Source organism: Centrocercus urophasianus, unplaced genomic scaffold, assembly GCF_019232065.1.
Source record: "Centrocercus urophasianus isolate 14NV4802_14NV808 unplaced genomic scaffold, USGS_Curo_1.0 seq_73, whole genome shotgun sequence".
Classification (NCBI taxonomy): Eukaryota; Metazoa; Chordata; class Aves; order Galliformes; family Phasianidae; genus Centrocercus; species Centrocercus urophasianus.
Genome location: NW_024885344.1, coordinates 6352668 through 6493401, shown reverse-complemented (window position 1 = coordinate 6493401; position 140734 = coordinate 6352668). Strand labels below are relative to the sequence as shown.

Here is a 140734-nt window from a genome sequence, read left to right as displayed (position 1 = left end):
ATCTTATATTTGCCCCATTCATTATTCCTACTGCAAGAAATCACTGGAGACGAAGGGGCCAAATTCTATACCTAAGAAAATCCATGCTTGCACACTAGCCAATACCACTTTTTGCCAGTGAAAAATACTGTCCACATTTCTCATTGCATTTTAGCCTGGTGACAGAATTCAAAGATTTTATTTTGGCTTTGGCAAGGCTGGCACAGACTGCCAAGTGTTTCTCACCTGGGTTCATCTCCCTGTAGTTGCCCACACCGTACGCATCCACGATGTTCTGAAATCCAGCTGTGAACTTGTTAGTCCTGTTGAAGGTAGGTGGTGCCATCCTAGTGTGTATGGTTGTCAGGATAGGGGCGATGGTAGAGCCACTTCTCTCCTGCAAACTCAGTGACAAGGGTAAGCACAGTCAGGGTGGCTACCAGGGAAAAATTGGTCCTGCAGCACCAAAGCCTTTGTTTAGACACACACAAGCAGCACCATGAATGCTGGACTCAAGAGTGTTATATCTTAACCCTTTTTCTCATATCCAGATTTTCCCATTTTCTATGCTACTGATTTGTTCAGGGGAAGCTATCAGCACTGCTGGCTCCTGTGGGTTGATCAGAAAACTACCAAGATTTAGCGCTGACCTTAAATACCCTGAGGCCAAGCAATCAAGCAATAACATCAACTTTAATTAAAGGACAGAAAAAATTAATTAAAAGACAATTAAAACAACAACAACAACACAGAAAATGGAGTCCAGCATCACAGTAGCAGACAGAAGCCTGAACATATGCTCAACATATGAGCAACGTGGTTTGGGTGAGAGCACTTGTCTCTTACCATTCCCTGATGGAGAGCTCTTTTTATCCTGCCAGCATCAGCTACTGGGAACCAGATCTCTGCAATGACACACTGCTGGGTGACGTCAATGTTACAGCAATTCAGGATGTGATAGATGGCCTTGATTTTCTTTACCTTGATCTCCCAGGACCACATGTTGGCTGCTGCCTGGTGCAGCAGTCGCTGGCGGTGGGACTCAGTTTGGGTTATCACCTGTAACACAGCACAGGCAGTGCTCAAGATGGGCAGCAGCAGGTAGTATGGTCTATCGTGTTGTAAACACTTACTGTGTTTAAATCCTCAATCCTTGTGTTCACTCCATCAAGCATTTCTCGGCGCTCAGTGGCAGACTCTGGACAGGGGTACACTGTGGCACGAAATCTAGCCAAGGGAAGAGAGACAACAGAAAAAACATTTGTCTCATTATCTCTCTCAGCTGCTACAAGGTACGTGGTATTACACAGCAGTGCTCAGCACTAACATCTCCCTAATAACCACAATAAGGATAGAATTATAGAATTGTCTGAGTTGGAAGGGACCATTACAGGTTATCTAGTCTGACTCCCCTGCAATGAACAGGGACAGCTGCAGTTAGACCAGGTGCTCAGAGCCCCTCCAGCCTGGCCTTGGGTGTTTCCAGGGACCATCCACCACCTCTCTGGGCAGTTCCAAGTAAAAAACTCACACCTTAAATCCAGTCTAAATCTCCCCTCTTTTAGTTTGAAACCATTTCCCCTTGTCCTATCACAACAGACCTGCTAAAGAATCTGTTCTTACAGCCCTCTGGATACTGAAAGGATACCCTGCTTAAGTCCGGGGAAATTTCTTGGCCTACAAGGAGGCACAAAAATATAACCCAGGCAGAAGCAGCTCTGTAAACAGAGCAGCCAACAGATGTCCCTCTTGCACTGAGGCTGGAACAATCCCGTGTCAGTGCCTTGCATTACCCTCCCGCAGTCACTGGGGGAAGGCAGCGCCAAACTGCTATTTCACAGCAAGCAAACGCCCTAATGCGTGCAGTCTGTGTGAGTAAATAACGTTGTGTGCGCAGGAGAAAACAAAAGGAGGATGGCCATGCGGCTGGCTCTTGATTCCCCGTCTGTCTGTATCGCCAGACAGCCTGTGAAGATAGGTGCTTCCATAAGCTTATCTCCAAGACTGTATTGAGGAGATGCAGCTGGTTAGTTTAGCGTGGTATAATTAGGACAGATGTGGGCTCCCTTTGTGTGAGTGAGGTCTTGTCTGCATGCAGGTGTTGTGTACTACTTTACCTATGGTATGCAATATGAACACCCCTAGTACATTAATGTAAGAGCACTGCAGTCCTGCAGTGGGGCTGTGCTGAGGGAGGGTCACAAAAGGCAGCCTTTGTGCAAGTATGGCAAATGGAAAGAGATAGAACAGGATCATTGGGGTTATGTCTGTTAAGGAGAGAAAAACATGCTCTCTGTACAGAGATGCATCACTTCTGGCTTCATCTGATAACAGAATACATCACCACCTGCTCTCCGAGGTCAGTTCCAGCACACACACAAGTGAGGATAGTAGCAAATTGAACAAAAAGCAAAGCAGTTTCCTAGAGATCACCCGAGCTGTGTGCAATGGCAGCACACACTCTTTTGCTCAACTTCCAGGACTGAAGCTCTGCTCACCCAACACCTGGCACTCCCTTCCAAAGGTTACTCACCCTACTAATTATTCCCATCTTTTCATTCTTCACAGCTCTTAGTTCATCTTTAATAAGGATTTTTAATCAAACTTGAAAGCTTACTCCTCTGTGCTGTGGACTTCCCCCATTCCCAATAATGTTACTGCAGCAGCGTTGCTTTGATCTTTTAACAGCCATTTTGCATACCGAGTATCAGGTTTGCCCTAATGGCACAGACATCTCTGAAAGCTCCTGGAGAATTCAGCAGGGAATCCTTACACTGATAAATCCAGTTTAGTATTCACACGAGCACTGAGGCAGCTGCAAGAAAAGGAGGAAAAGAAAATTTCTTACATTTTCCTCCTCCCTGCTCCTCTAGACCTTCCACTAATAAATCTGTGCACGGACTTAATGCTCGTGAAATTGGCAGACTAATGTTACCAATTAGAGTCAAGCAGACACTACAGGCGTAACCTGAGGCACCACTGCTCTGCAAACAAATCTCAGCCTGCCTTGCAGGAGGCTGGCGTCTATCAGTCCTGTGATTTTTGCAGGGTGTTTACCTGTCATGAATGATGACTTAGTGCTAAGCAGAAACGTCCTGCAGAGGTGGGGATGACACAGCCTTCTGTTTTAGGTATTATTAACCCTGCCTTAAAGATGAGCCAGACCAAAATGTCTCAACCTGTGTACCAGGCTGATGGTCATGGAGCAGAAATGGAGAGGCATGGGATAGATACAGTTAAAAAGCATAAACTCAGCAAGACATACAGGCATATTGGCAAGCAAAAAAAATTTGAAAAATAGGAAGAAAAGGCATAAAGGAGGATTTCAAGTGTAGCCTGATTAGCTGGCAATAAATGAAAACCTGCATGCTAGCACTGCAAAATGCATCCTGCGAATTTGTTTTCATAGAATCATAGAATCACAGAATATCCCAACTTGGAAGGGTCCCATAAGGATCATCGTGTCCAACCACTGACTCCACATGGCACCACCCAAAAATCAGACCCTGTGTCTGAGAGCATTGTCCCAGTGCTCCTTGAACTCCCGCAGCTCAGGGCTGTGCCCACTGCCCTGGGCAACCTGTTTCATGCCCACCACCCTCTGGTGCAGAACCTTTCTGTGACATCTAACCTGAACTCTCCCCATTTCCTTGATAGAACCTCCCTTGTCTTAGGGGTGCATGTTTCCTTTCAGTTACAAAAGCTGAGAGAAACTGGTCTAAGTTCCTTTCTGTGAAGCTACCACCACATCCACACCACCAGCTCATGACAGCAAGTTGGCATGTTGTGGCCAAGTTGTGCAAGGATCCGCCCATGCTGCCAGCACCCTGCTGCGGAGCACTGTGCTTCCCATTTGGAAGATTCTGGGTACAATCAACAACAAAAATGCCGACAGGCATCGTATGGCCTGTTCTTAAAGACAACAGGCAGCAGACTGATCCTGCACAGTGGGGAAGGCAAAACTCCCTCCTTTTCTGAGGCTCAGGATCAGATAGGAGCAGCTGAGTCTCCCTGCGCTCTCTAGGCCTCTATGGCTGCTTTTCACAGAGAGACGCTCATCTGAGGAGGGCATGAGACTGATTTGGAGTGAAGTCAGTGCTCCTGATGTTTTGACTGAACCCAGGAGGCAAGGAGAGGCTTTCCTGAGGGAACAAGCTGGGCAAGAGCATTTTTTGGCTCCTTCCCCTTGAGCTTCTACAGGCTGTAGGCACTTGGCTGCCCTGCTAGGACTTGGGGCTATGCCTTGTATGGATTCAGTGACAGCTGACAGATCCCCTCATCAAATCTGATTTATGCTGCAACAAAGCCCATCACTCACCAGTGTTATGAAAGAGTAACAAAATATTCAACCTGAATTATCTTTTCAAGACGCTCAACCGGGTGGAAACAAGTCAAGCTGTATGAAACTTTCATTTCTCTTCTGGGCTCTGTCTCTGATTACATGGATATTGCCCAGAGGTCTTGGAAAGGCGGGGGAGAATAAACTACAGCATCATCTTTTCATGCTGAAAAGCAGGAAAGTTTGAGAACAGCCTGGGGATTAGCACGTTCTGAGTGCCTGGGCTGTGGGAACTGCTATGGCTCCTGGTTTTCAGAGTAAGGATGTTGAGTATTTCTTAAAAAGCAGTCCCCTTTAAGACGTCCCAAGTTAAGAACCTCACAATCAAAGCTCCTACTATCTGTCTCTAAGTCACCTTGGAAAACTTAGAATTTCAATTTCCAAGCGTCAAGCTGACATATATCTCTTCAGATTAGGAGCAGCAGAAGAGAGAAGCAGGATGGAGCTCCCTGGCTCCGCTGACAGCTCCCAGCCCTGCCAGCCCACGCCAACCAGCAAACACCTCCGTGAGAGTCCTGCCCAGCTGCTCGCCGGCTGCTTACCCATCACAAATCTTCTTGATTTTTTGTTTGAGCTGCTCTCCCTGATAGAAGATAATGAACACATTCTTTTTCACCTCTTCTCTCTGCAATGCAATTCAAGCAGAATTTAAAGCACTCGCGGCAAAGGATCAGGTGCAGAGAAGGTGCTGTTTCCCTAAGGCTGCCTCTTCAGTGTTAGTTCTTTTCCCTCAGCCCTAGTTTTCTAGCAGCAGATGCTGCTGCAGGGGACAGGCAAGGAGCAGAGGGGCAGGGACAGGAGATCTGGGGCACAGGGCTCGCCCTCAAGCCACAGAAGGAGTTGACTCTCTATGGTCATAGCCCACTGTCCTGGTGGCTCCCATAACACAGCCACCCCTCTAGGGCTCACCTTAGGCATGCAGTGCAGAGAAACCACCTCAGTGATGGCAGAAGTGGAAAGTGATAGCAAATAAACCTTTTCTCACTCTCAGGCTCTCCTGCCTTTCCTCTGCAGGCTGCCCTCAAGCACTGCAAGCACAGCCAGGGCTCTGCTTTGGTTTCTGCAGGCCAAAGGTATGTGCAGAGGCAGGGAGAAGCAGAAGCAAGCAGGTACCCACCGTCACAGGGTCCTCCAGGGGGGTATCCATCTCGGTGTATCTCAGATAGATGTTTCCCCTACAGGCTCGCCACAGCAGACGCTCAAAGGGTATCATTCTTTCCCTCTTTATAACCCCTGCAGTGAATCTGAACAGAGTTAAAAGATAGATAAATAAATTACAAGCCCATACTGAGACTTCTGGGACCTGTAGCACATTCAGGTTTGCATTCTCTTTCTTTCCAGTCTGTGATAGCAGCGCAGGGTGGGTGGGAGGCCTAATCCAGAGGGGCTGTCACCAATACACACCCCAGCTTGGCAGCTGCAGCAGAAGGGGTGGTCCTCAGCTCCAGCAGGCCAGATGTGTCTTCACTGAAGAAATCATCTGGCAGATTGGTTTCTGCCTGGAAAACATCAGTTTTATAAACAAATCTAAGTTCGCCATTTGAAAACTATTCTCATATCTTTCTCCTGACATGCTGTTGTTTTTTTTTTTCCCCACACAAAATCTTTCACGAAGATTCAGAGCAAAAGAAAAAAAGAAGTAAAACACATATCAGAAATGAAAAGCAGAAATCCCATCTGAGAACCAAATTCTTGAGCCCCAGTGAATCACAGAGAGATGCAGACTCCAAAGCGACTGAGATATTTTTGCAAATGTGTGTAGGTTGCTCCAAAAGTAATGCTCCTATTTTATTATTTTGGCCCACAGTATTAGAGGTGGGTGTTGATGGGATGGTAGTAGATGCTGAACCTTCCCACCAGTATTCCATTACATTTTGTTGCTGCGTGACAGATGGCAGCAGAGGAGCATTCTGACAAAATGACATCTGACATAGAAACACCTATGAAGTAAAATTATGTCATCGAATTTCTCCAAGTGAAAAAAATGGCACCCACAGACACTTGCTGACCATTTATGGAGACCAAACAGTGGATGTGGACACAGTGAGGCAGCGTGTGGTGCACTTCAGCAGTGGTGGCAGTGACAGGAGGTCACCTCTGCTGGTACAGATTTTTACAAGTGCAGCACACATGCTCTTTGTCGTAGTCAGTGAAAATGTGCAGCTAGTGCCTGTGTTGAAAAATAGTGTTTTGTAGCTGAGAATTTGCTCTATCAAATAATTTTAGTGTGCTCTTTGTATCTGTTTATTTCCACAGAAATAAACAGGAGGCATTACTTTCAGAGCAACCTACATATCTCACTGACTTGTGGTAAAGGTCACTCTGATTTGCTTAAAAGCCAAAAACAGCAACACAGAACATATCAAAGCATCCACATTTTTAGGAATCATCCACATCTCTACGGGAAGAGCAAAGAGATCTCTCACCTCAAAGAAGTCCTGAGTTTTCTTCAGCAGATGCTTGAGTTCCATCAGCTCAAGGAAGTTCTGCTTCAGAGTCTGCTGATTCTGGTTGGCTTCCAGCAGCTCAGCCTCAAGCTTCTCCAGCACTGTCTGTTTAGGAGCCAAGAGCATCCAGAAAAAACTCAGAAGCCGCACAGTGTACCTTTACCAGGCTGATATTAAATCTTGAACAATAGTTTGTTGTTTCTGGTTGGTTTTTTTTTTCTTTTTTTCTTTTTTTTTTTTTTTTCCCAAGAAGGGAATATAGAACTATTCATTGAGCCTTTTTAGTAAGCACCGAGTTTGCAGAAAGGTATTCAGGAGGGAGAGGAGAGGGGAATCTAATCCAGGTTTATAAATATCTGAGGTGTGGGGGCCATAGTAGTGAGGCCGGTCTCTTTTCAGTGGTATGTGGAGACAGGACAAGGGGAAACGGATACAAGCTGCAGCATAGGAAGTTCCACACGACTGTGAGCAAGAACTTCTTTATGGTGAGGGTGACGGAGCACTGGAACAGGCTGCCCAGGGAGGTGGTGGAGTCTCCTTCTCTGGAGATGTTCAAGACCTGCCTGGATGCCTACCTGTGCGACCTGCTGTAGGGAACCTGCTTTGGCAGGGGGGTTGGACTCGATGATCTCTGGAGGTCCCTTCCAACCCCTACAATTCTGTGATTCTGTGATTATGGTCAATACCTCATTTTCCCATTGCCACATTCCCTGTTGTATGCTTTGTACTGTTCAGGCATTAAAGCCAGAATTCACCCTCTCAAAGCACAGGCAGGTAAATGAGTAGGTGTACCTCCATATCAATCATTTCCCGAGGCAGGGGGGCCTCTGGGTACTTCTCTAGTTTGACTATCTCCGCAACATCTTCCATTTCATTTTCCAGAAAACCTGCAAGGAGAGAACACATAAGTCTTGATATGGGGTCATTGCTGCTTCATCATCCTGCTCACCAGCTGCTGCTTAATGCACTATCAGGACCAAAGCATCACAATGCTGCTTGTGTGTTAAAGATTTTTCTGCAGGTTGAAGCACGGCACAGTGGTAGGAGATACGTTGCCTGGACTGAGCCTTCTGCCCAGCCTCAGATTATCACTGTGATTTTATACATGCTAATTATCCTCCTTTCAGTTTTGTTAACTGTTTTCAAAACAGGGGCAAAAATTTATAGCCCACGTGGCGGTGAAGTGTTAATTAGCTGATGCAGGAAAAACACGTTCAGGGTCTTGGATGAAACTACCACCATTTTGCCTCTAGTCCTGCTTCATGGTGTGTGAGCACTTAACACAGACATAAATCCCACACTGCCAGTTGCTGGAGGGCTGGCTGCCTTTGACAAGCATTTACTTACGCAGGATCCTCTCCAAGGATTCACACCTTCTCACTTCATTCACAAACTTTCTCTGGAAGCTGTTCACGTTTGCATTCAGCTGAAGACAGGAGGGAAAAGAGGCCTGAGGGTGAAGGCTGAGCAGCACCACACTCATTTTAAACATCAGCAGAGAACAAATGCCTTTGGTGCAAGAGGATGTCTTACGGGCTCCTAATGGCAGGGCAATACCATGCTGTTTCTGTGTATTAGGGCATTGTGGCTTTACCAGTCTAGTGGGCTCTCATAGAGAGCCCCCCATTCTCTGCTGGTGGAAGGTGCTGTCCTAAAGGGTGTGCAGGGGATTTGCTGTTCACTGGGTGGGGACTCGGAGATAGGTGCTATCTCATAGGATCAGAGAATCCTTAGGGTTGGAAAAGACCTCTAAGATCATCTAGCCCAAATGTCAACCCATCACCAGCATGGCACTTGGCTTTCTGATCATCTGTGTGTGTTCCTGGTCTCCCCATGGGCTCTTTGACTACTCTGCAGGGGTGAGATTCACCACACATTTCCCCAAGTGCACATCCTGGAGAACACCTGTAGCCACCCAGCCTGCCTACCAGGTACCACTCACATCTCTGAACTGGACCAGGCCCAGGTCTCCCAGCTCAGCCACGCAGCAGTAGGCAGCCTCCACTTGCAGGAAGAGCTGCATCAGGCTCATTTCCTCGCTCCGAAAGACAGAAGCCATTTGGCTGGCCTCCTCTTGCTCAAGTGTCCACAGGGGCCTCAGCAGCTGTGTGGTCTTCCTCACCCGGGGAGGTACTGAAGGTGCCGAGTGCTGTGGGAACATTGGGATCACTGAATCATAGAGTGGTTCGGATTGGAAGAGACCTCAAAGATCATCTAGTTGCAACCGCTCTGCCTCAGGTAGAGTTATCAACCACTAAATCATGCACTAAGTCAGGTTACTCAGCACACCACCCAGCCTGGCCTTGAACATCTCCAGGGATGGGGCATCCGCAGCTTCTCAGGGCTGGAGGCTAACACAGCGCTGCCCATCACATCCTTCACTAAGATTTCTTCTACTGCTGAAAGCAGGAGACTCCTCAAGCACACAAGGCTGCATCCTACTAGCAGGGGAATGGATAACAGTGTTGTATGCAGCACAGAGGAGGGGAGATACCAGTCTTCTAAAGCAGATACCAATCAAATATTGGGTCTTGTTTTCTGCTGGCCCAAAAATGCTTCAGGCTGCTGCACTCAGACCCTTGTGAAAGATTCAGTTTCTCTTTGTCTTCCAAAATGCAGAGCAAAAAAACTCTTTAGTGGCACCTCACAGTTATACTGCAATTAGAAAGATGCCAGATTGGTTTCTGTCATTGGCACTGGTGGTGTGAACACAGCATTACAAAAAATGTCCGGAGCATGTTATATGGGAATGGGGAGAAGCATTTTATTTAAATTAAAACAAACTTTAAGACTGAAAAAAACATTTTCTCCCCATAAGGGACTGTTTTCAAAATGAGAAAAATGACCTATCATGCATTTCATATTAGTTCCTTTCTCCTATATGCTTCCCATTATTTACCTCAGGTAGCTTGAACATACATATTGCCTGTAGTCATTCTTGCACAAAATTAACTAATTTACTTGCACAAACACAGTAATTATTATTGCCCAAAGAAAAACATGAAAGTAGCTATATTTCGTGCATGCATTTAATTTTGAGAATTCAGCAGCAAACATACATCTTTTAAATAGCAAACAGGAATCCATACATAACCTCACTTCCACTTCTTGACAGGGATAGAAAGCCAAGTCACCTCAACCTCTCTATCAACCTTATTTTCTTACAGTTTTGTGGGGGTTTTAATTATGATTTTTTTTTTTTTTTAATAATGCAGGAAGGTCTCCTCTTAAATATGCTAAAAGCATTTTGTAGGATGTTAGAGGCTGTTTAAGAGGAGCACAATAGCCACTAGTTTGCATTTGCTCAACTGCCCTGTGAGCTTTCCTTGTCTTACTCTATTCATTCATTCCATGATTTAAGATGCTGAAAATACGGTATACAAAACAAATAGTTAAAATAAAACTTGCCTTGTGACAGCTCAGTGGGTCAAGTAAGGATATAACCATTGAAAATGTCTGGACATATTCAACAAAACGTAATTTTCACAGGAGAAAGACCCCAAAGCTGCACCCACACCTCACTTCTTTGTCAAAAAGGTCAAGAATCCCCTAGCTGTGATTTTCAAGATATTGAAAAGAACATCAAAACATCCCCCACCTTAACTTCTTTAGGCTGAAAAGCATGAAGAGAATATAATTTAAAGCAGTTTGTTGTTCTAAATGGCTGCTAACTTCCATTGAGAAAACGTTGAATCTTTAGAATTGAACTACCAAAACTCAAACAAATATCTGAAATGTTTTAGTTCAAGCTGCTTCTCCGCTGTGACCGGTCAGGGAAAGGTCCCAAGGCTCACCTCTTTTGATTTGGAATGAAAGAGGGAAAAAAGCAAATAAGAAGAGAATGCTCTTTTCATCCAGAAAGCCTATTTCCTCCAATTTGGAGGACGGCAGAGTGCTCTCCCTCCGCTCAGTGGGTGCAGGGAGCTTTCCAAAGAGCCGCTCTCAGATACGCCTGTCTCATCATTCCCCACCCCGACTGCTTTTTGCTTTGGCGAAATAACAGTTAACAGAAAGTCACTCACGTTTCCTTTGCTTTCTGTTTTCCAGCAGTGTTACGGGGCATGAACGCACTCCAGGCTGCCGGCACGCTGCTGTGTGGCTTGCAGGCGCTGCACTGTGCTCCTGTACCCGTGTCCTGTGGATGGCTGTGGCAACTGAACTCAGCTGGGAGCAGCAGGTTGTTCCTGCTGAGCTCTGCGCTGGTCTGGACCAGAGAAAGGAAGGCTTCTCATGGCCAGGGGTGGCCCAGACCTGGTGCTTTCTGGCTGGGTCCCCACCTCCCCATGATGCGGTGGTGTGTTGGGACTAACAACACACGGTGCCTGAAAATGAGCCAGAGCCTTTGAAACCTGCTGCACGCAGGGATCTACAGACCAGTAACAGGTCATTTGCAGAGCTGGGCGCAGCGTCTGCGATCAGGGAGGCGGAAAACTGCTGCGCTGTTTCTTGTGTGTTTCCTCAAACGAAGAGAGGAAAACAGGTGCAAGGGGCTGTGCCAGAAGTGCTCTATTGGATAGGGGCAGTAAGAAGAGAAGGAACACAGTTCTCACTGCTGGGATTAATGAGTGCTGCACGCAGGAGAAAGGTGGCTTTACAGCCCTTCTGCTCTGGATAGAAGAGCTGCTCTTCCCAAAACCAGTGGCACAGCTCCCACTGAGGACACAGGAGAAAGGGCTACATCCCAATAAATAAGTGTGGCTGTGTCACTGCTCTGAGTACAACATCCATAGGGAGTCCTGCTCAAAGGAAGTACATGGCTATGCGTAAGTTGCAGAGTGCCCCTTAAAGCAATGTTTTCTCTCAGCCAGGCTTCTATAGGTTCCCAGCAGCCCTGCCACAAGCAGGGTACAGTGTGTCCAAGGGAACAATTCTGCTGGCTGCGAACAATAGCGAGTTTTCTAACACAGAGCTTTCCATTCCAAAGTAGCAAGGAGTGGCTCTGCCCACTAGGCCAGCTGCTGGGAGAGGGGCCGTGCTGCTTTCCAAAACATGCTGCCTCAAGCAGAGTGACCCAAAATGAATGTATAAAACCCATAAGAGCAAGCTGTACTACCCTGGCCATGTGATCCGGTTGGCTGAGCGGCAAGAGAACACAGGGCACAGGGATAAGGCTCTCTCCTGTCCTTTTCCCCCTCTTTGTATGCAGAGGAGAGCAGCAGAAAACATCTCTTTTTTCATGCCTTTGGCACTGAGCAGTAGGAACATTATTTGATAATAATCTCATTATCAGAGACCACATTATTGCCACTGGCAGCAGGCAAAGCAGCGGATGCTGGTGAGAGGCACAAGAGCCGGGGGAGGCTCTGGCCCCAGCAGTGGGCTTGTTGCCTTTCCTGGCTGCCAGGCTGGCTGAGGGCAGCTGCTCTTAGGACAGTATGGGGGCACAGCAGGGCCATGGGCTCAGCATTTATCTGATAGCAACACCAGCCAGGGCTGAGAAGCACAAAGGGTACAGCCAAGTGCAAGTTGCTGCGGTTGTTTTTCTCTGTGCATACAGAAAGCAGATCCCCTTCTTTTATTTAAATAATAAAAATTTGGAGGCTTGGACTTTTTTCCCCTCTTTGTCCAGTTCTATCATTTAAACTGCTGTTCACAAATAGTTTTAGCTGAGATAGCCATTCCTCACGTCAGTGAAGACAGTAACCAGAACAACCCTCTCAAATAGACACAGTAGTGGCATTGGATTCATCTGTTTAAGTTTACAAGCCATTTGAAGCCACGTTTTGAAGGCTTTATGAAGACTACTGGGGTGGGAGCTCAGCCCACAGTACCATGCCCTCCAAGTAGACATCTTTTCTAGAGCTGTGCCTGGAGATTGTGCTGGCTACGAAGCAAGTATGAAAGATAGATCTGCACATACCACCAAGTCTACTCTTTGGCTGATTGTACCACGATCCCTTCCATAGGTTGAGAATTGTCAGCTGGAAAGTGTCAACCAGCCCTCAACTCCAGTCTGTCCATATGTAAAGCTAAGGGAGATCCATTATAGACTACAGTGGGGATGTCATAATTTTCATCTGCCAGGAGAATTTCATGCAGCTGTAGGTGTCTCCAGGATCAGCATCTCAGACATTACCTCTCCATGCTTAGCACCATCTTGCAGGAGGCTTTGTGTGGCTATGCTGGTCATTAATTTGTGAGCTTTCCTTCACCCAAGCTACCTCCTATTGCAGCAGCTAACCAGAGTAGCACTTCAGGTAGAATCACAGAATATCCTGAGTTGGAAGGGACACACAAGAACCATCAAGTCCAACTCCTGGCTCCACACAGCACCACTCAAAAATCAGACATATGTCTGAGAGTACTATCTGAAGGACCCTTGAACTCCAGCAGCTCTTAGCTGTATCCACTACTCTGGGGAACCTTTTCCAGTGCCCAACCACCTTCTGGTGCAGAGCCTGTTGCTAACCCCTACCTGACCATCTCCTGATGCAGCTCAGTGCCAGTCCCATGGGTATGAAGAAACCAGAGCAGGGTGAAGTTAAGCTGGTCGCAAGTGTCTTACACAAAGAAGGGATTTGTCCTTGTACCATTTACATGCCTAGAAATGGTCCATCTGGTCTGCTGTGCTCACAGGTTGTGTGTTTTTGCTCTTTGTTAAACACAGAGATACTGCTCAGTTCCTGGCATGTTGGTCACTTCAGGGAGACAACAGGGTTGCAGCAGCAATAAGATTTCACTCGGAACACCAAATATAAACATGCTGCATATACAAACAGGAAATATATTTATAGACAGAGTGAGGATGTGTATATGAGTGATAAAGGTAATAACTTCCTGAGAACCACACCCAGTGGTGATGTGCCAGGGGTATAATCTTGTTCAGCAAAGAAACTTCATTCTGGAACAAAACACAGAATCACAGAATTGCAGGGGTTGGAAGGAACCACAAGAGATCCAACTTGGGTCCAACTCCCTGCCAAAGCAGGTACCGTATAATAGGTTGCACAGGCAGGTATCCAAACCTAGATATTCAAAGTCTTGAATATCTCCACAGAAGGAGACTCCACAACCTCTCTGGGCAATGTGTAAAAGTGCTCCATCACCCTGACAGTAAAGAAATTCTTTCACATACAATTAGTTTAGTATGCATTGTCTCCTTAATAGTGATTGGGAAAGCAGACCAGCAGCCCTACATACTGTGCAACAGTCTCTAGGGGAGAGGAGTGGAAGTACATAATAAAGTAAGTAAAGCAAAGGCATATCTTGTGAAGTGCACGTGCACAAGAGCATAGGAAGCAAGTGAGGGAAAGCTTTGGAGAGCCTTGTCACTCTGTGGACAGTCACAGCACTGAAGTATGAAATAAGAAATGAAACAAATCCAAATCTGTGTCAGAAGATGATTTCCTAGAGCTCTTGTTGTGCCTGAACTTATCAAGCTAAGCCTTCATTTCCAGTCCTATCCAAAAGTCACTGAAGCCAAACACAGCCTTTTCTCTGCTTCAGAAGACTTCGGAGCAAGCCCCTTCTGAGAACTACAGAGGAAGCAAACATTGGAGAGGAAAAGAAATACATTACGTTAGCTGTGGAAAGCATTTTCAGCATCCCTCAAAGTGGACATGTTTACCTGCAAGCTGACGCAGAGTAGACTGGTAAGAGTTAAAATTCAAAAGATACGCCATTCATTCTTGTAATAGCAGGGCTGTTTCATCTTTAATTTCCCCTTAAACATTCTGTTCTGCACAGAACGCTTTGGTGCTCATTATTTCTGCAAAATTAACTGCCAGGTCGACTTTCAGCAGGAGCTATGGTTGAGAGATTCAGGAGGGACAGGTGGAGCTGGAAGCAAGCAGACCTGCCTTCCCAGCAGAGAGTGGGGCTTTTGCTTAGCTTTGATGCAACAGCATGCTCAGATAAAAGCACAAATCAGAGAAAATTGTCAGGAAGGGACTTAGGCACAGAACCGAGCAGATATGGTGATGTCCTACAGGCCACCTCCAAGCAACCCTGAGCAATAGGAGTGTTTTTACACTGTGTTTCTTGCCGTAACATGTGCTTATCTATGCCAAGGGCCACCAGCACTGGGGTCACGCATTCAGCATGATGCCAGCTGAGCAGGACATGCTACTGGCCCAGTGGGACACATCACGGCCACTCCTGGTCACCAGTTAAAGGACAGGACCCGTGGTACTGGGAGGCAGCTGCCACAGACTGGCTGGTGGCAGCTGTGACTCCTCCATACCTGGTGCTGTGTTGACACAACAGGGGGACAAGGACGATGTTCATGTCCTTTTCAGCTGCCCTGCCTTGTTCTGCAGCTGAGTTAGGCCTTTGTCCAGGGGAATGCTTTGCAAGGTGCTGATAGGGAGCAGAGCATGCTTGGGGCATGAGAAGGGCAGGCTGGGGGATGGAGGTGGCACTACACAGAGGTGGCCACAGCTGGAAGTGAGGGATACCCACCCTGATACCTGGGAATGGAGCTATGCAAAGTACACATGCTTCTGCCTCCCCTTGGGCTGGCTCACCCCACGGAAACATGGAGACACGATGGCTGCGCACCCCAAATAAATTCATCTTCACACAGGTCACCCAGTGATGTGGTTGATGCTATGCCCCTGGAGACTTTCAAGGTGAGGCTGAATAAGGCCCTGGGCAACCTGATCTGTGGTGTCCCCATTCATTGCACGGGAGTTGGATTAGATGGCCTCCAGAGGTCCCTTCCAACTCTTAGAATTCTTTGATTCTATGATCAGCACCTAAAATCACTGGGGGCCACTACTGAGAAGCACAACAACCTGTGCAGCCCACCTCTTGCTATGGTTTCTCCCTGATTTATTCCCTGAAGCTTTCTTTAGGAAGGACATGAATGGGCAGCCTGATCTGGTGGGTGGCAACCCTGCCCATGGCAGTGGGTTAGAGCTCAATGGTCTTTAAGGTCCCTTCCAACCCAAGCCATTATGTGATTCTATGATTCTAGGACATCATGATGAGTAACAATAGGAGCAGCACAGCCAAGAGTCTGGGGAACTGCAGCAATGTGTGGTGCCCATCAGACCAAGGCAATACCACAAGTACTTTGGTAGCGTGTTTTTTTCTTACAGATGGAGCTGTGCTGTGATAGCAAGAAGGTGGCATTACTACAGGAGGAGAAGTAAAAGCTCTTTCAGCATCATCTGAGGGCAGTGGAGGCAGTGACTCAACTGCACTTATGAGGTGAGGATGGTGGGGGCTTCTCCTTAGCAGAGAGCTCCATAGCCTGAAGCAGTAATCCAACCTATCACCTCTCAGATAGTTAAGGTAAGGATGTTGTTACTGAGTGATAGATGCTGGTAGTCTACACAGAGCAGTTGGTTTCAGCCCATTTTTGATGGAAAAGTGTCCATATCCTCTGTTAACTTAGCATTTGCTCTACAAGTGGGACCAGATTGCTTCTGTAGGCTTCCATACAGATCTTCCAAAGAATCATTGCTGCCAGGCAGCTTGACTGGGGTAGAATCAATTCAGCACGCCAAATCAGAGCCATAGGAAAACAAATTCCCTGTCCTGATGATGCTCAGTGCCTCCCACCACTTTCAACCCTTGTTTGCAGGATCAAAAGGAGACTAGGAGGACAGCAGCTGCCTGAGGATCCCGCTGGCAGGGCTGGCTCCAGAGGCCTTTCTTCCCTCAGGCTGCAGTAGGTCCAGGGGTGAAATTCTCAGGTTTGACCTTCAGGGGCCCTACAGCTGCACTGGTACTCATAGCCACCACTTTTCAGGGCTGTTGTGGTCAGAGCCTTTCTACTTCCTCATCCTGTTGTGGTAGGGAGGTTCAAGGTGTCCTGGCAGCAGGAAGCTTCTTTGCTCCACCCTCTGCCCTGCATGCAGTGTATCTAGGATTTGCTGAACCATTGCTGCCAGAATTGGCATGCTGATCCTTGCAGCTGCTCAGCAGAAGCTGGACCTCTGGCATGATGCTTTCCTCCCATGAGCCCTGGACAGCCTTCTTCATGCTCTTCTTCACCACTGTGCTCCAGTGCTCCTGTTCTGCAGGTATTTCTTTTCTCTTGTGCTTCACTTTCTGCACCCTTACTTCTCTCCCACTCCTCTCTACATCTAAAGGTATTGCCCACTGTTTGTTTTTTAGAAACAAGGTGGGCTCCCTTGTCTCATCCAAAGAGTGTAAAGAGATGGAATTTCTTAATCCTAATGAGACTTACACAATGTGTTTGATCACAGCTCCTTTCTTCCAGCTATTTACAAATCCACTACAAATGTGACTGAGCTGCAAGTTGCTCTGCTGAATGGCAATGAGACAGGGGACCAATGTTTCTTGGCCTTCACTTGCTGAGGCAGGAGACCTCTTGGAATATCTCCCAGTAGTCTGTGTAGGCTAGTTTAGCTGTGAGTAGATGCTTTTTGCAGGAAATCTGGCTTTGCAGCCCTCTTAGTTGGAGAAGCTGCCTAAAGCCTAAATGTAAATGAGACCTGTCTCATCATGATACTGCCCACATTTGTATACTGGCACCAGAGGAGATCAACCACATGCTTAAAGATGGGCTTGATCTGACAGCCTGTCGTTTGGGCTTCCACATCTATAAACATGAACACTGTGCACTGCAGAGCTTTCTTCCACAGGTCATGCAGAGGTCTAAATGTTTCTTTCAGTGCTCCTGTAAGGTACTTATTAACCCAGAAAATAAGTTATGGGCATAGCCAAGGTCATTCAGCAAGTTCTAGCAGAGCTGGGGAGGAATGAGGAGCATTCCGACCCTGCCTTGGAGGAGGCTGCCCATAGACCCACTTCCCACTGGGAAGAAGTAAGGGAAGCTGTGGCCTTGATGATGTGAAACTGAAGGTCAGCACCCCAAGGGGGGAACCTTCTGCAGGACAACCTTATTTTATTCACTGTTGCTTGAAAGATACCAAATTCAAAACAAAGGCTTGGTCTGTTTTGTTCTCCTGAGCTGGAGTTAAACCCGAGATACTACTTTAAAGTCTTTCATGAAATCAAGCTGGAACTTAATTTTGCTCCCTGTCATATTCCATGTTGTCAGCTCAGAGTGATGGTTTGGCTGGAAATAGCTCTCTCACAGCCCCTGCTCAGTCTCTGGACCAGGAGCCTATTGGAGCCTCTGTGCTTGCGTGCATCAGCCCTTACTGCAGCAGCCTGTTCAGGCTGTTATTCTTATGCCTCTGCAGAGCACCATTTCAGCATGGAATATTTCATCTGGCCGAACTCAAGCTGGGCTGCTGCTTGTAGTGGCCCAGGAGGAGATATTTCCTAGACTCCCTTCCTTCTGCAGTGGCTTGGTGCTCGTGCACAGAGCCTGCAGCAGCCTATGCTTCTCCCACATGGGCACTCCCTCAGCCATCCCTGAATGCCATCCTGCAGCACTCTGAGGTCTGCATTGTGGCTGGGGGAAAGTGGAAGGCCTGAGAAGGCTTTGCCCTGTGACGCTGTGTACAGATTTGGAGGGCTGCAGACCAGAGGCAGCTCTGCACTGAAGTGTCAGTGTGCTCTGATTCTAGGTAGGAAGCAGGTTAAAGAGGCAAAATCTTCGCTGAAGCCCCTCTCCTTTCTTTACCTATATCTGCATGTTGTATTTTTCCAGCCTGAGCTGGTTAATGAGCTCTGCTTTCCTCCTGTGCTTTGCTTCTGACAGCAGCTGGAGTCTCCAACATATCAACAAGCACCATGCACACAGTCGAGTATGAACCGCCATGTCTTAGTAAGTCTTCATAAATCGTTACTACCATGATAAAGCCAGGTAAGGAGACTATACAGTTCACTGGAGAGGCTCTCCTGGAGAACAGTTTGTCTGTTATAATCTGGTGTTATCAAGCCTTCAGTTGCAGGTAAAACTCTAGGAAGCATTTCCAAGACTCCCCCAGTCAGTCAGGCTTAGGCAACCTGAGATCCCACCCTCTCACAGTTTTTCTCCATCCTGAACATGAAACAGCCCAAAGTCCTGCACTTCCTGAATTGCAGTACATGTACCAATAGAGATATGCTACTTCAAAGGATGACGTATGTATAGGAGACGAGTGTCCCTCTCCCCTCTCTGAGCAATTTGTTTACTGGTGGGAAAAGCTGTTCTCTACAGCACAGGGCAACGGTACTGCACACTCTGAAGGCCAATGCACAAGAATATGGTCCAGCATGATGCACTTGAATGAGAGCAACTGAGGAACATCTGCTCTTGCCTTTTCTTCTCAACATACAAGAGGACAGCTTCCCTGTACCAAGATCAGGAGGCATTTGCTTTCCACAGCAGACAAGCAGATATGCATTAGCATTGCAACATGCAGTGCATGTAGCTGTAAGGCAGTTCTGGCTGCTCCAGCTCTCCTGGGCTCTGAGGTTTCATGCTCAGTTTCCATCTCAGCCCAAGGAGCTGAGGGACATTTTGGTCCCCTAGGTTCCTTTTGATATTCCTGCCTCAGAACCCAGCCAGGTATCATCACTCTACCCTTGTGATGGAAAACATATGGCAGATGCTAACTAGGTATTCTGAAAGATTTCAGCAATGGAGGGTGCAGTGGTAAGGGGACCAGCTCACGTGTTTGGCCAGCTGGGACTGACTAAGTCTTGAAAACACATAGATGAAACTTAATATTGCCACCTTTGAGGTTAAGAACCAAGCTTAGGGGAAAAATGCCCAAAGGTAGAGTGACAGGCCATGGAGCAGACTGTGATGTCAGCATCTCACCTACCTTCTAGCAAAGAAAACCTGCTTTGTACTTAGCCTCCCATCAGCTCACTTCATTTCTTCTCCTCCAGAGGTAGACTTCTGTACACTAGCAGCAGTGTGCTGTCCAACTGGTGTGGATGATTACGGATGGATTGCAGCAGCTGTTGGCTGGAGCCTCTGGTTTCTGACTCTCATTCTTCTCTGCGTGGAAAAGGTCATGAAACTCCGTCCCGATGAGCCCAAATATTTGGTAGCCTGAAGCAGGGCAAGTCAGTGAGCAGCAGTGAGGTTCAGACAGACTGACAAAGCATTTCTATCACTTCCTGAGAAACAGAAAAGAACTTGCCTTCAGCTAAAAGAACTCCACACGTAAGTGGGGTATCTGCTGCGGCTCCGTCCTTCCTGGAATGCCGGAGCTGCTGACCCAAGCTGGCCACCATGCACATCCCAATGCACACAGACAACATTTAGTATCATAGAATCATCAAGGTTGGAAAGATCACTAAGATCATCTAGTCCTACTGTCAGCCTGTCCCCACCATGCCCACTAACCATGTCACTCAGTGCCACATCCATACGTTTTCTGAACACCTCCAGGGATGGCGACTCCACACTCCGTCATTTTCCTGAGCCCATCCAAACCTGTCCTGAGGGTAAATCAGACCCTGAAGGACCTGGTACTAGGCTCCCTGCCCTGAGACAACCCAGAACAGCCTTGGAATTTGAAAGAGCATTGGGCTGGTTTCTGAAGGATCAACATCATGAGATTCAGAACTAAGCTGTGGGCCAGGCTGTATCACTAAGAGAATGCAACTCACTGGTTATACTGAGTAACTTCTGTTTGCTAAACCAAAGTGTTTACTGACACCAAGAGAAACTCTGTTTTGGAAACTTGAGGCTTGTTTGGGCTGGTTCAAAATTAGAACTAATTATTCCACTGCAATGTATACATGAACTGCTTTGTGGGAGGTTAACATATTGGTTGTATCTACTTGGCTTGCACCTGTCTAAATAATTAAGACAAACTACACCATTGCAAATGGATTTTAAGCCAGTATGTCCAAGTCAGGCACAACACTGGTTCTATTTAAGTAAGATGATAATAAACACTCTTCTCCGTGAAAGGATTCCCACTGATTGTTTTAATCCTACTTTATGTTGATCGAGCTTATATCAGTAAGGAATTACCCCATCCAAATTGCTAGAAACATGATCTTAATGAGAAATATTCACACAGCAGTGTTTGCCTCACCACAATCAAATCATCTTATTTGGGACAGTATTTGTCTATTATTAAAACCATAAATCAACATGAAACCCATAGAGTCATATATAGAATAGCAAACCTCCTAGAGACCAACTGAAATAAAACACAAAAGACTATCCTTAAACCAGAGAAAGCTACAGTGGAGATTTGTATCTGCTAGATAACATTAAAGTTTCACATCTGCTTACCAATATATAACTTTTTAGGTTAGAAAATATACAAATCAGTTTAAGACTCAGATTATTTCTTGCACAACTAGGCATTCATTCAATCAGAACAGTTCTACGCCTGTTCAAACTGGTGCAAACTTATCAGCTTTCCACAGGAACGAGTACAAGTTAGACACTGAGAAAAAGACATCCTTCCTAGGGAATCATAGAATCTTTAGAGTTGGAAGAGACCTTTTAAAGTCCTCTAGTCCAGCTTCCCTGCAAGAAGCAGGGACACGCACAGCTAGATCAGGTAGCTCAGAGCCTGGTCCATCCTTGCCTTGAAAGTCTCCAGGGATGGGGCATCAACCACATCTCTGGACAACCCATTCCAGCGCCACACCACTCTCACTGTAAAAGACTGTTTCCCTATGTCTAACTTAAATCTCCCCTCTTTAAGCTTGAAGACATTTCCTGTGGTTCTGTCACCACAGACCCTGCTAAAGAGTCCGTCCCCTTCTTTCCTGTAGCTCCCCTTTAGACACTGAAAGGCTGCTCTCAGGTCACCTTGCAGCCTTCTCTTCTCCAGGCTGAACAGCCCCACTTCTCTCAGCCTGTCCTGGAGATCCTCCTTCATAGGAGAGTTGTTCCATCCCTTGGATCATTTTTGTGGCCCTCCTCTGGACACCCTTTAACAGGTACTGAGTACTCCATGTACTCTAACAGGATTTCTCCTGTACTGAGAACTCCACACCTGAATGCAGCTGTCCAGATGAGGCCTCATCAGTGCAGAGTAGAGGGGCAGGATCACCTCCCTCACCCTCTTTGTTGACTAACTCCTTAAAGAACTGGAAGTTAGCTTTCCTGAAATGTAGCATCCTAATTTTACTCCATCCATGGTCTGCTGCTACATTTCCTGGAATACTATCAGATGAGGAACTCACACAGTAGAAGTTCTTATGGACTATATTTTCCCTATTTTAAAACAAACCAAGTCACAGTAAAATGTGTGTTCTTTAAGTACAAGTTCATAGAATCATCAGGCTGCCCAGAGAGGTTGTGAGTGCCCCATCCCTGGAAGTGTTCAAGGTCAGGTTGGATGGGGCCCTGGGCAGCCTGGTTTAGTATTAAATGGGGAGGTTGGTGGTCCTGCCTGTGGCAGGGGGGTTGGAGATTCATGATCCTTGAGATTCATAATCCTTGAGGTCCCTTATGACCCTGACCATTCTGTGATTCTGTGATTTGAGTTGGAAAGGACTCTAAAAGGCCATCTTGTCCAACGCCCCTGCAATGAACAGGGACACCCACAGCTAGATCAGGTTCTCAGAGCCCCTCCAGCCTGGCCTTGAGTGTCTCTAGGGCTGAGGTATCCACCACCTCTCCGTGCAACCTCTGCCAGTGCCTCACCGCACTTACTGAAAAAAACATCTTCCTTATATCCTTATCCTTATGTAAATCTCCACTCTAAAAGTTTGAAACCATTTCCCCTTGTCCTACCACAACAGACCCTTCTAAAGCTTTCTCTACAGTACACCATCTTAAAAATGTAGTCCATTAGCCAGGTCATAGACTCATTTATTTCATGTTATCTCATATTCCTAACACTATCACTGACACCTAGTAGAACACCTCTTAAAGTATTATAGCTGAAATAGTACTATTATCCCCAATTCATGTATTGCAGTCCAATCCCTGTTCCATTAATGGAGCTACACTAGTACCCATACAATCAACAGCACATGCCCTCTTTTTAGTATTTTGTTTTTCCCATTGCAATTCAGGAAGCATATAGTTTTTATTCTTACACGAAAACCTGGAAACAAAACATAATTAATAATTTATCAACGTGTATACATCATTTTTCCTGTGTTAAACTTTGATGCCCATACTATGCTGTAGCACCAAGCTAGTTTAGGCTCTCAGACATCTCAAAGCATGTAAAAAAATAAAATGTTGGCTTATATCACCCATTAAACCACCCACTACCCTCTCAGAATGATGATGGAAGTCTTAACACTGCAGTCATCTGCAGCACATTGATCAGTCAAATTCTGTCCTTGCACCAAAAAGTTCTTCAGTGGAAGAAGAAGGAAAAGCAATCTACTCCAGCTCTTATGGCTCAGTACAAACACAGCCAAAGTGGCTGGATGGCTAACTGAAAATGCTTGGGAGAGCTACTGCTGTACAGGTATCTCAATACACAGAGCAGAAGGGAGCATGCAACCATTCAGCGCTTCTAATACTGCCTGAGAGAAACATCAGAAGCAGCGCACGACTCCAGGGAAGCTACTTTAATTTGCCTGGGAACAATATTGATCACATCTGACCAGTGATTTTTATAAATTCTTAATTGAAGTCTAAATTGATTGATACGTGATGCATGACTCTTCATCTCTTTAGAAACTATTGCTCCGGTAATGACTCACATTACTCACTGCCTCTCATCCTTGGGGTTTTAGTGAATGAGCTACATATTAAGCAATTGCATTTTACAATGATTACACTTCGCAAAATCACCAGAGGGATGAAAACTGGCAAGCATCAGAGGTTCCCACTCACAGAGAAAAATACAGAGGTTAAATTCATAAGAAAAGTTCCACTGTGCTGGGAATTGGTAGGAGTTTTGATAAAGCCGCTACAAAGACTAGAATTTCATAATATTACTGTAATTAATTACAGGCAAAGAATGAAATTCAGGAAATCCTGGGAAGCAGCCACCCTCTCTCCTCTCTACGTTCCAGATCCTCGTTTTGTGGTACCAGTGGCAGCAGCCTCTCCTGTGAAATTCAAACCCAACTGCAGATTTCTTTCCCAGAATCAAATACGCACTTCTCAAAGAGCTTTTACTCCCAGCTCCTATTTTGGTGTAACTTCCCAGAAATAGGTACGAGGTTAAACAGTGCACTGTTGTCTCCCAGTGTACCAACAAACTGGAAAAAAATACAGCTTGAAGAGACCTGCAGACCTTTCTTGCACACTTTGAAGGTAGGAAATCTAGAGACACATTCAGTTAACCATTTTGCTTACCCACCACAAATAGTCAGCTATGGGTCCCTAGGTCTTGTGGACATAAAACTCTTTTCCAAATCTCACACTCTGCTTTTCATAGTGTTCTTTGCTACAAAGGCTGGAGAACTAAAGACTATGTAAGTGTATGTTTTCCCAAATGCTACTGCCAGGGGTGAAGTACGTAAAGGTGCAAGACACATTTTGGGGACAGCATGAACAACCATCACCACTCAAGCTGTGTCAGTCCCAAACCCTCCATTTCCATCTTTTCGAAGGTCCTCTACCTGCCAATTCAGGGAACCAAAAAAGCCTGGGGATTTATTACTTAATTCAGACGGAGACGCAACAGGCTGGAGAAACCCACTGCAACAACAGCAAGGTGGGATTTAAGGTCCCTCCAGCTCAGCTCTGTCTCACAGCAGCTGCCACCTGGGGAAGAAGATAAAAGCACAGCGCACGCAGTGATCCATCCTGCCTTCCCTCCCTGCCTGAGCTCACAGGTGAAACACAGCACTCTTCTGAAACACAGAAACAGAGCTCTCTGGGAGAGCTCATCCCCCAGGCATTTTGAAATTAATCCTTCGAGGACTGTAGATAGTTTCACGCAACAGTAACTTCCCAGTGACTTTTTCTGTTCAACTTTTCCCAGGCGATTACAGTCACTCCTGTTCCCCCTGCTTCTCCTTCCCATTGAGCACATTTTCCATAAGTTTCACATATTCACAACTTCTATGAAAGTTTGTACACTGACTTGAGCACAGTATTTCACCCTGCAACTAAATCACGTGAGTGACTTTTAAGACAGATATATAGACCTTCTAATCTCTAAGCCCAAGATAAAACTTTTTTCTACCTCGGTGATCTTTGCTGGGTTATCTTCCAAACTATTTATTCATTTCAGCTTTCCCTCTATTATTGGCCATATTTTCAAAAATAGGTTTCCTCCCTTTGTTTCCCGTCTACAGCTGCACCCACTGCTCGTTGCAACAAAGCAAAAAGTCCTATCTCGTAATTTCATTGTCTTCAGGTCAGATATTAGAAACATTTCTGCTCAGAAAGAGTGGTGCTGCAGTGGCACAGGCTGCCCAGGGAGGTGGTGGAGTCAGTGGGCATGGTGGGGATGGGATGGTGGTTGGACTGGGTGACCCTGGAGGTTTTTTCCAACTTTGCTCCCAGGTGGAGATGTGACTGTTGTAGATAATGCTGCATCACTGATGCTGTCTTCTGGAAGTAAGAAAAACTTCCACTAACTTCTCTGCAGCTTTACCACACACTGCAAAAGCAAGAATGTGGTTTCCAGCACCCTAGAAAATTCTCTTCCACTTTTTGGCGGAGAATAGCAAAATATACCAATAATGTAAACACTTTGCCACGCATCTATAAATCCTTTAAAAGCCTGGCTCCACCTCTTCCAGCCCCATGTAAGAGCTGACTGCCACTGAGGAAGGATTTCTTTTAGAGATTGCTCCTCTTAGAGGCTTCTCAGTGAGCCCAGGACAAGGGTAAGCTTTCCATCTGTTCTTTAGCATGATAACCTGTTCAGCCTAACTTTTCTGTGCATTTCTTAATTGTAACATCTGTTATAATTCATTATATTCATATAATAATTATATTCATTGATTACACAATTTCCTATTTGCCAACTAAGTTGAAATACTACTGATGTTTGCAAATTCCCAATCCTGTTCCCTTAACTCCGTGGGTAAAAGCTCTCTGATTTTCATTATTATTACAATATTTTAAAATTCCTATTACCGTAGTCAAATTTCTTTCAGAACTTCATTTCAAGACCAGAGGAGAGTGATGCATTGCCAAATACAACACCACATTAATTTTTCCTTGAAGTTTTTTCCTGAAACGTGGTGGTATCTAGCTACTCCTTTTAACTCATAACAGCACTAAAACATTCAAACAACCTGGAAGAGACAACCAACTTCCAAGACATTGTGTGCCAAAACCTTAGAGAAGTGATCATGGGATTGTGTCAGAGTAATTAAGAAGCACAGACATTAGCATATAAATGGAAATGCTAAACAATGTAGTTTTCATCTTTCAGTCTGTTTTTCACTCTCTTAATTCTCATTTCCCTTTGCCTGCTCTACATATGGCAATACCAGGAGTACTGTATGAAAACACCACATCAGGGATCCATGACAGTTTTGCATTCATTTCAAAAGACTCTTCAGAGCACTGGTTCGAAATGTGCCAACGTTTTATTCTGATTAAGGCAAGATGTAACAGCCTAAACATAAACTTCTAGCTATGGAATAAGAATTACTGAAAACTAAGCTGAAATGGCCATTATGAAAGAGAAAGTACACTTTAAATGCAAGGAGTATCATAGTTGAATACAGAATCAAGACAAAACATTCTGACTCCGCAAACTATGAAGGGCCAATAAAAATGTATTCTAGCACTAATCTAATGGGATTCACAGGACTGCAGCTCTGCTCTGGACAAATCTTTTCACAAAGGAAGGGCAACTCTATCTGATTTTTGCCTCTCAGTTGCTTACTGTCTGTGAGAGCAGACTCCCTGGGATCTGTAAATCAAGCTAGATACATCTTACCAAGAACATCCCAACCTGTACTACGGATTTTGCAGGATGAATTTTCATCCAATATTCATGTGACTCAATGGTTTTCAGTGGAAGTCATGCAGTTATGAGCAGGGACATCATCTTGACCAGCATTTGGATCTTAGTCAGTAACCCTAATGGTATGAGCTGCAGTAAGCAGAGCTTGGTCTGCACTCATTTGAACTCGTGTCAAATACAGAAAAATGAACTTTTACAGTCATTCTTTCGACATCTGCTTTTCAAAGGGTGCTCATGACAACAAAGAAATCAGAGTACCCAGGTATGCTTGGAGGAAAACACGGCACACCAAGCAAATCTTCATCAGCATGGCTATAAAATTTCTTTCCTACTTTCCCCCTCATCAACATTTAGAGTCTATAAATACCACAATGCATGAATAAGAACATATTGGTGGCACACTGAGAGCTTCCCCACCCCATTTCCATCAAAAATAAACAAACAAAAACACAAGAGGAAAAGGAAAAAGATGCCTACTGTAGAAATAAACCAATTTTTTATTTCTGCATTTAAGCAGCTTGAAGCTACTTTTCCATAGGCACATCTAAACTGTCCTAGAGAAATCTCTGGTCTTGGTGACCTGCTTTTCGGTAATCTCACTGATGAAAGATGTTCTCCACTTGTACAGACCAGCACTATCAGAAGGACTGCACAGATTATGGTTTACATTACAGAATCAACTCAAGTGGGAGCAGGGGGCCATATTCCAGCTTGTAATACAAATCTTTTTATTACTGTCATCCTGGAGACCTAGTTGCCATATTTTGCTATGTATGACATTGCTACCATCCAATAACTTTATCTGAATCCAAACCATTCCAAGCATATTCCAATTGCAAAGGCACCATGAAATTCCACTTCTTGCTTTATGAGTCCAGCATGTATGCAATTCTCTCATACAACATCACAACACAGTTCTCTTTCTTCAGTCACATGCACACAGCCATTGACAGGACTATGTGTGTTACAGCCTGGTGGATGATATTTTATAGCACTGAAACACAGCCCACCTTTCAGATTTACTATCTGAAAAAGGACTGTAAAATGTCATTTTGCTTTAAAGACAAGCAAGAAGCAAGAGGTCTACATTTCAGCATCAGAAAAGAAAAGCAAACCAACCAACCTAAATTACACAGCTCTGATCTTGCCAAGTTCTGCTATATGCCAAACTAAACACAAACTACACAAAAATGTCACAGAAAACTATAAAGAAAGAGAAAAAACTAAGGATTCTATAAACCAGATGGTTCAGTCATGAAAATAGATGCAACAGTTGGTAACATCTTTCTATGCCTGTATCAACTTCTCATCTGACCGGTGTTTTTAGTAACTAGTAGATTCATTAACAGATACTTCAAATTCAGGATATTGTAAAATTCTGCTCTTTTCTTCTTTCTTTTAATAGGGCAATAAAATAACTGGCAAAAGAATGCAAGTACTTGGGGATTGAGAAGCGTGCAGTCTTTTTTCCCCCCTGAATTCCCAAGTGGAAACCCATTTTGGCGTATGCATCCCAGAGTCCCCCTGTAGCACATGAGAAAAATTGGCTTTCCTGTAGCTGCACAAAGTAACGTGTGGGTTTCCTCTGTTAGGAACATCCCTGGAACGGGAACATCTAGTGCTCCATTGTGTTACTTTTGCTAATATATGAGTATACAGAATACGCCATACCATTGTTTTGTGAATACCAGATCAGGTCTCCAGCCAGACTGAGAACATAACTTTCAAATGCAGCTTTTCAGCTTACATATTACTGGCTTCTCTGTGAAATTGTATGGTGTTAAAGTGAGGTTTTTGCTTTAGCAAAAGCCACTTTCATTTAGCTTTATCTAGCTGTCCTGTTCATGTCCTTCACTAAGATTCGGGAGTGAAAAGGATATTCTTCCAAACAAAACAAAACAAAAAGATGATATATTGTAATAGCATCACCATTAGAAACAGCGTAAGTACCTTTAAATTTCAAAGGACTTCATATTCCTTCATAAGTAGCTGGAGCCAGAAATCACTTACTTTCTAGAAGACCACATTTTCTTAAAATGAAGTAATTGTAACGTGCTAATGTTACAAGCATTGGTCTCAGGCTTCACTGCAGAATTATGCTGGAGAAAGATCTGGGCTATGAAGGAATTGGTTTAAATTGGAACACTTAGGAACAGTCTTCAGCATAGTCAAGAAGATTAACATTGCCTAACAGAATCTTCATGTTGCAAAACCCAACATTTTTCAGAAGTATCAGCAACATTCACATTTAGAAATCTGGCAGAAAACAAAAGTTTCTTTATTTTTATGCTACAACTGATTATTACACGAAAGGCTTTAAAAATTCAAAACAGAATGACCTGTAGATAGTGCTGTTCAGAATCATGCAGGTGTTCTGACTCCAATCAAACCTCAACCAGTGCCCATGAGGACTACGTATTGAACAGTGAACTGGAAATGAATTTATACCGCTTTGCTACATGAAGTCGCTCAAACAATTTCATACTGTCCTCTGACAACAGTGGGTAAAAAGATAAACAACTTAGTTCTCTAATAAAAAAAGGAAGCAACGTGCCATTGTTTTTATCATATCATCAGCAGATAGTTGCTTCCTAGTCTTGGCTTTGGCAACAAATGACATTACATACGTACTTCACGAACAAGGTACGCAGGGTTCTTCCATGGCATCCTCCTACCTGTTTTCATTTCAGTCTGAGCTAGTCCTGCTGCAGCTACTGAGCACTGGAGCCGGGAACTGATATGGTAGCCAAAGAACACCATACTAAACCAGCATGACATACTTGCATTTTACCAATTGTTATTTCTACCCCAGTAAGACAAACACAGCCTTACCCTGGTCAACCACCCAATGATCTCCTTGGCTACTCCCATCTTCTAACAGCATTTGAAATGCCCACGTTGTAGCACCGAACAGTTTTGTGTTTCATTTTTTCTGAGGCAAGGCTCGTAGGCCTTCTCACAAACACAGAGCTTACTCTCCATCTCAGTGCCAGTTTGCTAGCTTTTGTACAGTCTGATCTGAAAATAAAAACACCTCAACAAATTATGACATAAGTAAAATCTCCATATGTATTACATCAGTTACAGTTATGCAATGGCCAAATATTAGTAAATTCATAGCTAGTATTAAATTAAAACTCTGGAAAAAACAGCAACAAACAGTTCCATGGCACGTACCATTCTTACCATGGGGATAATGCTTACCCTTTGTCCAGAGGGACAGTGGGAACAAGTATAAATATAGAAACTGTCTTCAAACCGCAAATCTAAGCCTATGTTAATGTTCTAAACTGTCACCGACTTTCACTAAAATTATTCAGATCCAAACATAAGCAATGATTTAGGACATCAATTTAAAACATAATGCTGGTGACCCTGTACCAGTCAGGCTGGATTGGTTTCTGTCCACAAAGCAAATTACAGAGTGGAATATTTTATCGCTGGTCTCACAAGAGTAGTATGTAAATATATATATATATTAAAAACATACATACACATTTCCCCAGATTCAACTGTAGCTGAATATTCCTTTCCTATTTTTCAATGATTTTGAAAACAAATTATATACCAAGCCCTTTCTGTTTGATTGCTTTGCTTTGTTTCTCCAGCCTGAATGAGTCTACAGATATTTTCTTAGTTATACAAGGCCAATGTTTCACTTTGCAAACATTGAAGATGAAGGAACACTTGAAGCTTCAGCACCAGAAGGAAAACAAGGAAGAGTGCAGAGGGTAGCTCCATTTGGAAGCATGGAGCTTTAACAATTATTGTTCCGTTTTGTTACAAGTAGTTCATAAAGCCTTTTATTCTAAGTCCTACTGTTACTGACAACCAAAGTGATTCTTACGTGGGATTACACCTTCAACAACCTAGAGCTGATACAGTTTGTAATCTTGGAGAACACCAACGCAAACCAGTTCCCCATAAGCACTGGAGAGATCAGAATACTTGGAATCTCTTGCAAAATGTCACCTCAGTTCGCACAAACCTTTGCCTTCCTCCTTAGAAAAAGGAGTCTACTACACTTGGAGTTTGTTCCCGTGACTCTTTTTTTTGCCGGAGTGCTGATTTCTTGACTTCAGGTTTTCTTTGTTTGTTAGACTGTATTGAGGGTAGGAAGGGAAGAGGAGCACCGTAATATTAACAGATTAGATACCACTGATTGCCATGACACTGATGATTGTTCCCAGTCTCTCCTTCCTCTCCTCATTTTGCTGCTTTTTTCTTTTTTCCAGAAGTGTTGTCTAAAGAGCTGTGAAAGTCCATTCTTTTGAGAGAACAACATTGATGATTTCCTGTAAGTCTTTGCTTCCATAGGAAGCAGATAGCTGGCAGATTTGCAAGGGAATGCTAAATCAACTATGGAAGTTCTGCACTGTTGTCTGTTTCTGAGAAAGACGTAGAAGTTCTTCTCTAATTGCTTTTATAAGAGAGGCTGAAGAGTGACCTGGTTGGAGGTCCTCAGTGGAACTGGTGGTGTAGCAAAGGCCCTGGCCCTGAAGGTTGTTGTGTGGGAGCTGAGCAGGGGGTGCCGAAGGTTGCCTGGCTGAAGTCCTCGGCATCTGGAATACTGGTGAGGAGGAATATTCTTGGTGTCCATGCATATGCATCTGGAAAAAGGTAGAAATTGTTATTGTACTTTCTGAACAAATACGTTAATCCCAGAAAAGACAAGAAAGCAAAAAGGCAGAGAACAAAGGGAAAGCTGCATGGAGATGCTTCTAACTGCTGCCACTGTTCTTTCATTGTATGAATGAGTGATTCCTCTTATGGAGAGCAAAACAAGAAGCACATACAAAATTGCTGGACTGCCTCAAGTTCAGGGATTTTTAAAATCCCTTTGAACATCCATTAAAAAGTCTGACCCCTTATATGTTGGTTATGTTTAGAAATTGAAATGGAAGGAGGTGGGAACTAAAAATACAACTGGAAGTCAGTGGAACTGGCTTTCCAGTAAGGCCCTTTCCATCAGCTTCCCAAAAGACAACAGGCAACTGCCTTCTGGGTTGTCATTTCTTCATACTATCTATGAAACAGAGATGCTACTGTTTTCACCTTCCCTATTCTATCTTGGCCTGCCTGTTCAGACAGTCCACTCATGAGGACCGTGTAACTGATCTATGCCTGGGAAAAGAGCCAACAGGTGAAGCAGCAGAAGAAAAAAAGTGATTCAAATCAGAAATAATGGATTTTTCCATATTCAGAATCTGTTTTGGGTAACTGAGAACCACCATCTCAGTTTAGGGACTATCACTGTTTAAGGGCAGAAAGGAGCTAATTCTGCCTTTGTTCAGTAACAAATATTCTCTAATGAAACGAGAGAAACACGTCACAAGCCTGAGTTTATGGGCTTGTGTATCAAGAAAAAAAGTCTGCTTACACTAAAACGAAGCATGAATTTGCAGTACACTGGTAATTTCAAATTCCCAATATGGACAAAAAACAGGTATATTTTGAAAATTTAAATTCCAGTTGGCATCCCTAAAGGAAGCATTTCTTCTCGCCTCTTGTATCTGTGAGAGGCAGACAGAAGAAAACACTGGACACCAAGGACTTGAGGCTGCTTGAACACACCGTACTGAACCTACAGCTCAGAACACAGCAGCACAATCCCTTTCCAACAAGGAACAACCAGCTGCAGCAAGCTCAGATCAGAGTTATCTCAATTTAGCGAGCAGTAACCTCTGCAGATAAGCCTCAAGTAGAAGCAGAGAGAGCAAATTGGTGAGGGAAGAAAAGACAGTGAGGTCAGCAAGAAAAGGATTTGGGACAGAGGGGGAAGGGAACATAGAGATTACAAAGCAGAGCCTGGGAAGGATATGGGGGGACTAGAATTACTGCAGCAGCAGTGTGCAGGGAACTGAAAAATGCATGGGAGAATGCTGCCTAACATCTCTCACAACATAAATGAATAAAATCTGAGTCGTTTGGTATAGAACTGAACAAGTAATAGATTCTGACTCTCTTGCATAGTTCATGCAGCACTGATCACTTGCACAGTTAATTTGAGAAGAAGGTTTAAGAAGAGGAAAAGAAGCTTTAATGGAAGAATGACAGGCAAAGAAGATTTTCCCAGTAACATCCTGTCTTCTTTCAAAGGGGAGGAGATTTTAGTATTAGAAAGGAATGAATGGGCCTCTTGATTGTTCACAATTACTGCATTTGGCAGTGAAACCTGAAACTAATTCGTATGTGCGGCCTACTGTTATCAAACCTGACAAGTGCTCCGTGGGTTTATAGAAAAGTGATGAAATCAAAGAAACGTTAAAAACAAACATTCCTTGACACATGAGTCTTAGTATCAAACTACTGTCTGTCAGGTGACTGTCACATTAAAATACACTACATGGTTCAGCTCCTGTCTCATTCGGTATGGAGTTAGCACAGTAAGCACTTAGGGGAAGTTAGTAAGAGTATCTGCTGACCACGGTGGCTGCTTTTTAACATTAAGGCTATAAAAATTTTGTTAAATAACTCCCAAAAACAAAAGAGTGGATTCTTGCAAACTTAACATCTACCAGACTACAACAGCAAAACAAGGATTGGAAGGCTAGAGGAATTTTTCTTTTTTACATTTCTTTATGAATAGAAATATATGACAACATCTAGTTTTGTACAGCATCTATAAATTGTAGTTTTATATTATACTTCCATGCAATTAAGAGTAGAAGAAAAATAACTGATAATAATAATATTAAGTCGTCTTTTTTGGTTAACTTATTCAGAAATGAAGACTTACGAGACTGTGCATTTGTTCATCCCCACACAGAAACAGTTGAACTCTGTGGCTAATTTAATTGAATCTGATGTAGGGATGTATACACACATGCACACAGATACATGTATATATGTATAAACATACATATATTGCAACTTTTACAAAATCAGGTAGTCAGTTAAACATGACCAGATTTGTTGTATCACCAAAACTGCGTGGCAGAAAGGACAGGTTAGGATGTGGTCATCCAGACAGCATGCATCTCATGGGGGGATAGCAGGGAACGTAAGAGACAACTGAAAGCATGATGAGACAGTTTAGAGATGTAACGGTGGGCAGCTGGGGTACAAAAATAGAGCAGGAAGATATGTGTGACTTGGAGGAACAGCTGAAACCTGGAGAAGATGTGGAGATTCTATCTGTCTATAGGATTATAGACAGATAGAAAGCGATGCCAGGCAGTGGCAGGGAGGTAGAGATATGCAATACAGCACACAAATCTGTAAGAAACCAGGCTTCATTATTTCTGCTGCTCAGCTTGACCAACTGATCTATATTGTATTTTCTGTTAGCAAAGGAAATGCTGTAATTATCCTTTCAGACGGAGAATAATGGTGAACTGATGGTAACCGGCATGTTGATTCTAGGGCAGGAGACACAAATGAAAGATTATGTTCCAACAGAAAAATCAAGTATAGATTGTAGGAATAACAGGTAAGGGAGGGTACTGTGAGGAGAAAGGCCATTGCAAGAACACAAGTTAGATCTCTCTCAAGTTTACAGGCAGAGAAGAACGCTCCAGATCTAATCTCCCTAAACGCAGAGGTTAGTTTTAGAAACTTGCTGAGAATGAGGGAACAGAAAGGCTGTTTGCTAAGAATGAGTTGAATACTGCATCATAAGGAATGTGACCATCATTGATTAAGTCCTTCCCTCCAGAAAGAGGAGTAACAAGCTTAGAGCTCTGTCCTAGTGAAGGAAACCATGCTCAGAAGATAATTATCTAGTATGGAAACCCACAAGTTAAGAGCTTATATAGCAAACAGTGCAGGCACTAGGTGAGCTTTGCTTTAGAATTTACTGATACTGCATTACATTTAGGTACAGTCACGATCTCCTTCTTTTGCCTTAAAAAACAAACAAAAGAAAACAGAAAAAGACACAATGCAGTAATGAACTTCAGCAGTCAGCAAACAGAAATTTTCGTCAAAGCCAAGCAATGGTTTAAGCTCATATTGATTAAAAGAATGTGAACTTGGATTTAGGTGAGAGGTACCCATCTGAAAAGGTAACAGAACCAGTTCACATTGTATTGAGCCTCTACTCTTTTAAAGTATTACAGGCATTGAATGTCAAAATCAATTGTTTGCGTAACATCTCAGAAAATGGAGCCCTGAGTGAATTTTCATAATATGTTAGCAATTTAGCTAATAAAATATTAAGAAAGTAATGACTGAATATGCCTTCAGGGATGAAAGTCCACAGATCTAAAAAAAAAAAAAAAAAAAAAAAAAAAAAGTAATTTTCAGAAATGAAAGACAAATGATATGAAAGGGCAATGAATGGTAACCTAGAGATGCCTCTGAAAATGGTAAAGAAAAGACACTAAGACCTCTCATGCGAGTGCTTTTCTAGATATAAATGGAAATGAGAACATTCACAAATTCAAATACCACAGCTTGAAGCACACATAGCAAGTTAAATTAGGGAAATACATTACTTGGCTTTGACAGTTAATGGTTTTGAACAGTAACAGTAGAGTTTATCTCTAGCGTGCCCAGTTCTTGAAAGCCTTATTCTGCTTCTCTCAACTTCAGCTGGAGATGCAGGAGCTCTGTTTCATCAAAATCTAAAGAGGAGGTCCATACTGTTGCAATGTCATTCTGTAAAGCCATTTTGAAATCATGAAGCACTCCAAAGCAACTACAAAACTTCACTCTTGTAGAGTGAACACACAACGGCCTAAATATGCGAAAGAAGATCTTTCCTCCCTCATTCAAGGAAGAAACTGGAGAAATGATAGTTATGACAAGAGAAAAAAGAAGGGGCAAAAAGCTGTTGCTCTCAAGATCACTAGAGCAAAGCTGTCACAGGTCAGCTTGCTTCAAAATGCAAGTCCATCAATCACTGGTGGCAGGCAACTGGATCTTTCCTAGGCAAAGAAGTATCTTCAACCTCACCACACATCAGGCTGAATCAGAAACATCAACCTCCAGAAGCAGCATAGCCAAGAACATGAAGTAATGATGGCTGCCTTGGTAATACTGATTAATGAATGCGTATGATTTTACTACATCCCGTTGACTGAGAAAGGAAAATAATTTGTCTAAGAGCACCTGCACTGCCACGTGCAAGTATATACTTTATCTTGTGGCCCCAACTCTTGCTGTCTGTTGTGCACTGATACAGAAGACAAAAGAACTATACCAATACAAAGTAGAAGGGTAGTCTGGGACAATGTAATTCAATGTTTTCTACTTACAATGATCACAAAATACAGAGGCATATTTCAAAGAAGGAAATGGAAAGCAGTATCCACCTCTGCTGGTGCTCAGAAGCAGAACTGGGTGAACTGCAATTAATGAATGAAGGCCTCGAGTGAGAAAAAAAAAGGTTAGATAAGGTGGGAGAAAGCAATCAGAGAGAAGCGAAGGTGAAAGAACGGCAAGCAAAAGTCAGAAGAACTAACAAAGGTTCGAAGAGCAAAGCAAAGAATGTCAGAGAAGCAACTCAAAGTATTCCAAGGGAAAAAAGTTCCAAACAGTAAAGCAGGAAAAAAAATACCCGAACATATCACTACTTTGGAAACTATGCAAATGTGTAACACAGTACTCACTGCATCTCGCCTAGCATATTCATCCTCTCCACGGTACTGGGGCCACCCTGGCCCCCCCCGGCTGGCCATGCCCTGCTCTGCCTGAGGGGATCTCCACTTGTTGACCTCCGATCCTGCTAGCAATTCCCACCTGAGTGAGGTGCTGTATCTGAGAACCTTAAAAGCAAATATTGTTTTTTTTCATCTTTATACACAGTCAAGTTTGTAGGGCAGACAAATGACAACATAAAACCTTGTTGGAAGCAGAGACAAGAAGAAAGTGGAGCTCTGTTTCTGTGTAATTTAAAAAAAAATCAGCAGAAAGAAGGCTGTGAGTGTAGAACAAAGAAGGAAAAGTTATGTGCATTTGGTGCAGTTCATCTGAGTGTAGTGTTTTCTATTGTCACTGCACTGAAGGAAGAGATTCAGATACATGCATCTCAGATGCACACTGCACATCATTCCAAAAACATGCCAGCCCTTTTTAACTAGCACTTACCGAAAACCCTGGCAATGCTTTAATGTAAATTACTTAGCAGCAAAGACAAGATATTTGCTGCTGTGGTACACCTTATTTACCTCACCCTGCTACATCTTGGCTCTCTAGATTGCTTTCTGTCCCATCTCTCACAAGAATTCAATACATGACCATATAAGAGTATAGTTATTTCAGTTTTCCTTCATGGTTAAATATTAAACGATGCTGTCGCTGGCTAACGAGAAGGTCAGAACATACTGTATCTCCTTCCAGGCTGAAAGCTAACCCCTTCCTTTCTAACTTCCCTCCACTCTCTACTGCTTTCAAACATATCCAAGGATAGCTATTGTCATTAATTTTAAGACATGTGCAACAACATGCCAGCTTTCCTTTTTCCTGAATTTCCTCCCACAAGGAAACAACATTTATTTTAAGAATATATTGGAAATTAGACACATCTAATAAACCCAATGATAAATAATAGATAACTGTGCACATGTGCATGCACAAGTACAAAAATGGGAGGAAAAGACAAAAACCAGTCTGATTTATGTGTTGTAAAATTCCTTCATCTTTTCCCTCAGTAAACAACCAATCTTTAAGAAGCAAGATAGCTACTTATACTTATGCTGAAAAACAGTTAATAATCATCTGAATCCAGCCCCAACTTTGCAGAAGATGCATGAGAATAGTGTGAATCAGAGAATAAAATAATCATAGAACTGTAATAGTCATGCATTTAACAGAGGAGAACAGATATCAAAAATAGGACTCAGAAGTATACGACTATTTTTAGTCTTTTTCAACTCCCCAGGAAGAAAACATTTGTCTGGAAGAAAATTAACTGTGGCATTTGCATAAGAATAGAATATTTTATTTTTAGAAGCAGTGTTTGCTGCTTAATTGCCATGTGATGTTAGAATTTTATTCATGATAGAGCTGATGAGCACTACAGAAATTATATCATTACCAAGTCAGCAAGAGATAGTATCTTCAGAAACTAAAAGATCTTGCTTTTATACATATATTTCTAGGAAGAGAAATGCAAAATAAAGATGCAGAAAAACATTCATTCACCGTTTTTATTTAGTAGGCTATTTGGGATGCATCAATTATCTCATTTAGCAAAAACAGCAGAGTGGTCTGCAGTGGAAAGTCAACATGCACCATACACTAAGAATTTTCCATTCTTAGAGAACAGGTTTGTTGTTGTTGTTGTTGTTTTTAAATACACTGTGTGATAACCATTGCTTGCAAGACACTAAAAAAAAGTGGCAAAGTACTGCCTTTTTCAGCAAGGCCACGTGAATGCAGAGTTAACCTCTCCATCGGACTGCTTTTTTTAGCACTGAAAACGAGGGCCACATTTAAAGTATAGCAGCTGAAGAACAACGATGCCTTAATAGTGATCTCAGTTTAAGAAGAGATAAAAAAAGGGACCTGTTATTTATTGCGTGTTCAACTCAAGAAGTGTACCTGCAGTGCTTCCAACTGGTCGCGGTCGTGCCACCGACGGCATTTCCTCTGAGTATATCCCTCTGGAGGAATACTGAACCTCAGGCGGCTGCTGGTCTGGGTGCATTAACTCTGCAGGTTGAAGAAAACCTGGCCCAAAGTTCTGCCTGTGGAACAGTGAGGACTCAGGATTACAATAAGAAAACTGCCTAATTAATATCACTACACCTCCTCCAATGTCTCCTTACGATGTCTTCGAACTATGTTTTTATCTTAAACATACAAAAAAAGTCTGAGGAGTACATTCATCCCCCATGTTCTACACTGCAGATAGAAATGAGCTAGAAACTCTACCAAGAACTTCATGCAAACATTTTTACAAGCCACAGCTTCTTCAATGCAGAGGAGAAATCCTGCAGATCTTGTTTTTCCCTTGGGAAAAAAATCTTCAGGGAAAAGAACAAAACAGATTTCATGCAGAAAGTAGTGACGGAGCTGCTTACTGTAGCAATGCATCTAACTCTCACTCAAGAGTTGCCAGGCTCACAGTTTAGTTCTAAGTCAAACCACTCATTCTGCATGACAAGTGTATTTCATAAACTGTTATGATTTCTTCTGATCACTCGCCAGGAAATTTTCAAAAGCTTGCTCCTTAAGATTTATCAAACTACAGAAAACTGTCATTGGCACATATGAAGAGAGATGCAATATATCCTAAAACTAATGTTTCCTATAATTCAGGCAGGTGGTTGTAGTCAATGTTAACAACAGAAACCGCTGTTGAACTTTCCTCATTACTCGTAATGGAACTGGTAAAAGAAATGTAGAATGGGAATAGAGATGGAGAGGGAAATGCTGCTTTCCTTATGCTTCCTATGAGCACATCTTTACCCTGACACGGTGTGGTTATATTTTAAAGAATGATGGCAACTGAGTTTTCAAGAATTATCAGAATTATCCTTGAAATATGGTGGACATGTGAGTACCTAAACTGTAGGAGCTTAGGTTATTAGGCTAACCTTTCCTAGATTCCAGGTATGATTAAAGAAAAGAGACATGCTCCTCAACAAGTATTACAGGCACTCAAGGCAAAAGGTTAGGCTCACTGAATCATTTTCTGCAGGAGGCTGTCTCTCACAGGTAATTATGAAGAAAGAAAGAGATGAACATCGTAAGTCAGGCACCTGAGGTTATACAAAATGAAGATGGGATTAATTTTATATTCCCTTTTACCACAGATGCACCTAAACTCTTCATGACAGCTGACTGCCACCTATCACCTATCCCATCTTTCAACACCTCCTTTTACATCCTTTCTTTTTTCTTTTTTCTTTTTTTTTCTCTTACAGTGAAATTCCATGTCTGAATCTAATTCAATCTTTTCTTCATTTGCACTCTATTTGGAAAGCTGACCACCTTTGTATGATGAGCAAATAACAAAGAAAGCCAGGATAATAATAGAGTGAAATAAAACCAAATAAGAACCTAGTAAGGCCAGAACAAGTAGTTGTAAAATAAAGTACCAGCTACTTGACATATGGTATTTACATGAAGGATGTGTAAGGGGTTCAAACTGCAGCAGTCCCATTGTGGAAGTGTCAGAATTTCTGCAGCTCCCTTGCATACATTCCCAACAGCCCACTCAGTGGATTGAGAAGGAACAATTTTCAGTCAGGTTTACAAGCTCATTAAAATAAATGCCTGAATGGGTAGGTAATGTTTAACAGTGTCACTTCTGTTATTTTAGTTGCTCTAAACAGTAAGGATGCAATCATTCAACTACAGTGCAGAGTTGAGTCTTAACAGACTTACAATTTTTTGATGCTGTCTTTTAAAAATAGTCTTCTCAACATTACTGAGAATGTATTATTTTTCTGTCATTTTTTCTGAAAGGCCAGGAAGTATTTCCTTATTGCTGATGGGTTTGTAATTGAAAGGTGCAAGTTTAATAACCCACCACTTCTCTTTCCAATTTTCTTTTTAGCAGATAGATATAACTACTCTTTAATATTAACCAGAGGTCAACAAAAGTATACAAAACAGGACAATCTGTATCACTCAGGCTTGCCAGTGCTACTTCCTATTTCCAGACTGTGATCCAGCAGTAGCTTAGCACATGCAAAAGATGATTCAGCCTCAAGCTGTTTAATTAGCTGTGGAGCGACTGTCCCCCAGATCAATTTTAAACCAGTGAGACACTATGGCTAGCTATCTCTGTGGCGTTATGCAACATTCATTTTTTGGTAAAAGTTGTTGATTGTGCTGCTATGTTTGTACAGCTGTTATGTATCCTGGGTTATTCACATACAATTTTTTTTTAATCCAAGTTGGTTCCAGCCCATTAAAGATGATGACTGCATTTGTATGGAGAAGGGAACAGTAGATTACCCAACTATTCTATGCAGAATATTTAAGCCAATGGACTATTTCACTGATACGTGCCATCTAACCATACTGACTGCAGATCCATTTTTCTTCCTCCGATTAGTGTGCTGCTTCTATCAATTTATTTACAATGATCTTCTAAATATGAGCATAAGCCCCATTCCAAAATCATGAAGTCTTTTCTTGTCTTTCACCGACCCAGCTTTAAGAAATCTTTTTATGGGAATCCAGAGTGCCAATATCAAGGGCTGATAAACTTTTGAACAAAAAATATACTGCAAAGGTGCTATCTGTAACATGGGTTACAGCACTTTCATGATTAATTTATCATATTTTCTCTGAACCTGTAACAGGAAAACAAAGAGATAATTCCCAGTAACTGAAATAGTCAGCTCTGACCAAGAACTGAGAAAATGTGCTTGCAGACTACTCCTTTTCTAGTAGGCCCTTCCAAAATAGGGTTGCAGAACAAAGGATAAAGGAATGTTCTTAATATCCATTCTGTAGCTGAAGAATCATCAAATTTTCAAGGCAGTAAAGACGAGGTGGAATTTTATGAATGACATGGATACCAGTGGTGCTTCAGAGCATATGATGAGATGTAATGAGAGAGCAGCAGAAAGATGCCTTTTTCGCCAGTTTGGTTACTATAGCATAGACAGTCTGTGACAAATGTGACCCCAGTACACACTGTGACTCAAGAGTCTAACTTCATGTGTGTTGTTAGCACAAAGACACCAAACAGCAATCACTGGGACAACTGCTTCTTCTCTTTACGTCGTTCTCCCAAAGGAAGTTCAGAAGATGGAATATTTGTTTCTCATTGATTATATAGCAATAGGCCTGCAAAGCATGCTTTCACTATGAGGGTCCCAACGCTCTGAAACTTGTTCTCAACTTGGTTAGAAATAGAATGAATCTGTTAGTCACCTGCAAGCTTTCCTGAGTGTGTGCTATCCCGAGGTAGCCTCAGGATAAGTAAGATGAAAGCAAGAGTACTGGGAGATATACATGCATCTGAGTAACTCAGGCTCTCTGAAACCTGAAACTCAGTGGTTTACTCAGTATTTGAAACGATATCTCCACAGCCAAAGGGCTAGAAACACATTTCTTTTTCAATGGGGACTTGGATTCCACACAGTATACATATGTCATTCACGTCACATAAAGAAATTACACAGGCTGGATCTGGATTCCTGTTACTTTTCATTTATAACATACTTTGCATAATAATATAACTGTGCCAGTAAGAACTCTGGAGGAGGAAATGCAAAGAAAATAGTATATGATAATTCCATCATTGAAACGCTACCTTGGTAGGAGACCTGGTGCTGCTGGCGGAGTCATTCCGAATTCCACGTATCTCTGTTGGATGAAAGAAACCAAATGAATTAAAATGTATACCCCGGGAAGTCCACTGCCAGACTTTCAAGCGATGAATTGCAGAGATCACTAGGCCTATGTATGTGATTGGACTGCAAGCTTGACAGTTTGGTTCTACAAACCCAGTGTCACAAGGTCAGAGAAGCACTGTTACAGTGGGACAGCAGAGTCTTTTGTCTGATCAGGGTCTACAAGTAACTTAAAAACCTTTCAAAAACACTCTTTGCACTCACAGATCAAGCACTGCTCCAATGTCTATTTAGCTTAAAACTTTCAGCAAATTAAACTTTTCATTTGCAAATTTCTTTAAATCTCCAATCATCATCAGACTGCAACAGAGATACCACAGGGATTGGACTCAGGAGTCCAGTGGGGTTTAGAAATCTCAACTGAATTGTTATGGAACTTGAAACAAGCTAAAATTTTATCCAGTGTCTCAGTGTCCCATGAAATCCAAAAAACTTCACACAGAAATACTGCTTTTCTACTCCTCACTTTATGAAAGCATTTGGATGCTCTTCTGGAAAATATAACTTAAAACCAATCCAATCCTTTTTCACTGACAAACTATACTAGTACCTATACTAAAAAAAAAAAAAAAAAACAAACAGATCAAAAGGTGATCTTTTTCAGATCATAACTGAGAAGGAACACAGAAGTTATTCTAAAAGAGAACTTTCACTCTAAAAGACAACTATTTTGTGGTTGGGATTGGAAAAGGGGAAAAAAAATCCAAACGGCTTCAAAAATAAGTTCACCATATTGTGAAGGTCATTTCTGAGCTCTCCTGTTCAAGAAACTATTTCATATTTGTGCAAAGTCCTTTCAGAAAGGGCGTAACAGCAGCGATTGTGACTCAACTGGTGCTAACCACCTGTCCAGAAAAGCCTTACACATGACATGACTCACATCGAAAGCATTTTCTACTGCCTGAGTTGGACCATAAGGTGATCCCCATTGGGTGCATGCAGTTCCCCTCCCTGCCCATGCAGGCCTGCTGTTTACCGGCTGTCCTGCAGAGACCCCGGGTGGTGTGACAGCTGTGGAGCTGGCTGCTTGGCTGCTGGGGGCCACCAGGGCAAAAGCATCATCCAGGAGCGAATGCATGGTCTGCCGAGCCTCTTCTATGGATGGCTGTGGTGGGACGTACTGGGAGACTGGGTGGGACGGCAGGCCGGGGAACTTCCCCAGATCTGCTGAAGATGACGTCTGAGGTTCAGGAGGCAAATCTGGATCAGACTGGAGAAAACATAAAGAAGGTAAGGGGCAGCCAGCCAGAAGATCAAGCAACCAGCTCCCAATCAGAAGTGAGCAATGTTCCCCTGCCAGACCCAGAATGAGATGAAATAAACCCAAGTACCAGCGCTAGACAAACCCTGTCCCTTACCCTCCCTGCTTACACACGCACAGACATGACACCAGCTGCACAAATGCTTCATTCAGTGTGATCTGAAATGCCCTGATTGGCAATATGGCAGTAGTGCTTGGCACAGCAGTTCCTCAGGTATAACAAATCACAGTTTGCAAGCACACATGTGAAGTCGTGCTGTGAGCATTTTTTCCACTCAGACAAGACTGTCCACATCTCTGAATCCTCCGCAGTTTTTCAGGTCCAAGAAATTAGCTTACAATTGATCACATCAATAGTAATATTAAGCAATTATTACCCTCCAGGAAAGCATGCAAAGGGAATTGCTAAGAAGTTAAGGGGTTAGCTGCATGGAACTTGGGTGCATCACCTGAATGGGATTTACGTAAGTGCTTCATTGCAGTAATACCTCAGGCATGCATTGCAATTACTACCTGGGATCTTACCACGTGGGTCTATTGTTTATCAGTAACAGGAAATTAAACATTTGCAGCAGCAGACTTACTATTTAAGCTCATTCTTGCCACTGTACGCAGACTGCAAAATAGAGATGCAATCACAGAGATGCAAAAGCCTCAACTTCATCAGGAACTTAGCATTCTGAGTACTGTCTCGCTACAGATGTCAAAGGGGCTGAACTCACTGTGTGACAAGTCTTAATTCAGATGATAATTCATTCTGCTGCAGCATGACATTAAAATCACCACATTCTTGTTTGAATGCAGAGGGGGACCACAGAATTCAGCATTACAGCCACTTGACTGCATTTGCAGCTAATGGTGAAGTTCTTGAAGTTATTAAATCATCTTTCAAGATAAACACCGTCCAGAGCTTTTTAATATTGGCATTACGCTTAGTAAAGTCTCCTTTGAAATGGGTAAAAATGCCTAAATACAGTTTCTGACATGGATATGACTGAACAGAAGTGTTTCTTAAACAGGAAAACCTAAAATTAGTTGTTGAGACACTGTACCGGAATTATTTTAAGTAACTGTGGTATAAAGTCATACTAGTCTTTCATTAATAATTAATTCACAGATTTTAAAGATGATAAAATTTCTCATGAAAAGAACAAAATCTTTCACTCTGGGAGAGCAAAGGATTTATTTTGCTATAATATATGAATACATACATGCAGCAAACTGGACTAGAGCAAAGCTATGTTCAACGCACTGTGGAATGTGCCAAGCACACTTTCATGTGCATAATACAGTGGCATTAATGAAAACATAGTTTTAGTTCTTGGCTTCTTCTAGGAATAGCTGGCAGAATTTCATGGCTTCATACTGACAAATTGCCAATGAAGTGTTTGTTTCGCTTGGATTTACATGTTAATTACATATGCCTGAAACTAGCCGCACAGATCACAATTAGAAAGAATCAATCCTTCCCACGTCACAACTGCCATTACAGCCATCAGAACCCTCCTGTCATTCAAGACATACATACAATATACGCAGAGTTATTGACTCCTGGAGGTCGCTTGTACGTCCCATCACTATCAGTTGTGATCAACCTGTCTTTTTCCGCATCGATAGGACTACCGTTTATCTGATGTCGCCGGCGCTGCTTTGGAGAACGTTTTGCGCGAGAGCTGAATACAAAGAAAACAAAAAGGCAGAGAGAGAGAAAAAAATAACAAAAAAACCACAAGACAAAGGTAATCACATTTCTTTTTGTAGTTTCTTTTCACCCCATTCAAGTTTGAGCTTCTCTGCCCATTCCATCCTAGTAATCCTTGTCTCGGCTCTTTTCCTTCTCCCAGCTTTACATCCCAGTCCCACTAGTCAGTCCCAAACCCCTCTCCTCAAGTTTCTCCTAACAACACTATCACTGCTATAGCAACAGCTGCCCAAACTGTCTCCCTCCTCACCCAAACTTTCTGCAGTGTCACCATCTTTCTACAACCATCTTCCAAGCCTCCTCTACCACCTTTCCACACCTCCCAGCCCAATATCTGACACATTTTCAGTAGCAGAACAGACCACACCAGCAATGAGGCCTTGTGCTTGGTTAGTATGTTGTGTTTAATTGTACCATTGTAAACCAGCTGAAGAACACGGGCTGGAGAAAAGCACCTTTCCTTCAATGTGGAAGCAGTAGCAGGTAACAGCCCTCTAGAAATAGTACTTCAGTATTCTTAAGCCTTAGACAGAGCCCAGAGAAAACCTTCTCTGGAAATACAGGCCCGGGAAGGTGGATTTGTGACACTGGCAAATATGCCCCTTTTTATAGAAGGAATATTTAAAAGGTTATCTCTGCTTGTGAGTTTGTCCTTAAAATTCAGAATCTTCATGTTCTTTAACTTGTTCAAGGCTTTCCATATTTTTGATCTTTTTACAGTCATTATAAAAATGCTACTTCTTGCAGTCCACATTTTCCCTGTTTCTTTGTTAGTACTTATGTTGTAATTTTGATCTCTTTACACCACACAAGAATTAGGTAAATCAATGGCAGAGCAAACGCTAAAATGTTTTAAGACAGTTTTCATACATTCGTGTTTTTTTTTTTTTTTGAGAATTCACCCATGAAAACTTGTAGAAGAACACATTTGAAAACAAAATAAACTGACATACATTGAAACAAATAAAAATGTTTAGAACAATCCCAACCCTTTTGTCTAACCAACTCAAAGTCAACTAAGGAAACAAAATGACTCTAAGCTCTGAAAGTTCAGAAGTAAAAGTCTGATATCCTTTGGACTCTGACCTTAAAAGAAAACTGATCTTTCCCATCTTTAAAACCCCTACCTTTTCCTGGGCTCTATGAAGACTGTAGGCACACTTCCTCCAGGGTCTAAGATCTTGTCAATCTGCATCTGTGCCTTGCGGTATATTCTGTGCTGTTCTTTGGAGTCAACCACCACCACATCATCCACAACTGGAAATTCATAGTGCCCTTTGCGCTTGGCACGAAGACGAATCTTGTTGCGGTGATGCTCAATCTCAGATTTATGCCTTAGGGCTGTCTGTATCTTAAAGAAGAAGGAGGAAGAAAACCAACTGCATTTTTATGTGTGGATTTTGCAAACCGAACTTTCTGCTGCTCTTCTGCAAACCTCGCCTTCTCACCTCAGTGTCTGATCCCATTCCCTTAAAAAAAATCTCTGACGGATCAAAATAAATCATACAAATTGTAAACATGCTTTCTTTCTTGGATACCTCCTTGTGTAGATGTGATATTATACATAATAGGATTATATGTAATTGAACAGCATGCCCAGTCAGAGAGAGGTAGTAATTCATTAATAAATGGCAAGAGAAACACAAAAAGGTGAGATCACCTTTTTGTGAACTGATACCGGTCTAAGAAAATAAGACTGATCAATGCAAGCTACTTTTGCCTGTCAAACAGAGATATTTGATCAATAATGTTGAAGTTTGCCACTCATTTCCATTAAGGACAGGAATCTAAACTGTTAACTGATCTCTCTGCTGTACATACAAAGCTGCCACAAGTTAGGGAGAACTGCAGCAGCAACACTAGACCCCAGGTCCCCAGACAAACATAGTATTGCCAGCTCTACAGCTTCTTGCAGACTGAGCTTTTATGCCTCTTTCCAGTCTTTTGTTGGATTCTCTGGAGTGCATCTTATCATCTGGGGAATGATACAGTAATACCGTACTTGTATTTTCTGGCCCAATGCTCACTAAAATCATTCTTACCAGCAAAAAAGACCTGGGCGCCAGATCAGTCCACAACAACTGCTCTGCCTGTGCTGGACTCATTTGGAAACACAGCAGCAGTAAATTAAAAAACAATTAAAATTGATTTTTATGGTTTCTCTAATGAAAATCCCCCAAAGGCATTACGGGGATGCAAGCCAGACTTTTTTACATTTATAGTTAGAATTTTATCATTCTTCTGTCAATATAATCAGATGTATACCTCATGGTCCCTCTTGCCTATGTATACTACATTTTCCTCTCTTCTGTATGTTAGTGAGAAACACAGTACCTTAACACAGTGAAGTTAAAGCTTTCAGTAGTCTTCCTCTCTGAATTATGGGAAGATGCCATCTTACATTGCATACAAAACCAGGTGCAGATATGCAGTGTTGTCAGGCAGTTACGATGTGGTTTTTCAACACATTATCTTTCTCTCCTAGTGCCCCAGGCATGCTCTTATTCTGCTTAGAGCAATCTGAGCATCAGAGAAGGAAGTTTCTGTATGTTTACTGTCAGATAAACAAATCAGAAGTTGGAAGCAATTTCTGTGCTGCAAATTCACACTCTAGGATGTCCTAAAATAACTTGTTTGTATAATTCATATCCTGAGTTGCTGAAAAGCCAGAAGAATGATGCAGAATGAAACCCAATGTTTCAGAGATAGACGTTTCAGCTCTTATACAACTCTCTATTGTAAATCATACCCTACCAACTAGCAAAAGGATGATAACACAACGTATCCTGTCAAGAATTCTTTCTTTGTGCTTAAGTTTCAGATTAGGTAGCACTTACAACAGGTCAGGTAATCTCTCTGGATGGAAACAAGATTATTCCTGTAACTTGTCAAAATTCAACTGCACTGGAACTAATGAGAACTCCTGATAACAGGAAACTGGATCTTTTCACTTCCCATTTGGTTAGGCATACAGTTCTCCACAAGCACTCACAGCACTCAAGAAATACCTCTTTATTAATTTTGTTGGTCTCTGCTACTCGATCAGAAAGCACAGAATTCTGAACTGGAGGTGCTGCCATTGGTTGCATAGCAATCAGCTGGATCTTGCTTGGGACCCGTCTGCTGGCATCGGAGGAACGTGACATCCGATCCACATGTTCGAAGATAGAGGCTGAGGAGTGCTGCTCATTGCCACTGCTGCTCTGAGGGGGTCCTGAATTACCAGAACAAGTAAAGAGTAAAGCAGTGCTGCTAAGGTTATCTCAGTCAAATGACAAGCTCTACAGATGCTATGCTATGAGATTTTGCCATGTTTTCTGTCTGTTTTTGATTTACCCTGTAGGCCTTCCATCTGATTCACATTGATTGTACAAGTTTGCCCAGCAGTTTGCAAATTACAAACATTTTCTCACTACATTTTCAGAAGATGAGCCATCATTCTTTATTTCTGTAAATCAAACTCTTGGCATTTGCAAATCCTCAAAATCTCAGTGTGCTTTGGTCCATAAAAGGCTGCTCAAGCACATCCTGCTAATGGTTCCTCAGTACTTATGGAGATGCAAATTCCACAAAAGGAATTTCCAAGAGCAGTAAAAGATGTCACACTGCAAAATGTAGTTATTCAGTGATAGCAATACGTCAACTAAACAAAAAAGACTGAAGAATTCACACAAAGAATTTTACAGACATTTTACTGATTGAAACTCTTAAAGCACTGTTTGCTTCTTTGTGACAGGATAAAAACTTCACATTCTAAGTGGAAGCTGTACAAATATTGCCACATAATAATTTGTTGAAGAGTTTTGACAACTCCAACTGAATCAGGCAACAGTTAAATACTATACCAGGAATAGGCTGTCTCCCTTAAACTTGAAATTTGTAGGAACAACCCAGTGGTTTGCACTTAAGCACACAAAACATATTTTCGTATTTTTTGTTGGAGTGAGGCCTACAACACCAGTTGTTATGTGGACTAGAATTAAAAAAGATGTGAAAAGTAGTATTTTGTGTTGTCTGTAAGGTAACACTGCAAATTCTCAAGTTGATAAACTGATTTTCTCCATAAATTATAATCGAAGACTACAGTTTGTGATTCTTCCAATGGATGAGTGCAACAGAGTACAGTGATATGGTACCTCATGTGGATTTCTATTAACAGGCTATGGTTCTCTGGTTCAAATCAGAAGAAAAAAGAATATGACTGTACACTTTCAGTTGTTGACTGACATGACCCAAGAGATGGGGTATAAGAGACAGAAAGGAAAACAGCTATGACAATAGATTTGATCACTAACCCTAACAAAGCACTGGGTTCAGAAGAAGACTGAAAGCCATCGTCTGTAGAAGACTACAGCAGGAGACTTGCTCCTTCCTTCTCTAGCACAAAAAGGGAGCAGGAGGCAAAAGAAATTGTATACTTCATTATATTGACATCAGATGGAAAGTAAACTGCCCACATACTAAGCAAAATTGTCAGCTTTCATATTTCTCAATCTTGATCAATGCATTGTCAAATATACACATTTATAAATGATTCATACATTGCATTATTACGTACATCATTTACAAATGTGACTTTCTTATTCATCAAGTGTCCTTAAAGAGAAGGTAAATAGTTCCATTCAAGATTTGTCCCCAGACATTTTGCAAGGCATAAAGCCTAAATGAAATGTAATTACGTCTCAGCACGGTCTATTTATATGATCTTTATCACTTGTCATCTCTACAATCATTAATGGGCCTCATCTTCATGCATTTCTTAGAAGCATACAAGCATTGCCTCTTACAGAGATACAAGCAATTACTACAAGTTCCTCAGAGTAATCCTGTAGTGCAGCAAAAATCCGAATTTCTGCAGCCTTCTTTCCCATTTTCCCCACATATGAACAATTTTTCCAATTTTCACAGTCTAGCAGCAGTTCTCAAAGCTTACAGACCTCCAACTGAACATTTTAAACTTATTTTTGATGCTCTTATGGTAGCAAGGCCCAGTCATGCATCTCCAATGACTCTTTATCATTTAATCCATAACCTTCCTGTTTACGCGAATAAACAGGTGCTTGGCAGATGACTCTTCTGCAACTGTTTTCATTTTGTAAAAATACCCGAAAGTCCCACTACCAAATTTTGGTAAGGCTCTACAGTAACATTAAATGCTACTCTCTTTTGTAGAAAAGATGCAAAATAGAAGTCTAAGCTTCCCCTTGTCTTTAAATCCTCTCTGCATGTACATCTACTCAATGTGTCTGTAAGAACAAATAGAGATGGAAATACAGTATGCATTATACTGTATACATACTATATATCATGTATTATATTCTGTATATATACAGAAAAGTATGTAAGAAAACCCAAAATTGCACTGTGGTGTCAGCATACGTGAGAACTGCTTCAAACCTAACAGGAATTCCTTTGTAAGACCTGACAGTGAATGATTTCTCATTTCAAATTACTTATATTGCACTATTTTTCATCATTAGAAATCCTTCCTTACAAAGCTAGAGGATGGCACTACCTGACAGAAAATTTGATCTCTTACCACACAGTTGAGGTTGACAAAAAATGTAGAGGAATTAATACCGAAATACTGGACAAAACAGCTTTAAATAACTACTTCACATAGATCATGTATCAGGATCAATACTCCTGGGTTGAAACGGCTAATTAAACAAGTGTCAGGAAAATTAATTGCTCCGTAGGATGCTGTTTTCAAACGAAAACCAATACAGTGGGAGACAGATGAAGGCAAGAGACAGCAACCAAGGTGTACAAAGCTTAATCCAAAATCATGTGAGGCCAACAGGAATCTCCTACTGATCCACAGAAATTTGAATCACCCTACCTTATGCACTCTCATACGAGTTTCACACAATTTGTGATTATGTGTAGATGATGTGTCTCACTCATGACTCTTTTCAGTTAGTATACAAAACTGAGAATGGAAAGCTTTATAGACAGCCTTACACCCATTCATCCCTATTATTATAAAATGGAAATTGCTGTTAGAGACCACAGCCCTTAATTTATCGCTGGGTATGGTATGCACTCTCAAAGACAGTGCCAGCTTTCTCCTGTCCCATCTTCACAACGTCTCAGTCCTGAGCACTGAAACACTATTTCATAGGAAAAAACTCAAGTTTCTTAGCAAGTAGCCTGCATTTGTCTAAGTAAGGAGGCTAAATAAAAGGATCTGTAACTTGTTTATACCATGCTAAATTTCAGGATCAAGTTACTACAGTTTTGCTTCTTTCACAGTGAGAATGTTGAATAATTTGAATGAATTTGGAGAAAATCAGAAAAATCAGTTTATATCGCATGGCTATAAGTTGTGGTTTTGAGATCTTTTAATACATTGATAGCTAAAAAGCAATTTTGTTTTATTTCTCAGGTGAGAAATCCTTCCATGCTCAAGATACGTCTACAGCTACACCAACATCTCTATTCATACTTGTATACTAGCTCTGGTTACTTACCCACTCTGTTTGTTCCTGACAACATAAAGGAAAAAGAAGAAACAACACAGTAATTATTACAAATAATTCAGCTGGAACGGCAAGTGGAAAAAACACAGCAATGTTGGTGTTTACTTTTGGATGAAATGCATAAACTTGGATCCAACTGCCAAGCCACAGCTGTGCAAAACAGGAGCTGAATCTGTCATTTAACAGACACAGAGGCCTCTACAATACAGACCAATTATGAATGGTAAAAATAGTCCCTGTGATTGCCAAACCAGAGGCACCAAACAATGAAGACACAGTATGTTTGATCCAGTAAGGGCAAGTATAGGTAAAAACATTTCACATAGTATTTTTGCTGCCTTAGTCAGATAATGCAGGCACGGTAATATCTGACATTTCTATAGCAAAAAGACTTATTAAACCTTACATGAAGTGTTAAGGCAAATGGAAAAACTGAGAGACAAAAATGGAGTCCCCAGGTAAGAGGAAATGAGACAGTACAAAATCAGGGCAACAGAATTGAAGTCAGATAGGCTAGAGCAAGTCATAAACCAACCAGCCTGTCTGAGATGACCTCTATTATAGTATAATTGTTTTCCTAAATATTTACTTGGGTATGATTCCTCGTCCTTAGAGCAAACCTAAGGCACTGAAAGTATACATTGTCTTCTTTTTATAACTGCACAGCATGCACTGCTGGCTGAATGCACACATCAATCTACTAGGAAGTACAACTTTCTAGTCACATTAGCAGATCTTTGACTTTGTTTTGTTGCACTCTTGTCACAGAGCAAAATGTGCTCTGTCACCATTGCTCTTCCAGGAGTAGCACACATTATGGAAGTTTAAGACTCACACACTATGCAATTTGTGGTTTAATCAGCAAAGTCCTAGTGTTTTATATTGACTGTCTTACATATTTATAAATCCCATTTCTTCAACACGGGCATACACTGAAGAATGTTTGCTATGATCTAAATTTCACTGGCACTGCATTCCTCAGTAATCATCTAATACTTCAGTAGATATTTCATATAATATATGGAAAAACATTCAGTACACCAAAAGAGGCTGCTCATAGTATGATATTTTCCTCTTCTCAGTTTCTGCTGCCACCAAGGCCATATGTATTAAGAACAGATGGTGAAATCACAAGCTTCTTTAACACATATTCAGTACCAGAATTTTCTCTAAGAAAGCCCAAAGATTGTAATTTAAGCCAAAGTTCTGGTAACTAAAACCTCAAGCAAGGATCAAGCCATCTAAAACTGAAAAAGCTCTCAGAAGCAACACTGCAAGTTTGTGTACTTTTTTGTTTGTTTGTTTGTGTACATTTTAAAAATGTTTGAAATAAAAAGGGCAAGACATCTTGTGGTGTTTCCATCAACTTTAAAATGGAGAAAGGAATATAACATAGGGCTCCTCCAAGGAAAATGGTGGCATTTTAATGCTAAGAAGACAGTTCTTTATAACAAAATAAAACAAAATAAAACAAAATTCACTGTTTTTGATGTATTTGCTCTGGATTTTCCTCTTTCCAAAACACAATCATGAAAGCATCCTCACAAAGGCATCTTTTGGTTTTGTTTCATCTACTGAAACAGAAGACCTTCATACATTTCATTCTAGCAAACTTTTGCATGTAAGGGCTCACAAGGAGTGAACTTTCCTTCTTCCACTCTCCCACATGCCCCCAGCAAATCTCTTTCCATTTAGGAGTAATTGCAGTGGCCAGCTTGGTAGTATTCATGCAGACAGTTATATGAGCTGTAGATTCAATGCCAAATATGGCTTCAGAGAAGTAATGGCCCTAGATTAGCTCTTCAACCCAGCTAAGTAAAGCACTGCTAATGTACACAAGTTTTGTGTTGTTTTCTTCAATAAAAAAAAACAAGTAACTCACCCTTCTTTGTGGCTCTGCGCGGTTTACCCTCATTTGTAACAGCTGATGGTCTTGCAGTTTCCTCCCCTGTCTCTCTCCCACTGGATTGTTCACTTGCAGTGGAGTCAGCGTCTGATGGTGAAACTCTGCCGCAAACGTTAAAAAACAAACAAACATGTGACATAAGTTTGCAACGGAATACAGATCTCACGAGCAAAGGATTTTCTGTTAATATGCCTTGTAAAGGCTGCTAATATTTTCTTCTGTTTATAATAAATCATCACAGACATTCATTGTGATGATGTTACTGTCACTGTGTGTGAAAACTGACTGCAACAGAACTCACACATAACAAGACTTCTTACCAATCTTTCCTTTAACATTTTTTCAAGAATATATTACGTGACCAAGTAGCAGGTTTACTCTTCAGACAGAAAGGAATTATATTAACATGAGGAAAACTACACAGGTAATTATTTTAATACACAACCTTGGTAAATTGGTGCTCTCTTGCTAACACTACAAGTCCATGCACATACTTGCCTGCCTACTTAAACACAGAGCTATTCAGACACACTACTTTTATGTATTTATCCCATGCAGTCATGAGACGCCTAAAAAAATGTGTTGCTTTGCAATTATACACACAATCTGAGAAAAAAAAAAAGAAAAAAATCCCATGTTTTCCCCAGAAGAATACTTCAGCTGTAAAATTATTCAGATAATATAGAAATAGCAAAAATGTAGAGTATATGCTACTGCCCAGCTAGCACCAATGCCTGTCTTTCCACGTAGGATTAGACCTGTGATAGTCTCTGTAGTGATCATTCAGATCATTCTATTAATTCAGTGATTTACACAATCTATGCACTAACCTGTGCATTAACCTTGTTACGTGCAAGATTTGCTCAGGCTAGATGCATATCTGCATTAGTTAGGGAAGCTCTCAGCAAAATATCAACCTGCCTAGAGCACACAAACTGAGATATCTACATCCAGCCAGACAAATTCACTGAAAGTCAAATTTACTGCTTTCAGCAGGCAATGCTCTGAATTTATTTCCCCCTTTTTTTTTTCCCACTAATAATAAAACGCTGTATTTCTTTTTTTTTTTTCCCTGCATGACTCTAATAAAGTCACAACCCAATTAAAAAACATCAGCAGGAATAAAAAGTGAGATGGTTCTCAGTGAGCTTACAGATCTGTGTCACTGCATCATTTACTCTTTTCTAATGTGGAATAGATGGACAAGGCTTTCTCTTCTATTGTCTTTTTTCTTGGTTCAGCAGAGTCTAAGCATCATAGAATGGCTTGGGTTGGAAGGGACTTCAAAGCCCACCCAGCCCCAACCCCCTGCCATGTGTAGGGCTGCCACCCAGCAGCTCAGGCTGCCCAGGGTCCCATCCAACCTGGCTTGAGTGCCTCCAGGGATGGGGCACCCACAGCTTCTCTGGGCAGCTGTGCCAGTGCCTCACTGCCCTCTGAGTAAAGTATTTCTTCCTAACATCTAACTGAATTCTCCTTTCTATTCGCTTAAAGTCATTTCGCCTAGTGCTATCACTATCAGACCATGTAAAAAGTCGTTCTACCTCCTGTTTATAAGCTCCCTCAAAGACTGGAAAGAAATGGGGTGCTGTTTCCTCATACACTAGTGACTGTGCATTTCATCTCATTGTGCCTTGTTTTCCTTCATATTCTTACTTCAGTAAGATGTAAATTACCATTAAATACATCGTAGAAATAGACAATAGTGCCAGGGCAGCACCAGCCATTCTTTTAAAGTCCTGCAGAATACATGGCTGTAGCCTTTCAAGCCAAAACAACAGATCCAGCTCTCAGCTGGGGATTAGAGATGCTGTGCTTTCTGATCCACGTTGTTGTTCTTTTTTACTGTCTTTCACTGATATGAAATGTGTGCTCACATCACCACTGCATGTACTGGCATGCAGTAACAATCCTGAATTGCATTGTGATGAAGAGAATTCTGTATTTTCTTATAAAACAGAAAACAGCTAAAAACAACAAAATACACTACAATGTCATTTAACATTTCACCTTCTCCCTAGGGGAATAAGTGTTTTAAATTTGAAGCTGATGTGGAAACGTCAGCATGTTACGTAGACAATAGTGACATCTCCATAGCTAAGCCTGAAGAAAGGTTTGCTTTTAAGGAAGAAAGAGGGAGGGAAGGGAAATTCTCTTCTTCATTTTCAAGTGGTTGAATTTAGAAACTTAAAAATATATATAGTTGTTCCAAATTTGATCAACAATTTATTATTGTCTCCTGGGAAAGCATTAAAACGTCAGCTTCTGAAAAATTTCCCTGCTTCCTCTCCTGAATCATTTGAGATTAAGTACAGTAATAACCTCGAATTTAAATGTGTTGCTTATACCAACATGTATGAACACACTGTCCCCTCCTCCTAATGATGTCTTAAGCCTCTTTTGATCTTTTAAAAAGACACAAGAACACTTATCATTCTTATCTGTATTAATTTAGTTAAGCTACACCAAAATGAGTTAGTTTTTTTTTCCCCCGTTATTTTCCATTATTGCCCACATTCCACTGTATCATCACTAGTCTCTTACTTTCAATGCCTATATAGAGTTAGACTGAGCACCTGGGAACATAGAAATGGAGTTTTATGAAGCTCATGTGGGGAAGATGAAGCCAGGACTTCAGAGCAGCCGCATTTCGGAGGAGGCACAGAAAGCTGTGCAGAGGAGCAAGATGTGCAGCTGAGGAAGAACTACCCCTGTTTTCTTCTAAGCTCATTCAATGCTGCCCTTGTTTTTCTCCTGGAATGCAGCAGCATGTAGGTAAAAGCACAGGGGAGTGCAGAGCAGCAAACAAAGGAGTGCAAAAATATGAAAGGGAGGGTGAGAAAGAAGAATTATTGGAAAGTGAAGTAGAGAGGAGCTCTGCAGAGAAGCTGTTTGGATTCATAACAGCACTCCTATCTTCCAGGTTCCTTTTATTTCTTACCTACTGCCTTCCCACTTTGCCTTTTTTTTTTTTTTTTTTTTTTTTTTAAAATGAAAATACCCTCCTTTAGTGCACAGCTGTTACAGTTTTTACCCTAAAAATGCAGTCCCTTCTGGCAAGACACATTCACATCATATGATTGAAGGAAAACGTAAGGAAATAAATGCTTAATGTTGACAAACTGTTCTCCACTTGCACAGCTGTCAGTTATCAGACCTTTTCCTGACCAGAACTGCTGTGCTATGATAGCAATCAGATAGCCACAACAAAACATACTTATCTTCCCTGAATTTTGTAGATAATGCTTATTTCTGGAAAATCTGACTTATCATACATAGATCGGTCACTACTAATAGCACTGAAACACATCACTAACAGTCAGTGCTTTTTGTTTGTTTTTAATCACCTGCTGCCTTCGTAGCTAGGAATGGAGAAAGTACACACTTGGTGTTTGCAGTACACAAGTAATAAACTGACTCCAACCAACCTAGCTGCATCCTAAGCACTCCTCTTAACTGAGCATGTTGCCATTAAGAGAAAAACAGATGCCAAATTCTCACAACTTCATGCAATTTGAAGCTACATACAACTCTAATGCCCCAGTAGAAAACAAATTCCAGAGCTCTGGAATTGACTTCTGTTCATTGAAACTGCCCTAAAAATACAGTAAACAGCACTCATCTTCCACAGCTTGTTTTTCTTCCTCTGTCAACTGACCTCCCTCTATGTCGGACGGTCTTTGAAGGTTTCGAGGAAGTCTTGGATTTGGGGCTGGGAACATCTCCATTTTCAGATGGGGTAGTGTCCTTAATAGGTCCTGGTAAAGGGGCTGGCTCATGGATAATCAGGACATCATCTTTATTGTGTTGACCCAGATGCTGCTTCGCAAAATCAAAGCCTTTTACACTGGGGGCTTGAAGCTGCAAAAGAAGAAGAAAGACAGAAAACAAGAAATATGAGCGACAGTGAGTACAAAGGCTTTGGTTAAGATCTGCAAACAATAGCCACTAGGATGGCTAGGATATGGTATCCTCAGGAGCGGACATAAGAGTGCTGTAGGGAAAAGAAAAACCTCATGATTTTGTAATTTCACTTCAGTAGATGATACACAGTTTAAAACCCTAAATAAATATGTTGCTTCTAAATCTCGTTTTCCCAGCTGTTTCTTCAGATTTAATCATCATGCAAGAAGCCTTTTGTATACTTTAGCTGCAAGGTTATAAATGTTCATGTATGGACTTAAATGGCTACCACTGTCAGGTCACCCTTCCACTTCTTGCAACCACAATGAGTAAAGTTAAGCAAATTGAACAATACATCACTGCTGATCCTCCATATTTTGAGCACCCCAAATCTGCAGGATGTCTGTGAGTGCTCATACAAACAGCTAGCTCATCTGAGAAAAGAGAAACATACTCTAGATCTGAGTTACATGGCAGCCTGGCAATGACTGCAGAAAATGGCATGGGTGCCTCCAGAAAAGTATTCCAAATCTAGTTCTTAGGAACTCAATACCGAGTAGGGAGGAAAAACATAAAAGGCTTTCCAGTTTAGAGAAATGAGACATTCATCCCAGATATCTTATCAGGAGGCAACAGATTCAGCGTCTTCCTTAAGAAGAAGGAAGAATCCTTAAGAAGACACTGAGTCAGGCTAACCCCTTTCATAACTATTTTCAATATAGCTAATCTCACCTTGTCAACGGCTTGGTTCAGACTTAATTCAATCAAGCCTACACATTTCAAGCTTTCCTACAAATTTTTGAAAGCTTTGAAATAATCAGAAATTATGAAAAACTAATTAAGACAAAGCTTTTCTTTGAGTACCATTCAATTTTTAAGTAGTTTGGGAGTTGAAAGGGGAAAGAAATCTTGACAACTCCAGTTTTCAAAGTGTTTGCACACATGCTCACTGCATAGCATGTGCACAAAAACTCGTGTGTTCCTGGAGCTGATTTCTAGCAAAGCAAAGTATGTGTTCTAGTGCATTTTATGGGTGCATCAGGTTCCAGATGTTTAAATGAACCCCCTTTCATAAAGTTTGGCATGTCAACACAGCTAACTACAGGCTTGTCTGATACCATGCCAAAGATAAGCTTACCTAAGGAATATACTGAAACAATCTCTTCAAAATATTTTCTCAGTAAGCAAACATTTTCCAAACAGTTCAAAGGTGGTCGTAGAATAGCAAAATGCTTATTTAGACCAGTAGATGGCAATAAAAGCTCTCCTGTAAAATCTAAGAAATACCTGAGGTTTCAGAGTTAATTTCTGACCAAATGTGTAAGCTGATTACTTGAGCAAATCTGAATGCCTTCCATTGTACTGAATTTTTTCTTGAGTTTACAGCAGTTACTTCAACTGAGCATTATGGGTGACAGACAGTTACTGAACTCATGTAAATCAAGGCAAGCACTGATTCAAAAAAGGCACTGTAGAGACAGACCATGTGAAGGTGTTACTGGTTCTTGTACTGTTGAGTCATGGTCACCCAGTGAATCCTACTGGAATCTTACTCTCCCTCAGAGTCTAAAAATCGCATTCAGGATCTTGCTCACTAAACATTCCAGAACTCACTATGAAACTCCATTTTTCCTTTTTGTGAGATTGCCAAACTCCATGTCTTATTTTCAAAATAATACCGAGGTGGAACTTTTCATTACCACCATAAGAATTATCACATTAGATCCAAGCGCTTTGGTTATTGAAACTTCCTCTTAGTTACCACACCTCCTTAAACACATCTCTGATGTGTTTAAGACATTACTTTTATTCTCTCTTCAGAGATACTCTTGTGTAAGACATCATCCCTAGCATTTCAGTGGTTCCCTTCTTCTAATCCTTTCATACTGCACCCTTGTGCTCATACAGCCCTACTACTGACCCCCAATTATCACTACGTTCTTGCCTCTTTACTCCAAAGATGATGAGAGACTTCACTGTATACTGGGCACAATTCTTGCACAAAAAAATCCTGAGTGTTCTACCCTTTCTCAAGCACCTTTGAACGGATATGCAAAGTTACCAATGCTTTTATGACAGTGGGATGGGCTGGCCAGGCATGACTAAAAGGACAAACATTCTCATAATGTTGGACATACTAGTATGGTTTTAGTAAGACTGCTGCCTCTAAAGTATGCATTTCAGCATATCCTAGTTAAGCCTTTAGGCCTAACTATGGAGTTGTATTGGATTTGCATGCCCTTGGGGAATAATGCAACATGTAAAAATAGCCATATTTTAATATTTTAACTTTGACTGAACAGTCTCATTCCATGTTGCAGTCTAACATAACCTTTTGTTTAAGCACAGTTATAGAATCCAATACATGTATAAGTGTATGTACATCACAGCATATGTATGCACATATGTTTATCTGAAGACAGATCTTACAGAAGTTGCATTAAAACACTATTAGCACTGCAAAGGCAAGCACTCACACTTTAAGAATTGGCACAGGCAAGACTGTCTGAACAATCAATTACACTTGAATCCTCATGTAGGCACTGCAACAGAGATTTGAAGAAAATATCCTAAATTCATTTAATCCATAGGATCCCTCTTGCTCTCTCCCACCTTGCTGAATCCATGGCATAGGTTGGGCCTTCTGCTATTAGAAAAAGTTGGGCAGGGTGAACAGCATTATTTCTACAGCTCAGACACATGCAAAAGTTGGAAAATGTAGTGCATGAAGCAGTGGATGCAAGAAAAGAAAGGACACATTCTTCTACAAAAGGTGCAGCTAGTGTGGCTGACATTCTGCCAATCAATTGCATGGAACTGTTGGATCCACACTCTGTTGCTTGCAACAAAGGACTAGCAAGTCTCAGGTATCACCAATTCTATCCTGAGCCTTGAGCAGAGATTTCCCCAGACACCATGGAACACCACATAACCTGAGACTTTACTTCCCTGAAGCTGCAGCCAGATTAACTCCCCATCTGACTTCTCTCTTCCTCGCCAGGCTGAATCAATCTCCTCATCACACTTTTTTGCCTCTCTCTAGCACTGTCTGCCAGCAGCCAGCTCCTATTTACAGCCTGAGCTCCTCCTTCCTTTACCTGGCTTGTAACAACCTCCATATACAGCAGCAGGGAAAACACCTCTTAGCTTTTAAGACACAGTTTTAAAGAGATTATAAGTACAGAACAGGTGCAATGCTAGGAAAATGTACCTGGAAAACAACTAACAAGTCTCTGTTGATCACACTTTCTCCAAAGGTCTATAGCTCCGTCAGAAATAGACAGCTCTCCACAAATCAAATCAGCAAAAACACCTTCACACAAAATGACCTCCAGGTCTGATCTCTTTTAATTCCCTACCTTGTGCCCTCAAATGGTGAGAATGTAAACGAGAGCTTCTCCAAAACCGTTCTTAAAATTTGGAAAAAAAATAATTTTTATTAATCTTGTTATTTGAAAGAACATGCTTCTTATCTTAAATAAAATAAAATAAGCCAGTATGAAATAAATACTGGAATGAAAAACTTCTGCCTGAGTGATTCAGAATCTTACAAAGTACAGTTAAATAATATTTCTGGATACTTTCTTCCAAAAATCTAAACTCTTAAGTTGGCACAACCAGCTCCAAACAACATAAGAACATCATGAGATCATATCAACATGTGTATATTGCATGAATAACATGAGCTACAAAAACACAACATGAAAAAACATTTATATAAAACATGACATCATAAGTAGATAAGAGTTTTTAAAAATAAAAATAAAAAATAACAATATCAATTACTTGAGAAATAAAAATATCAATTCCTAATGAGGAAACAATGGCCAGAGAAACCCACTATACTTTCTTAAAAAATAAGTCTACACTTCCTCATCTACATCAGTCCATGGCAACATTATAGCTAATGGACAAACTATAATAACAATTTACCACATTTTCAGTGGCAACTGTGACGACTCCGCTTTCTAGAGGCCTGGATGGTCAACCAGACCAACTACAATGAACAGTGTTGCTCCAGGTGAGCAACAAGTACCGAAGTAACAAGAAAAAAGTAAGGTTTCTTACCTTTTCTTATTAGGTGCTGCATACCACCTGCTGTGTTTTTCTTCCTTTCCTTTATATTAAGTTACACTGTATAACAGATGGGATGATCTCTGCTCATCCCACCACAGGGACTCAGAATATCATTTGAGGATCAGTCATCTACTACTCCTAACTTCACCACCACCACCACCGAAGGAATACAATCTCTTTGTAAGAAAGATCACTTATGCTGGTCCCCCTATCTGCTCAGGTGCTGAAACTGAATCTTTTTTTTTAAGTCTGCACAAAACCAGTGCAAGCAAAGATTTCTTGCTTTAAATATGAGTTGTTACAGAAGGTTTTCATTCGCTCTATTTTTATACATTTGTGAAAGGGAAAAAGATAAGCCACTCTGAAGCTTAGCACTAAAATGAGCATGTCTGAGCTAATACATTATTAAGGTTTATATAACAACAAGAATGCAGTGCCTGCTGAAATCCGAGGGAAAGATGATTACAAATAGGTAACTCCAGACAGTGTTTTAATTTTGTTGATAGATACTGACAGAATAAATAAATAAATAAATGAAAATAATACATCTATTGAAGCTCTATTCATAGAACAATCAAATAATTTCAGCAGAAGCCAATGAACAAAGCCTGTACGCCTTCGTCAAGACTTAGCCCATGAAAACAGCTATTAGCTTCAGTGCTGTTCAAAACAGAAGAATTACATGGCTGCCAACGTTCTGCTTCTCCAGATGCAGATGCACACTGCAAATGTCAACAACGTGTTTCCTCAAGAAAGCAAAGACTGCACATACAGGTCAGTGAACAGATTCAGCGGAAAGCAGCAGAGACAAAATACATTTTACTCAGCATTCTTCTTGTGGTTCCTCTAATTAAAATGATGTGAGTTTTCTCTCTGTAGGAGTAGAAGCAGCATTTGAATTGGGACATAAAATGAAGAATAATACACCAACACAATTTCCTATTGACTTTATTTTACAAGATTCCCTTGTTCTTCACAGAGATAGAAGCACTGAGCAGAGGCTATTAAAATACTAAGGAAACAAAAGAGTTAAGCATGATTTCAAAAATAATATTCTAATGTTGGCATATAACCCATGAACAGGACCGGAATCCCTGGAGCCCTGCTGACTTATGACCTTACCAAAGTGCTAGAACATGGAACGTTACAAAAAAGATAGGATGAAGAAATTACAGGAAAAGTTTTTAAGTCTACTAATGTCAATGCAGCAAGTCAGTGAGAATCAGTGTTCTTAACACTAACATGGGCTGAAGATGTAAGTAAGCAGTCTGAGGTAGGGTCGTTTAAAGCTGCTGAACATCACAAACTTTCTCTACAGTCTGAGATTCACAGCACCAAGTGTTTCTCTGCATTCTGAGGGCATCACCTCAGGAATTCTGCCCCTGGAATAGGATTAAAAACAAATGAATAAAGAAAGCCCTAAACTTCCAAAAATTCTGAAATTCTTAAGACACCTGTTCTGAAATATTTTCTTAAGACAGATGCTTTCCATGGATTTTCATCATTCCCATTCTTCTCCCTTGTGTATTTTCCCTTGTCACATTAATGTTGCTGTGGCAGCTCAGTAAATTTCACAAAACGCATGAGGGATCATGTTGTTCAAAGCCCCTAACTCTGAGTACATCTATGCCCATAGGCTGCTGAGATAACTGCTGTAATAGCAGAGTTTCGTATCTGAATCATACATGGTTTTAGCTTTCCTTCTAAGACAGAAATGCCGCAGGGCAGACACTGTCTGAATCAAGCTTTGTGAGTCTCCTTTGCACACCAGTTAGACAAAAATGTCAGGAGTAAGTTAGAAAACGATCATCAGATTTATAAAACACAGAGGCCACTGCTGTGCCTGAGTTCTACCAGTCTCTTTCATATGCAGTGTCAAAAAGTCACTATCCAAAGGCCACAGAAGCAAGTCTGACAAACCGTAATCTCTAACAGCTAGCACAGCATGTCAAAGATGGCTATCAATCAAGAAAACTTTTTTTGCCAATATGTAAGGCAAGAAAATAAGTTCATGACACTGCTCTCACTGCCTGGACAGAGCACATACACAGTATAGCTCAAAAACACTTCCTCTCCGTAAATATTAAAAAAAAATGCTAACACACTTTAAGACAGAATAAAGATCAGCAATTCTAATTTGACTTTGTGCTGGTATTTTGTCGGGCTTAGTCAACAAAGATCATCCTGTGGTCTTGTAACTCAGAGACATTTATACATCTAAACAGGGTTTAATGCAGACAGAATGAAAGCAAAGCAATACAAACTGCAGGATTAATCTGTGTGCTGAAATGAAGCTACATTTTCCCCTCCTCCCTTGTTGTGCCCCATTATCCATGACTATCCAAAAACTAGGGTATATCTGTTGCTCACTGCAGGCCCAAGAATCCTTTCAAATGATGCCATTTCATGCAGGCACCTGTAATTTGAGAAGATAAAGCATACGAACGAATCACCTAGCCTGCCAGCTCTGGCTATAAAAGCCTTCCATTGCTCTGTCACATTGCTACAATCACAATGTGGATTGCAAAGCATTTTAGTGAAATGTCTTGCTGTTCTGCAACAAGTGAGTATTGACGTTAAAACCTCCAATAACAATGATTTGCTACAGGCACATATCCTTGCTCTAAAAATAGCTCAACTCTAAGGTAAACTATTATCTTCCAGTAGGAAAGGCAGAATTTACTTCCACAGTGGTAATCTAATCTCAGTGGTTTATTGTATGATTAGAATACTATAAACTTAAAATGTATTTTGAAAATAATTTTTTAAAAATTCCTTTTCAAAAGTAGCCACGACATAAATACCACTCTATGGGCCACCGACAATTTGGAAATCATATGCAGTTCTAGCTTCTCTTTCTCAGAAAGACTGATAAGAGTTAGAAAATGAATCCTTTTCAAAGTCTAGTTCAAATAAATGGTTCAAAGTCTAGCTTGAAAGAAAAGCTAGAAGTGGCACCCCTTGATCTGGAAAGAAGAGAATGGAGACGGGAATCTGATGAGATCTGGAAGTCAACACTGGCATCAAGCAGGAGTCCAGGAACCAGTTCTTCACTATTGCTACCAATACAAGGACTAGGGACATCACAGAAAACATGGAGGTAGCAGCATAAATGCAACACAAAAGAAGATGACACGATTCTTTCACATAACAAACTGTACAAACACTTGTCAGTAGCTCAGATTGGTTCAGAAGGACTGGAAAAGTTCAGAGAAGATAAATCCATTGAGTGTGGCTAAATACCACCACTTCTAGGATGAAAAAGACCCTGAGCCTCACATAACTGAAGGCTAAAGAGCTACTCTGCTACAATGCCAATTACCTTACGCTTTGATTTTTGGGTGGTCCTGTGTGGAGTAAGGAATTGGACATGATTCTTGTTCCTCCCAACTCAAGATATTCTATGATTCTACATGTACCTTTCCTGTCCAGATATTTCTGCTTTTGGCATCTTGATGAGCTGGCCTTTCAGTCACACCTTTATATGGCCACTCAAACGTTTGTATAAAAGCAGATACATCTTAGCTTTTACATATACTGGTGTGAGCAGTATCCCAGTGCAGTATTTACATCTACAACTTGTCAATAGGTAATCCCCAGTAGAGAAGAAGAGTTCCCACAAAAGAGCCCCTGCAGAGGAATTGCCATCAGAGAAATGCATTATTGAGAAGTAATTAAGATGTTGAATGTTGTGTTTCTTGTCAGAATCCAGCTGTTGATTCAAACTCAACAAAACCTGTACACCAGCTCCAAAAAGACACTTTCAGTAGTTAGTTAAGGCTGCTATTAGAAATGAAAGGTATTTGTTATGCAAACAGTTGGCACAGACACTAATCTCTTGCAGAAATTTATGTCAGTTTTCAAGTAGTTTTTATAAGACTGGTGTCAGCTGTCTTTCTTTACATGGATCTCTTTTGACTGGAGTTATTCTGAAATGTAGAGCTATTGCCTCTACATTATACAGATGAACAAAAACATTATAGGATGTCAAAACATCACAAGAATTCTTTGTATCAGGAACAGGAGCCTAGTATTTAGCCTCCAGCACGGCTGGCCTCTTTGATCTGGGGAACATCCAAGAGGTAGTCTACTGAATATACGATAATAAGCGAAACTCTCAATTCAGACATGTAAAGTTACACCTGATACATGAGCTTCAGGTATCAGATATTCCTGCTTGAAGTAAAATAAAAATCCAAACAAGCCTGCCTGGCATCCTACGGAATGCACAATTCATTACCGGCAATGTGGATGCCTGAGTAGCTGCCACAACAGTGCCAATGAGAGCAAATGGGCCAGGGCTGATAATGGTCCCCAGGTTACTACACATTAGCTGAGGTTTTCTGGCACATGATACCAACTGGTAGCCCTCCAGCTCTCACACTGTCACGGAGAAGGTGGGGTACCATATGTGTTGATCTTGGCTTTCTGGGGGCCAACTCACCCCACCTCTCCCATACATGAACATACATTTTGACACTGACTCATAAGAACCATAAGAAGGAGACACACAGAGGGCCCAAAGAGAAGTAACTCCTAGCTGGAGAAAGAATTTTTCCTCCAGGCTTGTAGGATGTGCCCTTGGAAAAATCAGGAACCGAGCAAGTCACTTGGTCCAAGTTAGCACTGCAAAGTCCATGACTTCAGCATGCCCAGTATTTCATAGTTTCAGAGAACAGCATGGGTAGGAAAGGATTTTCCAGACAATCTGGTTCCACGCCCTTGCCGTGGACAGAGACACCTTCAATTACAAGGAGAACATTACAACCCTTCTAAATAAACACAGGTGAGTTTATCTACAGACAAGATTCCTGCCATTAGAGCACGGAATGTTTCCCTGAATAACTGTCAAAAGCTGAAACTACCCCTGAAAAGTCCTAGCAAGGGATCTGACTTTTTTCTTTAAAAGCACACAGCTGAAAAAGTGAGATCCCTAGAGAATCAGGTACTATATATATGTATATTTTTTTATGTCTATAGGAAAAGAAAGAATATCGCCATCTCTGTTTGCATTATAAATATGTAAGAAAAAGTGTTGATGGTACTTTTGCACAAAAATTGCAAGAGTCCAGTACTGAGCAGGATGATGGTTTGGGAATTAAATACATTTATCTATTTTCTAGCAAAGAAGAAAAATTAATCATTTCAAAAATTCAATTTCCCACAAAGACACTGCACAGCTTTTTAGCAGCAAAAAAGTTCATGTTGTAATGACATGGTGTTGGTTACACGCAAAGGCAAGAGAATCTGATAATTTAAAAATGCTTGTTATGCAGCTTTTTCTTCCAAAGGCAAAGACATCTTTATCCAGCGCAACAACTTAGATCACATCAAGGTGAACCTCCTGTAGGATGCTACAGCTTACAGAACAAGTCATGAATACTTCATGTGCCCTTTAAATATCTCAGTTGCACCTCTTGAAAATAATTACCCTTGCACAGACCTATGAATCTTGCTTAGAAATTCACTGCTCTGACCTGTTTCCTTAACACCTGCTTTAAAAAGCGTCCCAGATAACTTTGATGTAACTACATCTTCCTAGCTTGTATCCAGACAAGAAAGTATTTTTCATGTGTTGTTAATTGCACTCTGGGGCAGATGGATGAAATAGAAAATCTATCAGTCTCTCCAATGTCCACTGTTTACTATGTTATTTTTTTAAACCGATTTTCCTAGGATTAATTCCAACGAAAGTTTGCCTTTCTATGTGTTTGTCTCTGTTTACCCTAAGTTGCAGGCTTCTGAGAACATTCAGAAGTAAAACATCCCTCCGTTACGCACCTTGCATTGGTTCTGTCAGCAACCCACCTTGGCCTTGTTTGAGCTCAAGCTGTCTCCCTGTCTTTTGCTGTGTCCTTACAAGGACACAGCCAAACGACCTTGTGATCTTTACTGTAACTGCACTGTACCCAGGCAGTCATACTCCCAGGGGAAAACCCAAAAGGCATTTTGGGTGTTATGAGCAATAGATAATTGTACTTGTCTGCTTATCAGAAGACAGATTGTGAGAATATGCAATTTAGGACTGACTTGGAATAGTGGTCATACCACCATATTTTTAACCAAATATCCTTCCATTTACAGAGCCAGTGAAGGCCTTCACTGTTCTTTAGTACAAAAGGCAAATCCAAAAAATTGTAAGGACAGCAGGGGACTGAGGTGGGTGGCAATTCTGTTTTACAACTGAGTTTATTTCCTAAATCCTAAATTCCCAATCACTTTGATCATTTCTTTGCATTTACTGCAATAAAAAAATTAAAAATCAATTTAAAGAAAGGGGGGCAGATCAAATACGTCTCATTGTTTGTATGCAGTTGTGACCATCTTGAGGTAAGCAGTGCTTGCTAAATAAGCACCATTCTGCCCTGGAACTCCAACCCGTAGCTTGAGGACATGAAGAAGGCCCAACGACAGCCTGCTATCATGGAAGCCAGATTACTTATTTACTTCTAGATTCTGAGCAAAGTAGAAAAAAGTTTTTTTGAAGTAGATTCTGCTGTTTTTTTAATACACTGATAAAAATTTAAGATACTTTTTACTGCTTTACTTCACTTAATATTTAATTATGAGCCATCCACACAGGATGGCACAGGAAGGACTGGACGAGATGTCCTTACTGGTTCTTTCTAGTTTGCTTGCAGTGACTTCTCTGAAGAAGGCAAAGTGACAGGCTCCCTAGGCGAACTGAAACAAGACTTGCATAAAAACAAATTCAAGGCTTTTGACTCATGAATGATTCAAACCAAGAGTACTGTGGATGCACTGGTGACAAAAAGCTGAGCAGACTTCTAAAACAATGGGATGATGGAATGTTTCTGGCCTTATCATCAACACAACTGTTTTCATACACAAACACAGCAGAGAGGTAATGAAAATTTATGACATGAAGTACTGTGCCAAGGGTAATGGTCCCCATTCCTGCTTTTTTTGTATAACCTTTCTCTTATACTACTATAGGAACTTCTTCAATCAAAGGTTGTGTTAGGTATCATAGGGGAAACACTAAAGGGGAGAAGTGCATTGAAGGGCACTACTTGTTGCTGACCTTGATGATGACACTCAATCTTCACTGGCAAGACAAGTGGAAGTTGCTATTGATTTTTTCTGACTGCTTTGTAAGTGCAACTGCTTTCTGCTTCTCTCATCTTTCCCATCGTTAATTATCTTGAAGAGAGCATGGTGTACAGATAAGACTTGTTACAGGGAAAACTGTATGACTGAACATGAGATGACAGTTACAAGAACATGACTACAGTACCATAGGGTCAACAAAGGCAGATATTTTGCCTTTACTAATGCCACTGATAATATCGTCAGTAATAAGAATCTCTGACACTTAGGTCTAGTCATTTTTCCCACTCCTTTTGACAAATACTTTTGTGAAAATGATGGATCATTTATTTCATCATTTAGTTTTGGGCACAAAATAGACAGACTGAATTTCTCACCATCCTAACCCAGTCTTCCATCACTTCAGTCAATACACTCTCCACCTATAAAGTTACTGGATCTTAAATCTGAATTCAGATTTAGTAACTGAAGTCCTAGTGACAGGAACACAACAGCAATACAAGAGCCTCAGCAGAATGGGTAGCAAAAAAGATGGTCTCTAGCAAATGCTAGATCCAGTGTGAGCTATAATGGATGGTAAGGTTCAGTTGTTGAATTAGTTTAGTGGAATCTCTCCAAAGAAAAACTCAGCCTTCTGCAGAAAACAAGGTCAGTGCTTCAACACTCAATACATTTCCTCTTACTCAGTCTTAGCTGGAGCCTTAAAATGAAGTGATAAAAAGGGTTCCTTTCAGCCTCAGTGCCTGCATTTCAGAAGAATGTATCTATCTAGCACAGTACCACACAGCTAAGAGAACAGATAAAGCCTTATGGAATTCTTGACTTAAGTATCACTTAACTTTTCTTCTTTTCTTTTTAACCAGAAGGTGCTAAAATTGTGTTTCCAAATGTTATTTAAGGATAGTAGGTGTTCCCTAGACACCCACATTCATTTATGCTCAGAACACTCAACAACCTCCTCCCAGCACAGCTTCCCCTTTTACCTTCTGTCGCTGCTGAATGTTGCTTATTGTGTCTGGCTGAAACTCCAGCTTGTCTGTTCGACAAAGTTTCCAATATAAAATAATAACAATCAGGAGCACCACAGCAACTGGGACGGCCACTCCAACAATAATCCATAGGTTGCTGTTCTGTGCCTCTGAGGCGGACTCCTTCAGCTTTTCCACAGCTGTGAAGTTAAAAGGAAGAGAGTAGTTTTATGTGGTTATATATTTTTAACTGAGGACACATCAAGGTTATGTATTTTTATGTTCTCATAAATGCTAGTTCAGGAATTTATCAGAAAGCAGCCGCACATCACAGGAAATGTCTTACACTTATCAGTTAACATATGTCATGCTCAGGAAGCAGCAATCAATAGTTCTGGTCTCTCTCCCAAATACTCTTGCTTAAATTACTCAAGAAAATACATTTCTACCACACCACTCCATAACTCCAGACTGAGATGACAAAGTGAAACACCAGAAAAATGCCCTGTCACTAACATTAGAAGGGCTTTTCACTTCACTGTCTGTATTCTGTTTTGAGTAGTATTACCAGCAACCTCTTCTCTTTCATTATACACATTTTGTTACCTTCCCCATCAATAATCACAGTCAATTTGAAGTCACTAAAACCCTCCTCCCCAGTGTGTATAGCTCCACATTTTTTACTGTTTTTTCCTTTCTCTGTTTCACTGTTGGTGTGTGACATCTTTTACCCTCCAAGAGAAAAAAACATAATCATACTGTAAACGTAATTAAATCAGTCTTGTATGGAAAAAGTAAACTGGAAGAACCAACAAAACTTTAGTTTGCTTTATTCTGCATAGCAGTTCTATGTGGGGCTAAAACCCCACAAACAGCAGTAATACATCTCTAGTCAAATTGACACGCTCTTAAAACAATGTTTTAAAGTTAAAAAACAGTATTTCTATGCAACTTCATCTTTATCATTTTTAATAGTAGCCATTCTGATAATAAATTTCAAGATTGAAGGAATATAATTCCTACATTTTATGTATTCAATAGCTCTTACGTCATCATGTGTCCATACATAAAATTACCATTTTCTTAGATAAAACCTGTTTAGTTTCTTCCCAATAAGAAAAAAAACAATTTTTTTTGTGCTCTTTACACAACTGTATAATGTCACCCTTCCTGTTTCTCTCTACAGGCACTGGTGTAGATTGGATAGGGCTTACGCTGTGCAACAGTGCCATCAATGCGGTATCCAAGGATGATTGCAGCGCGCTGGATGTCTACTCGGTTCATCAGGTCTGAGCACTTCAAAGCACTGAATCTCTCTCCATCTTGATCCTCCACAAAATAGATCAGCTCCACGGGGTTATCAACACCATCTAACCGTGACACGTTCACAATCTGTAAAGTAATTGGAATGCTTTTACGTTTTATGTTGTATTTATTTGGGGTTCCCATACATTTGGCCTTTCAGTCTTCCCCACTCTTTCCCCTTCCCTTCACAGGGTCCAGATACTTTTCTAAAAAACAGCATTTGGAACAGCTTTGCCAAGTCAGTATCCATATCTGTCTTAATTGACACTGCATGCAACCGCTAGTCCATCAGAAACACACCACACTGTGTTATGCTACACCAATGCAATTGTTGTAGAAGATACACCTCTGTGATAACTAGAAATACGATGCTACACAAACTATGTAACTGTTGGAAACTACTACAGTTTGGAAACTGTCCATATCCCAGGGAACTCTAATGAGAAAACGATGCTCCAAAACACTGTATGCAGCAGAGACAGCATACACACAACTTAGTTCTCTCATCTGAGAAAAGCTTCAGTCGACATTGCACAAATGTAGACATACAAAGCTAATATTCAGAAATAATCATTTTCTTCCAAATAGATTCAGAATATTGTCACCTAACTACTATACAAAAGATTTTAAGTCTTTCAGAGGGAGATGACATTGCTGAAACAATACGTCAAATTAAATAAGCACTATTTAAGTGCTTTGGGTCACGGAATACAGAAATTTGTGTTTTGTAACTGTAGGAGTTGGACTCGGTCCTTGGGTGTCCCTTCCAAGTCGAGATATTCTATGAGTCTATGAACTGAAACTTTGCAGTGCAGCAATCCCTCACACAGTACATTTTTATGGCAAACTTGAAGAAGTTTCTATTCTTTTTTATTTTCCATTTGTTTCATGACAACATACAGATCCAGTACTGAACAGAACTCTTCTACCCTAAAGATGCAAACACCATCCCACTCTGGTAGCCCCTATTGTCTTTGTAGCTTGTCAGGTAGTAGGAATATCTGGACAGATTTATTTCACTGCACTTTTCCATCTCTGAATATTTTTACTTCATTATTCATAATGCACACTTTTTTGTTCCAGTCTTTCTGAATGATAAGCATTTATACAGGCAAATATTCTGTTAGCTTCAAAAAGAACTTTTTGTTCTACCTAAATGAAAGAACTTGCACAGTCACCTTCATCCTCCACATGGCTCCCTCTGGTATCCACCTCTCTTTGGGAAGGAATTCATTTGATGCTGTGGGAAGCAATTCTTTCTGCCTTCTTCTGAAGATGTTAATAATCAAAAGAATGTGTGCTATGAAGAAGCCCTGTAGATACTATCTAGCCACCACGCATCTACATTGCAGATGAGGCAATTTTAAATTCCTACAAAATTAAATCTCATACATAATAATTCTTTTCTGTATCATCATTTATATTTAATAATGATCACAACCTCGAACTGCACCAAACTAATAGCAGAAGGTATTCCACTGTGCAAAACAGAGTTTGAAGAGATCTGGAAGAAAATGCCACAAAAGGGCAATACATTTAGTTTCCTTCTGAACTTTTCTTTACTATGAAGGCCAGAGTTAATATATTAGAATCTCAATAAACTTCTTGTTGGCTTAAAGTAAAGCCAATGCATAAAGGGTTGCACTTTCAAAGCTTACAGTTCATGTCAACTGAAATCAAAGAAGAACGTTCAGCATTAGCCACATGTTGAATAAGTTAAGAGAACACCTACAAATAGAGTAGAAAAATTAAGAAATTTATGAAACACAGCAAGACCTACTAGGAAGACTCATTAATCGATGTTGAATTTATTGTAACACTGTTCACTCTTCTGCTAATATGTAAGGGTATCAATAAATAAGGTTTCTTAACGTGGTTACTGGGCAGCTGTAAGGCTGAATCTGGTTTCACAGAACGCAGATATATCATTAGTTAACAGATGCCAACAGCTTTGTATTTCTGCTTTCACCACAGCCTGGCCTTCGTGCATGGAATGGTAGTGTTAAGTGGTATCTGATTTCAGCACGGATGAGAACTTTCTAACAGACACATAACTCAAAAGGGAAGTGAAGGAACAGAAGGGCCGCACATGATTAAAAAGCCAGTGGGGTCTCATTTTACTTTCGGGAAGCTTCTTTTTATCACATGCAAATCTACAGAATCCGAGAAAACTAGAGATTCTTAAATTGAATCATCATTGATTTTATGGAGTTGTGGAGTACTCAAAAAGTATCATGCTTATGTATGTGTGCCATACACAGAGTAACAGCCAGAACCTCTGGTTGAATGGGTTAAGAAAGAAACTGCTCCAAAGTTGCCTTCAAAAAAGGACAGAGGAGGAGGATAACAGACCCTAGTGCAAGGTGTATCATGGAAAACAAAACGCCTTTAATATTCCTCTCCTCTCCATGCTGAGCAATAGCGAAGGGTGACAGGGCTGTTTGGGGACAGAGGAAGGAGAAGCAGTTGGAGGTATTTTGGTACAGAATAGGGAACATGGGAATGAACATGAAGTTCAACAGAGAGCGGACATTCAGGTTGGTGCACATGAACTAAGTTCTTTGTTTTAAGATACATTTTCTGTGAAAGAACTCATTCTGAGTACAAAATTCTTTATGAGTGCTCACATCATACTGAGGAAAACTGCAGACTAAATTTCAAACCCAAGGGAGATGGTTATGGAGCTCTATTCTTAGAGAACTGATGGTTGAGCATGGTATTATTGAGGTGATGAGACAACTACACTTGTATGTACACTCACTGTGACAATATCAGAAAACTTCAGTTTTCTTAACTGTTACATTGATTCACTACAACTTCTTTTTTCTGACCTCTAAGTTTGCTACAACACAAACTGGTACAGTAGATTTAAAGTATTTTTAAGTCTACTTTAAAAATCAATATAAACAGCCATTCTGCCCATTTTTACAGTTTCTGTATAGTAAGCTCTGTGCTTTTTTTCCCCAAATAGTCTCCAGGCAGCTTCAGATTATTGTTTTTGTCTCATAGGTTAGAGTTGTCCCTCTGTGCTAAGAATGCAAGCAGAGATAGAAATGGCATTTTCCAGGCATTTGAAATGTAGCTTGTGTGTTAGGAAGCATTTTACTTTTACAATTGGGCAATGAGGGAAGACATAGGGAGGGATGAGATGCAAGAATTTCAACACAGAGAAGGAAAAAAAAAGACTAATTCATTCAACTAAAATGTACAAAAATGATATAATCTTTGTTGGTACTAGATGTGCATTTAAACTCCAGAGAGTAAAGGCTTAATTGTGCTCATGTGCTAGTAAATTTAATTTAAAACATGTCTTCAAGAGACTATCATGGGTCAGTGAGGAGAGTTTCCTTGGCAACCAGGTCTAGTTCAGAAATGAAAACAGAGAAAATCCAGGTGTTGGACAAACTCACATGCGCAGAGCATGGCAGCAGACCCTGCTTACACTGCAGTGGGCAAATGGGGAATGAGATGATGTAGCCAGACACTGAATACAAGAGTTCCAGTGCTGCTCTGTGCGGAGGCTTCATCAGCCCATGAACTGGTTTGACTGGGAGCAGACTGGTTAACCTGAGGGTGCTCCTCTAGAAACTTCCAGGGGAGCTGTCCCTGGGCTCTCATTGCCTGTATGGCTCTGGCCATTCACCCAACTCTGCGGCAAGTGGCCAACATGGCGCAAAGCGACTCAAACCATGAGATCAGCAACAGCTCCCACAGACTCCATCTGTAGAACCACATCGCCCAGAGAGACTTGGCCTTCTCCCAGGCTATGTGCATGGGAGCAACATATATGCTGGTAGTAGGAAACCAAGAGAACGAACATCCGCTCTAATGTAAAACTCAACTTTTATGTTCCCTCATTATGTTCCCTCACACGTTATGACTGTACTGCCATCTAATCTGCTCTTTCTTTACATCAGAACATTGTTCTTTTTTCACTTAGTAGGATCACCTTTTTACTTTCAGTTCAAGAGAACAAGCGTGCTGAAATAAAGGAAAAATAAGTGTTAGCTCCTGGCATATTTTTAAACCAGTATTAAGCTCAGCAATTCTGCATGAATTCAATGACTTAAGAGCTATTATGATTAACACTTCATAACATATATCATGTGGTCTAGTCCGTGCGGGTGCAATGCAAACAGCATCAAGTCATGCACTTTGAATCTGCAGCAACAGCAGATCCATATTAAATATAAATTTATGACATGCTCTGTGAAACATTGAACATGACCATGAACATTACACAGAAATCAATGAGACTATCTCAGGTTTAACAGCCAGGCATGAAACTTCAGAGATTTTTGTAAGTGATGGTTTTAGTTGTTGTTTTTAAATCCTGGAGTGCCACTTATTAGTTGCACAGAGGAGGGGAAAACATGCTATTTGGGCATTCTAGGTAGTCTGATGCTCTCATACAAAGTGCATTGATTGAGAGATTAATTTTTAACATTCTTAGGTCAAAACACATACCTTTACAAATGAAATCTAAACCTCACAAGCTATCAACTAGTACTAGAAGGGAAACTAATACGCCTGCAGTAACATTCACAAATAATTGCTTCACCTTCTGACCCACAGTCTTGATTTTCCAAGGAGCTTAGAAATGTCACATTTCAATGTGCTATTAATATCTTCCACCTCTGGAAAAACAGGTCTACTGGAGCTCAACACAAGTGAAACGTGTGTCTAGTCTGTTGTGAATATATGCATGTCTTGCTACTAGAAGTATCCAAAACACTAGCAGCTTCTAGTCATTATGTTCACTTTGTTGTGGCCTACTAATACAGCAGTTGCTGGTTGGTGTACAAGAAATATAGATGGGAAAATCTGAATACAAAACACAAGGAATATAAATAGCTGTCCCTGAAGACTCAAACAGATGCATATACACAACACATTTCAGACACAGCTTATATGCTTGGCTGCAAGGAACAAAATGAACAGCAGTAAAACCAAAAGGTTTACTGCAAGTGGCTACGGACCAGATATTCAACTGACAGGGAAGCATCCCTGATGAGCCCATCAACAGGTGCAGCACTTCAGCTGCACATGCCTTCACACCTGGAGTGATGCTGACATATCTACTACACTGAGCCTGGAAAAGGTCAACATGAGAGCAGCTCTGCATAGTAGACAATCCTTGCATCACAGGAATACTTGTGTGGTCATGACCCCGTCTGTGAAATCTGCTGTCTTCTCAAACTTAGGCTCAGATTCCAGGTTCCCATCTGTAGTGCTGCAGGAATAACAGGCCAGCCTTACAGCACTGCAGCACACATGAAGCCCAGTTGCTCCAGCCAGTTCTAGCACTCATAAAAAGTAAGCAGCACGTCTGGCAGCTTTAAGCTTGGACCTTCAAACACAGAGTAACAACCCAGGTGAAAAGGTTGTTACTTCCAGGAGAGTTTAATATTAAAGCTGAACTATTCCTAACTATCTATATACATTATACAAGTTAAATCTTAGCCAATCTGTTTTGTTCTCTACAGAAACGCCATTTCAGCATGCATTTTCTCTGCTGCAGTCCTCACTGAAGTGTTTGAGCTTCTCTCTGCAGAATATCCAGGTTAGAGCATGGTTTTGAGAGCTGGGCATGGGGGAGAAAAGCAACAAGAGGATTACTGAAATATTTAGTTGTAACTGATAAAGTTGTGAGAGGTAACAGATACTTTCACCAATGTAAGGAAGTAACAAAGAGAGGAAGAAAACAGTCTCTTCACTCATCTGCACACAGGTAAAAGCAAGTGCTCTGGAATATCCACCCATTAGGCCTCACCTGGAAGCACATAGCTAAAATCTTCAGAAACTTCAGACTTCACAGGTTGATACTGTCTTTGGGATTCTTTCCCACATGTCTCCCAAGGGCACCAAAAATGACTCAAAATCAAAGCCATACAACACAGAAAAGTTTGTTCACTTTCTGGTTGTTAGGAAGTGGTCTCAGAGACAAAATAGAACAAAACGACTTCATAAGAAGGCCTTAAGCATTAGATAATTAATATGATTTACGCTTAGTAAGAGCTATTTGAAATACCTTAAACCAACAGCCTCCCTGGATGTCTTACCTACCATACTTCCGGATATTCTGCAAAAGTAAGCAAATAAGAAGCTGTAGTGCATGATCATACCTACCATTACTTGTGCAGAAAAAATGCCACATCAATCAGGTACCTAGCTGCGAGGATCACATGCTGCAAGCATATTATACACTGCTGTCCTTCTGCCTTCTCTTATCCACACCTCCTTTATTACAGCACTAACCACACTGAGCAACGCTGGCCATGAGCGCCTGCAACAGCCTTGTGTTATGTGGGATGGGAGGATGTGCTGACCGCAACTAAGAGAATCCGCCACTGCCTGAAGACAGCAGCTTGCAGACTCTTTGCACTAATTAATGGCATAAATGAGCAGCAGCGCTGCTTGGGACACGAGCTGCAGAATCCACTTATAATAAGTAATACAGTGAGTCATAAGAAAAACACTGTTTTTTCCAAAATGTTCTCCTTTAGATGGAAAGGATTTGTGTGGTATCTTGTGCATGAGAAAATAAATGATTTGAGCTTTATTGTCTAAAACAATAAAACTGTATTCTACATGTGCACATTTTATAGGCTCTGGTATCTTTGCTATCAACATAAGGATTACGTGTTTATTTTATTGCAAAGGAAGGACTGAGGCATAAAGAACAAAGTGCAGCAAGAGGTGTTGGGGATATGAGATTCAAAGTAGACATCTATTAACAACAATTCGAAGCTGCATGAAATAAAAATAAAAATAAAATCAATTACTGAAACAGATGTTTCTAAGACAGAAAAACAGAAGTAAGAAAATTCTAACATATGGAGATTTAACTGCTAGCTAATACTGTAGGGTCAGGTTAAATAAAGACAGAAAATCTGAACTGTGAGATGGGCATACGTGAGGTAAGCCAACTGTCGACGACTTAGCTAGAAAAAATAAACTTTAAGATCATCATCCATGAGAAAGCATTGTGACATTCAGCTTGATGAACGGACTAGAATGCATGTGAAAATTTACAAATTAAAATTAAGTACCCATGTCTTCACGGACATTATGTCAGTAATTCCAACTTAAACAAAACTGTAATGAAGCACTGGTATTTAGAAGCTGTCATATGTGCAAAATTTGACATAATTTATCAGCCTTACTTAAAACCCCCTCCTGCAACCAGGAATGCTATGACAAATGGGAAGTTAAGAGCCCAAATTTACTGCTCTGCTACTGCATCAAGCAGCACATGATTTTATTTCATATTTCTACACCTTCACAAAAACAGCAGAGACCTGCAAAGTAGCTGTTCCAGCAAAGTACATTTTTGACTCAGATGACCACTCTATCTCCTTTTCTAGGCATCTCCTGTAAGTCAGATAAGATAGCCAGTTCTTTAAGAAAGATGTCAGTAAAATCATTTTCAGTATGTTTTTTCAAAAGTCAACAGAATTTTTTAGTAGCCAGTTAAAACACTCGGTTGTTTCCACTTGTTATTTTCAGTTTAAAATACAATGAGGTAGCCAGAAGACCCATATTTCAAGTACAGAACACAAGCATCATCAACTAGCTAAACTAGTCAATTGCGATACATGCACGCGAAATATCTTTTCTCAACTCAAAGCCTAGGTATTATGAACTTATTCAATGATTCATTCCCCTTTATTTCTTCCTCTGACTTTGAGCTCTGAATACCTGCACAATGTTGCTGCCTGCAAAACTGGCTCGTCTCCATATCCGCCCTCTGGCCAAAGCCTCGTTTAACAGGTGAGCTAGCTTCCGCTCCATCTCAGCCTGAAACACTTCCTCCTGAATTCGCTGGTCGACGACACCCAAGAGAACTACATTGCAGAGAAAGTAACCCAAGAACACAATTGAATTAGTGAAAGTTTTCAGTGCCTTTTCTGCAACTTCAATTACAAGCGTTGAGTCACTCAGTGACATCTTAAGGACAACTCAAGAGCAGCAGTATTCTTAGGGGAATACCATGAAGGTCAGCTGGTGGTTACACATTAGAAAAGGAAGGGTTTCGATCAGGAAAGCTTAAAAGAAACAAATTTTAAAAATAAAATAAAATAGGGCAGAGGGCACTTCTGGAATCTCAGCTGTCTAGGCAGACCCAGAATACTGAAGAAACAACTTAAATTCTAAAAGAGCATGAACATATGAGCATTAAGTGAATTAATCAAACACAAACAAAAGAAAACATTCAGTTAAATTGCTTGCTGCAACTAACTGCCATCAAAATTTCGTGTTTAGAAGTGAGGCAAGGTGAGAGATAGGCAGGGCAAAGGTTCAGAAACAAGAAAAAAAAATGGACCACATGAATGACACTGTGTATTCCAAGTGTGTCTTCCCTAGATAAGATACAGATTACCAACTATGCAAATCACAGCATAAAAAAAAAAGTTAGTAGCCCTCCCAGTTCTGTTCCCTAGCCCCAGGTAATCCAGGTCACTGGGGCAGTCGATGCTGAGAAAAATACCTGAGGAACACTGCACAGCAAACAACAAAAAACTGTGAATCTTTGTCATCAAGATGGCATTCCAGTAAAAGAAAGGTATGGTTAATGCAGCAACAGTCATTTGAATGATCTAATCGAACAATCTTAAAGGATAATAAACTGACTCATCACTGACTGTAGCAAAATAATGCAGTTTTCCTTCCTGAGGCTCTCCCACTAACATGGTTTATTTGTTAAAATGTCCCTGTTCCGTTGAAGCTTTTCATGTTTATTTATTTATAATAAAAAGGCATTCAATCAGATAAAATCTAATAATTACAATTTCAGTTGTTTTTTTTTTTTAATTTTAAAACAATTATCAAAACAACTTGTTCCATTTAAATTTTTTCACTGCATATGTTGGAAAAAAAGGAATTACTTCCAGGATTTCTCAGAGATCAACAGCGCGTCTGCTAAATTCAATCACAGACAATGTATCTCAAAATAAAATAGCAAAATTAATAGAAAGTGGCCAAGGGCTATTATATACAGCAAGTAGAATGTCTTTCTTGCTTATATATTGAATTTGAGTATCAATGAATTATGCTTAATAGCACAAATTGTATTATATAACCAAGAGGGACAACCACAGAAAACACTGCATCTGCCAATGTCTTATGACCACTGGGATATTTTAGAGTACCCATGCACTTAGGTTTTGGCAATCTACTGTTAATCTACTATTTAAAAAAAGCTTATATTTAGCAAGCATAAATTCAATAATCTCCCTTTCTCATTAGTCATACTATCTATCTAGAAGAAGCTATCAAATAATGAAAAAAGTCATTAACACAGAATGATTTTGCCATTAGAATCTAATATACTAACTTAAAGGACTAACTAAGCCAAAGCATACTAGCTCTTCCAAGGATACTTGCAAGAACTGAGATTGCAAAAAATTCCCCTGCATCAAAGAAAGGTGCTGTGACTGGCTTTTACAATCTTATATCTTACATATATTATGTAAGATACCTTATATATGTCTTATTATATGTTACATATATATATTAGGGAAGGAAAAAAAGAAGAAAAAAAAAAGTTGTGTGAGACAGACGTTGATTCTGAGCTGGAAGAACTTTTTATTTTATTTTATTTTATTTTTTTATTGCAGGGTGTAAGGAAACTTCCAACAAGAACTGATAATGCAGATTTCTAAGCAGGAGATGGTATGGCTATCTTAACCAAACTGACAAAAAAAATCTAACATAAATGTTAAAGAGAGGATGATATTGGATGTGGGATACACATGAGTAGTTGCTCTCCTGTTACTGTACATAATCTGAAATAGTTCAGTTTTCTTCAGAAATACAAACTACGTGGACTTCAGCAGTTGGCTTCCTGTTTAAAAAGTGAACTGGTCACTTGTGAGAGGAGACAGGGATGCCTGGAAAAAAATCACTATGTTTATACTACTTCTGGTAAACTATGGATGCAAAGATAGTGGGAAGACAAAAGTGTATCCAGAAGGACATCTTCACTTGAACAGCAAGGTTGCTAGGCAAAGCCTGGCCACCGGTTAGGCTTTCTGTGTTGAAGAAGTAGGTAGGATCTCTGCGCTTGCGGGTAAATTCAATATCCTTTGATCATCTAAAAGTGACAGCTCAACCATATCAGTTAATTACAGAATAAAACACCCAGCAGACATGGGTAGGAGGGGTTTGAAAGAATCAGAAGAGATCAATGAAACGTGATGAAACAGTTTCTCGCAGCCAGAATATATCTATTTTTATTCTGTTTTATTCCTGGCATGTTTTCATATTAAGTGCCACAGAAAGTTTTCGTTTTTCCTTTAAAAAACTGAATATCTTAAAGTCAATTGAGAGCATGCAGAGTAGATAGTTCATGCCTGACAGCATAAGCTGTCTCGCTAAGAAGGAACTGCTTTATAGCCAAAAACTTTGGTGTGAATTATTGAGGAATTGCAGAAGTTCATTCTAAACTCAGGAATTACATTTCTCAGATGTTGCAGTTCATCACGTCTGTCGTTTTTAGAATAGACTCTGCTCAGGCGTTAACGCCTTGCAAATGTGCAGCACCCCCAAGTTGTCAATATTTATTTACATATTTATATGCATGCTAGTTATCCTACTAACAAAAATAACTGCACTTTTACTCACACGAACTGTACATACCTGTTCTCACCCAGGAAGATTTCATCAGCTGAGACACATTAAGCTTAGGATAATGAAAGGCTGAGGGAAAAAGAGAATGAAGGAAAAACAACAGTTAGAATGCTATTCTCAGTAACAGATTAAAAAAAAAAAAAAAAAGAAGTTACTTCATAATTTATGCTGTCAGTAAGCATCTTCTTTACACGGATGTATTACAACTCCCGGGGCTGTGCAGACGCAATGGTAAAGCAAGTGCTCTGGATGTACGCTACCTGGTTCACCTCTGAACAAAAAGAAGCTAATGGGTGCAGTCAGATTTATTACCTGAAAAATTTCAAGCTGCTGTACTGAGGTCATTGCTCCTACAAGCTTAAGAGTAAAATTCACTGTGAATTCTTTTCCTTACTGAGCTAGCTGCAGGATGAGACTTTTGCTCAAAGGGCAATGAAGCAATTCACAACTGTTTGGGAACAAAAATATGACCCTCTGTGAGGCAAAAATGACACGGTAAGATTAAATGTAAAGCAGAAAATTAAATAGATCTGATTTGAGTTCTAGATTTGTGTAAAGGGAAAAATTTAAAATGTATCACATTGGTAAATTACTTACAAAAATCACGTATGAATGCATGTAGAAGCATCGCTGTGAACAAATCTCAAGGATTATGTATGTGTGTGGCTTGATGGCCCCAAGATTTTTGTATAAAGCTGTGCTACAGGAAGAAATCCTTGGCCCAGTGAAGTGAATAAAGTCAATTTCCAATGATTTCAGTAAGAATAAGATTTTTCCCAAGGTTTCCACTGGAGAGCAGTAAAGACATGTTGGGAAACAAGTGGAGATGGGGGTTGGGCCATCTGTTTCCTCAAGGGATGTTTTAAGCTTCACTACGGCAATATGAAAGAGGAAGGGTCATAACTTTCTCAAAATATTTAATCCAGATGCAGTTTACTAAGCATTATACAAAGGCTAAAAACGACCTGATCCATGCTAACACAATTTAACTGTTGTCTTCAGTTCTAGGTAAAGATTGCCACTACTGCATGCTCTAGAGAAGCAGAAAATTACCAGTTTTCTAATTTAATCATGCCATAATTGCTAGAGCAGCTGACATGTGTCAGCATATCTAAAAATGATTCCTTTGCCCCTTAAAAAGCTTACCATTTTTTTTTACTTACGCGAAGAAACCACCAGTTAAACCGTCTCTTTTATTCGCACAGAATTCAATGAAAACGTGGTTATTCCACTTTATTTCAATAACATCACGACCAGAGGTACACTGTGACTTACTGTTCAGAAGGGTATCAGAATACAGTCCTTTATTCTCAACACGGAGCATCAGTACTCCATACACCGATCAGGATGCATCACATTTCCAAAACTCTCAGACACACAAATAGCACCCCACAGTCCATTTAATTTAACACATTTATTTTTGGCACACTGCTACACGGTTCTTCTGAGTGTAGCTTACATTTGCTCTGTAGTTATATCTGCTCTGGTCACGCCAATTGTTTATTTTAATTTAGAGATACAACCTGAACAAAAAGCGTAAATGAAACCGCATCTGTGTTTTTGTAAGCGTGGAAAGAGCAAGATAAGAAAATCAAAAAGCCTCCAACGGCCACAAAACTTTGAACTGCTAACAGATGTGGGTTTTTTCTTCTTTTTAAAACAGAATTGTGCTTTGCCTCAATACTTAAAGCGCTCTTCATGCTTTTTCTAATTAGTACTTGAAAACGATTTAATTCATGCAAATTACTGGATGACTATTCACTTAAACTTTTCATGGAATTAATGAAATTTAAAAATAAACTGATGAGAGAAAATCTTGGGATTGAAAAGAAGGATGTGCCACAATCACTGGCAGCTAAGGCTGGGTTCTAAAACCTGGAAAAGAGTGCATGAAATGAAGGACACTTCAGATAGTGCTCTCAAGTCGAAAAATCCAGGCTCCAGATCCTATACCACTGGTCATTGAAGTACCTCACCACACATGGCCCAGTTCTGAGCTCAGCTGGAGTCTCAGCACTGCAGTGTGATCATATTTGCAAGATACCTAATTCCCCTGGAACAAACGGCTAAAACCAGTGCAGAGTCAGGGGAAAGTTGGAAAGACAGTTGCTAGTTAGATTATGGTTGGTCTGCTAATGATTACCGAAGCATTAATGAGGTACAGATTAGCATCACTGGAAGATTCCATGACACAGTCCTGAAGCACCATACCATGTAATGGCATTGATTCCATGCTGACTGAAAAGGCAAACGGTCACTTAGTCACCCAGAAATCTTTCAACAGCTGTTTGAAGCACTCTACTCCAGCAATATGGCCTTTGCCAGGTGCTCTGGTATGGATATGACTGACTTTATACCAAGACATGTGGGATCATGCATGCTGAAACAGATACCATATTGATTGCTCTTATTTATAATCAATGGAGGAACATCAAGATAAAATAGGGAGGGAATGAAGGACTTAGTATGAGAGGACACTGCGATGCAGGCAGTATTAAAATACTGTATCTGATCCAGAACCCACTCTGATGAAAACTGCCAAAATATTCTGCAGTCCATGGATTATATCACACCATTTCATCTTATCCTATTAGCCTCGCACCATCTCCAAAGTAACTGAAATAGATGCTACTCCAAGTGCTAGTTATGGCACTGAAGAACAACCCCAAGGCAACTCTCTATTTTTAGCAATAATAAAAACAAAGCAATTTATTTGGGTAGGCTCACAAAGGATAATATTCCTCTTCTAGTCCACAGATAGCCCTTCTTTCCCTGTCCTCAGAAATCTTGCAGCCATAAACAGTGGAAAAAAAAAAGACGTATTGCATAGGGACAACCTACGTAGTTCATAACAGTGTATATTAATTAGATGAAAAACTCAGACTGAGTGCAAAAGGCAGCGTCAAGTGAACAAGAAGCAGGGAGCAAATAGAATCCTTCAAACAAGGCTCATATTTGGGACATTGTAGGCAATGTCTCACTTTCCTTACCAATGCTGAGTCACGGTGATAGTGCACAAGTAGCTTGTCCTTAGTGTGGATCAGTGCGAACCCCCTGGCTGCTCAGCCCACCTACAGATCAGGTTTTTTGCTTTGTATGAAGATTAGAAAACCTATGATATTCTATATACAGCACCAAGAGGAAAAAAATTCACTGCCAGGAGTATTAACTGTTATCAGGCCCAACACTTAAGACTTAGATGCAATAGAACCGTATGGCAAGGAACATTTCATGTTCACATACCTATATACCTTCCAAAATCTCTCCCAAAGACCTATGTTGAAAAGCAGATGGTTGGCAAATAATTTGCAAAGAGCAAAGTTGCTATATGTCAAAGCAAGATCTTCACAATACCTTGCCTGCTACAACTGCTCTGCAGACCAAGGGACAACATGAAAATAGAGTTCAGGGCCCAGAAATCCAAAGCATTTAGGTGCTGGACTGCCAAAGCAGCTCTGAGGATCTGGCCTTTTGTCACCCTCAGACTGCTCAATAAGAAGTATCAAAAAGGATCTATCCAACATTGCTGTGCCTTCGGACATGATTTCTGGCTATGAAGATCTAAAATCCTTCGGCTGAAAACACAAGAGTGCAAAAAGAAAAAAATATGCAGAAATAGCTATGAAGAGCTGAGTAATGATGCCTCACTTGCAAAAGTATATGAATAACTTCCACTATTGTCCATGCTAACAGACTCACAGTCCTCAACAAGCTGATAAACTGTGTTCTCACTTTGCTGACTTATCAAATGGCACTATGCCTGGTGTTCCACCATGGTGAATCCAAAACTGCTGAAACACTACAGAAACCAAACCACAGAAGTATAAATCAAATTGAGCTGTACTGCAGTGTGCTACGTCAACTGTAAATTAGAGTTTTCTAGTGATGTGCAAGTCAAATACTGCAATATTCTTGTTGCCCAGGGAAGTGGTGGAGTTCTCATCCCTGGAAATATACGTGTATGTGGCACTAAGGGACATGGTTTAGTGATGGGACTCAGTAGGTCAGGTTGGTGGTTGGACTTGATGACTCTGTAGAGTGCTAATGGCACTAGCCTGCAAAAGTAGCATTTGACTTCCTCACTCTATCTGCTTCACACAGCCTTCTCTTTGATGTGTGAGCTGTTATAAAGCTCCACCGGCATTGTCAAGGAATCGCAGTCACTGGCCAAGCCCTAAAAGCATGCAAATAACACTGGGAGAATTCCTGCTCTGAGCACTAAATAAATTACTCATACATTTCTTAATTATTATCAGGAAAAAACAGTGGGGAAAGAATAAAAATAAAAAATGAGGAGAACAGTTCATACACATGTTTAATAGGAATAGTTTTCCCTCATTACCAGCCTGTTTTTTTAGGATGTACTCATGTTGGTAAAAAATTATGTCATCAAACTGCACTGTAGGACCCATCACACAAAATGAAAGGCAGGATTCTCAGCAAGGGGCCACCTCCAAATTCACTACGAGTATCTTTCCAGAATATGAGAACAAAACAAAAAACTTTAGGATCAGATGTTTGCACACCACAGAAAAAATAACCCAAGCCACTACAAATAATACCAGAGAGAGTAAAAGTAATAAGCTCAAGGGCAAAAGTGGAAAAAACAAAACAAACAAACAAAAAAATTAAAAAAAAATCAGTACATAGTGACAAGAAATTTCTTTCAAGCAATCAAGTTAATTTGAATTGAATGAGAGGTAAAGATCACAGCCCACAATCTGAGAAGTTCTGTGGCCTCATAAGGAACCAAAGAAATGCTTGCTACCCAGAGACAAGGATTCTGAAGGCTTTTTGTTTGGCTCAATTAAATACTGCTGCTACTGCAAAGGTATATTCTGTGTGAAATCAAATGAAGGCAGAATTGTTAAAAGAAACAAGAAGGGCAATACAAATAATAGGTTATGGGAGCAGAGGGAACAAAATTTAAAAAAAAAAAAAAATTAAAACAAAAGGATTGAAAAATTTAGTATCACCTACCACTAGGACTGATTTTCCACCATTTAGTTGACAGCATAGAATCACTGTGTCAGGTGCTATAAGACTATATGGCCCATAAAAAGTATCTTGGATAACTAAAAATCTGCTTTGAAAAGCACAGTGAGATAGGAGAAACCAGGAATTAATGGGCTGTATTAACATTAATAGGTGCCACCAGGAAAGGCAGTACTGTTCCCTCATGATCTTACTTATGTTTGTGAGTCACTGCTGACAAGAACAATCCATTACTGTACAGGGATTATTGTTCAAATGAGAAACTTAGCTTATTTATAAGACTGAAGTCACTTGTAAAATATAACCAAATACAAGCTGTCAAGAGTGAATGTCAAGGAAACTCTGCTACACAAGCAGTTTCCATTAATCCAAGTTTAGGACGACCATGGATTGAATTAAAAAAACTTACAATACAAGTAGCACACAGGAAACGAGAGAGAGAGTGAAAAGATAACACCTTTAAGAAAACAGACAGAAGTAAAGGACAATGACAACAGCAACAAGTTGCTGTAACACGGATACACACCATGTGAGCAGAGAATTACAGATCTGCTTGACAGAATTCATGATACAAGTCAGATACCTAAAAATATTTCTAAAACAACTTAGAGAGGAAAAAATACTAAAAAAAAAAAAAAAAAAAAAGGTATTTTGCAGCCTTGGCCACAAGTACTCACGTTCAGCAATTTGCTGCACAGGAAAACCCAGATAGAAGCTGAATTCCACCATGGACAAGTTTCTTAACTGTTCACTGACTTCTGACCCATTTAGAAAACCATATCTATCTCGAATGGCAAAAATGATGCTCACAGGGCCCTGACGAAATGCAGCTCCAGGCCTACTCAGAGTTATATTCAGTATCTGAAAAGACAAGATTGGAATAGTGTCAGCAAAATCAAATCACTGGCATTTCTATCCTTTACTTGATAGATTTTTTTTTCCTAAAATGAGGGGGAGTATTTCACATCAAAGCAGACGAAAAATGCTAGACAAATATCAAAGTGCATGGGACAGACAGGAAGACAACATGACAAAGGAAATCATGAAAACTGATGTTCTTGTGGTCAAAACCTACTGCACCATGCATACCCAGACTCCTAAACTGTTAGAAATTTCATTTTGCCACCTAAACACAGAGCAACTATGTCAATATAGACAAGCTTATTCCAAAGAGTAATAAACCTTTAAAAAGAAAAATTGCTAAGTTGATAGTCCAAGAAACTGTCTTCATTCTATCCAGTTATATTGCTTCTCTGAGTTGGACAGCTCTGAGTATATCGCTGTGCACTTGATCTATACGTACTAGATAGTATTTTATATGCTATAATGTTTATGTAATATCTTCTGCTATAACTTTGTAATACCACAGATACACATTTATGGCGCACATAGCACAATATTATCTATTTATTTGTTTATTTATTTGTATTAATTTGGGGACTACAGCAAAACTAGGATAAATTTAAGAAATCAGAAAGAGGGATTTGATCTCTAGAGTTACTGACTTTCCAGGACGTTTTAAACTCTGTCATGTAAGTCAGTATCCAATGCATACTCAATACATTTTACATGTGAATTTCCAGTAGTAGCTGCCATGGACAACATACAATACTGAAAGTATTTCCATAACTCAGAAGTAACTAGAATATTTGATCCCATAATGATACTACGCATACAAATTCTGTATTTCCTAATAGGATCTCCTGAGTGGCAATAAGAAAACCTGAGGAAGACCTGAAAAGTGTCTTCCAACAAAAACAAACTGACTGCACTCAATTCTGTAATAACAAAAAACAATGAGAATGAGGTTGAAAAGGGTTAGGGAAGATTTCTGTGAAAGACTTATGTGACCAGCATAAGCCTGTTTATCTTAGAATGGCTTAAGTTGGAGGTAACCTCGAACACTATGTAGTTCCAAACCATCTGCTGTAGACAAGGCTGCCACTTACCAGCAGAGGCTGCCCAGGGCCCCATCCAACCTGGCTTTGAACATCTCCAGGGATGGGCCACCCACAGCTTCTCTGCGCAGCTTCTGCCAGTGCCTCACCACCCCCTGTGTAGAGAATTTCTTCCTAACATCCAACTTAAATCTCCACTCTTTTAGTTCAAACTCTTGTTCTATCACTATTAGGCCATGTAAAAAGTTGGTCCCCCTCCCCCTTATAAACAGCCCCCTGAACATCCTCATGGCCCTTCTCTGGATCCACTCCAGCAGCTCCATTTCATTCTTGTGCTGGGGGCTCCAAGCCTGCATGTAGCACTACAGGTGGGGCTTCACAAGGGCAAAGCAGAGGGGGATAATCCCCTGCCATCCCTCTTTTGATTTAGCCCAGGACGCAGTTGGCCTTCTGGACTGCAAGTGTACACTGCTGGCTCATGTCCAGCTTTTCATCGACCAGGACCCCTACGACCTTCTCTGCAGGGCTGTTCACATTCCTGTTATTTTCATTAACTCTTATTGACATAAATCATCATCTACTTGGATCATCCTTTCAAGAAGTCTGAAACCAGTGATACATGCCAGATTATTTTGCAGAGAAAAGTTCTGACTTTCTGATGAAGCCTCGCAATTCTACATGATCTAGATAAGAAGGGGTAGCCTGCGGACACCTACTGGTTGAGTTAAGCACAGGACAATCAAAGGCTAAGAGAAAGAGGGACAGATACAAAACATACTTATCTTTTTACCTGCACAGTGAAGTTGTAGAACTCCTGGTGTTGTTTGCTCACCTCCATGAATGCCACTGTTAGTCCCTTCTCAATGCGCTGACTGAAGTTGCAGAACCCAATATCCATGTTTCGAGGCACAAACTGAAGTACTGAAGGTAAAGACTATACATTATTTCTACAGCCAAGTACTTCCGTGAGTGCGAATAAAATGAGCAATAGAATCCTCATTCCATAGGACTATCACTTTTTCATGGAATTCAGGACATATTTATGAAAACCTGGATAAAAATACACATTTTGTGCCGGTGCAGGAAATTTTCTGCTCATAATAATCTGTTATAGCAGTAATTAGATTATTCAGATACTGCTGACAAAATACTGTTGCCTCCTGTAAGCTGAAAGCTACATATAAACTGGCTAATTTCACAAGACTTGAGTGCTGAATAAGCCACACTGAAATCCTTCGTATTCAACAGTTCAATTAAAATCTTAAGGAAAATAACAATAAATTTCTTTCTAGCCTGAAATCTAATAGTTAGCATGTCTAAATCACACTGGATCCATTAATATAAGTTATTGACAGCCTAACTTTCAAAATACCTAACTAGCAGCCATTCTTATAAATCATTGTAGATATACCTCAACATCTTTGACAGAAGAATGAGAACAGGAGAGAAAGAGAAATGTGAGCAGGCGCACAGATCTCTGTCTATCTGCACGTTTATCTGCACATTTCTTGATGTATTCTTACCCAAAGAAATGCTATCATCAAGTTACAGACCCTAACAGCACTTTACACAAAGGTCATGATGAGGAAATGTAGCTATCGCCCATTTGTTCAACCATGCTAAGTAGTGGAAAAAGACATCACATTCATACAAAGAATTTCTGTCTTAAGTTACAGATACTAACAGAGCAGAAAGAGCACATGAAACATACCTGAATAAAAGCACCTGTGTTTGACATTCATGTACTCTCTGCCCATATACTCAATCCCCATCACTTTCTCATCACTCAGTCAACCAATCAGGCTGCTTTTTTTGTTATGCAAATACTGCCTGAAGAAGATTTTAAATGACACCACTGACTCTCAAAAGCCATTACATGGTTAATATGTTACTTTAGATTATTAGTATTCATGGACTTGACATACAACATGCTGCTGCCATACAACATCCATGTAAAGCTGAATAATAGACGAGCCATCCTCTTGCTCTTCAATTCTCACCATGAGAATCACAGAAAGTATAATTTAAGGTAAAAATGATTCCAAACATGACTCAAGCAGTACAAAGTAGCTGCACTGTGATCTTATGAACAAATGGAAACATTTTTCTCCTCTTGCCTTTGCAAAATGTTGTGTAGATCAGGGTATCGACAGGAAAGGGGGCACTGAAAACAGACTCACTTTTCAACACAAGAATACTGCTAACGCTTAAAGCAATACAAAGAATGCAAACAACTTTCATTCCCTTCAGCAGTGAACTATCAACTGAAATATGAAGTAAGGTATAGAGAATATGCATTTTGCAATGTGCCAACCTTTCCTGAAAAAATCATGAAATGACAGGCTTAATTGTTAATTAAAATTTACCACAGATGCTACAAGTATTTTAATAACAAATAAATGCTCACAGCAGTGGAACACAATTTTCACTGAGCTCGCTTGCTTAAACACGAGACTCTCCACAAGTGAAGAGGTGTGAATCAGTATGAAGCTACACCTTCTCTGCTCTGTGTCAGGAAGAACTCACCCGTCTGAACGTGGAATCTGTTATCCGGCACAGTGAAAGAAGGATGCAGGGAGAGGATCAGCGGGGCCTCACCACGGAGAAGACTGCTGTTCACAAGCACGTTTATGACAGCTATTGCCGTGTAAACAAAAGGGCCTGATGTCACCAAGAAAGCAAACTTCGGGGAGATTTTATACACCTACCGAAAGAAAAAGAAATTAAAAAGAAAAAAATTCAATAAGAAATTTGGCAGCAACACTTTAGACATCCCAGACATTTTAGACATAGTCCCCGGCATTTCTAAGCTTAAACCTCCGTAGGTAGGAAACTGCAATCTTTATTTTACAAAGAGCAGGAGCACACAGGGCTCGCAGCCTCTCCTCCTGTGCAAGGCATGCAACCCTGCACCAGGCACATAACTGCAATCTCCTCAGCACAGCACATCGACCTCAGCTCTTCTCCATTTACTGTTGCACAGCAGCACTGTACCTTGTCTGCATTCCCCAGGAGTGCATGAGAGTTCCCGTACAAATTGCTGTCTATTACTGAACCATTTGCACAGCTTTCACATTTCAGATCCATGTTGCATAGCAAATGCATTCTATAATATTCACATGTGATGTGCGAGGAGCAAAATACACATAACCTGTGTTTTATGGATATATTTCCCCCACACATGTATTCTGGAGAATATCTCTCGGCATGGTTACAATTACAATTTTCCTCTTCCATTTCATTGCGTGACTTTGAGACTTCTCAAAAACCCTGAGGAGCATTAGACATCATGCAAAAGAAATGAAATTGAAAGCTAAATATGAGCCTAGGCAAATGTTTCCATGCAGATGCTTTTATTACATTATTATTCTGCCACCTAAGTAAAAACAAACTGAAGGCTTTTATTTATTCAAACAAATTGCCATGCATTCTCTCCCTATGGGAATCTCTCTCAGTATCAAGGGCACTTATTTTTCCCATTTCCCAGCATTTTTTTTTCCTATTTCTTTTATTTCCCCCCCCCTCCCCCTCCCAGCCCTTTGCTTTATTTGCTCAAGGCAGTCACACAGAAGTATTTTGGGATATCCAACATGATGGCCTCGCAAATAAATAATCTAAACCAGAGACTTGAGGGATGCGATAAAGGTGCACTTCTTAGATGAAGAGATGCTGACATCTCGCAGGCTTTGAGCTGGTGAAGGGGTTTTTCAGATAGTCCAGCTTCAAGACCACCTTATGAAAAAGCACTCTGCTACTTAAATTGTAACTCACAGCTCAGTGATGGGATTTCTGCAACACTGAAACACAATGGTAACTGCAGCCCTTCCCTGCCTCTAGAAACACGATGCATTTCAAAGAGCTAACACTCACCAAAAGCAGCTACCTAAGCAACAGAATAAAAGCTTGTATCTTGCTCATTATTCTTTCCTTCTTAGTCCACAAATATATGCGACATCCTGCTTTTATAAATGGATTTAGGCCCACAGAACACAAATTTGTTTGATATGAGTAATATGCACAGCTCTTCTCGGTTTCTGTTGTCTGAAATTTTATCCTTATATCTCAGGATGAAATGACCTCTGCAGCTTCAGTTTGTCAAACAGAAAACAGCAGTTGTTAACAGGTAAGACATACAAAGAGAAAGTTGTCCAAAAGAGATTGCTTAAAAGGGAAAAAAAGTTAGAATTACAACCTTACTAACAATTTGCTGGTGATTTTCTGAAGCCATATACGCTGAGGAAGAGTGGCTTAGAAGAGCTAGCGTATTGTAATAGGCTATAGTTAGGTACTGAAGACAAGAAAGCAAGCTTCTGATAACCAGCTCAGCTGTGTGCACCTCTGACTTCTTCCAGTGTGCCACAGATGCAGTGAAAGCAGCCTATACTAGGAACTCCCCTGAAATTTTTCACTGACATTTTCACCTGAACTCATACTTTTCTTCTGCACTTTACTGCAGCGAAAGAGCAAAAGTAATGTCACAGTAATGGAAATTTAAAAGAACTTTTTAAACTCTCATTTTCAGGCAGGTGGATCAGAACCAGTGTAGATCAAACAATAACTATTTCTGCTGGAGATACTTCAGGGTTGTCTTAAGCTCAATCTCAGCAACTTAATTCAGATGCCAGAAATAATACAGTCATGTTATCATGATGATGTCTACAAGGTAATTCACAGAGAAGTTTGAAAAGTTATGCAGGATATATGAGAACAACTCACAACTCCTGATTCATGAATGAAAGCAGTTCCTTCTGGCACAGCTCTAACGATTCACAGAATCACAGATCGTAAGAGATCTCAAGGATCATGGATCTCCAACCCCCCTGCCACATGCAGGGCCACCAACCTCCCCATTTAATGCTAGACCAGGCTGCCCAGGCCCCATCCAATCCGGCCTTGAACACCTCTAGGGACAGGGCATCCACAGCCTCTCTGGGCAGCCTGTTCAAGCACCTCACCACTCTCAAAGCAAATGATGATGATGTTTGAGTAGCAAGACTTTCTGTCCCTGCAGCTAAAGGTGAATATACAGGCCATAAATGCCACAGTGGTACCAGACATCATTTTGGAGTCTCCCAAGTTTAAGTTGGGTCTATGTGAAAGTGATCAAGAACAACCGCCAACACTGGTGAGGCCATTTGGTCTATCTCTTAGTGCACGTGTGCCTCACCAGAATTAAGAGGGTAGCAAATCAGACCTTATGTAGCCTATGGGTTCTGTTTGGTTTTGACACAGAACCATACGCTAATGGAAATTTGAGAAAGCAGTGGCACAGGAGTGGGAGAAGAGTACTGTTTTACTGCTATATAGGATGACTCCAGAAATGTTCTTGTCACATTCTTGCCCTGAATTGTTTGTTCAGCTGGCTCATGCTGCTGTTTTTCACAAACTCATCTATCCATCCATCCATGCATCCATCCATCCCCTCTCTTGGAGGTTTTATCTCTGCTCCCAAGACAACGAGATGCTATCAAACATGCTAACTAAGCTACAGTTTTAGAGCTCTATTAGGGCAAGCAAATGCAAATTCTAACACTAAATAGCCACAAAATTTCTTACCTTAACACCTCTAAACTCAACATGCACTTCTGAGCCATTCCCACAGCAAAAGCAAAAACTTTCAGTACGAGGCAATGTACCACATCAGGCTGAGCCATCGCTTCCCCAAAGCCAGACAGCTAACAAAACCCTACCGTTTCTAGGATACAGTCTATCTTACTCAAAGCTACCCTGACAAGAGAGAACGCTTCTGACAGCAAGTTTTTAGGTTCCAACTTACCATAGTTACTGGGAAAACATAATTGCATGCTTAACATCTTACGATTTTCCATAAGCATTTACTATAGATTATTGTCAGCTAAACTGCTTGATTAGATGCACCTTTGGTACCATCCAACCCATACCTACACACCACAGTATTATGCTGTGTAAACATCTGGTAGAAGGCATAAAAAATCCATTTCCTCACCACCACCTTATTAAGCATTCTGTAACCAGTCTGCAGGGAGCATTTAACTTCCTAAAGACGAGCTACAAAGGCTCACAGGTCTTAAAAATGAAAGAGATTCTGCTCCTGCACACATTAGGAACCAGAGGCAACAATTCTCCCACTATTTTCACACACCTAAACGATAACAGCCATGGTTTCAGCAGTGTTGAGCAGCAACAAATGTGACAGAAGTCAGTGCAAGCCCACAAGGTGGCACCTTTGAAGAAAGTATTTCACTGCCAGACAATGAACTCATTTCCTTACTTGCAAAGCAGAGGTTTGCAAATTTTGGATTACAGAAACCTGGCCCAAAACACCAGATAAATGTAGCAACAAAGTCACTGAGGTATACATTACACTGCATGATAAAATTTCCTAGCACAAATGAGGCTGGCAAAAAGCTTTCTTCTGTCTGTATGAACTTAATGGTACCTGGGGTGCTTCCAGCAAGTCACTGCCAACACTGTTTTTCTTCTCATATCCCCATGCAACAAAGCTATGTTGACTGAACGCTGCATCTTACTCAAGTGCCAGAAAGCTTACATTAGAGAAAGCTGAAAAAAACTGCTCTTGTTCAAACCACAGGGTCTTATCCTTCTGCAGATGCTATACACTGAAATCAATTGGAAGGAAAGAACATTCAAATTTTAGGTTACTATCACTTTCCTGTAAGGAATTTTGGTAGGAAAAATACTGGAAGAAGATTATTCATGAGACAGGACTTAAACCTGCTTCTCTTTTTTTGTCCCACCCTTCAAATTTAGCAGCTCAGAGAGTTTGAAACAACAATCAGAGGCCAAAGTTTCAAGTGAAAAAGCTGGAAAAAAATGACTTTCCTTTCAGTGCTAAACTTGGATTACATTTAAAGTGAGTAGCAGTTATAACCAATGTTGCCATGGATTTTATTTTTAAAGCACACATTACTACCAAGTTAAATTTAACAAGACTGTCTCCTGATTTACTGGGCATTACATCACAGCAAGAGAACAACATCTGTGAGCTGTAATAGGAGACACAGTTAAAAAGCAGCTTAAAAAAGTGCACTGCTTTACCGTAACTTGCAAATGTACACGCATTTCCTGGGTACTTTTGACTAACAAAAATCATGTCTGCTTTATTAATCAAGTTTAGCAATATGGGAGAATTGTGTTTAAAACTCTGCATTGCATCACCATAAAACATGCTGATATTATAGACAGCTCTTTATTTAAAATAACAGTTTTGTTAGTATTCCACTGCTAGAGGAGAAGGCATTTGCTGGTGATTATATTTACTGCAGAAATACTTATACCCAAGGCATCACTAAAAGAACACATAGCAGCATTCAAGCATAAAATCAGCATGTAAAATTCCACAGAGATGATTTCTCCTTTTGATAAAAAAAGAATATGTTAAGAATGAAGCTGGACTAACTGCATTACTTACAAAAGCAGTTGCCAGTAAGCTGCCCTAGAGCCAAAATGACCTATTGAGAGCTCTGCAAGACAACAGTGGGCATGAAATGAAATGATTTAAAGTGGAAAGAAGATATCTAATGTTTGCTCCACTCAACCTTCAGATGTTTACCAACACTCTTCATCTGATTCACGCTATTACTGAGATGCTTCCATACTGTTGAGGCGTATAAGGTCACTGAATATCAGTGTAGTTGGTCACCTTGAACTTCTACTTTACTATGCTAGTTTTCAAAATTTAAAGGTGCATTTCAGAACGTAGAAGATAAATAAGTTATTTACAAAAAAATAAAACCAACAAAAAAACAAAACACCAACAAACAACCTTAGAAGCTTACGAGGAAGTATTGCAAAAAGGACCCAAATGAAACATAAATCTGCAGTGGCAGCTCACAGTGGCTGAAATTTGGAAGAAACTCACAACACACTTATCCTGAGTGAGCAGTAGAGGGGCGTGTTACAAACAACAGACAGGAGCTGTTTAGTTACTGAGTGTTGTGATTGTGGAAGGAGCTGTCAAAAACACATTTTCCCACAGAGACCAGCAAGCAGAATATAAGGGCACCACCAACTCAGCCCTCTGAGCACAGAGATCAATGTTCAAACTACTTCCTGAGGGAACCATGCACAGAACCAGGTACTGCCTTGGTGCTGGGTTATTGCAGCTGGACCAACACAGAAATGACACGCTGCAATTGAAGCTGAACCTGAACCTCAACCTGTAACTTCATTAAGATGTTCAATTTCATACCCTGTACTGAAGTAGGTGCCCCTAAACCATCTCTGTGATTGTTTTTTCACTCAGGCAGAGGGGGCTCAAGGAAGAGGGGGGTGAAGAGTATGAAATCTCACCTCAGTGGGCACTCATGGAAATACTGCTCAAAGACGATTCCTTGAACATCAATGGAGAGGAAGAATTAAATAACAAAAATGGGAGAGCAGAAATTCCTTACTCTGTGAGTAGAGGAAGGCGAGGAGTGGGGAAATTCCAATCACACCTATTTCAAGGCTTAAAAAGAATATCCTACCATTGCACATCTGTTTCTTTCCCTGTCTTTCTCATCTGCCAAATCCCGTGCATATGAGATTCTACCACTTTCTCTGTAATTGCTGATGACCTCAGTTACAAGATAAAACAGCACAAGGCAGTGGAGAAGGGCTTGCTTTGCTTAAGGCATAAAGCATATAAACAAGTAGCAGGAGAAGCAAAACATACTTTAGTACTGTAAAAGCTTTTCAGCTCAGTTTCATCTCACAAGTCAGAGCAGGTGAGAAGCGGAGTCAGGAAACTGCTTGCTCAGCTATGGCAAAAGCAAGAAAAGTCTGCCTTAGAAAATAAATTACATTCTAAAAGTTAAAAAAAAAAAAAAGTTGGATGTCATACACGCATTAAAACAAAAGGTTAAATAAACCTCTCTGTGGTTTAGCATCAGAAGCGTTATTTTTAAATAACTAGTTTAGCCTGTGAACTAAAACCACTGTTGTACTACATTAATCAAAGAGTGCTTGTACACACTTCATGCCACTTACCTCTAGCTCTACTGATCGCCTGAACTGAGCTCTGAGCACTTCTCTGATGGATTCACTGATGTTTTGGAGAACAGCTCTTCGGGCCAGCACTGGAAATTAATGTCAGTCAGTAAGCATACTTTAGCTTCACCTCTTGGGCTTCATCTCAAAGCTGCATTTTCAATAGTGTGATGCATGAAAAAGCAGACAATGAGATCAACTGTGTCAGACAAGTAAGACAAGGAAACAGGCAAAGGTATGAATATATCCTAAAAAGCAACTTAAACTGAATACAGTTTAAGAAACTACAGGTTTATTTCCTCTAATTTTTGTCAATATCTAATGTCTTTAGTATTCTAGTCAAGGAACCCTCTTAAGAGTCACCCAAGCATTCAAATAGGGTCTGAAACTTGCAGCAATCGGTCTGGTCTGCACACCACAATGAGACTGCTGTCATAACACAGTTTAACTTTTGTAGGCAATGCATGGAATGCAGATGAAGTCAGAAAAAAGCCACAGCAAATATGCATCTACTTTTCTCTTAAATAGAAGTAAACAAACTTGGGTTAGTGAAAGGGATATCCACTAAGAAACTGCTACAAAATCCCCACGCCCTTACAGATGCTATGTCTGCTTGAGACTGTAACTGAGGGCAAGGAAACAACTGAGAAGTGTGACACTGCCATTCTGCATCTATTTTCCGTCAGTACAGAACTGCCTACAGAACTGCCCAAATTATAGGTTAAAATAAATCTTCCTTCTTGCCAGCAGTCAGCACACCTTCATTTCTGGAGAATAAGATAATTATCACTTTGCTTTCCACATTACAACAAAACTTAAGGGCAAAATGCGTTGATTACCACAGAGTATGCAGCATTTCTACAGTTGCCCTTGGTTAGTTCTCTGGTGCAAGCCAGGAGGAGACCAAAAGAACAACACCAAAGAAGCAAAAACACATGCTGAGACAATTGGTTCTGAAACACACTAATGTATTTTCTTCTGGTTAAAACCATGCCAAGTCCAATTGAAGCAAGCAGGAGATGGGGGAAAACACAAACATAAGCTGGCAGAGTAAAATGATAAAACAGTAACAAAATCCCAAACATTCTTTAAGCCAAATTTCCTCTTTCATATTAAAATATTATCTCACACCTGGGCTATTTGCAACAGTGTCAATCTCAAGGAGAAATTCAGAACAATGATTTGCAGAATGTTACTATAAGAATAATGTTTGTTTTCAAGCAATCAAATTAAAAAGTAGCCTCAAATATACGTACTTATATATACACATCAGCAGTGTTAAAACACAGCTTCATTCACTCTGCCAGGTAATTCACTGGCCTAGCAATTTCCCTTCAAGTGAATTCTTCTATATTGAAAAGATCCATGGATTTACAGCTATTTGACTAAATTTTACACATTTCTCTGATTTACTCAAGTAGCCAACTCAACACCTGCAGTTTAACTACGGGCTCACAACACAGCGGTTTCTGAAAATGAAACAAAGACGTTGGTGGCCTCTCACCAGCAGTGACGAGGTACGCGTCAGGAATCGCGATGTCACAGACGTAGGGCTGCCTGGTGGTGCTGGTGGCAGAGGGGAGGACGGCGGCTCCGGGGCGAGTGGAGGTGACCAGAGGAGGGGAGGAGGAAACACCAGACCTGCTTGTGGTGCTGGTGGCAGTGGTGGTGGGGATGGTGCTGGCAGCAACTGATGCGTCAACATCACTGGCTCCCGTTGGAACGTCGTATCCCATGGGAGGGAGGGAAGTCAAGGGAAATTGTGTGGGAACAAACAACGTGGTCACAGATGAAGATTCTGTAGGAGAGGGGAGAATGCTGCTGGCATCAGCACGCTGCGTCGGGCCGCCAGGGTCTGCGGTCATAAGGGCTGTTGTGTGAGTGCTGCTCTCGCTGAGGGATGTTAAAAGCAGCGTGGCCTCAACTGTAGCACCAATATCCTCATCCGAAGCCAGACCAGTTGAGAGTAGAGATGAAGACACATTTAAGACAGGAGTTGTTGGGAAGGTAGTAAACACAGAGATCAGATTTGTCTCATCAAATAGAACGCTGCTTCTAAGAGGCCCGGTGTCAGAAGCGGGCAGCACCAGGGTGGGAGCCACAGACCGCAAGGAGGAAGGGGAAGGCTCTAACTGAGAGGTAGCTCCTGGTACAGCTGAGGTAAACATGGCTTCGGATCCCACCGGCAATACTGATGGTGCTTCCAGAAACACAGACGAGTTGGAAAGAAAACTTGATGATGGCATTATTTCAGGTACATGTGCACCTGGAACAGAGGACGTATTTGAATAAAAGTACGAGGTTTGCCCGATAGAGAACAAAGACGCCTCGGAGTCAATGGCAGAGCTGACAGCGGTAGCTAAGTCCCAGCTGGAAACATCTTCAGAAAGTACTGGTGTTCCACTCAACAAGGTCTGAGGTAACGGTGTTGAGAAATCACTCTGCATGACAGAGTGAGAAGTTAGCACAGCTGATGACAAAAGTAAGTAGCTAGGTTCAATCAGAAATGGTGTTGATAAAATATTGGATGAAAAATCTGAAATATTTAAAGACAGCTCTTCCCCTGTAGATGTCTTATCAAATAAAAATACGGATTCTGATGGCTTAAGTTCTGGCGACTCCAGCCAAGTTGTGGAGCTGACTGCAAGTGATGCAACCGGGTGGCTCACGATGGTCACAGACTCCAACAGAACAGTGCTGGTAGTGGGATGCTCTACACGAGTTTTTGGTGCCAGTGACACAGTTCCTGTGACAGGCAGAGAAAACTGGACAGCAGAGATGTCCAGTGAGGTCTCATTGGGCAGCTCATGGTAAGAAGGAGAGCTTGCAGGTTTTCTGTCATCAAGAGCAGTGTCCACAGTGCTCAATAAAAACAAACTCGAAGCAGGGATTTCTGCAAATCTTGAAGAAAATGAAACAACTGGTCTTGATGGAAAAGAAGTATCATATATCTCAGGCGTAGGCTCTTCTAACTCATATTTGTCGGCAATTACAGTTGTAAACGGAGTTACGCCTTGTACTTCAGAGGCTGTGAATGACAGAGTTTCAACATAATCACCTGAGCCCACATCGTGTTCTGGGGAAAATCCTGCTTCTTGCAGAAGAGAAATGGAGTCACAATATAAACACGAACTGTACGATCTCGTGAAAGGCACTGGGCTTATGAGCTCGCTATCAAGCTCAGATTGACTTGGTATTTCTGAATCAGCAGGCAAATTTGGTGCTGTACTAGAGAATTTCTGTGTAAACAAGCCGGCATTGAAAACTGTATCAGAGTAGGTGGACATGGCAGCTGAGTGACCTGGGAAAGCTGCAAATGGAAGACTGATGGAAAACAAAGCAGAATCAGCACTGGCTGTTGCAGCAACTGTGGCCCAGGGAATACTTGGAGCAGGGTCAGTCCTTACACTGACAGCTTCTGTTGCCCTGCTACTCATACTGGTGTAAATGTCACCACTTTGTGCTGTAGCACCTGCTGCAGCATGGCTATTTTCACCCAGCAACTTGAGATGGACAGGTGACCCCTCTGAAGTGGCCCCAGAAGGAAGAGATATTACACTTCTGTTTATGTTTTCCCACATTGCATCCGCCTTCTCGGAAGGAACGGGAGTGAAATAAATACCTGTATCTGAAGGGTGCAATGGCAAGTGCCTGCTTGCAGTCAGGATTTCACTGTCTGGTACAAAAGGCTCCAACTCTGTGAGACTGGTAATGTAATCAAGGACAGCACTCAGTGGAGTCTTTTGCTGTGCTGTTCTCAAGATATCGTATGGTGAAGAAAAGACGGATAATGAAGGTGTTAGTAACGGAGTTTCTAATGTTTCTCTTGGTAGCTCTACTGTATTAACTGAGTGATGATCTGTTAAAATTGCAGAAGATTTCAGTGGAGGAGTCCACTGTACCTTTGGAAATGGGTTAATAAATTTGTCGTCACTTAAGAATGCCTCATTGCTTGTTACGGAGAAATCTATCAATGGTGTACTTCTCCCTTCTGAAATTCTGACCGTTTCTTCTTGGTTAAATGAAGTCACATCGATGGGAGTGGTAACTGATGATAAAAGCGTTTGAAGAAAATTACTTTCTGGGGACTCCAAAGTACTTTTTGCTAAGGCCATTTGTGTTCTGCTGCCTGATATGCTTTGGTGCACCTTTGAGTCCATTGAGAAAAAGGAAAAATTTCGCTTCTCCAAGGATATCTCATCTAAATAAAAAGAGAAAGAAAAACAAACAAAAGCAGGTTAGCTTAAGCAGTAAGACTGGAAGAAGCAAACCTTCCAGAATTCTATTCAGAATTCAAGGCTACAGACAAAACTGCCCAGTACTTGAAAAAGTATTAAATTCTTCTGTGAAACCCCATTCCCTTTAAATGAGCGGGATGACAGGAGCTCCTCTCACTTGTCCCTTGACAGCAGCACCTCAGCGACCCTGCAGAATGGAGAGCAGCTCCCTCTCACAAGGTTTCTGCAGGTCAGCTAAACCTGCAGGTCTGCAGGTCAGCTAAGGTACTCCCAAAGTAAGCAGTCAGAAAGGGTAATAAGGTACAATACAGATAAAAACTTTGTGTAACTTCAGGGACTAAGTTTAGCTCTTCTGCCTTCTGCTAGCATCACCTCATTTCCTCCAGTTTTACTATTTCTTATTAGGCTCACTAGCAGATCTGTTCTCTCCCAAGGACCAGCTCCAGGAAGTATCAGAAATAAATGATACTGCTACTGATGAGAGATGAAGAGGGGTTCCCTTCATATGAGTCAGGAACCACATGCAAGTATTTGCTGACACAAAACACGTCCAGCAGTTATGTTTACATTGCCTGCTGTTAATCTCATTTTGGCCTGTAAATAGTTGTGGCAAATTGCTTCATTACACAATTGCCATCTTCATTTGCATCCTGCTGTAGGACTTCTTTGTTTACAAAACTTTCACTTCTTCAGCTTGCAGGACTGAGCTCAAGCAAGAAGGAGGAAAAGCTGTGATTTCAACAGACCTTTTAACAAGATTCTTGCAAAAAATCATGTATCAATTGCACAACTTGACTATATTTTCCGCTCTTGCAAAAGTATTCTTGGATTGCACAAAAGATGTGCATACAAACTTTTTCCAGCCATGGATGTGTTTTACAAAGAAAAGATTTATTATTGAATATTTCTCTGAAATGTCAAGATGGGATTACTAGCCTTCAGAGTCGAATGTTCAAGGAAATCACAGAAAATTGCCCCCGGACATTTTTTCTAGGGTACACACAAAGGTTTCATTCTTACTTTAGCTATCCCCCCCATCATCCTGTTTTCCTAGCATTACTGTTTTCATACTGGAGCTTACTGACAGCACACGCTGAAAAAGCTGCTGGGGGGTGGGAATCCCAACCAATTAAACCACTAGGGAACAGCTGAGAATAAAAGCTAGTGTACACAGTAGAAAGTGCCTGATGGTGATACAGTAGATCGCTGTAGCTACATCAGCAAGCCCTCATAGCATGCCTTGATCTCGGTAGTACACAGCAGACCTTTGCAGGAGCAGTTCACCTATCTGTTGCACACTGTTGCCAATTCAACAGCACTTTCCAAAAGTGATAAACTGCTGCCATCACCCCCTCTGCCCCTGTTTGCTAAATTCCCCGACACAATTTTTCAAGCACTGACACACTGACTTGGTAAGTTCTGAACCTGCTGATCTGAGAAGCACAATTATAAGAATTAACACACACAGCTAATGCCACTGTAACACTAACCAACTCTATTCAAATAGTACTGCTGTGATAATATGCTTCATTTTACAGATTCCATGTGCAATATTTTACAGTGTAACAGTTATCATTCTCTTAAGTAGACCATTTTTTCCTCCTGCAACTCACTGCAAGTACCGCTAGCTACATGACGTTTGTGGTGTGATGAAAGAAATTGCCTTAGAAAGCTCTCAAGCAAAAATAAACAGATAAATAGACAAAAAGTTAATAAAAACAACACAGGACACTCTTGCAAAAGCTGTGCAGGACAAATACACAAGTACATCCTTGACTTCTTCCTCTGGGCTCTGCTGCTGGAATGCAATGCAGCACAGCCGCTCTGAATAATGGCTTTCAGAAGTAAGTAACATGAGTAACAGCAAAAGCAGTCCCTGAGAGGCATGGGACCAAAGCAGAGATCCCCCTGCAAGGGCTTGTGATACCAGCCCCCCTTGCTGACAGAAAGGTGTCCTATGTTTTCTCTTCGTTGAAGCTCTTCCTGACCTCATTCCTTCCCTCGACTTTAGTTTTTGCCTTTCTGATGTTTTGAGCAAGCAGGGAGTTACTAAAGGAAAAGAATCACAAGACCATAAAACACGCACTGTCAAAATGAATCACTTCTCTCCCAGTACGCATAAAGGTATGCCATCAGTCCTTCTAGGTAAAATGCTGTGAAATACTGCCCATTTTTGACAGACTTTGGATACCTAGTGTTTGCTTAAAATGAATTCCAAATTATAAGCAAATGCACGAATAAAGATTTCCTTGTACATCATGGTTTCATGCTGTAACCCCCAGCGTTAATAACCTCTAAAGACAGAATGCACAGTACACGTGACATTACTCCACAAGATGCTTAATATGACTGGCAAAGGTGTCCACATTCTGATTACTAAGAGCAATTCTGATCTGTAAAAAGCTACAGGTGATGATAGATAAGCTGATTCTGCAGACGAAACAACTGCACTGTCTACACACACCCATGCTGTGCACTTTCATCTTCCTTCACCCACAGAGAGCCGCTATTATCTTTGCTCTATTTGACAAGGCAAAATCCTGCTGGAAGTGACTACAAGCCACAAAGATTTCCGTAGAGCTAGTTAGAATTACAGCATCATCAAGGTTGGAAAAGACCACCAAGATCATCCAGTCCAAACATCAACCCATAGTTGCACTGATAACAATTCAAGAGACATGCATAAGGCAAGGGCAACTCTGGCTTTAAATTCACTCTGACTTTACAGCTAGACTTTTGTTGAGAACCTGTGTTTTTCTTTGAAAGACACAGGAAAACAACTTCAGAGTAAAACATGGTGGGATTTTGTTTATTTGTTTGTTTTTAAGGAAAACAAAAACTACTGCCAGAGCACAGAGAACTTAGAAAAGCTAAGAGACAAGGTAAGAGTGCTGATTACTTGAAATGAGAGATGTAAGATTTTGAAACAAAAACTCCCTGGCAAGTTTGCAAGCCTGTGTTCTATGTTAGTTGCTTCGGCTGGCTTTTTAGAAGCAGGGAGTACTAATGACATGCCATTACTAATACAAATTATTGTTTTCTGTCATCTTCAGCAGAACAGTACTCTACTTGACTACCACTCGTCAGAGCTACACACCACTTGGGCACAGATGGGACGTGCAGCAGATGTGCCAGGGAGCAGCCAGAGAGCTCACAAAGAGGAGCAGCACCGTGCTCTGAAGGAGGCAAAGGCACAACGCATGGCAATCACATCCTCATCGCTGCAAAGCAGCTGATCTGGCTATGCTGCAGGACAAAGGAGCTGGCAGACTGCACATGTTCTGCTGTACTTTAATGCCGTGACTGCACAAAGCTATTGATTAATATCAATGCTGACTTGTTTGCTCGCACAGCTGTTGTTGTTGGGTGACAGACTCACCATCCAGCAAGTGTGCTGCCATTGAGCCAGGCAATGGTGACAGGATGACAAGCAGGCAAGCCACACTCCACAAAGCTGGTAAACAACGTTATAAAAAAGGATAGCTTGGGAAGCCAAGCTGCGATGCTAAGCTACAGCAAAGAGGAGGGAAAAAGAACACTGGTGCAAATGATCACATGATCCACAGATGGCACCAGGACTATGCTTTCATCCAGACAAAGACATTCAGAAGCCAAAGGAGTGACACCAAAAGCAACATGCTAATGTGCGTCGGATGGTGAACTCTGCTGCTTCTGCCACCCACCGAAACAGGCTGGAGGCTGAATGACATCAACCAGCACCAAAACCTGTCACTGGACACAAGGAGCCCTAACGCTGCATTTACAGAAGCATGGCCGTGCATCACAATACTGGCTGAATGTGGTGAATTCCCAGCAGCAAATGTCAAATTGCCAGAAAGCCACAGGTGTACATAGCCCAGGAACTAGGCTGGCCATTTTTCTAGAAAGCAATTAGAGAAATACAGTTTTCATTCACTCAAAACTTGCAGTGTTGGAGAGAAAACTTGTTACACTCTATATACTCTAGATAATAAAGCAAAACAACAAATTTGCAGTTAAATACATATAGATATGTGAATACATAAAAATATATGCTTATATATACACACACTATTATAAATGCAGGAGCTGAGATGTAATTTCAGCTCTTCCACTGATCAATTTGCAAATTCTATAAGTCACATCACTTTTCTGCACCCTGTTAGTAAAATATGGCAGTGGTACACTGCCACAACTATCAGTACCTATGAAAGCATAGTTAGCTTCCTGTCTTACAGAGATCTTCAATTACAAGTGATAGGTACAGGCATAACAAAAGAGGAAAAAAAAAACATAGTCTTCACTTGTAATCAAATAAAAACTTGTGAATAGAAATGTTAGTTTTGTTGAGAAACTAAGTAAAGCCTAATAGCGTTTGAAAACACTAGAAAGCGCCAGAAAAGTAGTTCAACACAAAAATCATTTAAAAATATATATCCTGTAAATAAATGCAAGGATCTACATCATCAAGTTTTAGTGTCTCTCCTTTTTAAGCAAGGAGAAAACAGAGGTGCTATGGTAGACCAGCAGCCAATGCTACACACATTCCAAGTATTATGAAAAAACCCTTGACTAGATAACAGCTCCCAAATTAAAATTTTAGCTACAAACTGATTAGATGGCTCTCTAACTTTGGGCAGACTGATATGTCATAGAATCATAGAATGGCTTGGGTTGGAAGGGACCCCAAGAATCATCAAGGTCCAACTCCCCCACCAAAGGCAGTGCCACCAACCTTCAGATCTAGTATCAGACCAGGCTGCCCAGGGCCCCATCCAACCTGGCCTTGAACACCTCCAGGAACGGGGCATCCACAAACTCTCTAGTCAGCTTGTGCCAGTACCTCATCACTCTCTCTGTAAAGAACTTTCCCCTGACATCCAATCTAAACCTTCCCTCCTTGAGCTTAAAACCATTCCCCCTTGTCCTCCTACCACTGTCTACCCTCGTAAAAAGTCCCCTCTTGTTTATAATCCCTTTTTAAATGCTGGAAGGCTGCACTGAGGTCTCCTCGCAGTCTTCTCTTCTCTAGTGCTCCAGCACTCTGATCATCTTTGAGGTCCACCTCTGGCCCCTCTCCAACAGCTCCACATCTTTTCTGTACTGGGAGCCCCAGGCCTGGACACAGTAGTCCAGATGGGGACTCACAAGGGCAGGGTAGAGAGGGACAGTCATGTCCCTGTCCCTGTCGGCCATCCTTCTTTTGATGGAACCCAGGATACCATGTCACATCTCAAGGAAGCTTTCAACAAAATTTCTGCCATTCACCATGATTCAGATTTTTGTTTGAGAACTGTAAAGTCTGAAACTGTATTAACAGAATGTAGTGTGGGATAAGACCACCCAAGAGTAAAGAGGATGATAGGTGCAAATGTAAGCGAATAAATCGTCAACTCTTTCTCACATAGCTTAACACTTAATAACTTCTTTATTTAACAGCATTTAACCCAGCTTCAGTCAAAAAGGCCGTGTACATATTAGATCACTATAAAAAATACCCACGGCTCTCTTGTGTAAGCCTGTGACTAATTTCTTAGGTGTCTAGCCTGTAGGAAAATACCAGTCACAGAGCACTGGCAGCTGAAAAGCTGTCTCCTTCCTCCTCCAGGAGACACCGAGCACAGACTGAGCTGCATCAGCAACCATGTCAGCACAGTGATGTCAGGGCAAAGATAGGGCTGGGGGTCCTGCTCCTCAGCAGGGCCGCAGCAGCTCTCAGAGGCTGCTACTGCACATGTATGCAATGCTCTATCCAGTTAGCATGTGTTGGGGCTGCATGAGGGGCAAAGAGCAAGAGCAGGACAGGCAGCCCTTTCCCAAAGGCGTTCATCTTACTGGGAAAGATCCCAAGCATCTCTCAGCATTTAAAATGAATGCTTGTGAATTTTCAGTATTGAAGGTGTTTGTACGACATGAAAAACTAAAACAGAGAAAAGATTAAGAAATACAAATTTTAAGTCACAGCAGCCTTTCCTACTGCAGTAAGGTTGAAGGCAACGTTTCACAATCATAGAAAAGGCGGTACTGAGAGAAAAATAATACAGCTACCACAAAGCACACAAAGTGGGTGTCTACGTACGTGCAAGCTCACTTTGCACACCAGGGTTCCACAAACAGCCAAGAAAGAAGTGGAACATCTTGAAGTTGTTCTTTATGCACATGCAAACAGATGTGGCTCAGCTGCCACCCAGGTGCAAGTTTACATGAAATTCCCCCTCCTCCACAGCAAATCAACACAACTTTCCAGTTCCATATGAACAGAAAAGATGCACCAAAGCGCAAAGGGAGGCAGCACAGACAAACCCTCTCTTCCTTGCCAGCAGAGTTTGATGAAGTCTGTGCAGAAAAAAAATATGTTTAGTAGAAGATAATCTGACTGCATTTCATACTTCTCTGAGGCAAAAAAAAAAAAACAAAAAAACACCAATACTCCTCAAGCATTGCATCTAAAAGTGACTGAAGTACAAACTGACACCTCAATGAACCTATGCTTTTGCTGAAAACCACCGAATTAAAAAGCTATCAAGCAGTCTGGGATCTCAGTTTCTATGGATGACCTCATCAGGGAACTCAGAATCTTCAATCTGATCCAAGAATCTTCCAAATGTATCCGTGGCTGAGGCAGAACAGGACTCTTCAGTAGTTTACAGTAACTAGTACTTTAAAAGAAAAACAAACAAACCACCAGTCCTTCTTTATCTAGTACCACTGTAACACATTGTTTTGCACAACAGAGGAAAAATTTTGCAACTCAAGTGAAGCTTTTCATTATGCAAAAGACAACAGTATACAACAGATCAGACAGTAAGGACAGCGGAGAACACACAGATGGAGGGCAGAGCAAACACCTCCACACGCACATGCTCTATAAACATAATCACACAGTGAGAACTACTCCCCCCACACAGTAGTACTGCCTTAGCAGTGGGATGGGAACAAAAATCTGTTAAACAACAGCTTGTCATGACTGCAAAATACCTGCAAATCCAAAGATTCAAGATGTCCTCCCCTGAGTTACGGGTCACTCCCTACACTGCTCTTAACAAATTATTTTAATACCCAGGTGAGAATCATAGAATCATAAAGGTAGAAAAAAAGACCATCCAGTCCAACCATCCCATCCCCCCATGCCCACTGCCCACGTCCCTCAGTGCCACATCCATACGGCTCCTGAACACCTCCAGGACGGTGACTGCACCACCTCCCTGGGCAGCCTGTGCCACTGCAGCATCGCTCTTGCTGAGCAGAAATGTTTCCTAATATCCAACCTGAAACTTCCTGATCAACTTAAAGCCATCTCCTCTTGTCCTATCAGTTACCTGGGAGAAGAGGCCAATCTCCACTTCACCACAACCTCCTTTCAGGTTGGTGTAGAGAGCAATAAAGTCTCCCCTGAGCTCCTCTTCTCCACACTCCCCATGAGACTTGTGCTCCACATCCCTCACAGCTCTGCTGCCCTTCTCTGGACATGCTTCAGGTCCTCAATGTCTTTCTTGTAGTGAGGGGCCCAAAGCTGAGGACAGTACTTGAGGTGCAGCCACGCCAGTGCTGAGTACAGAGGGATGATCACTTCCCTGCTCCTGCTGGCTGCAGTATTTCTGATACAAGTCAGGATGCCGTTGCCCTTCTTGGCCACCCGGGCACACTGCTGGCTCATGCTCAGTCAGCTGTCAGCTAACACCCCCAGATCCTTTTCCTCCACTTCTTTCCAGCCGCCCTGCCCCGAGCCTGTAGCACTGCATGGAGTTGTTGTGACCAAAGTGGAAAAAGCTAGCCATAACAAAAAAAAAAAAAAAAAAAAAAAAGCCAGCCATGACTATTCAAACCATTTTAATCATCATTCAAAGCACATTAACCATCCTGAAAGATGATTAAAAAAGGTATGAGAGAGGATGTCAAATAGACTGTGGTTTGATGTATTCCTACAGAACATCACCCACAGCTGAGGAAAGCAACAGCTCTGTGCAGCGCTCAGTGCTCCAGCGTGGCTGGCCGGCCCTGCACACACACACACACACACACACACACAGGGCTGCAAATCAAACCACAGTTCAAAGTGTAGCTTTTGTTGGGAGCATTCACGCTTTTCTGGCATTTATTCGTATGTGACATCATCATGTGGGAAGCCATGTGTCAGAGATAAAGTACACACGAACTGGAAGTGGCTATGCAAATGTTAATTCTAAGAAAAACACTCACCAGATTTGCTCATCGTGATAAGCAGGTCATGCTTTTAAAAACAAAAAGGAAAAACTGTATTCCCCCATTCAATTTTTTTTTTTTTAACTTGTTTACTTTCTGCAAAGCAACTTCATTTCTACTGCTAGTTTTTATACAATCAAATGATCACTGAGAAGCTTTCTGCCTAGGCTCAAGATTGCAGCTTCCTCCAAAATGCAGAGATACTGCAAGCTTTCAAAAAGATTGATGAAATTTATACCAGCCTATCTTTTTACAGATGACATCTATCACTGAGCAGTACTTTGTGTTCATTGCATATAAATGCTTTTAGGAATAGCATATCCTTAAAAGAAAGTGAATTTTATCTCTTAAATTGTGTTACTACCATAAAAATATCTAGAAGCAATGAAATGATGGAAAGTCTGAAGTCAAGCGCAAATACCTAATTAAAACAGAGCCTATGTGGTATCCTAGTAACCCAGTTATCCACAGGGACTCTCTTCATTGACATATATTCTTAACTGGGCTGTGCTGACAAAGGAAATGCATACCCTTGACTGAGCTTTCAGTTGTTCAGGTCAGCAGGCTCACCGCTTGTGCACAGTGTTGCGGTTCCCAAATTGCATTATTCAAGAGGAGTAAATGGATGCCCCAACCTATGACACCTAAAATTACTTCAACAAATTAATTTAGGAGACTGATGTTTCATGCTGAAAAAGCCAAAAATATTTTCAACCAGCAGAGTAACATCACTGCGTACTTCATACTTTACTCATAGCTACAAACTTGACTGCACCTGGCCCGTATCCTTGAAATATGCCTGCACACACTCAATTTTATAGCACCTACATAGAATCATAGAATCATTTGAGTTGGAAAGTATCCTTAAAGGCCATGTAGTTCAACTCCCCTGCAATGAACAGGGACACCCACAGCTACATCAGGTGCTCAGAGCTTCATCCAGCCTGATCTTGAGTGCCTCCAGGGATGGGGCATCCACCACCTGTCTGGGTCACCTGTTCCAGTGCCTCAATACACTTACTGTAAAAAACTGCTTCCATATAACCAGTTCCAATCTCCTTTTAGTCTGAAACCATTTCCCCTAGTCCTATCACAGCAGATCCTGCTAAAGAGTCAGTCCCCTTCTTTTTCACAGCGCCCCTTAGATACTGAAAGGATACCTATACGTATGTAAATAATATTGAAAAGCTCTTATACAGTCAGATATGAAAGCATTTAGTAGCACTCTCAGCATTTGTCATTAGGCAAATCAGGTTACATGAGAGAGAATTCTACCAACTCACCTCAGAGGAAAGGGAAATATTAAGAAGTTGGGAAAGCAGAACAGTTACTGAGATGCCTTCATCGTGATCTATAATCATTGAAAGAAATGGAATGTATAAAGAGATGGAACCAAAGTTCAAGAAATAGTCACTTCTTCAGTAGAAGTTTGAAATAAGTTTACCTAAGAATTTTCTTCAGACCCTTCAAGGATTTATTGGGCTTCACCTCGCTTGGAAAAAGAGGAATATCCCAGAAAAACCCCTGCAATAAATAGGGCCTTTCACTGTCTAATACCAAAGGTATTCCACCATATCTCATACCTATCAAACTTTCAGAAGTCACTTTACTGGGAACATTATTATAGAAGATGGAAAAGTTAACTAGTATTATTTCAAATAAAAACCAGAAACAAGTAAATAAAAACACCACATGGTTTTCTGCCCCTTCCTAGCAGACTGATAGGCTCAGGTTAGAGAGATTCATTAGAGGTCCTAGAATCTGAAATAGCATGTTTCCTTGTACAAATATCTCAAGATTTAGAAATTAATTCTGGTCTTTTTTGTCTTTTTCTCCTTAATAATATTCTCAAAATGAGACAAGTAAAGAAATCTCAGCTGTTAACATGTTTGAAAAAGGAAACTTGCTCAAAGCCTTTTCTCCCTTGCTCTCAGTGCAATGTAACATATCTAATCACTGCTCCCAGAGCATTTTTCTGGAAACAGGTTATCCAGAGCAACTGCAGTCTGCTTTTTCAGACCTGCAGCCAAGTTCATGACTGACACAAGTGAGTTCAACACTGCTGGCTCCAGCAAAATTGCATCATCTTTTCCCAGTACTGGAGCAGATGCTCTGAGACCAGCCAGAGAGTAACACCCAAGTTATTAAGGTGTGAGTCTTCCACCTCTCAGCACCCTTAGCTGATTGAGGTGCGTGTGGCACCTGGAAATGAAGAGAATGAAGCTGTGAACACTGACATCCCCAAGCCCTGACTTGTGCATCCTGCCGGGTGCCAAGATCATCCTGTGATAAGAACGGGAGTTTCTGCATGGCCCTAGAGACTGTACAGCCTTGGTTAACAAAAGAATGAATAAATAACGCATTAACAAGTGTGGCACGAATGCCTTGGAAAAGGAAGGGATCTGCTGTTAGAAACAATAAATACAGATATAATCCAGAAAAAGAACTGAAGGGGTGTTTGCTTATTAGAAGCATGCATAGCAGAACCAGTAAGGTAAAGAAGAATTGTGACAATCAGAGAAATGTGTGGGACTGGAAAGCATTACATATCCCTGCTTTACGAAGTCATCGATCACAGCATTCTTGACAGGAACAGTATCATATCGGGAATAAAACAAAGCAACACTTCCTAATTCAATGATTGGGAAATACTCCACAAAGCTAAACATTAAAAAAGAGTAAACAGGGAATTTCCTCATAATTTGTAGTGAAACATCAATTTATGCACCTTTCACAAGCAAAACTACTAGCAAAGAGCAACCAAGAATCAGTGAAACTCCAAAGCCACAGCCTGGCCATGCTGGTTTTGTAGAAGACATTTTAGTTATAACTGACATTTACTAACAACATGAAACAAAATACCTTCTCTTCCTTAAGGCAAAAAGGACAGACAGTTGGCAAGGCATCATGCAGAAACATCTAACAATAGCCAAGTCTGCCACGCTCATGAATAATCATTCACCTCTATTGCCATAAAGCATCACAATTAGATTTTTCAAGATCCACAGCACACCACTACCAACACTGTTAGCTTAGCAAACTGTCACATGATTGAATAATGACAGTGTACAGGCAATCTTCTAGGTCCTTATTAATATCTCTCCTGGTCCTTCAGCTCACTGGGAAATGCCTCTTTTCTACCCTCCATAGGCTCTACGATGTGAAGCTGCACAAGGCCTCTATTACTGCTTAGTAAAGTTATGGGCACTGGAGTCAGTATATTTCTTTATAAGAAGTATAAATTGCAATACACACTGATTAAACAGGGACATACATACACTACTCCACCTAATAGCGGCAGCACTGTTAAAAGAAACAGCCAGCTATTGCATTTTGAACTGAATTAAGGAACTAGGGTTCTGGATTACCATGAATTGCTATGACTTTCCTGAGGTTCAATTTCAGAAAAGGCTCTTCACATGAAAAGTTGACATGCTTTTTTTAATTTGTATATAAAAGCAAATAAATAGATACAATTTTTCAAAATAAAGATCAGACCCCTTTCTGATCAAGCACACAATTCTATTCTACTTCATTACATGGTTGGTACAATTTAATTACAGGGTTCCTCAGTTATTTTCTAAAAAAGAAAGCTTATGCATATCACAATATTTCCAAATAATAGAAATGAAATGAAAATGACTGCACATGTTAATAACTACCTTCACTTTTATTCCAAATAACAGGTTAAAATGTCCAATTTCATTGGATAAAGAAATAATCCTGGTACGGTCATTTACATAGTGCATCAGTTATCAAATTTAGTGCTGTAATTGGGCTTATATGGCAAGGTTTTGTTAGTGGGGAGCTGCAGCCGAGGCCTTTGTGAGCAGAGCCCAGCAGCTGCCCCATGTCAGAACAGAGCCAGCTCCAGCTGCTCCAAAAGGGGCCTCCTGTCCTGTGCAAGAACAGGTGGGAGAGAGGAATGAGAAAACGTGAGTGAAATAGCCCTGCTGCCATGAAGGTCTGTACAGAAGGAGGACAGGAGGTTCTCCAGGCACTGAGCAGAAGTTCCCTGCAGCCCAGGAGAGGCTGATGGCAGAGCTGACTGTACCCCTGCAGACCATGGGCACCAGGTAGAGCAGATCTCCATGTGTAGTCATGGAGGAACCCATGGAGCAGTAGTGAATGAGGCCTGAAGGAGCTGCAGCCCATGGATAATCCCATAGGGCAGGAGCTGCAGCCCATGGGGAGCTTATCTCAAGAGGAAATACTTTTCTACAGAAAGGAACTGTCCCCAGTAAGAAAGGATGAAGTCTTCTATACATCAAGCTGGCCTCTACTGCTTAAGAGGCTTGCACTATGCATGTGGCTACTTTCTCCCCTCGTGAGCTTGGCCTTTCCCAAGTTACACAGCTTCAGTGCCCATAATTGAAAACAGACAGTGTTTGTGAATCAGATCGCAACACAGACACTCTGCACTACATTGCCATGTACAGCCAACAGTTCCTTGGGAAGGGACTTCTACCCTCATTATCACTGACTGCAATACTTGTACTACCCCACTAATATTCTCTCTCACTATCAACTGACCTAATATACTGGCAATACAAATAATTTATCACAGACTTAAGGCACAATCCACTTCTTGGATAAACAAAGCATTCATCAAGGTGTTCTTCCCCAACTGAATATAAGAAATCATTTTGAAAACACAGAGAAATTCCTGTTCTCTTTTTGAAGTGGACCAAATGTGGCTTAAAACTAAATGAAGAAAAAATGCTTCGGCAAAACTGAGCTTGATCATCGCTTGCTTTTAACCTTACACTGGTAATCATGTGTGTGAAGTGCTGTCCTAGTCTGGTAAAGTCTGCACACAGCGCGCAGGAAACAATGGCCTGTGCAGGGTCAGGTCTCATTCATAAAATAGCATGGTGCAGACTGAACCTGTTAATTAAAATAGAAAGAGAAAATGTGATGGGAGTATGATAACTCGAGAAGCTTTCCTCACAAATGCACTATATTTAAATGCTCTCATTTGCAACAATTTGAGCCTTATTCAACCACTGGAACTAGATTTTCCTTTCCATGCCGCCTTTTTCCCCCAGGACCAACATTATGTGGCACTGAGCACAGCTGAGCTTAGCCCTTCCAGCACAGTCCTGTGCAAAGCACCTCAAGTGCTGCATGAAAGGCAGTGCTCCTGACCCAGCTGATTGCACAGGAGTTCTCCAGGAAGATATAAAAACACGTCTGCTGCCTCGTGCTGTGATACTACAGAAACATGACAGGTATTTGTGTGCGACTCTCTGCCCTGTTTTGGATACTCTTTCAATAATTACGGCCCAATTACAAAGAACACAATGAAAAGCATCAGTATAGAAAGAAGTTTCTCTAATGAAGGGAAGGCGCATCATTAAATGTGTTGTTTTTAAGTACATTTAAAGTTATAGCAAAGAGGAATAATCTCTTTTCCACATTCACACTGGACAGCTCAGCAGTACTAATATTAACAAGCTTAAAATACCAAATAAAATTCTGAAATTTACCATTACAATGAGTTTTCCAAATGTCAAAGCTGCTTTACGTTGGAAAGGATGGCTCCAGATGGTTCAGGAGTCTCCATCACTGGAGGGCTTTAAGAGCAGTTTAAACAATCACATTAGAAATTATAATTACAGCTGATCCTTTCTTTGATGCTTTGAGACTTCTTTCAGACCTATTTTCTCTGATCCAGGCTGTTCAGACACACTGCACGGGGAAATTAACGTCAGAAAAAAATTGCTGGGCTAAACCTCCAGTGTGCAGTTTCTCACATACAACAAAGCTTTTTTTGAAAAAAAAAAAAAATAACCCAATCAGCTGTGCTTATAAATATCCACGCTTCCCAGCTACACGAGAAAGGAAATTCTCCAGGATCTGCTAAATTAAAATTGCTAGTGTGAATTGCTACCGCAAGTATGAGGTTGCCAAGGAACGTTCCAACCAAAAAAGGTATCTTGAGCAATGATCACAATTGGTGTGTACAGTACATGGAAAATCCTACTAACTTGTGGTTAGTAGTAAACAAAGTGCATGCTACTAAAACTAACAGAGTAGTGTATTCTGAATTCAGCTGAACAGCCATATACACTGACAACTTTCCACCACAGGGAACTCAGCAGTTAAAAGGACCAGTGTTTGAAAATAGTATGTGCATGACTTTGACACCAGCTGTGCATCCTCTGTGGTGAATGTGTTATTTGCAGCATCTCTAAACAACTACAGAATCCATTACAGAAGCACAGCTTGTTTAGCTATGCTGTCACAGGCCTCTCTTAAGTAAGGCAAACCCCCTAAATCCTCTTTCTTGTTTTCTAACAATGACCACTTCATCCTTCAGAGACCAGACTGTTCAGTTCTTGGTTACAACCAAGTCAAGTGTTCTGAAAGACTGCGAAAAACAGAGCAGTATTTTAATCTGTAAGCCAAACATAACCATCATTCAACTCCCCAAAACTGTATTCACATCTTCCTACCAGAATGAGAAAGAAGGAAGAAATTATAACCACTTTCTTAGTTACTACCAAAAACATTTTAGAAGTGCTGCAAGTACAAACACCTAAACAACTGTGTAGTCAAAAAAGCAGTCCCCATCACAGACATCGTCCCACGTACACTTTATGGAGGAACTTCATCCCTCCCTTCCCAACATAGCTATTTTCCACAATATCTACATCAAGGATAAAACCAAAGTCATGAAAAACTTACTTTGAGCTGCTTTGGACTCCTACAGCTAGCAAAAATGTTTTTTCAGTAAGCTCAGGCTGTCCTTAGCTGCACTTCAAGATCTAATACTGGGCTTCCAAAACTATATCAATTTTTATCAACTAGTGCTGCCCTGCTAGCTGAGATTAAGAGCAAAGTAGGACAGTTCCTGCTGCTGTGAAATGCTTTAAATTCATATCACTGCTGACAACGGTAGCGTGCGAGAAAGCCAAGAGCATACACTACACACTGGACTAAAATTTTTCCCTTAGCTTATCCTCGGTGATGCTTCCGCCTGAAGAAGCTCTGATGAGAAATGTCTAAGGACAGTTACACTTCTGTGCTATAGGGTCAAGGCTCCGGTGCCTGCAGTAGCACAGGGTATTTCAGCTGCATTTAAGAAGTAAAGAGGCTGCCCTTAATATAGAGTTAAAACCAAAAGTTCTATGTATCTTGCCCTTAAAAGTTACTGAAATATGACCATCCTGGGATCAAAAATGTGTTTGTCACATTTACTGTATGTTGATATCAGATAGGTTCAATGGTCAAAACAGGAACTCATGGTGACACCTCTAGTTACAGTAGGTGAAAAATATGTTACCTGCTATTTTGCTGCAACTTGAACAAACCCTAAGAGAAACTGGGACTCCAGACCTTAGTAGGACATCCATGACATCCACCATCTCATCTCTTCCCTACCTGAAAATTAACTACCTAGCAACACTTCTATTACAGACAATCTTAGATTTTACTTGTTCACACGCACACATTCATTTGTTCCTTATTAATTTGAAAAAAGCTAAAAGCACACTGCTAAGGAAGCTTTCTAGAGAGGTGAGAGTAACACTGAAATCTCTTCCAAAAGGATTATTTGCTCTGATTCATCAGATTGCCAAACCTTCTAACCTGCAAGTTAAGTAGTTTTGCTTATCAGCTTTCCAAATTAATCATAAAAAAAGGCCGAAACACTAAATACCAAATTCATATAACAGATGCAAGCAGTAGTTTCCCCATCTAAGAAAAAAATTAATTTAAAACATATATCCAGATCTAAGACACGTTTCAGTCAAACCACAACCTGCTTAAAGTCAGAAAAAGAAAAAAATATCAAAAAAGGAAAGAGGCATTTTAGCACAACTATTCACAACACCAGAATACAGTCATCTTCACAGGCAGCTAAGTCACCAAAGCATCCATCATAAGCTTCCTGGAGATCCTCAAGGTCCAGGCATCCCTGTAATTACCACTGTAATCTTCTTACATGCTCAGAAGTCTCAGCTAACACTGATTCACATACAAAAAAAAAAAAAAAAAAAGAAATATCACTTTCACACATTTGCAGCACTCTCAAAGCAATAACTGTGCTTTATGGTGAAGGACCAGGGATCCTTCTAAGGGACAGGAGAAAAGTATTAAAATCCAATGCACTGCCTACAGTGGGCAGTTTTAGCTGTAGCCATTTCCATGCCCAGAGGCATACAGTGTGCCTTCCTGTTTGCCAGGCTTCTATAATTCCACTACACAAAACACTCTAAGATGAAACCAAATGGGAAGTACATCACACCACCAAAAACAGCTAAGGGTCTGAATGAACAGGAGACAAAAACATTAACACAATCATACAGATAAAACTCATATACAGATCTCATATTGCGCCAAAAGTGCCTCCTGTTTATTTCCATGGAAACTACAACAGGTACAAAGAGAACGATAACACCATTAGAGCATGTTCTCAACTACAAAACAGTAGCATTTTCAGCATAGTCACCACCATGTATTTTCACCAGTGATGAACAAGAGCCTGCATGCTGCACTTGCAACAATTTGCACCAGTGGAGGTGACCCTCTGTCACTGTCACCACCACTGAAAAGCAAGACCACTGACTCACTGTGCTCACATCCACCGTTCGGTCTCTGTAAGCACTCAGCAAGTGTCAACGAACATCAATGGGTGCCATTTTTTTCCTCATGGAGGAATTCAATTCCATACCTTTGCTTCATAGTGCATTTCCATGTCAGATGCCATTTGTCAGACTGCCCCTCCGCTGCCGCCTGTCTCACAGCCACAAAATGTAATGGAATACTGGTGAGAAGGTTCAACTTTTACTTCCATACCATCAACATCATGAGCCAACGTAATAAAACAGGAGGCATTACTTTCAGAGCAGGCCTTGCATGTGCACATTTATCAATATGTCTGTTCCAGATCAGCTCTTAGAGTTCTCCCTCCCACACAGCTGAACTATAAATGTAGTTTTCCCAGGTTCATAGCAATATCTTCTTCAGACTGTCTTCCCTCAACAGATTAGAATACTGGAAATCATGTAATGCTTATGCTCAAATTCCACTATGATCTCATGGAGACTGAAACTTCCATCTCCATCTCTTTTCTCCCTCCAACTCTCCAAGTCTCTAATTCCCCAAATCTCTGGGAGCAACGAAATTCAGCAGGAAGATTTTCATTATTTTAAAAAGATTATAACATCCTGACCAAACATTAAAAATTTTGAGGGCCTTTGGGCACAGCAGGTGAAATGTTCACCCTATTGAAGACTATAAGAAAGCCTCTCAGAAATTATGATTATGCCAGTATGTAAACAAAATGTGCTGTTCCTACTGTCAGTAGAGGGTAGAAAAGAAAAAAGAACACTCAGAAGAGCTCAGCTCTTAGTGTGATCCCTGGGAGACATCACAGCAGTCTCCTTTGCAGGAGACTTTGTTTCTACAGCTGCCAGCACTGCACAGTTCTACACAGACCGTAACCTAAAAATCATTATTTTAAGCTTGATTTCCTAAGTGAGTAAGGAATATGTTATTCTGTCTTCTCCAGTATTTCTGAATGCATTATCCAATTCCAAAAATATTCAGCAGAAACACAAAAGTAATCAGTTTCTGCCATATTTCATTAAAGTCAGAATACATAAATTGAGGAAAATATCAATTAGTCATTTATCTGCCCTTCTCTCCACCTTCCTACTGAGGGAGACTCTGGCAGAGCTCATCGTGTAATATGCCTTTAGGCAGCAGCTGGCTAGCAAGCACACATCCACAACTCCAGACATAGCACCACACATGCAGCTTCTTGTTCAGTACAGATATCTTGGACATTGAGGTGCTGTTACTGCCCTAGCTGAGCAGGATTGGAGGAAGGAGAAAGAAAAAACCGTCAAGGCATCAGGATCCTTAAATTCTGCCCACTGTGGTACAGATTTATATAAGATCAAGTAACCCTTCTATCCATTCACCTAGCTCTGCTCTGTGCAGAAATCCAAAAACCAGCTAGTCACAACAGCAGTTCTCAGGCAGCTGCACAAAAGAAAGAACCTAATCACTATGGAAAATGGATCCTGCTTAGAGTTCTTCTGCACATGAAACAAGCAGCCAAATACTTTCGGATGCAAAGCTCAACCTGGCAAACAACCCAGCAACAAACAAAATACAATGACTTCTTCCCCAGCAAGAAAAAAGGCAATCTGAAACATGTTTTCCCCATATGCTTACCTAACAAGTGAATAATTAAAATAATTAAAACAACTGTATGACAAAAATGATGTCAACACTGTTAACCTGCTGTACGATTCCAGTCCTGGCTCCTGCTCCTGTTGCTGAAAGCCTTCATATAGACAACTGTGAGCCCTACAGTGGATTCAACATTAGACACAAGAAACATTTTCATCCTAAGATGATCTTCCTTGATAGTTTCCTCTTCCACTAAAACTTATTTCTGTATTTTAAGGAACACAGGAATGCCCTCTTCTAAATCCTGACCCCAGCTCCACTCGCCAACAAGCATGGTTTCCTTCTGTTTTTAATAACAGAATGGTGCTGTACAAGCATAGTGTTGCTTACAGTTCACTCCGTCACTTGAAAAACTCTGAAGATCTGTTTCCTTTCATACTTTATTGAATATTTTGTTTTGTTCATGTAAGTAATAGTTCGATTAACACAAAATGTAAAATCAGCCTTTTATCTCACATGGCATAAAACAAAATTAACTGGAAAGAAGTAGAGTTCATGCTTAGGTTTTAATATACAGAGTTAAAAGCTAAAGAAGGAAAGCAGACTGAACTAAAGTTACGATTTGGACCAAAGGCTGGAGTTACTGAGCACAAGGTATGAGTTACTCAGTTTTCTGCAGATCCACAAATATCATGAGTCAGATGAATCAACAGCTGGGAACTGACTAGCATGACTAGCAGCTGGAGCACTACACTCAGCATCACGCAGGATAAAAGGATGTGCTGTTTTGGGCACCATAATATGAGAAGGACATAAAAGTATTAGAAAAGGTGTGTGAGGAGCAGCTCAGGGCTCTGGTTTCCTCAGCACAGAGGAGCTGAGGGGAGGCCTGATGGCGGCTGCAGCTCCTCACAGGGAGTGGAGGGCAGCACTGAGCTCTGCTCTGTGTGACAGCGACAGGGCCGAGGGAACGGCATGGAGCTGTCAGGGGAGGGCAGCTGGGGGTCAGGGACAGGGTCTGCACCACATGGCAGTGGGCATGGCCTTGAGCTGCTGGAGCTCTAGGAGTGTCTGGACACCGCTCTCAAACACAGGGTCTGATTTTGGGTGGTACTGTCTAAAGCCAGGAGTTGGACTGAACCCTCTGGGTCCCTTCCAACTCAATATATTCTGCAGTTCCATGACGTAGGATATATATCCTCATTGTTCTCCAAAGTCTTTCTGCCCCATTACTTAACTTATGAGTACAATCAAATAATACATAAGCTCATGAGTTTAAGTTAATGATTTGACTTAGGAAATCCCTAATTACATTTAGCAGTCATCACCAGGACTGCCACAAGCCCATGGAATCAGATGGGATCTACCCAATGATGCGGAGGTGATAGACAAGGCACTTTCCATCATCTATCGGTGTTCCTGGTCAACCAGAGAGGCCCCAGAGGATTGGAGGCTTGCCAGCATGACTCCCACCTACAGGAAGGGTGATACAGAGGATCTATGGAACTACTGTCAGCCTGATCTTGGCACCAGGAAAGGTTATGAAGCAGACCACCTCAAGAGAGATCACACAGGATGTGCAGGACAACCAGGTAATTGGACATAGCCAGCATGGGTTCATGAGAGGGAGGTCCTGCTTGACCAACCTGATCTCCTTCTATGATAGAGTGATCTGACTGGTGGATGAGGGAAAGGCTGTTGATACAATCCACCCAGATTTCAGCAAAGCCTTCAACACTGTCTCCCACAGTACTCTCCTGGAGAAGCTGGCAGCCCATGGCTAGGACAGGTACACTCTTTGCTGGGTGAAGTACTGGCTGGAGGGCCAGGCCCAGAGAGTGCTGGTGAATGGACTTAAATCCATCTGGCAACCAGTCGTGAGTAATATACACAGGGGTCAGTACTGGGGCCTGTCTATTTCAAAATCTTTATTGATGACATCGATGGGGGCACTGAGTGCACCCTCGGTAAGTTCGCAGATGACATCAAGTTGGCAAGAAGCATCAACTTGCCTGAGGGAAGCAAGGCTCTACAGAGCGATCTGGACAGGCTGGATAGCTAGGCGAAGTCCAGTGGGATGAAGTTCAACAAGACCAAGTGCCAGGTCCTGCACTTTTGACACCAGGCAAAGCTACAGGCTTGGAGGAGGAGAGTGGCTGGAAGACTACATAGAGGAAACATATCCATGGATACTGGCTGATGCTCAGCTGAACATGAGCCAGCAGAATGCCCAAGTGGCCAAGAAGGCCGATGGCATTTTGGCTTTTATCAGTGTTGCCAGTAGGAGCAGGAAAGTGATCATCCCTCTGTACTCAGCACTGATGAGGCAGCACCTCAACTACTGTGTTCAGTTTTGAGCAACTCACTACAAGGAAGGCATTGAGGCACAGGATTGTGTTCAGAGAAGGGCAAAGAAGCTAGTGAAGGGTCCAGAGCACCAACATTACAAGGAATGGCTGAGAGAACTGGAGTTATTTAGTCTGGAAAAGAGGAGGCTCAGGGGTGACCTTACCCTACAATGACCTGAAAGGAAGTTCTGGTGAAGCAGGGGTCGGCCTCTTCTCCCGTGTAATTGGTGATAGGACAAGAAGGCCTCAAGCTGTGCCAGGGGAGGTTCAGGTTGGACGTCAGGGAATACTTCTCCAAGACAGCGATCAGGCACTGGAACAGGATGCCCAGGTAAGTGGTAGAATCAACCATCCTGGAGATGTTCAAGAAACACTGAGATGTTGTACTGAGAGACACGGTTTAGTGGGAAATACCAGCGACAGGCAGACAGTCAAACTGGATGATCCTGTAAGTCTTTTCCAACCTTGGTAATTCTATGATCAGAGAATTGTTAATTCAGGAAACTTAAAAGAGCTCTGTAGCTTTTCACATTCAGAAGTTAGTTCTCTGAGCACTTCGGAATCAAAGATTTTATTTCTATTTCAAAGCCGTAAGCTAAAATTCTGCACAGCCTGTCATGCAGTCTAGATCAATACATGAACCACCAGGCCAGATCTGGCCTAAAGGCAGTGTTCACCTTCTCTACCTCTGCTACATTCTGGCTTGATAACTTAAACTTTGGTATACAAATGTTAGACTACAGAACTGAGTGTGGGGTGCAGAAGCCTGAAACTGTGTAGGCGATTTTCCCTGAAGAAGCTGGTGGGAATGCAGATGATTCAGTTAGGAGCTCTATAAAAACAGAATAACCACCACCATTTTATCCATGTCATGACAGAAGCCAGGCTGTCAGCACGCTAAGCAGAAAAATTAAACTACCCCCTGATGGGAATGTGCTACAGCAAGGGAGAAAGGAACATACCAAGCCTCTGGTTTAAAACACTATCCTAATATAAAACAAGGCAGTACCAGGAAAAGTCATATAAAAGAGCAGTCTGTTACATTATCTAATTGCTCATAAAACTATGATGGTGCAGTACTGTGACTAAGCAGGGTAATCTCATCTTTTCTGTCTTCTGGAAAAAAGGAAGAAAAAAGTAGGATTTGGCTGTCAGTGGCTGCACGCCTCCTTTAAGTACATTTTGACTTGCACTGCATCAGAGTCCTTCCATCCTTGAATCCCAACAGTAATTCAATTCTCACAAGGAATTAGAAATAGAAAGGCTAATGAACTAAACAGTCACATCGAGTTCATTTCTGAATTCTTTGTGCATGCATGTTCCCTATGTTTCTTCCTATTTGTGCAAAGACATTTCTGTTGGAGGAAAAGAAGGTGTAAGAACTCAAAGAAAAGAAGAAAGGCAGATTTTATCTGTTGCATCTTGTTAAAAAGAAAATGCAACTGTGAAAAAAACATACATATGTTCAACATCACAGCAAGAAGGACCAGACCAAAAAATTCTACTACCTCTAGCTTTCTACTGCTAGAGTTTCAAGTAAAGGAAATTATTTTGCATTAATATCAACTCAGGATTTCTTTCATTTTAAACATATGAAGCAAGCTTCTTCCACTTTCTTAGTTTAAGTAGCAGCAGAAACTATTTTAAGGAGGGTATTACCTTTAGTACACTAGCACTATGCTTGCATTTATAAGAGACTAGAAAAAAATATCAGAATGCATAAATACATACTATATATCTAATCCAGGGCAGCTTAAAAACACATGTGGCCAAGAATGAAACCTGAAATTCTTTCCCAAGACAAGATGAACAGTTAAGAGAAGAGTGAGCCCCAGTACAAGAGAGAACTCTCAGGAAGAAAAAGTCATTTTTACAGTGCCATGGAGTAGAATGAGAAGATGAAATCCCAGGAGAGAACAAGTCTGAAGTCTATGAGCTCTATTGTCATTTAATTACATAGCTGACTGGCTGGCTAACCGTTAAGTAAAATATTTGCCTTGATATTTGTTCAGTAATTCACAACAGCAAGTAAAGAAACAGAATATATCCTCCTTCTTATTTCTTTACACATAAAGAAGTCTAGAAAACATGCAAGATGAGGTGGAGAGAAAATGTCACAAAGTATTTATTCAGGTGCCACAAACAGAAGTAACTGGAGCACTGCAAATATAATAATACAAAGTCTGGAACCTGCACAACATAACAGTCATCAGGAGGACACCAGCTTAAGTCTGGCTAAGCCTGCAACAGCATAGAACTGGTAAATGCAGAACGCTTTTAGCTAAGTTAGCAGGTAAGGCTGCACCTCGAGTCCTGCGTTCAGTTTTGGACCCTTCACTGCAAGAAAGACATCAAAGCCCTGGAGCTTGCTCAGAAAAGGGCAAAGGAGCTACGAGGGGTCCGGAGCACGAGGGGGAGCAGCTGAGGGAACTGGGGTTGTTCAGTATGGAGAAGAGGAGGCTCAGGGGACACCTCATTACTGTTTGCAATTACCTGAAGGGAGGTAAGACAATAAGACAATAAGACAAGAGGGAATGACCTCAAGCTGTGCCAAGGGAGGTTCAGGTTGGGTATTAGGAAATACTACTTCTCTGAGACAGTGATCAGGCACTGGAAGGGGCTGCCAGGGAAGAGGTGGTGAAGTCACCATCCCTAGAGGTATTCAAGAATTGTTTAGATGTTGTACTGAGCAACATGGTTTAGTGGGAAATATTGGTGACAGGTGGACAGTTGGACTGGATGATCTAGGAGGTCTTTTCCAACCTTGGTGATTCTATGATATACACATGTAAAAAGCTGATTTCCCTCGTTTATCATCTCTCTTTAAGTACTGAAAGGCCATAATGAGGTCTTTGGACAGCCTTCTCTTTTCCAGACTTAACAAGCCCAGCTCCTTCAACCCATCTTCATAGGAGAGATGCTCCAGCACTCTATCTCTGCATCCCTCTTCTGTACTCTCTCCAAAAGCTCAATATATTTCCTATGTTGGGGGCTGGAGGTGTGGACACAATACTCCAAATGGGGCCTCACAGGGGCAGAGTAGAGAGGGACAATCACCTCCCTCACCCAAATTAAACCAAAATTCAACACTAAATGCAATCTACATTTTCCTTTCTTCTGTACGCCAACAAGTAAATCTAACTGTTGTGATCACTGGGTGTGGTTCATTTTAGAGTTGTTTTCTTTTTTTCCTGAAATTTTGTTTGGAAGCAAATCACTAACATCAGTTTGATGCTCACTGGGATCTTTTCCATACCAAAGTTTTATCTGGCCTTCAGAATGAGTAAAACAGCCTCAAAACATAAGAACTTGAATTTGCAAGGGAGAATGCACAGTTTTATGGATTTTAAGGGGTTGAGGCGGACCCCCGGCGGTGGGGGAGGGCACACTTTAATAACATATATTTCTAAAAGGTAGTCTAAAAAGCAGTTTTTATTCATTCTTATGTCAACTGGAAAAACAGACAAAATCAGATAAGTTCTGTGTTTGACATATCACAAGTCTGAAGTTCATCAGAATAACTCCATCTACTTAAAAAAAGCAGATTCATCAGCACTTCAGAATCAAAGCTTTACGACAAGAGTGTACTATCAGTAATAACTCTGCATTGCAACTTGCAACTCTTAATACTCCTGGTTTCCCTATTACTTCACACCCTCAGCAGTACCAGACCCCTCCACACTTTCACCTCTGCACACCTTCACCCTCTTTCAGAATATACTCTTCTCCATCTAGGAAATCAAAACTCTCCTTTGATTCGCTGCTTAACTTCAAAAACAGCACCATCCTCGTTTGGATGGTGACAGACTGCTAAAACTTCTCCTGACAGCTGATGAGGTAGCCAGTGTTAGTTTGTCTTCCCTAAAGAATGGATCCTACAAATACTAATCCTTGACACCCTTTTGTTCCCTAGCCCAACTGGTCTCTTTTAATACAACCACACGGCACCGCACCATGAAAACAAGACACAGCTACATAATGGCCATAAAAAAATAACACGGACTTTTTCCAGAGTTTCTTGCAAGTACCCCAGGAGGACTAAGAAATCTTTTTGAAAACAGATGTGCTAAACAGGGTGCTGTAACATTGGATTAACATCAGTACATTCTGTGTTTAAAGCTCTGTAAATTAGGAATGTTTTATTCTGGGTCCCCACACTTCTCTAACTCATTAAAACCATAAAGTAAATATTGAACACTTTATTATTATTTTTTAAAGCCTAAAGTGTTAAACCCTTGGGAGATACAAGAATTGCTACAATTAATTCTTTTTTTTTCCCCTGCTTTCTGCAAAATGTAATCATGACACACTGTTGCAGTGGAACAGCTGTGTTAGCAATACACCAAGACATAATTCCTAAAACTGCTCAAAAACTACTGCATGTTATTCCTTTATAGTCTCCCACCTCAGTATAATTCAGACAAAAATAAGAGAGAGAGAAAATGCTTTTCTGTAGTCTTAAATACTGAGATCCACTCATCATTCTCCCCCTTTTCATCTTCACTCTTTTACATGAGCAAGAACAGGGCATTTTAAATCCAAGGTAGCCACAGCTGAGATTTGCTCACCTACATCCATCTAAATATTTAGTGATGTAGCACTTCATCATTTGCAATAGCTTGTTTAGCTTTATAAGAACGGTGGGTATTATTTTTATGCATTAAGAGGACTTTTATTATCTTCATTTCAAGCTGATAAAGAGCTTCCAGAAAATCCTTGCAACAGACCAAAATAAAAAACAACCACCCTTGCTTATGACAGTACAGCATACTCAGAGCATTACACAACTCTTAAGCATTTACATGCTCCTCATGAATGTATCAGATGCAGTTTTCCCTGTAACTGCTAACCAACTTCAAACTTACAGTTCCTATAGTTGTTCAGTTGGAAAGACAGACATCTGAACACACGTACCCACACCTTGTTACCACTCCGTGAAATCTCCAGTAGTCCTCAGTGCAAAACAAGCAAGTTAGTGCAGAGATAGAGCAAGTGGCACTGAGCTTGCAGAAGACGCAGCAATCACTGCCTAAATGAGTTTCCCTAGGAGCTAATCAAGGCAAAATTTGTCTGCTTTTCTCTACCTACATGGTTGTTTCACGATTACACAGCAATACTTGGATACTCCACAAAGTCCAGAGAGCCTTGCTTTCACCAAACTGGTTTAACTCACAATTCCCAGCACTTGCATGTTAAGAGATTCACCAGCTTGGCATTCGGCACACCCTTGCTACCCTGTAAAAGAAGTAAACACATAAAAACTGAGGATAAAGAGATGAGCATTTTGTTTTTTGCTTTTTAGGTAGTGAAGGATCTTGGAAAGCAAACTGTATGAAAAACATATGTTATTTCAGAAAGTGTCTCAAGATAGAAGAACGAAACAAAAAACTCAGGCTATATTTGAACTCCACGTATAAGGCTTTTGTTTAAGAAGGCAGTTTTTTAGTACACTGAATGCCGTTCCATTCCTTCCCCTTAATCAACAAGGGTTTGCATCACCAGATGTTCTTATACACTGCTGTATACAGCTGCCCCATATGGAACTGCAACAATAAATATGCATAACTATGGAAACCAAAGCAAAGGTCAGAAAAAAAAAGCAAGCGTTTAGTAAGCTGATACTAGTGTTTTAATAGTTACTGAACTTACCTCTTTCCTAAATGAACCTGATTATGAAATATGTCAAACATATTTTGCATCCAAGCAATTCTCCCTAAACTCTTCCAACCTGAAGAACACTTTTTACTTTGAGAAAAAATCATTTCTGTTGATAAGAGTTTCTTCCTACAAGCTGCCAAGTGCTTTCTGCCAGAAACAAAGTACATTAAATATGCACCAAATTCAGTGGGCTATCAGTTGTACACCTCAAAACCACAATATTCCCACAGCCTTCCAAGCTTCTTCTTACTTAAAATAACTACTATTACAGTGTCCATACATTAAGAAATTCAGTGGATAATTTTCATCTGAGAAAGAAAATGCAGGTTCTGTGAAAATCTCCCTCTGTGTCACAAAGCAAATGGTGGATAGCAGCATTACTAGTTTGGTAACACTACAAATAGAAGCTCTCTTATCTTTACAGCTGTGCAGTTTTGAGAAATATTAAATAGAGTATCTGCATATCACTAGATTCAACTAGCTAGCTGATTTACTAAGCCCACAAAACTAGTAACTGACCTGAAGCTAAGAAGGGCTTTAACACAAACGCTCTTTTCTTGCTATTAGCAGATTAAACAAAGAGAAATGGTTTAAGTTTGAAAATACTTTGTTCTTACCAATTCTTCCTTCTGTAACCACAAAAGGAGATTTAAACACTCCCATCTCTCCTACACATAAATTCAGTATTCTCTCTCCCAAAAATAACATCTTTCAGACTTGGTTGCACTAATTACATTACCAAGCGTGGCTCACAATTTTGAAACTAGGGCTGTCAAATATCCTCCAGCTGACATTGTGAAGGATTATTTCTTTTAGCAAAACCATAGTTGGACTCAACTCTGATGCACGTTACAGAATTACTGAATATCTACTTCAGTAGGGCTTTTAATTCACAGACCTATAAGGGAATTAAGCTACTTAACATAAAAATGGAGCAATTCCTGAAAGCTCCTGCCCAATACGAATGACTTATTTTAAACAGTGTGGAGTTCTTCCAACAATACAGTTGAGGCACAATGGAGAAGTTTAAATATTTAATTTAGACTGGGCTGCAAGTCATTAATATTTTACTGATGCAAGTTTGCATTTCAGCTAGACAGAGATGCAACCCACTCTGTCTGAAGGCAGGGCAAATTTCTCCAGCGTGGAATGGGACACAGCCCCTTCCTCCCAGTACCTCTGCCTGCTTCTACAAAGGTCTCAGATCACAGAGCTGAACTGCAGCTGGGTCTGGATAAAGGTGTATTGTATGCTCATCGCTTTGCCCCCTATTCACAAAGTACAGCTTGCCTGCTTATCAGGGATCTACAGTTACAGCATCAGTTTACACAACACTGTTCTTCAGGGCATGTTGTGTTTTGAGGATGCCATGGGTTGTCAGGAGCCCCTTTGCCCTTAGTCCCTGTCCACAGTCACACAAGGGCACCAAAAGAAAGAGACAGCTGAATGTAAATTGAGTAATTCAGGTCCCTGGAACACAATTGCTCAAACTGGAGTTGCTTTTTGGAAGCACTCACAAAACAGGACTGCACTTCCACTGATTATGAAAATGACAATGCTGTACAACTTGCTGGTTACTTACTGCAGAGGACACTGCTTAAAAATCCAGAGTAGCAAAGGTGACAAAGGTGTCTGAGAGTGGGTTACACCAAATAATTCTCTGCGTGTGAACTAATTTTTTCTTCAATACAACTTTTTGGTATTGGTATTTCATCGAGAGCTTTCAGCAAAAGCAAAAATAATAGCTTACAGAAGTACTGAAAGGAAAGACTCATCACACTGAAAACTAATGGCTACATTTCACAAGACAGTCTGTTTTCTGAGCTGTTATCCTACCTCTTTACTTATCAAATTAATTTCATGTTCCAACCGCTACCTTTTAACAGAAATTAGAGGGAAGAATTCATGTTGACATGTGAGAAATTCAAATCAAATTTACTAACTTGGATTCTGAAGCAGTTTCTGAGCAAGGCAATGGGAGCTAGTGCAACAGAAGCACAATTTCTGACTTCTGCACAAGAACGAGGGGGCTGCACACTGGGGGAAGGATCACAGAATGAATCAGAATCATACAAAGGCCTGGGTTGAAAAGGATCACAACGATCATCTAGTCTCAATCCCCTGCTATGTGCAAGGTCACCAACCACCAGACCAGGCTGCTCAGAGCCACATCCAGCCTGGCCTTGAATGCTTCCACAACACAAGTTCTAAATGACCCATTCCCAGTCTTATTCAACTGCTAACAGATGTAATTAAACATTTAGTAAACAGCATTTAAGAATTATTCTCTTCTGCTGATTTAGAAATAAATTTTATTGTCTGAAGTCTTCTACATAGAAAACAACTGAGATTGTAAAAGAAAAAAGAAAGAAAAAAAACAGGTCCCTGTGATAACTTCCAGAACCTAATTTTTGTAATTATTAAGGTTATTTCTAAAATAGTCAAAGTATTAAAAAGTGTTTTAAAGGGAGGAATTCCTCAAGTGGACAGTAAATTGATCCTTTGTGAAAATTTTACTATAAATACACACAAATATATAGACAACTATATAAGTGTATATATATAGATATATCTAAATTATAATAGTAAGAAGCATCTACATAAATATAACTTAATTACAAAATTTTCGTCCTTGATAATGAAATTTTGCCAATTTTAAATAAGAATGACCTTCACACTTTACAGATCCCATCTTACAAATGTCTTGAATCAAGGCCTTATTTATGAGTGAGGAACTGCAACAGAACACTCTCATATACAGTGCTGAAATATAGGTGACCTGATTTGTTTTCTTCCGTATGTGGCCCTGCCACCCACTGAAAACAGAAAAAAATAGGCCAGCCATTTAAAGTTCAGCAGGACAAGCTTGAACTTTCTGCCTTACAACTAGAACTTGGAAAGCAGAGTGAGCTCACTCATGGAAGAATAAGAGAAATAAGATTCTCAGTAACTGCATTTACAAAACAGACACGTGTGAAAGGCAAAAAGTGATTTGAATCACCACTTTAGCACAAGGGGGAATGGCTTTAAGATGTGCCAATGGAGGTTCAGGTTGGTCAGCAAGAAAAATTTCTTGTCAGAAGGAGTGGTGCTGCAGTGGCACAGGCTGCCCAGGGCGGTGGTGAAATCAACGTCCCTGGGGGTGTTGAAGAACCATATGGATGTGGCACTGAGAGACATGGGTAGTGACGGGTTGGTGGTTGGACTGAATGATCTTAGGTCTTTTCCAACCTTAACGATTCTATGATTCTATCTACCACGACATCCAAAAATTTACGTGGTCAATGAAAAACATCAGTTTTAGATTTTAAGATTTCCTTAGTTAACCAAAGTTAGCTTAGTTAACCAAATATAGCAGGTTTCAAAGAAGTTTAGCTTGTTCGTTAATGCTAAAAGCCCAATGAAGATGCCCTCCCAATCAGAACAGCCCCCTCCACATTTCACCTACTTACTTCTCCATAACTAAGTGAAGGCATCGTGCCTGAGGTGCGATCTGGTGAAAATGAAGAAAATTCTGACAATTTGCCACCAGGTAAAGCTCTGGAAGCATGGAATAATAATTAGCCTTTTCTCCTCAGAGCTGTACTATGACCTGTTTGAAGTGGGAAATGCTCACTCTCCATGTTGTGTCTATTTCAAAATGGGGGCAAAGATGACTACTGTGCATTAAGACTTTCCACTTTTCTGAAGGATCACTGAAGAAGTTCTTAAACCTTTCTTAAAGTATTCATTATAAACACAGACCGGATCATGCTAAACGGTAAAACTAGTAATATAAGATAAACAGGCCACAAGTATTGAAAAGCCGTATATGAAGTAATCCTCTTTCTCTCCAAGCCTTTCGGATCGCTGTTTTACATTTATTTTTTGCCTGCGTATGTAAAACTCATCTCCAAGCACTTAGCTCCCCATGCAAATGAACTGCCAGACAAAAGACAAGCACAATGCCCTCACCACAGAGACTTCAGGCACCCTCTGTGAATGGAGTGCTTATTATTTCTGCCTTCCTCGCTGCTCTGCTGAGCTGAATTTAAGAGTCAGTGGAAACAATGCTTGATTGAATCACCTCCACGCTGACACAACATTAAAGAATGAGGCAAACAGCACTCAAGAGGGATACAAAAATACTCACCTCTGGCCCAGTCGAATGAATCTATTCTTTGTATTTGTGCCTGTAAAAAAAAGCACTATAAAAAATACCTTTAGGAATCTATGTATTCTCTTTATGATAAATATTACGGCAGACAGATTGTGCATCACTCACAGCAAATCAATGATGGGTTTTCCTTCTGTCTGTCAGCACTTCTGTCCACGCACAGCTTACTTAAGTCTCTATGGCAGAAGAACAGGTAAGGAAAAAAAAGGAAACACAGCCAGACTGCATTCATCTCCTTTTGAGTATAGCAGGCCTGTGAGGACACATCAGCTCAGAGGTAAGGCTGTGCCAACAGACCTGATGGTCCTGAAAGCAGCCATGTAGCCACTTGCATGAAATTGTGAACCTTACACACCCAAGCTTATTTTGTGCAGAGCCATCCTGGACTTTACCAGAAGATCAAACGCATTTTAAACACAGCTACACTGCTAAATTCCTCTTACAGAAAAGAAAAAATACAGGTAAGTAGTAAAACAAGCAAGAAACGGTTTCTTTGCAGGTTTTGCACACTTCAAGATCTATTAGAATAGACAGGAGAGGTATTCTATGCTATTTTCTACAGCATTCTCTTCTGCCATCTAATTTCCCTCCAAAAAGTCAATCATGGCAAACAAAGGCCTTCTAAAGGAACCTGGATGAAAATGAGTTGCAGAAGAGCCCTACAAAGAGAACCTTTAGGAAAGAAGCCTGCAGCCACACACACGGTTGAATAATCAACACCTGCAGCTAGAAACTGGAAAATTACAGACAGCAAGTAATAAATGAGGTCTTGCAGTGCTGATTCAAAGCTCTAGGAAACAGTTAAGATAACTAATGTAGCTGGCCCCATTTAGCAGCAACAGGTAAATAAAGCAGATACTCTCCCCATTCCATTTAAAAACCAAGGAAGCACTATTTAAAACAATCACTTTATATTCAAAAGTTCATATACAAATACTAAAAACTGTATTCTCTCACTTTTTTTTTTTTTTTTAATAGACAGAATAGTCTCTCATCTGAAGCACTAATGGAATAACAATTATGCCCTGGACTGCAAAATCTATTTTCTGTCTTATTAAAAGTGATTCCTGGGGAGTTACAGTCTTTTCCTAGCATTTTGAGAGTCTTCTTCCAACACTGTTATTATTTATTCAATATTCTCAGCTGACCATAGATATTTCGGGAAGATGTGACTATTGATTAAAACAATAAATATATACAAGGGGCACATGGAGAGATCTGCAAAAAGCATCTCTGCAAAATCACTTACAGGAGCCTTGTGCCTGCTAAGGCACATCAGCCAAGACAGACTGCTATTAAGACTTAACTATAATTTTTTTCCCTCAAATTTCTTATTTCTGAATGTAAAATAAGCTAACAGATACAAAGATGACAGGTGCTTTTTGAGCAGTACTTAATGTTTTCCTAACTTAAGTCAAGAATCTTGCCAGTATCAAGTATTACACCCTTTCAGAGAACATACCATTTGTGCCTGTATTTAGCCTGCAGCATCAGAACTACTACTTACTTTTGCTAAAGGAAAATGCTACTGGTCCGCATCTATTCTTACTCCCTCCCAGATCTTCCAGAGTTTCACAGTCAGCCAGCCAAAGCTCAAAATTATTCCCTTGTCTTGAGCCCCTCACTGTCTGTTAGAATTCTACCTGCAAGACTGGACAAAACCTATTCACAGCACAGAACTTATTATTTAGAATAACGCTGCCCAAACAAGCTGTCCACTGTTGGCTCTACTATGCCATCCACAAATCTCAGGCAATGAAAGACCCAAGATTTTGGAAACAGTAGCCAGTGTAGCTGGGGTCTAGCCCTGGTCTACAGAAAATTAACCAACATCATCTGTGTAACAAATTGGAAGTAGAATAAACCATTATACAGACCAGAGAGAAAACAATTGCAGAAATTTGAACTAGTCCGAACTTAAAACTCTTAGAGACTGAAAATGGGTGAGATTTTCTTTACTGCTTCCCCTAGGAGTATCCCTCACAATATTTCTCAGAACTGGATGTATGCCATTAGCTCTTCACACACTGTATGCTCAAACACAACAACAGAGCCAGGGAAGGACTCCCGCAGCAAACAGAAAGTTACTGAGCACTTGTTGGATAACTTCTGAGAAAGTTAAAAATTCGTACCAATAGTTGTTATGAAATATCATCTAACAGACAGACTTCCTAACCATTAAGGAAGGATTAAGTCGCTCCCGTTCCAAACCTTACTTAGATTTGAAAAATACCAAAGGAGCATTTTTCTGTAGGAGAGCACTGATCTGTAAAAATCAGAGAGCTTTTCAATTTCAGCATTTTTCAGGGTTTGTAATTCAATTTTTTCCCACTTCAGTACACCTCTTCTACTCTATCTCTTCTTTGCTCCACTGTAGCCCCGCTGGTGCCTCTGTACAAGGCTGAAAAGAATCAGAGTTGTACTGCTGAAGTCCACCAAACTCTCAGAAGAGCCAACAAAGGTTACTGCAGAGGTGTCTAAGCCTCCAGCACTGCTGAGAACAGTTCCCTGTTTCCCATGTATTATAATGCTGCAGACTTTGAGAAGTAGTACCAAGCACACAGTCCTTCAAAAGCAGGCATTCTAGAAGAAAGTCTCCCATTTTATAAAACACTGCTTTCATAAAATTATCAACTTTGTACCTGAAAATGTCCATTTTTGCCACTGGCTCCAATTCTACTATCAGTGTGGATGTGCCAGCATTGTTGAGAATACAATGGGCTGATGTAAAAGGGAGCTGAACCAACCACAAACCGTCTCCAGATTCCCCTGAGAGAATACTGTGCCAAAATCCTATCAGACGTACTTTGATCATTCTTAATTCCTCAGTGTTTCAGAGAGTATTAGCTGGGGCACATCTGCATTTCTTTATTGTGAGAATAATGACAGGATAATGGTGCTGACACCAGGCCAGCCATTTCTCAAAACACTGCTGGCACAGACCATATTTGCAGTACTCCAAGTAAATGGTTTTTCCTGAAGGTTACGAAACAGTCAAGGAAATACGGTACAAGGAAGTTTTCCTTACGCTCGCTACGTTTATAATTAACTCCTTATTAGTTAAAATCTTTGTTATTAGGTGGCTCACATAACTGCTTTGTGACTTCTGAGAAAAGTGACTCCTCCTTTACCAAGAGTAAGAGGTGTTCTGAAAAAAGAGAACAGAAGCCAACTTCAGACACCTCCATAAGCACTGCAATACTTGCAGAAACATCTGAACGAACTCCCTAAGCACTTACCAACTGGCTAGACACTCTATTTTGTGTGGTGGGACCAAAAAGATGAAACAATTTAAATCACATATAAAACGTGCTCTTGTGATGCACTAACAGGCCTTAAACGCATTAAACTATTACGTAAAGCCTCACCATTTAAAGGAAGAGCTCGTGCACTTTGAAAGAACAGTAAGCAACACCAAAATAAATGTGTAGCAGCAAGGAGATGGAAGAGGTGAAGTACTTAATTAGAAGACCAAAAGACTCTAACAAATGAAAAACAACGGTGCCAAGGCTATTTACAAAACGAGCCAAGTGACTGCCAGTCAAAGCAGATGATTTTAGCACAAAGCTGCCTTAGACACAGAAGTATTTCTTATTCACATTACAGCTTTTAGCAAGCTATGGAGACACATAACATGAATAAGCTTTTGAGAGATCCACCTCTGGGTGCTCATATCTGTAACAGCATTCTGCTACATCGAATATTCTCTGCTCAAATAAGATTATTATGGATAATGTGCAATTTTTCCCAAGTACTGCTTAATGAAAACATAAAAACTGAGTAGCTGGTATAGGACATTAGGAAATACTACTGTATTTAAGATAGGAAGTTGGCTAAGACATCTGATCTAATAGAGTGCAATTAAAGAAATGTATTTACCTGACTCATATTTACCTTCAGTCATTTCAAAGCTACCTATGTTTATCATGCTACACTCCAGCTGGAGCAGTTTCAAAAGTCTTGAGAGCTCTCCCCTTGAAATGAAGTTCTTGAAATGAAGAAGGCTAAAGACATTATGAAGTAAACAGGTTTACTTAGATGTAAAAAAAATCTTTCAGGAACTCTCCTTGGCCACTATGCTGGGGTTCAGTCCATTCGTCCATTCATTGTCGGGAAGCTCTGTGGTCACACCTCAGAGAAACAAAAATCTTCCTTCAAGGGTGGATAAAGCCTTTCCTCAGACCTGCTCTTTACCTTGATAACAAATGGCTTACGTGCAGAACAACTAGCAGTTCAAGCATTAGGGTCCCCTAAGTGAGTTTAATAACTGATACTTTTTTTTTTTTTTTTTTTTTTACTTTACTGACTTATATCTTCTTTTGCTGCTCAAAGGTACTGCTTCATTTTGAATACAGCTTTAGTCTGGGTCTAAAGGCTGCTCATTGATCATCCAGAGCGATCCAAGGTCTCTGAAGAGCTGCTGTTGGACTCACAGTGTACGGGACAGAGAAAGTGCTCCCCCAAGCTGTCACCATCCTTGGCAGATACAGTAAAGCATACATTCAAAAGCTCTTGCAAGTATTGTCACACTGAAGAGCCTGTTGTAGTTAAGGACCAATTGAGGCCACATTTGTGGCTGCGCTGCAACATTTTTACTTCTTGTTACCCTCTTGTGACATCTACACTTTCCAACTCAGAGGCTTTCTACTGCAAGGACCTTGGAGGCTCAGACCTCCAGGTTGTAGCTCACAGTGAGCAACAGGGTAAGAGAAGGGATGAGAACAACAGAAAGACATCAGAACACTATAAACGCATTCAGGATAGCAACACCTAAAGGAGACCTCTAGGGAAGAAATTAGAAGTCATCCAAGTTATACAACACAGTATGTGCAGAAATCCAAACAGCGATAATGCCTTTAACTACAAAAGCTAAGACAGATGCTAGAAATTACTCCAATAAATTCATTATTGCAGATTCTTCTGGGGAGAGATAGGATTTTTATTTTTAATGAGGATTAAGCTGGCTGAAAAAGACCACATTTATGAACATATTTAAAACACTCTTGAAGTGTTTACAAAATTAACCACTGTGCCATATGCATCATGCGAGCCTTAGTCACGCAACAGCAGCATTTTTGCTCCTCTCTCTTCATGTTACCATAAATCACGAATGTTACCATAGATCATGAACATGTGATACAATTAAGAGGGGAAAAAAAACCGCATCACTCATTTTTATTTTTTTGAGAGGTTTCAGTGTATAAAAACAACTTGAATTCATTTACAGAGGCATTGGTGCCGTTACTAGAAACATATACGTCAAAAGAAACAAAACTGTGATTTCTGGTTAGATGAAGTTTCTGGCAGAGTTCGAGCTGACAAATTTTGATAGCCACAAAAACATAAAAGGCACTGCTGGGAATTGTAGCTAAACTGGAAGTAGTAAGAATGCCCTGCTTACCTCTGAAATATTTATATCAAACAATATTTCATTTAACTTCTCAAGCATTAAGCAGAACAGTAGCAAGGTATGGCTGCTACATAAAAAAAAAGACAGTCTGCTTCATCTTTCCCTACATGTTAATGTAATTAAATAATCTTGCCTGCAACCACAATACAGGTGAATCATGGTATCTGGGAGTAAGCTTTCCTTGGGCTTCATACATATTATGGGCCATTTTAACAATTGCCTTAGTCTACAGAATGGATGGATCCTCATTGTTGTCTTCCACAGAAGTTTTTTTTGAAGGGAGCGGGCTCATGACCATTTCATTTTCCCACCTTGCTTACAGGAAGAGATTCTAGAAATTACTTCTTAGAGGCAGATGCCACACTGATGCAGAACAGATACTCAGTGGGTATATCCACAGAGACAAAAATTGCTTAAGACTCTCAACAGGAACAGTAAGATATGCTGCCTCAGGAACAGAGACACAACCTACTAGTAAAGATCTTCAGTCATTACTACAGCATGCTGTTCATGGAGCTCTACTAATATAGTTTACATTTATTCAACAACAGAAACTAATACGCTCCCCTCCCTAACTGAAGCAGAGGCTTTGACGTTATAACACACACCTCACAGGAAAAAAAGACAAAAGCAACAATGAAAAACAAGGAGTGCCATACATCCTAAAATCCAAGTTCTTAATTTTGCCTTGTTAAATAGCTTCCTGTCTGTCAGTACAACCACACCCCAGGGCTCCAAAGGAAAAGCAGGACACACAGTGCACACTATGTGCTCAGTACTCCCACTCCTGGTTTTATTTTGCCTGCTTTGGTACTCTCTCATCAAGAGTTGGGAATCTTTCCCTTCATGAAACCACATACTAACACTCCTATTTTAAAAAAAGATCATGTAGTGTAATGTGATATTGGACCAAACAAGGTCATTTCAACTTTGAAAAAAAGTGGGAGCGGACAGGAAGAGAGATGATACCTTCCATCCTCAAAAAAGCACTACTTGCTTCACGGTGCCATCCAAAATCTGGGAAGAAAACTCTAATTCCAAAGCGATGTAAGAAAGCAGCCTTCCTTTATTCCTCACAATACATGATGGGCAACATGAAAAGCAAGTGCACCCTCTCAGAGTTCAGGTTCTACACTTAAACAAGACAGACATAGGCAGTACATTGGCATACATATTCATTCTTTTACAAGAACTCATTAGTATATGCTAATGTCCCTCTGTGCACACACAGTCACATTTAGGGTGCTCATACGTCCACTTACTTTATCCCCATTTTTCCACTATCAGCTTCATCACTGAGACTTTCGGCTGACCTTTAGCTGTTTTTCCCCAGTTTGGAAGATTTTCATTGCTTGTTAGGCCATAATGAGCAACTTCTAAAACAACATACGTGCAATCTGAAGATACTGTTACACCTGCTGGGTGCAAAAGGTAGTAGAAGTCTTATGACTCCAGTGCTTCCTGTGAAGCAGAATTAAGAGAAAACAAGGTTGTTCACACACCAAGCAAAGTTGACACAGAAAGTTTTAGAATTAGTACTCTCAATTTGTTTTGCTAAACTAATATATTGGTCCTTACACTAACATACTGATCCCTATTGCTAAACAAACCAGCCTATATCAATGGCAGCAAACAGAATGCCAGATCTCTCCCAGTAACTGACAACAAAACAGGTTTCTGTACCTCTGGGGCTATCTGGCCCAATCTGGATGGAGCAGAGAAACCTACAGTTGGATACTCAGGGCCATGCTCCATGCTCTGAAGATCTCCAAGGAAGAAATCCCACAGACTCTGGACAACCTGCATCAATGCTCTGCCACCAACACAGCACAGAAGTGGTTCTGATGGAACCTTCCATAGGCTACTTTATGCCCATGGCCTCCTGTACTGGCACCGGGCACTGTTAAAAGGAGCCTGGCTCTGTCCCTTTTGCACCCTCCCATTACTTACACTGATTAGATCCCCTTGAGCTTCCTCTTCTCCAGGCTGAGCAGTCCCAGCTCTCTCAGCCTCTTCTCAAAGTAGAGGTGCTTCTCCGCCTTGAAAACCTTTTTTTTTTTTATCTTTTCTTTTTTTTCCCCCTTCAACCTTCATTGGCCTCTTCCCAGAATGCCCACCTCTCCTGTACTGAGAGTCCAATTCTGGACCCAATACAGTGTGGCCTCACCAGTGCTGAGCAGAGGGGAAGGACCACCTCCCTCCCCTCCACCTTCTGCTGGTGATGCTTTGCGTGATGCAGCCCAGAACACTGCTGGCCTTCTTTGCCTTTGATTTTACAAAGCTGGCACCATCCCACTTTGTGTTTGCATTGTTGTATTAAAAAATGAAAGAGTTCAGAGTGAACAAACATCTGTGCTTCTGATTTTCTTTGAACACCAGTTCTTTCTATAGCATGCACCTTTCACACACCTGTACAAATTACTGTGCGAGTGTTTTGTTACACGAGGAATGAAGCTACCCCCTCTTTTAACTAAAGAAATTCATGCCATACAGACTGAAGTGATTCTCAAATAACATGATGTATAACAGATGACCACAAAGTTACCTCTGAGCAATCACACTGCAGTGGATCTCCAGGAAAAAAAGAAAAACAAAAAGCCCTGAATAAATAGCACACTGTTTACCCCTGAAGTAAGCTTTTCCTACTAGAAAAAAAGAAAACAGAAAACACCTTCTGACAAATCCTCTCTCAAACTCAACATTTCCATTAACTTCAAAATGTTAACCTTTGGCAGATCTTTGGACAAGAACAAGTGGGAGCTTTAACTCTAGCTACAATTTAAGCAAAGAGAGACAGCAGAAGATGTGTCACATCCTGAGCGCTCCACCAGCGCACGCAGCATTTCACTGTAGGTTACTGTGATGCTTTTATCCCTGTGCCATCTTCTACTGCTTGCTTGTTCGTTTTCATTTTGTAAATGGACCGCTGTGCTGCACCAGTTCCCTCCAGGCCAGCCGCAGGCTAAGGGCATTTCCCTGCACCCCATACCTCTACTTAGGCAGACAAGCCTGCCATTAAAAGCCACTGCTATGTTGTAGGAGGCAATGCAACACTGCTACTATAGCCAAGTTGTAAAGAATTAAGATACTGGAATTACAGCACTACCTAGCAGGGTACACTCTTGTACTGCAGTACCTTGCTTCTCTGCTCCCATCAGAGCCAAAACTGTGCAGGAATAGGACAATGTAGTGTCAAGAGCCTTGTCTAATCTGCCTAATAATCAGCTGTGTAAATGGCACGAGAAAAGCGCTCTGTGTTTGTAACTGTCCAAAGCTGACACTGAATACTTCAGAGAATTACCAGTTATGTAACACCTCAGCCAAATCTTCCAATGCAATGTCACGCCTTGTTCCAAAATACCAAATAATTTGCTTCTTGCGTACGTCTCCTGTCACATCCAGCAAAGCTACTTAAGGTCTCTCTCCGTGCAACAGGAAATTGCCTTAACTGACGCATTCTATGAGAGCAGACAGGCAGCGCTCGGCTTTGAATCGCTCCTTTGTCAAAAGTCTATTAAACACGAAAATAAGAACTCCACTGTATCGACATGCACTCCACTGAGAAAAATCAGTGCGATTTAGGCAGATGATTCATGTTAAAATGTCTTAAAATCATATCTGCGTTGTAAAGAAAAATGCAATTTAATGATATATGTATCTATGAAAGGGAAGGTGTTGACATCTTCAGGATCTCCACAACAGTCCTATTACATCCACATTCATTATTGCTTATTTTTATTGCTCAGAAACCTTGAAGACCACCCC

The 140734-nt window shown here is 41.0% G+C and overlaps 3 protein-coding genes across 3 annotated transcripts in view; 1 reads left to right on the top strand and 2 right to left on the bottom strand.

Annotated features, from left to right (window-relative positions):
- Positions 1-10895, bottom strand: part of ATP6V0A4 (ATPase H+ transporting V0 subunit a4) — a 22840-nt gene extending 11945 nt beyond the window's left edge. Inside the window, exons 1-11 of the mRNA XM_042837748.1 lie at positions 10788-10895; positions 8708-8914; positions 8113-8191; positions 7558-7652; positions 6745-6870; positions 5723-5817; positions 5436-5562; positions 4861-4943; positions 1113-1206; positions 826-1038; positions 226-376 (exon numbers count right to left, since the gene is read on the bottom strand). Coding sequence (XP_042693682.1) covers positions 226-376; positions 826-1038; positions 1113-1206; positions 4861-4943; positions 5436-5562; positions 5723-5817; positions 6745-6870; positions 7558-7652; positions 8113-8191; positions 8708-8824 — 1180 coding nt within the window. The 5' untranslated portion in view covers positions 8825-8914; positions 10788-10895. The remainder of the gene's footprint in view (positions 1-225; positions 377-825; positions 1039-1112; positions 1207-4860; positions 4944-5435; positions 5563-5722; positions 5818-6744; positions 6871-7557; positions 7653-8112; positions 8192-8707; positions 8915-10787) is intronic.
- Positions 10896-16599: 5704 nt separating this feature from the next.
- On the top strand, positions 16600-19920 carry TMEM213 (transmembrane protein 213). The gene is made up of 3 exons (XM_042837939.1): positions 16600-16736; positions 18350-18415; positions 19468-19920. Exons 1-3 carry the CDS (start codon positions 16655-16657, stop codon positions 19635-19637), a joined length of 318 nt encoding a protein of 105 aa, XP_042693873.1. The 5' UTR covers positions 16600-16654; the 3' UTR covers positions 19638-19920.
- An 8736-nt stretch (positions 19921-28656) lies between these two features.
- On the bottom strand, positions 28657-101029 carry KIAA1549 (KIAA1549 ortholog). The gene is given in 20 exon segments (XM_042837918.1): positions 28657-31009; positions 35954-36025; positions 36027-36109; positions 37887-38032; positions 41563-41615; positions 42639-42872; positions 44452-44596; positions 45753-45976; positions 47634-47839; positions 52990-53114; positions 56672-56874; positions 69048-69232; positions 70247-70424; positions 78039-78184; positions 80979-81038; positions 86642-86825; positions 88653-88783; positions 90389-90566; positions 96833-96921; positions 98337-101029. Coding segments are annotated over 20 exon segments (5553 nt in total). The 5' UTR covers positions 100993-101029; the 3' UTR covers positions 28657-30754.
- Between the last annotated feature and the right edge of the window lie 39705 nt (positions 101030-140734).

Excerpts from the sequence above, each read along its gene's own strand:
- TMEM213 (XM_042837939.1), top strand. The coding sequence starts at position 16,655 with ATGATGCTTTCCTCCCATGAGCCCTGGACAGCCTTCTTCATGCTCTTC. Across the intron at positions 16,737-18,349 it reads CCAGTGCTCCTGTTCTGCAG|CAGCTGGAGTCTCCAACATA; the intron begins GTATTTCTTTTC and ends TGCTTCTGACAG. Across the intron at positions 18,416-19,467 it reads GTATGAACCGCCATGTCTTA|AGGTAGACTTCTGTACACTA; the intron begins GTAAGTCTTCAT and ends CTTCTCCTCCAG.